We start from the raw sequence: 144,179 nt of genomic DNA, 5'->3' as shown, positions 1-144,179 counted from the left end.
TTCCACTGAAGATTTACCTATGCAAAGAGTATAGGATTGGGCCCTTAACAAACAACTTAATCTGAAAGCTATCGGCTTCTATTCTTTTGCAAACATGATTGTTAATCTGTTTATCTCCTTTGTTATAATAGCTAGAAAGTTATTTCAGATTTCCCTTGAGTGAATTTATTTCCTTTCATTGGGTGAGCAATACATTCAAGTGGTTTATTTTCTATATTTTTGGAACCAAATTTGTGCCAATTGTCAAGGGGCTGTCTGACCAGTCCCAGAGCAGTCTGATAGGCCCTACCAAATTCATGGTCCATTTTGATAAATTTCATGCTCATAGGATTTTTAAAATCTTAAATTTCACAGTTTCAGATATTTAAATCTGAAATTTCATAGCGTTGTAACCATGGGTGTCCTGACCCAAAAGGGGGTCATTGCGGGGGGTGGGCTGTTGCAAGGCTATTGAAAGGAGGTTGTCGTGTTGCCACCCTTACTTCTGCATCACCTTCAGAGCTGGGTGGCTGGAGAGTGGTGGCTGCTGGCCGGGAGCCCAGCTCTGAAGGCAGCGCCGCCGCCAGCAGCCGCACATAAGTGAGGGTGGCGTGGTGTGGTATTAGCATCTTTACTTCTGCGCTGCTGCTGGTGGCCGTGCTGCCATCACAGCTGGGTGCCTGGCCAGCAGCCATCACTCTCCAGCTGCCCAGCTCTGCAGGCAGTTACAGAAGTAAGGGTGGCAATACCACCACCCCACTATAATAGCCAGATTTCACGGGGGAGACCAGATTTCACAGTCTGTGATGTGTTTTTCAGGGCCGTGAATTTGGTAGGGCCCCACCGATGGGATGCAAGAGGATGGGGTCAGTCTATATCAGTGGTGAGCAACCCTGTGGCCTGTGGGCCGCATGCGGCCCATCAGGGTAATCCACTGGCGGGCCGCGAGACAGTGTTTACATTGACTGTCCACAAGCACGGCTGCCCGCAGCTCCCAGTGGCTGCGGTTCGCCGTTTCTTGGCCAATGGGAGCCGTGGGAAGCGGTGGCCAGCACTGATCTAAATTGAGTCCCTCACCTGCCAGTTTTGAGCACTGAACACTTATACACTAATTGGGCATAAATATGCAATATGTTTTCACATAACAATCTCATTTTTGGGAGCATTAAAGTGTTCACTCACAGAAATCCTCTTAAAACACGAAAATGAGAGCGAGAGGAAAAAAAGAAAACTAAAAATCTTTGTATTCTTGTTTGGCTTTTCTTATTGTTTCAGATAGAGGCCTCGTTCTGAAGAAAAGAGAAATTGATCAGAAGTAGTGGTGATTTCACAATACCATCACATGAAGAACTGACTTCAGACCACTAACTTTTCAGGGATGCCTGTGTTTAAGGGATTATTTGTGGAATTTAGATATGGGTGATATTTTCCACCCCTATCCTTTCTATACTGCTCTCCTTGGTAGTCTACTGGCATTCTTGTTGTCATGTTATTGTCTTACTTAGGGCTAGATCCTCTCTAGTCCTCTGGCAGTTAGCCAGTGGTCTGTGGGGGAGAGACAGAGTAAGGAACCTTGCCCACCATTGTATGTACCATATAAGGGGCTAACATAATGCGTGTCCTTTTGCCTGTGGGAGCCCAGTGACTGCTCTCTCTGTCTCCAGGAGGAGACAGAACTCCACACAACAGGAGTGTGCTGCACCCCATGAAGGAATATAGCAGTGTATGCACTTTTCCTGTGGACACAGGACCCCTGCAGCAATGCGGCTCCACACTTCCTCTTATTACAGGCTAAGTGTAATCTGTTCAATCTAATCCTTTGTGTCTGAGGCTCCTGCCACCTGTTGTATTAATTTAGATGGAATAAATGGTCCAAAAGTGTTAACATAATCCAGTCACTGCCCAACATTAAACAGTGTTAAACAAGGTCCGAGGCTTGGTATACAAAGAGCTCAGCTGCTTAGCACTGTGGCAAAAACATCATTAAAAATCCTTTTAACCTTTTGTTGAAGATAAAGAAAAGATGGGGAAAGAGTTAAAGTATTTGAAATGCAAAATATTAAATAAGGCTTTTATGTTAACAGTGTTCCTTGTTCCCTTTCCCTTTATCTGTAGATATGTTTTAGAAGGAAAATACCCTGTTGTTTGACCATCTCTTAGGTGGTATCAAAGGTGGTAGTAATTGTCCTTTTGGGGGAAAGAGAATTAGTTATTTAAGATGGGTTGGAAACGTCACTGTTGCTGCTGTCAACGTCCAGTCTTAGAAGGAAAACCCCCCTTGTTTGGCAGTCTCTTAGATGGGAGCAAAGATGGTAAGAACTGTCAATCCAGGTGGAGTTTGGGATTCAGCTGGAACTGGTAGGGGTGACAATGTCATCAGGTCCCTCTCTTTGGCCCATTCTGGTCAGGACACCTCTCAAGATTAAGATGATGAAGGCTAGGGGTCCTAGGAAACTGTGGTAGAGACACCTGTGATGGTGAAGCTCACTCCAGTAGCCTCTGTCTGTTCTTCCCAGCTGTTCTTTTTGTTCTTTCATACTTTATCCACTAAATCTATTTCTTTTAAGAACTCAAAAAGGGAGTGATGGGTGGAGCCCATCCCCTTATTACTGTATCCACCATTTAGGCCCAATATCTGACAGTTCCACTCACAATGCAGGTAAATTTGTAGGCCCAATTATCAGAACACATCCTTGCTCAAATTAAGTAGTATCTCATTTGTCAAATAGTCTGTGATCTTACCAACAGAACTGAAAAAAACCTTCCCTTCTATGCAATTTTCACTAAAAATATCAATAAAAAATTTGCTTAAAATCCCCATTTTATCTATATAAAAAATTAAACTATCAGCATAGCAAAGAGTGAAACACTGAGGAAAGAGTTTAATTTAGAGCTTGTTTTTAATTCCACTTCCTCAGTGTTTTAAACTATTTATCTGTTGTCAAACCCATGTGAGTGGATGTGTTTTAATCTTAATTTAGAATATTCTCTGTGTTAGTACCCCTGTCAGTAAATATGAATGTTTTTAATTATTTTTTCCGGTATATTTGATTTATTTACATATATTAACTATTCTTTAGAATCTTCAACAAAGAGTATGTCTGAATTCTAAGGCCCAGAACACTGCTCCTTGATTGATAAGTAAGCCTTTTCCGGAATTTATTCACTGTGCTGTATTTAATAATTCTTGGGTGCCTACATGTTTATAAAACTCCAGATATTCTCGGAAACCATCTCCTTAACATACATACATATATATAAAATGCTTACTTGGGAAACTAATAAGGGATGATTTTTACAGCAACTGTTTTCCATTGGGGAATCAAGAGGGAAGAATGATTGTGGGGTAAGAAGAACAGGCGCCGACTCCGTGGGTATTCCAGGGCTGGAGCATCCAGGAAAAAAAATTAGTGGGTGCTTAGCACACACTGGCAGCCAGCTTCCCCCCCCCAGTGCCTCCCGTCCGCCTGCGGCCCCGCCGATCAACTTCTACCCCTCCCTCCTAGTGCCTCCCGCCTGCGGCGATCAGCTGTTTCGTGGTATGCAGACAGCGTGGGGGAGGAGGGGGCGGAACTGGGCGGGGGGCTGAGCACTGCTGGGGCCCGGAGGAAGCCGGCACCTGTGGTAAGAAGGACCCACTGAGCGAGTTTATCTTAAAGAATTGTTAGTCCTCTTAGCTGTAAATAATCGTGCCTTCACACACAAATCAGGTAAACGGAGACTCTATAGAAATGACATCACAACATATGTTTCTGGGACAATATTCTTGGCAACGAAGTTTCCTTTGTCTGAAACCCTATATAATGATACTGGTATGGAAACTTAGTTGGGGCAATGAAGATTGCGCGTCCCTTCCAGATGCAGGGGAGAGACTCATCCTGATCTTAGTCTGACAATAAAGGGTGGTAATGTATCTATTTCATTCTGTATTCTATATACTGCTGTACTAATCTCTGATTGATAATCTTAGATTAAATAATTCCAGTTGAGCCTGTTATTTCAACAGAACTGAGGCATCAACTCAGACATGCAACATCAGTTACAAATACTTTACATGTATATTGCACCTTTCATTCTGTAAGAGCCTAAAGAGCTAAACTAGGTATTAGAATTTAAAGATCACATACTCAGCAACGAAATGCAGCCACCTCTGGGGAAGACTACATTAGTTCATAGATTTTAAGGGGCAGAATGGACTGTTATGATCATTTAGTCTGACCATCTACATAAACACAGGTCATTACATTTCACCCAGATTAGAGCAGCAATTTTAGTCTAGCAATACTAGGAGGGGAAGTGGAGAGTTTAGGTAGATTCAATGCAATTACCCAAGCTAGATTTTTGACCAAGACACTGTGGCTAACACTTCTCTTGTAGGACCAGCTGCTGATATCCTTACCTACACTGAGTAACACTTACTTCATGAGCAGTCCCACTGGAATCAGTGAGATTACTTTAAGACTAAGGTGCTAGTCAACATGTGTAAAGGTATCAAAATCAGGCCCATTATAATAGTGAGATGGGATCCTTAATGACCATGAGTGCCGGAGTCCAATTCTGTCTCAGTAAATTTCACACATGGTAGAGAGGGCCTGGCAAGGATCTCCACATCACTGAAGTAACTCAAGGGACTGCAGGAAGATTGGGGACATGCTGGGGTCTCTAAAAGAAAAGGAGTACTTGTGGCACCTTAGAGACTAACAAATTTATTTGAGCATAAGCTTTTGTGAGCTACAGCTCACTTCATCAGATCATTTCCTGTGCACTGTGGAAGGGAGCTGCCTGCCAGCCCCAAACAGACCAGCACTCAGTAAAGGTTTGGGAGGACCAAGAGAGGGTGGTCTGGGGAAGGGCTATGGGATCTCCAGCTTTGCATATTCAGTGGCCCTAACACCCCATACAGGAGGTGTAAAGTGGCGAGGGCCTCTATTCCTGCCTTTGGCTGGGGTCGTGTCTGCAGAGGAGCTGTATGGCAGCCACATGTGGGTTGGAAGTACTGAATCCCAGCCTCCTCGATTCCCACTTAGTATCCCGCACAAAGCCCATTGATTCGGGCTTTGTGTGGGTTTCTGCTGTTTGTTTGTGGCTTTGGGGCTGGTAGGTGGATAGGAAGCTATACAATTGTGTCCTCTGATCATTATACATGTACACACAGAACTGTATAGAGATAAACAGAATAAACGGGCAAACACGGGGCTTGATACGGCATTGTAATATACTGTTTATATAGAAATGTATATACAAGTTTTCATGCACACAATGTAGCTATTGTTTGCTGTAGATAGGTGTGTGGGTGGGGTGGGTTCAGTTAGTATGGGTATCCGTATGTAAATGAAGAGCTGACATCTTTTCTAGATACAATACAACATTGCCTTTGCTCAGAGCTTTGTTTTTGGTATATTGTGAATAGATTACAAGCTGAAATCTTGCAGGTTTTTAATCAATTTTGAGACTATCTGATTTAAGCTGTGATTTGTTCCATCTCTCATACTGCTTGTGTTTTCTTTACCCACATTCCATTTATATGGCTTCCTTTTGACTGGGTATGACTGGAGGATAGCTAATGTGACGCCAATTTTTAAGAAGGGCTCCAGAGGTGATCCCAGCAATTACAGGCCTGTAAGCCTGACTTCAGTACTGGGCATACTGGTTGAAACTATAATAAAGAACAATATTGTCAGACATAAAAATGAACATAATTTGTTGAGGAAGAGTCAACATGGTTTTTGTAAAGGGAAATCATGCCTTGCCAATCTACAAGAATTCTTTGAGGGGGTCAACAAGCATGTGGACCAAGGGGATCTAGTGGATATAGTGTACTTAGACCTTTAGAAAGTCTTTGACAAGGTCCCTCACCAAAGACTCTTACGTAAAGTAAGCTGCCACAGTATAAAGAGGGAAGGTGCTCTCATGGGTTGGTAACTGGTTAAAATATAGGAGACAAAGGGTAGGTATAAATGGTCAGTTTTCAGAATGGAGAGAGGTAAATAGTGGTGGCCCCCAGGGGTCTGTTCAGGGACCAGTCCTATTCAACATATTCATAAATGATCTGAAAAAAGGGGTAAACAGTGAGGTGGCAAAATTTGAATTTGCAGATGATACAAAACTACTCAAGATAGTGACATCCCACGCAGACTGCAAAGAGCTACAAAAGGATCTCTCAAAACTAGGTGACTGGGCAACAAAATGGCAGACAAAATTTAATGTTGATAAATGCAAAGTAATGCAAATTGGAAAGCATAATCTTAACTATACATATAAAATGATGGGGTCTAAATTAGCTGTTACTACTCAAGAAAGAGATTTTGGAGTCATTGTGGATAGTTCTCTGAAAACATCCACTCAATGTGCAGTGGCAGTCAAAAAAGCTAACAGAATGCTGAGAATAATTAAGAATGGGATAGATAATAGGACAGAAAATATCATGTAGCCTCTATATAAATCCATGGTATGCCCACATCTTGAATACTGTGTGCAGATGTGGTCGCCCCATCTCAAAAAAGATATATTGGAATTGGAAAAGGTTCAGAAAAGGGTAACAAAAATTATTAGGGAAGGCTTCTGTATGAGAAGAGATTAATAAGACTGGGACTTTTCAGCTTGGAAAAGAGACAGGTAATGGGAGATATGATTGAGGTCTATAAAATCATGACTGGTATAGAGAAAGAGTAGCAGCTGTGTTAGTCTGTATCCGCAAAAAGAAAAGGAGTACTTGTGGCCCCTTAGAGACTAACAAATTTATCTGAGCATAAGCTTTCGTGAGCTACAGCTCACTTCATCAGATGCTTATGCTCAAATAAATTTGTTAGTCTCTAAGGGGCCACAAGTACTCCTTTTCTTTTTGGTGTAGAGAAAATAGATAAGGAATTGTTGTTTACTACTTCTCATAACATAAGAACTAGGGGTCACCAAATGAAATTAATTAGGCATTAATTAATGAATTATTTTGCTCCAGATCTAAAGGCAGGGAGAGGTCACTGTTTTCATGTGTTTTTAAACCATGGAAATTAACAGACAAAAGGCTCTCTCAGTGCAGGTTGCTATCTGTGTATCTACGAAGGAACTGCATATTTAAAAAAAATCTATGCATTTTAAGTCCGGAAATGAACAGTTAAGGCAAGATAAACATTCCAATATATTCATAGTCCATACAATCTCTTAGACAAACATAGCCATGTAAAATATGCCATTGCATATGCCAAAACCAACTTTAATTCCACCCCTGTCGACTCATTTAGGAAGCTCTTGTAAAATAATACATGGCCCATTGTGGTATATTTTACACGGTTAGAGTCAGTGCTGGGAGAGGATTGTGTCAATTTTGTCACACCCATGAGATAAAATGGAAAGATTAGATACCTCAGATCAACCGAATGTGCACACACACACAACCTGGAGGTGGGCCCGACCCAAAAACCTGAATTCAAATACACAACAGAGTTGAGAAACTCTAGAACTGGATTCAGATCTGAGGTTCAGACCCTGTTTCACCAAAAATGAAGAGACTCAAAAGAATATATATGTATATTTTGCTTCTTGTGGAAGAATGTGTCTGGATCTTCTAATATGGCCTGATGTCTGCAATACTCCCTATAGTCAGCATTTGTATTCTCTGAGATGGGATCATGCTTAGTAAATACATTACTAAGAAGTGTTCATTACTATTGTTAGTATGAAGGGGAAGGATGAACCAATTTAGACAAAGTGAAACCCAACCAGAACTTGGCCTAGATTAGTTGCAGTAGAGCTGGTTGAAAATGTTCATGCTTAAAAGAGGAAATGTGGGCAATTTTTTAAAAAAGGAACTGTAATAGCAGTGTGATTTCTTGGGTTTGGGAATTTTTTCATAGTCAGTATTTGGTTGGTTGACTTAGTCACATGGTGGGACTTTCATAGTCAACATTTTGTTTTCAACATGTTTCTATTTTGAAACTCAAACTTTTTTTTGTTTTTGGAAAAAATCTGATTTTTCAGAAATGAAAATATTTCTGTCTGAAAAGATTCATGGCAATTTTTGAAAAATAAAAATTTCACTCCATTTCCAAAACCAGAAGAATGAAATAATCTTCAGGAAAAATGGTTTTGAATTTTTGACCATCTATATATAAGTGTTTAGAAAGGCAGATGAACACCAGTGGGGTAGTGAAACCCACAGGGAGAGGCTCACTGGGCCTAGTAGGCTATGGGAGGGGAAAGAAGACCATCACCCTTTCCTCTCAGGATGATAAGCTAAATAGCAGGAGCGTAGGCCTCTGAGTGGAGTGGAAGGAGGATGTTCCAGGAGGCTTCTTGGATATCCCCAATATTTAAACCTTCTCCCACACACTTTTATAAAGTACACTAAGTATAGAATCCAGAGAGGGTTCAACGTTTGGTACAAATCTAAGTCCTGTGGCCTAATGCTTTAACAACTAAGGAACTCTCTGCTTTCATCTATTGAGGAACAGAAAGAAGAATGGCTGCTGAGCTGCTTTGTCTGTATAAGCTTAGGGCTGCCAATTTTCTAATTGCATAAAACCAAACACCCCAGCCCTGTCCCTGCCCCAGGGCCCTGCTCACTACATTTCCCCCTTCCTCGGTGGCTCGCTCTCCCCCCCCTCGCTCATTTTCACTGGTTCTGGGTTAGGAGGTTAGGGTGTGGGAGGGGGTCAGGGCTTCGGCTGGGGGTGCAGGCTCTGGGGTGGGGCTGGGGATGAGAGTCTTGGGGTGCAGGACAGGACTCCAGGCTGGGGGGTGGGGCCAAGGGATTCGGAGTGTGGGAGGGGGCTGTGGGTTGAGGCAGGGGGTTGGGGTGCAGGAGGTGGTACTGGCTCTGGGGTGGGGGTACGGGCTCTGGAGTGGGGCAAGGGATGAGGGGTTCAGGGTGTGGGAAGGGGCTCTGGGCTGGGGTTGCGGTGCAGGGGGTGAGGGCTCCAGCTGAGGGTGCAGGCTCTGGGCTGGGGCTGGGAATGAGGGGTCTGGGATGCAGGAGGGGGCTCCAGGTTTGTGGGGGCTCAGGGCTGGGGGTTGGGCTCGGGTTTGGGGCATGGATTTACTTCGGGCAGCTCCCGGTAAACAGCGCAGCAGGGCTGAGGCAGGCTCCCTGCCAGTCTTGGCACCACGCTGTGCCCCAGAAGTGGCCAGCAGCAGGTCCGGCTCCTGGGTTCGGGGGGGAGGGGGCAGGAGGCTCTGTGCATAGCTCTTCCCCACAGGCACTGCCCCCCCCAGCTCCCATTGTCTGCGGTTCCCAGCTAATGGGAGTGCGGAGGCAGTGCTCTGGGTGGGAGCAGCACATGGATCCCCATGGCTCCCCTGCCTAGAAGCCGGACCTGGTGGCCACTTCCGGGGCACAGCGCAGTGCCAGGATAGGTAGGCCTTAGCCTTACAGCACTGCCGACTGGACTTTTAACGGCACGGTTGGCTGTGCTGACCGGAGCCACCAGGGACCCTTTTTGACCTGGTGTTCCGGTTGAAAACCAGATACCTGGCAATCCTACGTAAGCTATTTACCCAGAATTCCAGATGGACAGAAGAGGCAGAGGGAAAGAAGTTTCCTCTCTCTATCTAGTGGTGGACAGGAGAATGTATGGCTACAGAGAACTTCTTTTGCATAAAATTTCAATGTACAACTTCTCCAGTAACACTGTGGAGTCCCCCTAATTGTACACAGACTCAGAATTGGTTGGAATTGAACTGTGAGAGGAGAGAGGATAGAAAGAGCTCATACTTTAGGATGGGGAGTACATGCCCGGTAGCAAGGACTGTGTTCAAAGGTTCCCCTCTACTAAGGATCCTTTGTTGGAAGGAGTCTTTCATTGGGGAATGATGCAGGGAGCAGAGATGAGTAAGCTCTGGTAAGGCTGCTCCTACCCAGCCACTAAAGAAAGCTGTACTCCAAAATCTAAGTTAGGTGGTAGAGCATCAGGGCAGGACTAACCAACACTCAAGAGATTGGAGAGAGGCTCTAAGGACTCTGGGACTGCACTACACACTGACACCAAACCACGAGTAGGGTTTTGCAAAGGGAGAAGTGATATGATAAAGGACATTTGCATATTTACAAATTCCAAGGCCAGAAGGGTCCATTGTGGTCATCTGGTCTGGCCTCCTGTATAACACAGGCCACAGAACTTCCCTAAAATAATTCCTAGAACAGATCTTCTAGAAAGCAATCCAATAATAGTACTGCCCAATCTCACAGGACTGTTCGGAGGATAACTATGCTAAAGTTTATGAGGTGCTCAGATTTTATAGCAATGGACCACAGAACATAGCTGGATTAAGTGCTTCCTGCCCATCTCTCAGTAGGGCCCTTTGGATTATTTCTCTTCTTGCTGGCAGCCACAGCTCCTCCCAGTTCAGTGTCCTCTGGGAATTTCTCTTCGCTGTTGGACATTCACTCCAGCAGATGAGGAACTGAGTTAACAGACTACTGACAAAGTTACAGTGTTATTTATCATTCATATAGCTATATTGATGCTCTGTTCTCTTTTTACCCTTAATAAAGCTTTCTTTGTTTCATACACACACTTGGTGCTTGTGAATGGGGAAGTATTGCAAATAAGTGCATCCAGGGAAGATATTTAGTGATTCTAGAAATTCTACATGAGGGCAAGAGATGGTGGTGTTTGTTTGTAAGTTTTAAGAGGGATCCCTAGATTTGTGGAACTTGGCCTTTGTTACTGCTATTAATCACCTGGCAAATGGCTACATAATAAGCATTTCACACATTGTCCCCAGCACCTTCTAATTAAACACTCAAGCTTATAAATGGATCCCATTCTCCTAAATTCAGTCACTCAGCATATGTCAGACAGGGCTGGGCTCAGAACTTCCTTACAGCTGAGGGTTACTGCTAGAGCCCAGGAGGCGGTCAGTTGGCAGTAACAAGTGTCTGCTCCCCAGGTTGCGCCTGGTTTAAATGTGCTTTAAGGCTGGTGATGAAGAGGAAGTCACCCATAAGAAAGGCAGTGATAGCTCAATAGATCAGACCATGAAACCATGATTTGACTACTGAGAACTAGTCGGCAGGATGAACCTACTGCTGTAGCCAAACACTACTATTGGCACTGGTTTGAAATTTCTGGATGGACAGGTTCCGCCAGAAAATGCCAATTTGTAAGAAATTGAAATGTTCAACAGAAACCAGTTTGTTTTGATGGAAGTTCCATGGAAAACTAGACAGGTTTCAGTCAGAAACTTACCTGATGTCCTGCCAGTCTACCTACCTCCCTAAGTCCTTGGTAGCCCATATGGATGGCTGCTGGGGAGCCCAGGGTCCCTGACTCTACAGCAGCCTATTGGCTCCCAGGGCCGCCTGATGAACTGGCTAGAGAGCAAGTTGAAAAACTCTGTTTCAGTTGATCTGAAATGGAATTTCTTCTGTCTTTCCCTCCTGCAAAAAATATTTTTTGACCTTTTGTCCTGATTTTTCATGGTGGAAAAGACTGAATTTAGAATGGCTATAAAACAATACATGTGAGAGAAGTGACTGTTCAGACCCACAGACAGGCTACATTGCCTCTGATACCAGCAGTCTACTCCTGTGTTCCTTCCCCTGCCTTGTGGTGTCTCATTGGTACTCCTTTTGTGGTCAAAGATTGATCAATCAGCTTCTTCCCTCCCCACCCCATCCTCTCGTCTCTTTCTTCTCCTTGTCTTATTTTGGCTTTCTGTTTGTCTCTGCTAGGATAGTGCTACCTACAGGAGAGGAGGAAGTACTGCCACCAGATTCAGTCCAATACTTCCTCCAGCTAATACTGGTACTGCTAGACTATGTCAGTATCACCTGGCACTAGAAGGCTGGTTGCCAGAGGTGCATATCACAGGGAATTGAGAGAGGTTTTGGAGCTAAGAAAGGAGATTGTTTCTTCTTGGCATACACTTTGTCCTGGACTTCAGGAATGATTTCCCGGTGCTTCATGCTCTTAAAACCAGCTGCTCGGTTACTCCTTGTCACACTCATGGGACGAGCTGTCAGAGTTCAGAATTCCTCAGGTTGACCCCAGGCCTGTGTGCTAAGCAAACCTAATGATGGGGCTCTCAAGGGAAACTCTGCCACACAGAGATAGGTCCATTGCAGTAGCTTCACCTGTTTGTATCTAGGATAGGCCTTAAATAAACAGATCTGGTGTTAGGCATGTTCTGGGAGGCAGAATCCAACAGATCCTAAGTTAAACTTTTTGACTCACAACAAATCTCACTTATGTCACCTTTGAGAAACAGACGGTGGGTGGACTTGGAAGTATCATAGGGACCTATGTGTCACCTGCTCTCTCTTTCTCTTGAGAATGTATACCAAACTGCTCCTTAGTTTATAAATGCAATTTTTTGGAAGGGAAATGTGTACAAACTGCTATATATTTTATATGCTGGTAATTGACATTTTGAAAATAATCACATGCTAAATTTTAGCAAGCAGACCATACAGCCAATAAATATCTCCCAAGTGGAACTGTTTTAATTTAGTTGATTGGTTACTACTGTGGCAGGTACAAGTATAAATAGGAGAACTAAACTCCTGATCGTCCGTCAGCAAGTACCTCGAGCCCCAGATATGTATTTCCCTTCTAATTTTCCTGCAACACTTTTGACCAAATAACTGTTTTGATTATATTGTGAACTGTCATTTTTTTGCCTTTGATTCCCCAGATTGATTGTTATTCAGGGTAGCTGGAAAAAAATATGGCCTGATTTTTTTTCCATTTGCTTCAGTGAGAACAGTGGGTGATTAGTATCTTTGGAAAGCAGATAGTACATCAGAAGGGCCAAGATGGAATTTGAGAAGCAAATAGCCAAAGATAAAGACAAAAACCAAGAAAATCTCGAAGAATATCAGAAGCAAGAAGCCTTTCAGGGTTTATTAAACTACTAGGGAGGAAAAGGACACTGCAGAGACGTTACTAAAAAAATACACCTCAGCCTTTCTAAAAGGGGATGATGGGCAGATACCTACCCCTGAGATACTTTATAGAGGTGGTAATAAAGATGCGGCAGTGCTAGAGTGTGAGGTGTCAACGTAAGACATGTTGGAACAAATGGATAAAATAAAAGAGCAAGAAGTCATCTTGACTGGTTGGTGACTTGGCTGAGCTGCTAACAAAAATCTGTAATAGATAATGAAAATGAATTGCTCTGTTAGTCGACTGGAAGGTAGCCAATGTTGTTGCTATTTTCAAACAGGTGCTTAGGGTGAGCCTGGGAACTACAGATCAGGGAGCCTTACTTCAGGACCAGCTACATTAAGTGAAAAAATAGAGAATTATAAAACACTTACATGATAGCATAAAGAGAGGACCAGCGGTGCTCCTGTAAAGGAAAATTGTTTGTCTAACCTATTGGAATTATTTTCAGGACGTTAACAAATTAGTGGATAAAGGAGAACGAGTAGATATAATTTGTTTGGACTAGAGCTGGTCAGGAATTTTCCAAGGAAACAGGTTTTACTAGGAAAATGCCAATTTGTGGAAATAATGTTTGTGAAAACACATTAGTTTCAACAAACTCCTGAGGAAACATAGGCAGGGATCTGATGGAACTTTGCCTGGTTTCCTGCCAGCTCACATGGTGGACTTCTGGGGAATCTGGCAGACTAGTAAAATGATGGAATCTTAATGACAAAAAGTACTATTTGCATTCTCTGTATGCATCACCTGGATAATAGCATAGCTGGAAGTAGCTCTCACATTAAGCCATTGGGCAAATCTCTTATCTGTGGTGTAATCAAGTAAATTATAAAGTGCATTTTGGTCACAGTTCATCTGTCATGATTATTATTATCTATCAATGAGCAGAGTACTGGGAAAAAAGCATAAACAGAAAAATACACAAAATCTAGGACTCTCTCTTTAACAGGTACAGGTGAACGTGCTGTGGATGTAAAGGAAAGAAAGAACTGTTGTTATTCAGGCATTTGAGAAAAAGAATGCCAAACTAAGGGATGTTGTTTTGATTCAGAATACCCAGGTGTGCCCTGGTGTTTCCATCCTCCGATAAAAAAAGGTAACATATCTCTATGAAATGTGTATAATTATCCCATTGCTTGAATACACGAAACTAATGGTAGTGGAGGGTGATCCTGTGTTCTCCCCGGCCTGCATTATGCTTTGTGTGATGCTGGCAAATCCCTTTTTGACAGAACTTCATGAGTTTTTCCTTTATTTGATTTTCTGTCTCTCCTATACAGACACACTCACGCCCACACTATTACATGCTGCACAGCGTGGTTCATCCTTAATTGGCTACTACATACTAGTACTAGTCCAATCTCATTTTTAGTGGACTACATGTGCCTAATTCAAAATAGCCAATGCTGTGTTATGTGGAGAGGATACCCTTACATATGGCACGAGCCAGCTCCCATTACATCAATGGGGAAATGTAATTTAATTTTAATTTAGATTAAAAATCTAAATAATTTCCATGAACATTTTTATGGAATAAAATAAAATAAAATATTTTGACTATTTTTTTAAAACCAGCTTTTCATGCTGGTTGTAAACTTGAGGGTAGGGAGAGGAATAATAATAATAATAAATTGTATAAAAATGTTTGCAGTTTTTTGTTAGAATATCTTTTCAACTAGCTGTAGTGAAGTTATTTTTCTCCTGCTGATAATAGCCCACCTTAATTGATTAGTCTTGTTGCAGTTGGTATGGCAACACCCATTGTTTCATGTTCTCTGTGTATATGTATCTTCCTACTGTATTTTCCATTCCATGCACCTGATGAAGTGGGTTTTAGCCCACGAAAGCTTATGCCCAAATCAATTTGTTAGTCTCTAAGGTCCCACAAGTACTCCTCGTTCTTTTTGCTGATACAGACTAACGCGGCTACCTCTCTGAAACATATTACAAGTAGTAGTTCTGCAGTTTCCCATCTGAAGTCTTCAAAACTTTTGGGTGAATACCGTCTGGTCCTGGTGACTTATTACAGTTTTTGTGACAGTCTGAATGACTCTCTTCTGTACTGTGAGGGTAGTATTATCTGCAGGCAAAGGCTTAAAAACGTAAGTGTCATTTAAGCCAAAATTTTCAAACTATGGTGCCTAAGGTCAGACACCTAAATCCACATTCAGGGCACTTAATAAACAGCCTGGTCATAAAAGTACTGAATATCCACAAACCAGTGTGAGCTGTGGATGTTCAGCCCTCTTTAAAATAAAATAATAATAATAAAAATGATAAAAAAATTAAACCACTTATTTAGGTATTTCTTCACCCTCTACTTGTGATATCTGGGTAACTGCATCCGCAAATACAAATTCAACTCTATGCAGATGACTCAAATCTACCTCTCTGCTGCAGACCCAACTCCTTCTGTCCAAACTAAAATCTCAACCCGTCTCTCTGACATCTCCTCACAGCTGTATGTCAGCTCAAGCGCAAGATGGCTAAAACAGAACTCTTAATCTTCCCACACCCCGAAACACGCTCCACTACTTCTACCTCGATCAGTGTGGACAATACCATCATTTTGCCTGTCATTCAGGACTTTGACCTGGGCATCATCTTTTACTCAGACCTCTCTCTAGAACTCACCAGGGGCTTTGCAGACTCAGCTAAACCACACAAAGACACTTCTAATGTGGAATAAGAGTGTCACATGGGGAGTTCGTGTGGAATAGCTATTGCACTTTAAAGTCACACTTTAGTTTATTCTGCACTAACTTCTCTGTGTAGATAAGCCCTAAGTCTTGCCAGTTCTTTCCGTATCATGTCTCTGATTCTTCCCTTTTCTTAAACTAAAACTCTTATCCAGGCTCTCACCTTGTATCTTGATACTACAATATCCTTTTCTTTGGCCAGGACAAATGCAATCTTGCCCCACTCACAACCATTCAGAATACTGCTGCAGAGTTAATTTTCCTAGCCCATTGTTTTGACCGTGGCCTCTCTTCACATCCCTCCGCTGGCTCTCTCTTCATGGTCATATCAAACATAAGTTACTTATCTTCATTTTCTGGGCCTTTCATGACCTATCATCTCTCATTCAGTATTCAAAGGGCAACTCACACCTCTGATCAGCCCATGATACCAGCCTCCATCTAATGCCCCTTTTTGCGTTCTCCTGTGCAGCATCTCACACTTGGGAGGAGCTCCCGGTAAATGTCTGCAAAGCCAAATAATTTTTCTCCTTCAAATCCCTCCTTAAAATTCTCCTTTGATATATCTACAAAAAACTTGACAATGGTTAGGCTGTTGGTGTGCTGAGACCACTGCCTATCATACTGACCAATATTGTCTCATTGTTTCCTGTCAGTCTGCATCCATCTCTTGTCTCTTATACGTCAGTTGTAAGCTTTTTGGGGCAGGGACTATCTTTTGTTCTAGGTTTGTACAGTGCGTAGCACAGGGGCATAGCCACAGCTGGGCGGGGGCCCACCCACTTAGCATCCGGGTCCACACAAATCAGGACCAGAGCTCCCCAAATCCACAGGCTGGGATGGGGTGAGTCTTTCCAGGCGGAGGGTGTGCTTCATGGGGGTGGGTCTGGGCACGGCTGGCGCTAGGGCCGGAGCAGCAGCACACGGCACTGGCAGGAGAGGGACGCGGCCAGCCGGGCGGACAGACCCTAAGACAGGATGGATCTTGAGCCCCGGCAGGGCCCCCCCTCTACCCCATGGGGGTGCCCTGCAGCCTCATCTTCTGGTGCCTTCTGAGTGGTGAGGGCTGACTGGAAGGATGGGGGGAGACAGGCCCCCCATCATTGCCTGCCCACCCAGTTTTCCTGTCCTAGCTACACCACTGGCCTAACACAATGGGGCCTGGAACTCTTATGCACTTGTACAATACAAATAATAGGACTTGAACCCGGATCTTCCACATCCCAGGTGAATCCCCTAACCACTGGACTATTAGAGAAACATTTGAAGAGACTAGTTTTTGTTCTGATGCAGAATGAAAACAAATGTTAAAACCTCAAGATTTTTCAAGGAATGGAATTCTTATTTTCTGGCCCACCATCGCCCTAAATAAAGTCAAAGATCTTACTCCAAAACACTATAACCAGCCTCTCACTTTAGGACTCTTTTTTAGAGCTTCTCTGACCTCTCAAGGTTGTTTTTAATTTGCTTCCTGTGCCTCAGATGATTACCCATTTGGAAATGAGCTGCACCTGTGCCTTAAACAGATCACTGCTGTTCTGGCTTTTCTAGCCATTAGTAGCCAGGCAACCATCAGCATTAGTTCCTACAGAGGAATACATATTTGCCCAGTACTTCTTTTCCTAGTTTCCTTCCTGCTGGGTGGAAGAAAAGAAGTTGCAGCACATTCAGAAAATGTAAATGCAAAAGAACACTTTACTATGTTTTTTATCATTAATTTCACCTTACCACTTATTCACATGCCTCCAGCCCGAGCCCAGAAGTCTATACAACAATGAAACATGACTGCAGCCTGACCCTGTGACCTCGAGTCAGCTAATATGGGCCCGCTGTGGGTATTTCTTTGCTGTGTAGACATACCCTAAGCATCAGGGCTCATTCTGCTTTATTCCAAATACTTAATCTACCTGGCCACAGTTTTTCTCAAGCAAGTGATCTGTTTCTGATTTGTCTTCTTACATCTGATATATATAGCTAATATTAATTCTTTGCATTTACACACTGCTTTATCATCTGTAGATCTCAGAGCGCTTTACAAAAGGTGAGTAAGCACTTTAATCTTATTTTGCAATTAGCCTAAAAGCTGAGATTTGAAAAACTTTATGAGAGGCAATGTGGTCCAATGGATAAGGTATGAATCCATCAGGGGTTCTGTCCCCAGCTCTGCCCCAGATTTCCCACATAATCATAAGTGAGTCACTTAAATTCTGTTCCTCAGTTGCCCCAGACACTTCACCGTTACAGTGATGTTATTGATCATTATTAGGGCTCTGTGTCTGTCACAGAGGTCGCAAAAGTCAGGAATTCCATGACTTTCTGTGACTTCTGCAGCAGCCAGTGTGTCTGACCCCACGGCTGCCCAAGCAGCTGGCTCTGGAGCCAGCTGCTCATGTGGCCCCCAGGACAGCCCCACCAGCCACTGCTCCAGGCAGCGGTCCCCGGCCAGCCAGAGTAGCCGCAGTCCGTGGCCCCGGTAGCTGGTACTGCTGACCCCAGGTGACCTCCCAGCAGCGGCTCCCCCATCCCTCCCGGACAGCTCCCCTCAGCAGTGACACCCCCTCTTGTCTCCCCAGCACTCCCCTCCCCCAAGATTTAATCACGGGTATTTTTAGTACAAGTCATGGACAGGTCAGGGGCCATGAATTTTTGTGTATTGCCCGTGACCTGTCCATGACTTTTACTAAAAACACCCGTGACTAAATCCTAGCCTTAATCACTATTTAAAAAGGGTTACTTAGGTTGTATCTTAGCCATCGGTGCTGGGCCTTAGCTGAGCCTTTATCAGTCCTTCTGGATTATGTAGCATCTGCAGTTATCAATAGTGTGACATTTTAAAGACTAAGGCCTAGATTTATGCCATTTAGATAAACCTTGAGAGATAATTATCTGGAAATAAAAGAACGAACAAACTGTTCAGAAACTTCTTCTTCCAGATGTTTTATTGTAAGGTTTTATTTTTACTGTGTGGAGGAGGGAAGTGCAGCTCTGCTTCTCCTCCAGCTTTCTTTATATGGATAGCAGGAGCCCGAAGTGCTACAGACAGGTAGTCAGTTATACACGGGAACTACCATATGACTGAAGTCAGTCATGTGCTTAAGTACCTTACTAAACTGAGGCCTTAGTTCAGAAGTGAGAAAAATGTTAAAAATCCTACATAACTTTTGTCTGCTTTTCAGATTTTTTCCCCTTTTTTCCCCTGAATTATGCACTACCAGAAAGTGCTCATATACTACAGTGATGAGGTGATATAAGAAGCCATATAGAATAGAACTAGTGTCTCAGACATATGGGCACGGAGGCCCAGATATTTAAGTGTTGCAGCACCCAGCATTGTAACACCTAACTGATTTAGGCTCCTAGGTGCCAAAATCCCATTGACAATTGATGGGATTTAGGCTCTTAGGAGCCTAAATCACTCTTGCAAATGGTCTTTATGCTCCTAAATCTATTAAGTATTGCAACACTGAGCACAGCAACACTTATGTCCTTTTAAAAATCTGCTTCCTGGTGGCTTGCCAAAATATCACTTTTTTAATATTAAAAATAATTGATACTGAACGCACCCATGATAGAGTTTCAACTTCCTTCTGATAAGGTTTGGTTGACAGTACGGAATGTAAAATCTGATTGCCATATAAGCTTTAAATCTACACCAGCATTTTCCCACTTTCAAATATTTATTACTTCACTGGACATTGTATGGGCTGGAAAATGTTTTAATCAAAAAGAGATAAATGGAGAGAACTGCCAAAAATGCCTCCTTAGGTAAATGTTATTTGAAACTATTTGGTCAGACAAAACTGCTATAAAACAAAACCCTCTAAGGACATTTTCATCTGTAGACTCACATTCTTCTTAAAGACTGAACACTGAAGACTGCAATGGAAAATAAGGTGTTCTGGTTACTGACCATTTCCCTCATTGTGGGGCTCAGCAATGCCTTGCTGCGTAAGTGCATGTTTAAAATATCATGTTCAGGGCATAAGCTCAAACCACCTGAAATTAATCAACACTAATTCTGAGTATTGTTAAATAAGGTATTTCCCAAGGATCTTACTTTATAATTTCAGTAATGTTAAATATTAAGAAACTATTATGTTGATTGTTATGTTGAGATGTAAAATTTAATGTACTTTAGCTTCATAATGATTCCAAATGGGAAAGAATAAAAATTAGGACCCCTCTAATATTTTTTTCTTGGCATGAGTGGGAAGGATAGAGCAAAGATGTTTGAGATCTAATACATTTATGGTTTTTTTTGTCATGCAGAGATAACTAGATGTGGGTCTGTTCTTCTAACAATAGTGTTTTTTTTCCTGGAGAGATTTGTCCACATAGGGCCCAATTTTGATCTGGATGTTTGTGCAGAATTCTACTGATTTCATTGGAAGCTGTTCGTGTTCAGGGAAAAAAATTATCCCAGAGATGGGAAAAATAGACCTGGAGGAATTAGACATAATACAGTCTTGTGGCAAGGCACACTACCTAGTGTATTAGCAGCATATAGCAATTCTTTCAAGAGCTTAGCTCATGTTTTTGTATTTGCGAGAGTCCTTTTGCAGAAATGTTTGATAGCACTGCTTACACAACAGATCTATATGATAGAAAGATGACATCCTTGTTCCCAAAATATAGTCTTTGGGCCCTTTGCATGTACATGCTTGGGCAGCTGCTCGCAAAAGAGAATACACAATATGCGACACAGCAAAAGTCATTTTTGATAAGGTGAAGCATGTTTTACATACTCCTATGTAGGAACTTATTTTTCTATGGAGTTAATATTATTTAAAGAAAAAAAGTCAGTTACTTTAGAACCAGAATTAAGGTTTTGCAAATCTTATTGGGAATTACTTCAAAATTTTACAAATTTATAAACAGTTCTTGTTTGGGCTTTAAGCTTCGAGCAGTCCAAACGCTGGAATCCAAACATTGTTCTATTGTAGGGGAGCTATCTGCCTATCTTAGAATTTTATATTGCTGCCCATCCCCATATCATCCGAAAGCCTTCCATGAATATAGGCTAGCAACAGTGAGGCCCCTAGAGGACTTCATGCTAGACTGACTAGTCCATTTTCATGGTCCAAGTTAAATGCATTCTAAAGTACTGTATATAAACCAGCATATATAATGTACATACTTCAGATTTTAGTTATATTTATATTGTTAAAAATACAAGGAATTTTAATACACAAATTTATAAGACGCAGTACTGCAAAATCCTTATTATGCAACCCTCAAAAAGCTTTTCCTAAGGTCCCGATCATGCTCCCATTAAAGTAAATGGAAAATTTCATTGACTTCAATCTGCAAGATCAGGCCTTAGGAGCTGCAGAACCAGGTTGTGCCTATTTGTTCCCATGAACTCGGATGGGCTCCCCTCCGGAAATCCACCCAGCTTTCGAAAAGGGCCTGCTCCTCAAAACCAGGTTGTGAGTGTGTCTTAAGTACTTACATAGCACCATACATGTACACCGTGCTTTACAAAGCATGAACAAAGACAAGATTCCTGCTACATGGAATTTACTGTCTAGAAAGGGTAAGAGAATCGTGTCAAGTCAAATCTCCAGAGAGTCTAGGTATTCCAGACCTGAAGTTTGGAAAACACGCCACTCCCAATAAGTAAAGTAGCAAGAAAACAATTTCAAATAAACAAAAAATAAAAAGGACTAGTTTTCACATCTGTGGTATTAGATGATTTAAGCAAAGTACTCGATATAGTAAACCAGTTCCCACTTTTGCATTTCTACTTTGATTTTTGCCAGTCTGCTCTCACTTTTCATTGGGATTTTACACAAATGTAACTCCATTGATTTCAGTGCAGCTTCTTTCAATTTACAGTAACTACAAAATTAGGGACAAATTCTTCTCTGGGGTATTTGCCTGGGGTACTACTGACATAGCTGGAATTCGGCTCTTAGTATTTTACAATTACAAATTTGTACTACCAGTAGTTGTATAATTTTTGTAGTGAAGTAAAACTACTGTACAGTAATGCTTACTGTTACTGTGCTGGAGGGAGGCTTCTTTTGGAGAAAGAATGCCAATCATTACAAAGCTGTCTAGTGGTTTCATAGTGGTATAGGATGACCAGATAGCAAGTGTGAAAAATCAGGACAGAGGGTGGGGGGTACTTGGCAGCTATATAAGAAAAAGCCTCAAATATCAGGTCTGTCCCTATAAAATTGGGACATCTGGTCACCCTATAGTGGTAAGAGCAAATATTCAGCAGTCTCAGGACACTAGACTCATTTAAATTGTGAATTTGAACGTATTTCTTCTGCAATATAAGTCTAAGGAAATAACCCATTTCACTGCTTGGTCCCCTGCTGAGGGACTGTTTTGAGCTGGGTCTATTTATAGTTTAAGGTAATAAATTGTTTAGGTTTACAAAAGTGCTTGATGTGGCTGAAAGTGTCATTTACAGGCCGGTGCAATTTAACAGATTCATAATGATTTAAGGAAAAATATGTTAGGCTGTTTACCTTGTACTTCGTTTTAAATAGCTCCAGGTGAATGTGATGTGCAGCCAAAAGCAAGAGAAAACTGTGGGTATCCAGGCATCACTGAAATTGAATGTAGTGCAAGACAATGCTGCTTTAATTCAGATGCTCCAGATAGCCCCTGGTGTTTCAAACCAGTTCCAGTAGAAGGTAAGTGTGTGAAGGATGTCAGTTTTTTCAGTGCTGGCAGACAGACTTATTTGTATAAATCCCAGTTCTGCAAGGTGTTGAGCATCTTCCCCTTCCATTAAAGTCAATGCAGCAACTTTCAGGAGGAGTCCTGTGATCAGTTAAATGTCATGCTAAGGTAGGGATTGGTGCTGTCTTCTGCATGGTGACGTTACCATCTTGTGAATGCAACCATATAACTAAATGCATTCTTACACACTAGTGTGTACAGAAGCCACACGGTGAAGCAGAAATGACATTTTAGTAAATCAGTAGATTTCAAAGATAAATGGAAGATTACAAATGTGACTGCCTTAGAGAGATTGGTCATCTACAATTAATAGATACATTGAAAGAAGAGGAGGAAACAGAGGAAAAACTGAGAGGATTTGGGAGGTTGAGGAGAATCTTGTTTAAACTGGTTTTCAGTTTTTCCCTCTCATTTATTTTTTCATTTCCTTCCTATTCAACACCATCTGGCACCCCCTTATGTGAAAATATTTAGAGTTCAGTTACTAATTTGTTTCCTCTATTGCTGACGGGGAAAATTAAACATAGTCCTAACTTTCAGAATGATGTCAGTGTTTGTGAAATGGGTGTTGTTGAAATTGTTTGAGATAGGTAACGCACTGGGCAGTAGTCATTTTCATTTTTTTCCTTCTCCACCCAGAATGTCAACTATAAAATGGATCTTCTCTAGAAACGTGTCTCTCACGGTGGAGTTCTTCATTATGACAATGACAAAGTGCACTCATCTGTACAATGTATGCAAGCTGCAATGATGCTGATTTCCATGCAGGTCATTTCTGATCCCTCTGTTTTCTTTACAATGACATAGTTTACCACTGCAGTCTTTTTTCTATACTTTAGTATCATGTACCTGCCTGAAACAATAAAAGCAGCAAAACAAAAATTGCTAGATGCTTCTTTGGTATTTTTGTGCTCTAAATAGGTTGCCCTTTCCTGGAAAGTGGATATTTCTCTCTCTGACTTCCCAAGAGAAACCAATTACTGTCAGTTCTGGAGAAAAATACATCATCCTATTGTCAATACAAATACTACAGATTAAAACATTACCAAAAAGATGAAACTAGCGCAAGTTGGGTATGAATTAAAATTACCAGCTAAAGACTTTTCTGTGGCCTACATGATCATAGTCTATTTCCAAATGGACAAGTATCCACATGGCTAACCCATCACATATGGCATGGATTGATAAATTTGTTGGCTGTCTTAACAGAGACACAAGGACTCAATGGACCAAGGAGACTGAACTACCTCCTCACCCCGCAGGTACTTCCTCCAGATCATGGTTAAAGCACCTGGACAGGGCAATGTGGACAAGTATGCAATGCTACTACCCATGCTGCTGGAGATTTTAGTCTCCAGGGCTTTCATGCTAGAACTTTTCACGAGCACTAGATGTGCTCAAACAAACCTTGTTTAGATGACGAGAACTGATGAACTAATCAGATAATTCTGTGTCACTTGGATTTGATTTCATGATATGCACTTGCAAAGGATTCCTGTCATGGAAAAAATGCCATGAGCTCAATCCATTTCCCACTGAAGTCTTTTCATTGACTGAGAGTTGATCAGGGCCCATGTTTGTAATGAACTGGAGCTTGGAATCCATCTTTCCAGTCACACCCTCATTGCAGATTTCCTCTGCCTTTAAATTCAGCTTTCTAGCTGTGTCTTGGACAAAATGGTTAATCCCTATTGACACCAGACATATCTTTGTGCTTTTATCCTATACAAACCCCCCACTGATTGTTGATAAAGAAAATAAATAAATGGCAATTTAAGCTTTACATTTCTCAGATGCAATTGCACAGCCTGATCAGAAATAGCCTGCCAGTTTCCACATTTAAAACTGAAGTCACCCCGTAGATAGCTTTACCTTCAATAGACATCAATAATAATTATTTATTTATATATATGGTCATACTTCCTAGAGGTCTGGGCCTAATTCTCATAGATATTAAGGTCAGAAGGGACCATTATGATCATCTAGTCTGGCCTCCTGCACAATGCAGGCCACAGAATCTCATCCATCCACTCCTGCAATAAACCTCTCACCGATGTCTGAACTATTTGTCTTGCATCTTATTCCAGTGCTTAGTCACCCTGACAGTAAGGAAGTTTTTCCTAATGTCCAACCTAAACCTCTCGTTGCAATCTAAGCCCATTGCTTCTTGTCCTAGTCTCAGAGGTTAAGAAAAAGAAAATTCTCCCTCTTCCTTGTAACAGCCTTTTACATACTTCAAAACTGTTATCAAGTCTCCCCTTAGTCTTCTCTTTTCCAGACTAAACAAAAGAAATTTTTTAAATCTTCCCTCATAGTTCGTGCTTTCTAGACCTTTAATCATTTTTGTCGCTCTTCTCTGGACTTTCTCCAATTTGTTCACATCCTTCCTGAAATGTGGTGCCCAGAACTGGACACAATACACCAGCTGAGGCCTAATCATTGCGGAGTAGAGCGGAAGAATTACTTCTCGTGTTTTGCTTACAATACTCCTGCTAACACATCCCAGAATGATGTTCGCTTTTTTTGCAACAGTGTTACACTGTTGACTCATATTTAGCTTGTGGTCCACTGACCCCCAGCTCCCTTTCCTCAGTACTCCTTCCTAGGTAGTCATCTCCCCTTTTTGTACATGTGCTAATATAAACACACAGAAGCTCATACATAAACAACTCCCCCCTTCAAAACAAAGCCTTGACAAAACAAAAAATACCCTACAATTCACCCACCAAGGAAATGAGAGTGAACGAATCACACGTTAATATGGTTAGATAGGTTCTCATGCCATCCGCATCATAATACTATCTAGAGTAGGCAGAGCAAAAATTAGAGATCTGAACCACAAGGGGATAGTTTCACCAAACCGCCTTCAACAAAACCACGGACAAGAATTTAGGAGCAGTTCATCTGTGAATGAGAGAAGCTGGGGGTAGGGACTGAATTGAAGGGATGGGGACAAATTCCCTCCACCCCAAACCCGATATAGAAAACTTTGTAAGGCAAAAAGGAAAGTGAACTATTCTATATAACGTGACTATTGTCTGCACCTTACTGGGAATGGAAGTGAGAAGACAAAGAAGGAAATGATACCTTTGACAAATATTGCAGCTACATGTAATCTCTTCAGGGACTATATTGTGCTCCATGAGAGAGAGAGAGTTACTGCAGCTCCCCCAGGAATTAAAAACAGTGGTGTTTGTGTGGGCATTGATTATCCCTGCCCCAGCCTGGAGCCCCTTCCTGCACTCCAAACTCCTCATCCCCGGCCCCACCCCCATTTGGAGTCCTCACTCCTCCCCACACCTCAACCCTCTGGCCCAGCCCAGAGCCCCCTCCTGCACCCCAAACCCTTCAGCCATGGCCCACCCCAGAGCCCACACCCCCAGCCAGAGCCCACACCCCTTCCTGCACTCTGAACCCCTTGGACCGAGCCCCACCCCAGAGCCTGCAACCCCAGCCCAGAGCCCATACCCCTTCCCGCACCCCAACCTCCTGCCCTCGCCAGGTGAAAGTGAATGAGGGTGGGGAAGAGTGAGCAATGGAGGGATGGAGCGAGCAAGGGGTGGGGCTCGGAGAGGGGGCAGAGGAGAGGGCAGAACAGGGGTGTTTGGTTTTGTGTGATTAGAAAACTGGCAACCCTAATCTAAGTGCTCATAGCTCTCTGAGCCAGAGTAACCTATAGTGGTACAAGGCACATTTAGAGCAGTATAACTGCATCTATATTAGGGTTTATACTAGTAGACCTACTTTGGTTAAAAAACCCTGAAAGTTATACCAATACAACTTTTAAATATAGGTCAGCCTAAGGCCTGAATGTAGCATGAAAACTGACTTCCCCTGTCATCCCGACTCCAGGGCAAGGCTGAAATACCTGGGCCGGGATGGTTTATGTGGGAAGCTTGCACTGCTGCTACCTAATCTGGCTACTGCCATAGGCAGGATACAGAGATAGATGGACCTGACCTGGAGTGGCAAAACTGATATGGATAAACAGAGGTCTTTAACGTCCAGAGCGTTCAATCCAGTATTGTTCACCAACAGCAAATTCACTTAAAGGTTTAAAAAACAAAACTAAATAAATTTTTCATGGGAGCTCACAGCAGAAAACAAGCACAAGGAGATTTCCCTCAAATCCCTACCTCAGTCCCTATTGACTCTGCCTTTCTTCACCTCCCAAGTTTAAGGCAGTCTGCCTCTCTCCCCGAAAACCATCAGGGATATGGAAGTTTTCTTGACCTGGCTGGTTCTTTCTACCCCACACACCAATTAGAAGCAAGGAAAAGGTACAGATTTTGGAGCCGGAATCTTTCTTCTATAGCAGTAGCTTCTATAGGACCATCTAGCACTTCTGAGCCTGCTCAGTTAGCCCATGTACCCTGTAGGTTTGCTCTACCACAAAACCTTCCCAGCATCTATATCTGCCACCGATGGAATATCTGAGCTGCTGAGTACATGGATAATAACCAAAGGGCATGCCATGTAGATTTGCTCCTCCCCACCAGCATCTGCCACTGATCAGAAAAGAGACAAATAATTAAGGCTGTTGTGAAATTCACCAACTGAAATCCCTCCTTTAATGCTGGTGCCCTTGGTCAGCTTTTGATCAGGTAAGTGAATGAGAACTGGCTTGAATTCTAAACACAGAGGGGAAGTCTGGTACGTAGACAAGAAAAAGTGTTGTCCAAATCTTATAATAATTAGCAGGACCGTTAAAAGGAGTTTTTTTTCTTTTTAAATGTACTGTTGCAGAAGTACAGCACCAACTAGAGCAGTGGCTCTCATCCTTTTCAGACTACTGTACCCCTTTCAGGAGTCTGATTTGTCTTGCATACCCCCAAGTTTCACATCACTTAAAACCTACTTGCTTACAAAATGAGACATAAAAATACAGAAGTGTTACAGCAGACAAGTACTGAAAAATTGCTTATTCTCATATTTACCATAATTATAAATCAATTGGAATATAGTGTACTTACAATTCTTAGTATATAGAGCTGTATAAACAAGTCATTGTATGAAATTTAATGTGTACTGACTTTGCCTAGTTTTACAACAGGCTACATAAAAAGCACTAGCAAATATCTAGATGAGTTGAAGTACCCCCTGGAAGACCTCTGTGTACCCCCAGGGTTACGTATATCCCTGGTTGAAAACTACTGAACTAGTGTACCGTGGATATGTTGTTTCCTAAACGCAGGTACGACAACTACTTGTGATGAGAAGCCACTACCATCCGTGTTACATTTATTCTTAAAGGACAGTCACCTTGGGAAAAAAAAATTCTACTGACCAATTTTAACAAAAGATCAAGTTTCTGGCCCTATTTGAACAGTATATCCTGATTTTCCTTCCATTCTCCCATCCCCAGTGATAGAGTCTCTTCAGCAGGGAATCGTGGGCACTGGCCTAAGAGCAACACCACCCAGACATGCTTGGCCCCATCTTCCCTTTTGTGCCCATGCCTGCCTGCTGGCCCCCTCAGCAGCAGCATTGAGGTAAGTCCACTTTACACCTTGTTTGAACCAGGAGTGGAGACCTTGACCCTGAAGAACCATCCTTTCTGCTGCCTACCTCACTTCCCACTGATCCATGGCTCCACGTAGGGCCCTGTGGAGGGAAAGAGTTCTGGGATTGCTAACCCTCAGAGCTCACAATGAGTTAGAACCTAAAGATTCATGAGACTTTAAAAATAAATTTCCTTCCAGTTTTTCAGGCTTTAGGCTTCAAACCCAGTTATAGGTCCATAAGCCATTTCAAGGCCTCCTCTGTGACACTGTGGATATCACCCACGTCGTCATCCCTATTTGGGGCACTGTGTTAGATGTTTTTCATGTTCTCACTGCAGCCTCATGAAGGGGAGTCTTTGATTTTCCACATTACATCAAGTAGCTGCAGCTTCTATGGTTTATTTGGATGTGGTTCAGTATGGCCCAAAGTCTGCACAGCAGATTGAAACCTGGAGGGCAGCTAATTGGGTCAATGATAATGTGCTTGTTTGGAACAGTGAATGAGGTCCAGACACTTTGCCATTCCCTGGCTAGATCCAGAGACATGAGGTGGCTGCATGTGGTTTCTGCAATTTCAGGCATTGTTGGGGTATGGTGTCCATAATCTGCCTGATGGGAAGTTGGATGGAAGAGGATAACCTTCACGTGGTTCACCATGTTAAGTGGAAAACCACAACTCAAGTAATCAAACTGGCAACTGAATGTTGACTGTCAGTCAAAAGACCAACAAAATAATAAGTATAAGTAATAAATAAGTATCTGGTTAAAAGATAGGAGACAAAGGGTAGGAATAAATGGTCAGTTTTCACAAAGGAAAGAGATAAATAGCAGGGTAACCCAAGGATCTCCACTGGGACCAGTGCTGTTCAACATATTCATAAATGATCTAGAAAAAGGGGTAAATAGTGAAGTGGCAAAGTTTTCAGACAATGCAAAATTAGTCAAGATAGTTAAGACAAAAACTCACGGCAAAGATTTACAAAGGGATCTGTAACAGCATGTCACCCACCTCTTGCGAGCACCCTATTCTGCTATGGTGTGTCTGCAGTTTTTTCCAATTTCCTCTAATCATGGTGCCCCTGTCGGCTGCTGCACTTGTCAGGCAGGCCTTTGGTGCCTCCGCCCTCTCACAGTCCATGTGAGGAACTGAAGAAAACAACTTCCTTTCGGGGTATACTGTCTAACCGAGCCTATCTCAAAGTCCTCAGTAACGTCCTGCAGCTCCTCCTTGTCTCAGTCACTTCACAGTCCAACAGGGCCCATTGCAATTCCCTTCCTCTGGCAACATCTCTGTAGCCCAGCCCAGGCTCCAGTCCTCAGTCTGACCAACAGGGTCTATCTCAGTACCCTAGTTGGCCGGCTTACTTGCAAAGGTTCCTACTCTTGGATGGAGCAGCACCCCCAGGGCTTCCTCCATGGTGACTCTTCATCTGCCCTTCTGTCCTCTGACTCTGGATCTCCAGCTGGGTCAGTCTCAGTTCAACCCCCTTCTAAGCGGTTTACAGTTCCATATACAGTCCTTTCCCTGGGCTTATCTAAACTCCCTTCTGTCAGGTCACAGCCACTTCCCCAATGGCTGTTGGAGGGGACCCAGGCCCACTCATTACTTTGAGCCCCAACCCAGGAAGCCTCTAAGTAGCAACTATGTGCCACATCACTTTAACTAACTGTGTTTCCCTGGGCCACTTCCTCATGGCCCTTATCTTTGTCGAGTGCCAGCAGCCAGCCAGGAGCATCTTCTTTGCTCCCTATCCCTGCCAGCAACAACCTGCCGTGGCTATTTCAGCTACTGCAGTCAACCAGGAGCACTGCTTGCTCCCCCAGTTCCCGCCAGCAGGCTGAACTTACTCTGGGCTCACAGCTCCATTTATACAAGTCTGCTAGACCCTGATTGGCTGCTCCCTGCAGCCTCTCTGATTTTCTGCATCCTACGCCACCTCTCTAGGCAGCTTGGAGGATCTTTTCCACTGCCTTTTTCTGGGGCAAGGTGTGGCACGGCAAGGCCTACAGCTGGGGGCCTCAAGGCCTAGTCTACCCCATCATAGGATCTCACTAAATTGGGTGACTTGGCAACAAAATGGCAGATAAAATTCAATACTGATAAATGCAAAGTAATGCACATTGGAAAACATTGGAAAACCTTCCATCTGAGGAGAAATTAAGACAACTGGGACTGTTCAGTTTAGAGACAGCTAAGGGCCAGGGATATGGTAGAGGTCTATAAAATCATGAATAGTGTGAAGAAAGTGAATGTGGAAGTGTAATTTACCTCTGCACATGACACAAGTACCAGGGATCATCCAATGAAATTAATGGGCAGCAGGTTTAAAACAAACAAAAGGAAGTACATCTTCACACAACGCACAGTCAACCTGTGGAACTTGTTGCCAGGGGATGTTGTGAAGGCCAAAACTATAACTGTATTAAAAAAAGAATTAGCTAAGTTCATGGAAGATAGGTCCATCAGTAGCTATTAGCCAAGATGGTCAGGGACACAACCATGCTCAAGGTGTCCTTACATCTCTGACCGCTAGAAGCGGCGATTGGATGACAAGGGATGGATCACTCAATAATTGCCCCGTTCTGGCACCTGGCACCAGCTACTGTCAGAAGGCAGGATACTGGGCTAGATGGACCATTGGTCTGACCCAGTGTGGCCATTCTGATGTTCTTATTATGGGGATCCAGTGGAGTGGGGCTCCACCTATGTCTGGTTCCCACAGTGGTGTGAGCTTAGCTTGTGCCAAAGGCAGAAGTTGAAGCATGCCTTCTGCTGTTCTAACTTCTCCTGATGTGAGCAGTCAGGAATCAGGGAGTGGCAGCCAGCTTTCTGAGGCCACCACTCCCTATTATGCAACACAAACAAAGTGGAGAATCAGGGACATAATTTTGAAAGAAATAGGAAACATTAGGAACATTAAAAACAAACTGGTATGCAACACACCAGTTATAAATTTTATTTGGATTTATTGAAAATGATAAACAGTTGCCCAGTACTAAACCAGTGAAGAGGATTTTTTTTTTTTTAAAATAGTTGGTACCCAAACCCCACCCCATCCAGTAATTAACTGTGTCATTGTATAAGACAGGAATGACCTGGAAATCAAAATTATTACAGAGTAGAAATCAGAAGATTTAAACACATTCCTTCATCAATGGTTCTATTGACAGAGAAGTTGCTGGTGTAAATTCCTGGGGTAGATTTTCTTTAATAATCTGAGGGTAGAAAAAAAAGGGAAAACCAATATTTTAGGGTCAGATTTTCCCATCAAGTCCACAGGTCAATGAAAAGTATTTTTTCTGAATCCTGAAGCAGCAAAGCTGTGACAAATTGAGAGGTGTCTATCAGGCAATTGTTCAGCACAACGGTCCCCTTCTGCACATCCTCAGCTGACTGTACACAGGAGTTCAGCTGGTCTAATAGAAGGAGTGTGTCAAGATTTTATTTTTCTTTAGTTCGGTTATACCCAGGAGGTGGTGAGTAAGATCAGAGCAGAGGCCCTGATAGTAGAAATTGCACAAAGGCTGGGATGCCACAACTGGAATCTGCACCAGCTTTTTGTGCCCTTCATGTGAGATTTGTGCTGATGGCTACTGAATGACAGAGGATCCTAGCTGTAGAGAGCCAGCAGCAGAATAATAGTATATATCATATGCACATAAACCAATACAGGGAGATGAAACAAATGTATGTCATATGGGTATGTCTACACTACGAAATTAGGTCGAATTTATAGAAGTCGGTTTTTTTTAAATCGGTTTTATATATTCGAGTGTGTGTGTCCCCACAGAAAATGCTCTAAGTGCATTAAGTGCATTAACTCGGCGGAGCGCTTCCACAGTACCGAGGCAAGCGTCGACTTCCGGAGCGTTGCACTGTGGGTAGCTATCCCACAGTTCCCGCAGTCTCCGCTGCCCATTGGAATTCTGGGTTGATATCCCAATGCCTGATGGGGCTAAAACATTGTCGCGGGTGGTTCTGGGTACATATCGTCAGGACCCCGTTCCCACCCTCCCTCCCCCCGTGAAAGCAAGGGCAGACAATCATTTCGCGCCTTTTTTGTCTGCTGCCAGCCAAAGATGTAAAGGATAGATGGAGTGGGTCAGAACAAGAAATAGACCAGATTTGTTTTGTACTCATTTTCCTCCTCCCCTGTCTAGATCACACTGCAGTCAGTCACAGAGAAGGCGCAGCGAGGTTAATCTAGCCATGTATCAATCAGAGGCCAGGCTAACCTCCTTGTTCCAATAACAACGATAACTTTGGTGCACCATTTCTTATTGGAACCCTCCGTGCAGTCCTGCCTGAAATACTCCTTGATGTACAGGCACACCCTTTGTTGATTTTAGCTCCCTGAAGCCAACCCTGTAAGCCGTGTCGTCAGTCGCCCCTCCCTCCGTCAGAGCAACAGCAGACAATCGTTCCGCGCCTTTTTTCTGTGCGGACGCTATACCAAGGCAAGCATGGAGGCCGCTGAGCTCATTTTGGCAATTAGGAGCACATCAACCACCACACGCATTATCCAGCAGTATATGCAGCACCAGAACATGGCAACGCGATACCGGGCGAGGAGGCGACGTCAGCGTGGTCCCGTGAGCGATCAGGACATGGACACAGATTTCTCTGAAAGCATGGGCCCTGCCAATGCATGCATCATGGTGCTAATGGGGCAGGTTCATGCTGTGGAACGCCGATTCTGGGCTCGGGAAACAAGCACAGACTGGTGGGACCGCATAGTGTTGCAGGTCTGGGACGATTCCCAGTGGCTGCGAAACTTTCGCATGCGTAAGGGCACTTTCATGGAACTTTGTGACTTGCTTTCCCCTGCCCTGAAGCGCATGAATACCAGGATGAGAGCAGCCCTCACAGTTGAGAAGCGAGTGGCAATAGCCCTGTGGAAGCTTGCAACGCCAGACAGCTACCGGTCAGTTGGGAATCAATTTGGAGTGGGCAAATCTACTGTGGGGGCTGCTGTGATGCAAGTAGCTCACGCAATCAAAGATCTGCTGATATCAAGGGTAGTGACCCTGGGAAATGTGCAGGTCATAGTGGATGGCTTTGCTGCAATGGGATTCCCTAACTGTGGTGGGGCTATAGACGGAACCCATATCCCTATCTTGGCACTGGAGCACCAAGCCGGCGAGTACATAAACCGCAAGGGGTACTTTTCGATAGTGCTGCAAGCTCTGGTGGATCACAAGGGACGTTTCACCAACATCAACGTGGGATGGCCGGGAAAGGTGCATGACGCTCGCATCTTCAGGAACTCTGGTCTGTTTCAAAAGCTGCAGGAAGGGACTTTCTTCCCAGACCAGAAAATAACTGTTGGGGATGTTGAAATGCCTATATGTATCCTTGGGGACCCAGCCTACCCCTTAATGCCATGGCTCATGAAGCCATACACAGGCAGCCTGGACAGTGGTCAGGAGCTGTTCAACTACAGGCTGAGCAAGTGCAGAATGGTGGTAGAATGTGCATTTGGACGTTTAAAGGCACGCTGGCGCAGTTTACTGACTCGCTTAGACCTCAGCGAAACCAATATTCCCACTGTTATTACTGCTTGCTGTGTGCTCCACAATATCTGTGAGAGTAAGGGGGAGACGTTTACGGCGGGGTGGGAGGTTGAGGCAAATCGCCTAGCTGCTGGTTACGCGCAGCCAGACACCAGGGCGGTTAGAAGAGCTCAGGAGGGCGCGGTACGCATCAGAGAAGCTTTGAAAACCAGTTTCATGACTGGCCAGGCTACAGTGTGAAAGTTCTGTTTGTTTCTCCTTGATGAAACCCCCCGCCCCTTGGTTCACTCTACTTCCCTGTAAGCTAACCACCCTCCCCTCCTCCCTTTAATCACCGCTTGCAGAGGCAATAAAGTCATTGCTGCTTCACAGTCATGCATTCGTTATTCATTCATCACACAAATAGGGAGATGACTACCAAGGTATCCCAGGAGGGGTGGTGGAGGAGGGAAGGAAAATGCCACACAGCACTTTAAGCACAGCACTTTAAAAGTTTACAACTTTAAAATTTATTGAATGACAGCCTTCTGTTTTTTGGGCAATCCTCTGTTGTGGAGTGGCTGGTTGGCTGGAGGCCCCCCCACCGCGTTCTTGGGCGTCTGGGTGTGGAGGCTATGGAACTTGGGGAGGAGGGCGGTTGGTTACAGAGGGGCAGCAGTGGCAGTCTGTGCTCCAGCTGCCTTTGCTGCAGCTCAACCATACATTGGAGCATTCTGGTTTGGTCCTGCAGCAGCCTCAGCATTGAATCCTGCCTCCTCTCATCACGCTGCCGCCACATTTGAGCTTCAGCCCTGTCTTCAGCCCGCCACTTACTCTCTTCAGCCCGCCACTTACTCTCTTCAGCCCTCCACCTCTCCTCCCGGTCATTTTGTGCTTTCCTGCACTCTGACATTATTTGCCTCCACGCATTCGTCTGTGCTCTGTCAGTGTGGGAGGACAGCATGAGCTCGGAGAACATTTCATCGCGAGTGCATTTTTTTTTCTTTCTAAGCTTCACTAGCCTCTGGGAAGGAGAAGATCCTGTGATCATTGAAACACATGCAGCTGGTGGAGAAAAAAAAAGGGACAGCGGTATTTAAAAAGACACATTTTATAAAACAGTCGCTACACTCTTTCAGGGTAAACCTTGCTGTTAACATTACATACATAGCACATGTGCTTTTGTTACAAGGTCGCATTTTGCCTCCTCCCACCGCGTGACTACCCCCTCAACCTTCCCCCCTCCCTGTGGCTAACAGCGGGGAACATTTCTGTTCAGCCACAGGCAAACAGCCCAGCAGGAATGGGCTATACTGAGTGTCCCTGAAGAAAAGCACCCTATTTCAACCAGGTGACCATGAATTATATCTCACTCTCCTGAGGATAACACAGAGAGAGAAAGAACGGATTTTGGTTGAATGTCAGCAAACATACACTGCAATGCTTTGTTCTACAGTGATTCCCGAGTATGTGTTACTGGCCTGGAGTGATAAAGTGTCCTACCATGAAGGACGAAATAAGGCTGCCCTCCCCAGAAACCTTTTGCAAAGGCTTTAGGACTACATCTAGGAGAACCGCAAATGCCAGGGCAAAGTAATCCTTTCACATGCTTGCTTTTAAACCATGTATAGCATTTTAAAAGGTACACTCACCAGAGGTCCCTTCTCCGCCTGCTGGGTCCAGGAGGCAGCCTTGGGTGGGTTCGGGGGGTACTGGCTCCAGGTCTAGGGTGAGAAACAGTTCCTGGCTGTCGGGAAAACCGGTTTCTCCGCTTGCTTGCTGTGAGCTATCTACAACCTCCTCCTCATCATCATCTTCTTCGTCCCCAAAACCTGCTTCCGTATTGCCTCCATCTCCATTGAAGGAGTCAAACAACACGGCTGGGGTAGTGGTGGCTGAACCCCCTAAAATGGCATGCAGCTCATCATAGAAGCGGCATGTTTGGGCTCTGACCCAGAGCGGCTGTTCGCCTCTCTGGTTTTCTGGTAGGCTTGCCTCAGCTCCTTCAGTTTCACGCGGCACTGCTTCAGGTCCCTGTTATGGCCTCTGTCCTTCATGCCCTGGGAGATTTTCACAAAGGTTTTGGCATTTCGAAAACTGGAACGGAGTTCTGATAGCACGGATTCCTCTCCCCAAACAGCGATCAGATCCCGTACCTCCCGTTCGGTCCATGCTGGAGCTCTTTTGCGATTCTGGGACTCCATCATGGTCACCTGTGCTGATGAGCTCTGCATGGTCACCTGCAGCTTGCCACGCTGGCCAAACAGGAAATGAGATTCAAAAGTTCGCGGTTCTTTTCCTGTCTACCTGGCCAGTGCATCTGAGTTGAGAGTGCTGTCCAGAGCGGTCAGAATGGAGCACTCTGGGATAGCTCCCGGAGGCCAATACCATCGAATTGTGTCCACAGTACCCCAAATTCGAGCTGGGAACGTCGATTTAAGCGCTAATCCACTTGTCAGGGGTGGAGTAAGGAAATCGATTTTAAGAGCCCTTTAAGTCGAAATAAAGGGCTTCACTGTGTGGACGGGTGCAGGTTTAAATCGATTTAACGTTGCTAAATTCGACCTAAAGTCCTAGTGTAGACCAGGGCATATATCTGCATAGGGAAGAGATAACTGAGATGCCCCTACAATAAATATTCTCTATTTTTCAGGTTAATGAAGATGAAAAAATCACTAAAACTAGTTGAAAAGTTATTCTGATGCTAAACCATGAATTTTATTTACCCTTTTTTACTATTCCCCTCCCTACCTTCAAGTTTCCAACCAGCAGTAAAGCTGGTAAAAAAAAATTGTCAAAGTGTTTTCCAATGAAAATGTTCATGGAAAACATTTAGATTTTTAATCTAAATTAAATTAAATTAAATTTGTTAAATTAAAATAAGCTTGGTATTTTTGAAGACAAATACTGGGAGTCATCTTTCTCAATATTGAAATCCCATTGGCTAACATAAAACACAGGATTTCCACACACTCTTGGTTAAAGAAGGAAGCTAAGAGAGTTGGTTTATAAAGTTATGCTTGTTTGGGGATAGTCACTTCAAAGGAAGGGAGTGCTAAGAGTGAGATTTTCTGTACTATGTGTGCTGAATTACCCTGGCTGGACTACTGGATCTTTATTATTCTGGTCTCACTTGATATTAAGTTATCATTCATCAGTGGGATATAAAGTGTTTGCAACCTATCACAGCAGCTCAGTATGAGTGGGAGCCCAAGCTGGTGGGTCAGAGGGCTCAGTGGAAGTAAGGCAGTTTCTGACAAAGATTTGCCTCCACAGGAGTACAGATTCACAGACTGAATGGCAATGTGAATGCTCGTGAAAGTACAACTTATCACAGCAGCTCAGTGTGAGTGGGAGCCCAAGCTGGTGGGTCAGAGGGTTCAATGGCACCCCAGATCCAGGTGGCACCCCAGGGGGAACCTGACAGATTATCCTCTCGGATTATCCTCCAATCTAATCCATTTTCCACTAAACTGCGAGTACTGAGCTCGCCCCTTCCACTCCCGTAGCATTGCTGTGACTGGGCTCAGTAGTGGAACACACAGCCTGATTCAGTAGAAATGTGAAACGGCATCCCAAATCCAGCCTGCGTGAGAGCTCTGCCACTTCTTTTTCCTGCCTGGAACCCGTACAGCACTGTTTTCCCAGGAAAGTTCCTGTTCAGACCTCTTTGGCTCCAACAATTTCTCAAAAATGGATTAACGCTTAGTAATTCATTAACCCTTTATAAACCATTTATGAATGGAATGTTAATATAAAGGATGACCATTAGTCCCCTATCCTTAAAAATGATGTGGTTTCATTTTAAGCCACCACCTGAAATACACTGTGTTTGTGCATTAGGAAGTAAGGCCGTTTCTGACAAAGATTTGTCTCCACAGAAGTACAGATTCACAGACTGAATGGCAATGTGAATGCTGGTGAAGGTAAAAGCTTGGAGGGCTTTGCAACTTATCACAGCAGCTCAGTATGAGTGGGAGCCCAAGCTGGTGGGTCAGAGGGCTCAGTGGTACCCCAGTTCCAGGTGGCACCCCAGGGGGAACCTGACACAGTACCTACCCTCTCCACTTTACGCACTACTGGCTATTTTGAGTCAGGCACACATGGTCCACTAAAGATGAGATTGGACTAGGACTAGTACAGGGAGCCAATAAAGAATGAAACACACTGGGCAGCATGTGATACCGTGAGTGTATATAAGGGAGAAAGATAAGAAAATAAAGTAAGAGTGAATGAAGTTCTGTCAAAAAGGGATTTGCCAGCATCGCACAAAGCACAATGCAGGCCAGGGAGAAAACAAGCATCATTCTCCACTTCCATTAGTTTTGTATATTCAAGTAATGGGATAATTATACACATTTCATAGAAGTATGTTACCTTTTTTCAGGAGAGGATAGAAACACCAGGGCACACCTGGGTATTTTGCATCAAAACAACATCCTTTAGATGTACAATCTTTCACTGAAATGCCTGAATAACCACAGTTCTTTCTTTCTTTCACGTCCATAGCACATTCACCTGCACCTGTTAAGGCAAAGTACAAGATATCTGTACTTTCCTGGTTGTGGTTAGTTTTCAGAACTCTGCTCGTTCACATTTTTAGCTTAATAGCAGTGTCATTTATCTCCTATGCTTTCAGAAGTTAAAATTCGTAGCTCTCTCAAAATGGAATCCCCTCAATTTAAACACCCCTACCAGTAGAAAAAATGTGAAATTGTGAAATGAAATCTCAGTTCTTACAAGTAAAACCTGACAAACTATAACATTGTAGAGTGAGATTTTGAAAAGGGCTTTAGAGAGTTGGGTGCCCAGCTCTGATTGCTTTAGTGCATAGGAATGTCACCACAGTCAAGTAGAGGTGAGAGTTGTAATCATGCTCTCCTCCATTCCAGTCTAATCCACCTTCTACTAAACTATGAGTATTGAGCTCATCCCTTCCACTCCCATAGCATTGCTGTGACTGGGCTCGGCAGTGGAACACATGGCCTGATTCCGCAGAAATGTGAAACAGCATCCCAAATCCAGCCCGCATGAGAGCTCTGCCACTTCTTTTTCCTGCCTGGAACCCGTACAGCACTGTTTTCCCAGGAAAGTTCCTGTTCAGAGTAGTTTACCTGGCCCCATGGCACATACGACGGCTAAGTCTGGTATTCTTGAAGACAAATACTGGGAATCATCTTTCTCAATATTGAAATCCTGTTGGCTAACATAAGACACAGGATTTCCACACACTCTTGGTTAAAGAAGGAAGCTAAAGGTGTTGGTTTATAAAGTTATGCTCCTCTGGGGATAGTCACTGCAAGGGAAGGCAGTGCTAAGAGTGAGTTTTTCTGTACTATGTGTGTTGAATTGCCCTGACTGGACTCCTGGATATTTATTATTCTGGTCTTATTTGATATTCAGTTTTCATTTATGCCTGGCATATAAAGTGTTAATAGCTATTATGCACATGTGAGAAATGGGATTAGTTTTATGGATGGTTATAAACACATCAGTAGAAGTTGTTATAAGCCAAGGCTATGAATAAACTAATGACCTGTTGGGCTCCAACAATTTATAAAAATGGATTAACCCTTGGTAATTTATTAATTTTTTATAAACCCTTTTTGAATGCAATGTTAATATAAAGGATGACCATTAGTCCACTATCCTTAAATATTAGTTAATTACTCTCAGTATTCAAAATTCACACCTTATTTCCAGTATGAATTTTTCAAGCTTCACTTCCAGCCACTGGATCTTGCTATTCTTTTGTCTGCCAGATTAGTGAGATCTCTGGTACCACTTTCCAGGAGATGGATAGTGTAACGCTAGGAGGGTGACCTGCTGGGTTTCCTGGCCTGAAATGGGAAACCCTACATTTTGGAGAGAGGTTCACTGAGGAGAGACAGAGGCTGCCCATTTAATAACAATTTCCTGAGGATGCTTCTAATTATTGGGAATGCGACGGTTTCTACTTCAGAAAATGTTAAATTATTTCTTAGAACATTCATTAGTGAAGCTACAAATGCTATGGTTGCCTTTTTGGTAGTCAGTATCTCCAAGAGAGAGCAAAAAAGTCTGATGTAGTGAAGGAACATTGGAAACCAAGATTATTGCCCATTGATACATGGCCTGGCTTTGAGTAGGGAATGAAGCACCAGGGAACACCTTTGATGCTCGCATTAAAGCTGGTCACGAAAAATTCTCAAAATGTTTTCCAATAGAAATGTGCATAGAAAAGATTTAGATTTTTAATCTAAAGTGTATTAAAAGAAATTTCCTATTGATGTTAACGGGAGCTGGCTCATGCCGTAAGTAAGGGTTTCCTCTGCACGTTGCACATTATTGAATATTTTGACTCAAGCACATATGGTCCACTAAACATAAGAATGGACTAGGACTAGTACAGGGAGCAATTAAGGATGAAACACACTGAGCAGCGTGTGATACTGTGAGTGTGTATAAGAGAGAAAGATAAGAAAATAAAGGAAGAGCCCATGAAGTTCTGTCAAAAAGGTATTTGCCAGCATCACACAAAGCATAATGCAGGCCGGAGAGAAAACAAGCATCATTCTCCACTTCCATTAGTTTTGTACATTCATGTAATGGGATAGTTATACACATTTCATAGAGGTATGTTACCTTTTTTTAGGTGAGGATAGAAACACCAGGGCACACCGGGGTATTTTGCATCAAAACAACATCCTTTAGATGTACAATCTTTCACTGAAATGCCTGAATAACCACAGTTCTTTCTTTCCATTGAGTCCATAGCACATTCATCTGCACCTGTTAAAGACAAAGTCCAAGATTCTGTGTATTTTCCTGATCATGGTTAGTTTTCAGTACTCTGCTCATTCAAATTTTTAGCTTAACGGCAGTGTCATTTATCTCCTATGCTTTCAGAAGTTGAAATTTATAGCTCTTTCAATCTGGAATCCCCTCAATTTAAACACCCGACCAGTAGAAAAACTGGGAAATTGTGAAATGAAATCTCAGTTCTTACAAGTCAAAGCTGACAAACTATAATGTTGTAGAGTTGGATTTTGAAGAGGGCCTTGGAGAGTTGGGTGCCCAGTTCTGATTGCTTTAGTGCATAGGAATGTCACCGCAGTCAGTAGAGGTGAGAGTTGTAATCATGCTCTCCTCTATTCCCGTCTAATCCACCTTCCACTAACCTGCGAGTACTGAGCTCGCCACTTCCAGTCCCATAGCATTGCTGTGACTGGGCTCGGCAGCGGAGCACACACGGCCTAATTCAGCAGAAATATGAAACGGCATCCCAAATCCAGCCCGCGTGAGAGCTCTGCTGCTCCTTTTTCTTGCCTGGAACCCGTACAGCACTGTTTTCCCAGGAAAGTTCCTGTTCAGAGTAGTTTACCTGGTCCCACGGCTCACACTAAGGCTAAGTCTGGTATTCTTGAATACAAATACTGGGAATCATCTTTCTCAATATTGAAATCCCGTTGGCTAACGTAAGACACAGGATTTCCATACACTCTTGGTTAAAGAAGGAAGCTAAAAGTGTTGGTTTATAAAGTTATGCTCCTCTGGGGATAGTCACTGCAAGGGAAGGCAGTGCTAAGAGTAAGTATTTCTGTACTACGTGTGTTGAATTGCCCTGACTGGACTCCTGGACATTTATTATACTGGTCTTATTTTATATTCAGTTTTCGTTTATACATGGCATATAAAGTGTTAATAAATGAATACTCAATATTATGCGATATCATCTTAGAAATAGGATTAGTGTTATGGATGGTTATAAACACATCAATAGAAGTTGTTATTAGACAAGGCTATGAATAAACTAATGACATGTTTGTCTCCAACAATTTATAAAAATAGATTAACCCTTGGTAATTTATTAATTTTTTATAAACCCTTTTTGAATGGAATGTTAATAAAAAGGATGGCCATTAGTCCCCTATCCTTAAAAATTATGTAGTTTTGATTTAAGCCGCCACCTGAAATACGCTGTGGTTGTGTATTAGGAAGTAAGGCAGTTTCTGACAAAGATTTGTCTCCACAGAAGTACAGATTCACAGATTGAATGGCAATGTGAATGCTGGTGAAAGTACAAGCTTAGAGGACTTTGCAACTTATCACAGCAGCACAGTATGAGTGGGAGCCCAGGCTGGTGGGTCAGAGGGCTCGGTGGTACCCCAGTTCCAGGTGGCACCCCAGGGGGAACCTGACACAGTACCCTCCCCACTTTACGCACTACTGGCTATTTTGAGTCAGGCACACATAGTCCACTAAAGATGAGATTGGACTAGGACTAGTACAGACAGCCAATTAAGGATGAAACACACTGGGCTGCATGTGATACCGTGAGTGTATACAAGGGATAAAGATAAGGAAATAAAGGAAGAGCCCATGAAGTTCTGTCAAAAAGGTATTTGCCAGCATCACACAAAACATAATGCAGGCCGGGGAGAAAACAAGCATCATTCTCCACTTCCATTAGTTTCGTATATTCAAGTAATGGGATAATTATACACATTTCATAGAAGTATGTTACCTTTTTTCAGGAGAGGATAGAAACACCATGGCACACCTGGGTATTTTGCATCAAAACAACATCCCTTAGATTTGCAATCTTTTACTGAAATGCCTGAATAACCACAGTTCTTTCTTTCTTTTACGTCCATAGAACATTCATCTGTACCTGTTAAAGACAAAGTCCAAGATATCTGTATTTTCATGTTTGTGGTTAGTTTTCAGTACTCTGCTTGTTCACATTTTTTAGCTTAATGGCAGTGTCATTTATTTCCTATGCTTTCAGAATTTGAAATTTATAGCTCTTTTAATCTGGAATCCCCTCAATTTAAACACCTACCATTAGAAAAACTGGGAAATTGTGAAATGAAATCTCAGTTCTTACAAGGAAAACCTGATGAACTATAATATTGTAGAGTAGGATTTTGAAGAGGCACTTAGATAGTTGGGTGCCCAGCTCTGATTACTTTAGTGCATAGGAATGTCACCGCAGTCAGTAGAGGTGAGAGTTGTAATCATGCTCTCCTCCATTCCAGTTTAATCCACCTTCCACTAAACTGCGAGTACTGAGCTTGCCCCTTCTGCTCCTGTAGCATTGCTGTGACTGGGCTCTGCAGTGGAACACACAGAGCCTGATTCAGCAGAAATGTGAAACGGCATCCCAAATCCAGCCCGCATGAGAGCTCTGCCACTTCTTTTTCCTGCCTGGAACCCGTACAGCACTGTTTTCCCAGGAAAGTTCCTGTTCAGACCTCTTTGGCTCCAACAATTTCTCAAAAATGGATTAACGCTTAGTAATTCATTAACCCTTTATAAACCATTTATGAATGGAATGTTAATATAAAGGATGACCATTAGTCCCCTATCCTTAAAAATGATGTGGTTTCATTTTAAGCCACCACCTGAAATACACTGTGTTTGTGCATTAGGAAGTAAGGCAGTTTCTGACAAAGATTTGCCTCCAAAGGAGTACAGATTCACAGACTGAATGGCAATGTGAATGCTGGTGAAAGTACAACTTATCACAGCAGCTCAGTGTGAGTGGGAGCCCAAGCTGGTGGGTCAGAGGGTTCAATGGCACCCCAGATCCAGGTGGCACCCCAGCGGGAACCTGACAGATTATCCTCTCGGATATTTTGAGTCAGGCACACATAGTCCACTAAACATGAGAATGGATTAGGACTAGTACAGGGAGCCAATTAAGGATGATACACACTGGGGAGCGTGTGATACTGTGAGTGTGTATAAGAGAGAAAGATAAGAAAATAAAGGAAGAGCCCATAAAGTTCTGTCAAAAAAGGATTTGCCAGCATCGCACAAAGTATAGTGCAGGCCGGGGAGAAAACAAGCATCATTCTCCACTTCCATTAGTTTTGTACATTCATGTAATGGGATAGTTATACACATTTCATAGAGGTATGTTACCTTTTTTTAGGTGAGGATAGAAACACCAGGGCACACCGGGGTATTTTGCATCAAAACAACATCCTTTAGATTTGCAATCTTCTACTGAAATGCCTGAATAACCACAGTTCTTTCTTTCCATTGAGTCCATAGCACATTCCTCTGTACCTGTTAAAGACAAGTCCAAGATTTTGTGTATTTTCCTGTTTGTGGTTAGTTTTCAGTACTCTGCTCATTCAAATTTTTATCTTCATGGCAGTGTCATTTATCTCCTATGCTTTCAGAAGTTAAAATTTATCGCTCTTTCAATCTGGAATCCCCTCTATTTAAACACCCCTAACAGTAGAAAAACTGGGAAATTGTGAAATGAAATCTCAATTCTTACAAGTAAAAGCTGATGAACTATTACATTGTAGAGTGAGATTTTGAAGAGGCACTTAAAGAGTTGGGTGCCCAGCTCTGATTACTTTAGTGCATAGGAATGTCACCGCAGTCAGTAGAGGTGAGAGTTGTAATCATGCTCTCCTCCATTCCAGTCTAATCCGCCTTCTCCTAAACTGCCAGTACTGAGCTCGCCCCTTCCACTCCCATAGCATTGCTGTGACTGGGCTCGGCAGCGGAGCACACACGGCCTAATTCAGCAGAAATGTGAAACAGCATCCCAAATCCAGCCCGCATGAGAGCTCTGCTGCTTCTTTTTCCTGCCTGGAACCCGTACAGCACTGTTTTCCCAGGAAAGTTCCTGTTCAGAGTAGTTTACCTGGTCACACAGCTCACACTAAGGGTGTCAAGGTTCCTTCCCCACTCTGAACTCTGGGTACAGATGAGGAGAACTGCATGAAAGACCCCCTAAGCTTATTCTTACCAGCTTAGGTTAAAAACTTCCCCAAGGTACACACTTTCCCTTGTCCTTGAACCCTATGCTGCCTCCACCAAGCGTGTTAAACAAAGAACAGGGTAAGAGCCGACTTGGAGACGTCTTCCCACAAAATATCCCCCCAAGCCCTATACCACCTTTCCTGGGGAAGGCTTGATGAAAATCCTCACCAATTTGTACAGGTGAACACAGACCCAAACCTTTGGATCTTAAGAACAATGAAAAATCATTCAGGTTCTTAAAAGAAGAATTTTAATTAAAGAAAAGATAAAAATCACCTCTGTAAAATCAGGATGGTAAATACCTTACAGGGTAATCAGATTCAAAACATAGAGAATCCCTCTAGGCAAAACCTTAAGTTACAAAAAGACAAAAAAACAGGACTATACATTCCATTCAGCACCGAGTATTTTACCAACCATTAAACAAAAGGAAATCTAATGCATTTCTAGCTAGATGACTTACTAACTTAACAGAGTTTCTGAGACTGCATTCCTGATCTGTTCCCGGCAAAAGCACCACACAGACAGACAGACCCTTTGTTTCCCCACCTCCAGCTTTGAAAGTATCTTGTCTCCTCATTGGTCATTTTGGTCAGGTGCCAGGGAGGTTATCTTAGCTTCTTAACCCTTTACAGGTGAAAGGGTTTTGCCTCTGGCCAGGAGGGATTTTATAGCACTGAATACACAAAGGTGGTTACCCTTCCCTTTATTTTTATGACAAAGGGTAAGTCTGGTATTCTTGAAGAGAAATACTGGGAGTCATCTTTCTCAATATTGAAATCCCGTTGGCTAACATAAGACATAGGATTTCCACACACTGTTGGTTAAAGAAGGAAGCTAAGTGTTGTTTATAAAGTTATGCTCGTCTGGGGATAGTCACTGCAAGGGAAGGCGGTGCTAAGAGTGAGTTTTTCTGTACTATGTGTGTTGAATTGCCCTGTCTGGACTCCTGGATATTTATTATTCTGGTCTTATTTGATATTCAGTTTTCATTTATGCATGGCATATAAAGTGTTAATAAATTAATACTAACTATTATGTGCATGTTAGAAATGGGATTAGCGTTATGGATGGTTATAAACACATCAATAGAAGTTGTTATTAGACAAGGCTATGAATAAACTAATGACCTGTTTGTCTCCAACAATTTCTAAAAATGGATTAACTATGTATGAATGGAATGTTAATATAAAGGATGGCCATTAGTCCCCTATCCTTAAAAATTATGTAGTTTCAATTTAAATGGCCACCTGAAATACGCTGTGGTCATCAAAATCCAGAGAATAAATTTGAAGTCTGTTCTGCATTAGGAACTAAGACAAAGATTTGCCTTCACAGATGTACAGATTCACAGACTGAATGGCCGAAAGGTACCATTAAAATCCTCTGCGTAACATAGCCCTAGAATTTCACCTATTACTCCCTTCATCAAAGCCCAGTAACGAGCAGCACTTAGACAGCTATGCTTGATTTAAAAGACTGCAAGTGATACAAAATTTACTGCATCCCTTGGTAAATCTTACAGTGGTTAATTACCCTCACTCTTCAGAATTCACACCTTATTTCCAGTTTGAATTTTTCAAGCTTCATTTCCATCCACTAGATCTTTGTATGTCTTTGTCTGCCAGATTAGAGAGATCGCTGGTACCATTTTTGAGGAGATGCAGAGTGTAACTCTTGGAGGGTGACCTCCTGGGTTTCCTGGCCTGAAATGGGAAACTACATTTTGGGAGAGAGGTCTACTGAGAAGGGACAGAGGCTGCCCATTTAATAACCATTTCCTGACAATGCTTCTAATTACTGTGCATGAGACGGTTTCTACTTCAGGAAAGGTTTGATCATTTCTTAGAACTTCCATTGGTGAAGCTACAAATTCTATGGTTGCCTATCTGGCAGCCAGTATCTCTGAGAGAGAGCAAAAGTCTGATGTAGGGGGAGAACACTGGAAACCAAGACATATTTCCCATAGATACATTACCTTGCTTTGAGTAGGGAATGAGCCATGATCATATGAAGTCAATAGAAGTTTTGTATTGGCTCATACATCATCACCTTGGGATGAAATGTTAATTGTACTTACTTGGTATTTCACCTCCTTCAATCAGGATTCTGCATTCCAATAGCAGGACCACCGCCAGTAACCAAACCCCCTTCTCTTCCATTTCACTTTGTAATCTTCAGCCTTCAGATTCTTCTGAAAAATTTGAATGTAGTTTGAAAATCTTTCACATCTAAAGGGGCTCATTTCATATCCTCAGGTATATCTATGAATCAAAAAGCTCATTGAAGTCAATGGAACGACTCCTACTGACTTCAGTGATCTTTGGATCAGTTTGTATGGGCTCTATCCATTAAAGCCAACGGAAATCTTTCCATTGATTTGACTAGGACTTGTATCAGTTTCTAGATTTTGATTACATTTTCCAGACAATGATCCATCTACTGCATGTATATCTTTTTGCTCCATCTACACTGCAAAAATATCCATGTTTAAGCAAGGTTGTGTAATAAACATGGTTGTGACTAAGCTGTCTTATAATGTGTAGTTTCTTCTCTGTGTGGACATTTAAAACATATTTTTATAACTTTGCTAGAGAGAAAACCATGTTTTAATCCTAGTAGATACATATGATCTGATTTTTTTTCTCAAATCAATTATACACCAGTGTAACCTTGTTGGCTTCCGCAGCGTTACCCCTGAGATACATGGGGTTGTCTACACTTACACGGCTGCAGCAGGGAGCATGGAAGCCTTGAGGCCCCAGAATCTGGGACAGTCCACATGGCAGGGTTTCTCTGGAACCACAAACCCTGGAAACTCTACAGTCCCCAGTCTCAAGTCATTCCACATAGTGGGGTTGCCCCAGAGCTATGGAGGCAGGAAACCCTGCTGTAACTGCTTCCAAGGCAGTCCATGTGGCAGAGGTGCCCCACAGCCATGAATCCTGGGAGCCCAGATTCCCCAGCAGCCCAGCCTGTGTTTCGTCAGGAGTTTGTTCAAACTGATATGTTTTCACAAACGTTGTTTCAACAAATTGGCATTTTCCTAGTAAAATCTGTTTCCCTGGAAAATTCCTGACCAGCTCTAGTCCAAACAAATTACAGCTACTGGTTCTCCTTTATCCATTAATTTGTTAACACCCTAAAAAGAATTCTAATAGGTAAGCCAGACAATTTTCCTTTACAGAAACGCTGCTGGTCCTCTCTTTATGCTATCATTAGAGCCCTACCAAATTCATGTCCATGAAAAACGTGTCACGGACTGTGAAATCTGGTCATTTGTGTGCTTTTACCCTATACTATACAATTTCATGGGGAAGACCAGCGTTTCTGAAATTGGGGGTCCTGACCCAAAAGGGAGTTGCAGGGGGGTTGCAAAGATATTGTGTGTGTGTGTGGGGGGGGTCACAGTATTGCTATCCTTACTTCTGTGCTGCCTTCAGAGCTGGGCAGCCAGAGAGCGGCGGCTGTTGGCTGGGCTCTCAGCTCGGAAGGCAGTGCCCCAGCGGCAGCAGCATGGAAGGAAGGGTGGTGATACCATACCATGCCATCCTTACTTCTGCGCCGCTGCCTTCAGAGCTGGGTGGCGAGAGGGTGGCGGCTGCTGGCTGAGGGCTGAGAGTGGCTCTGCAGGCAGCAGTGTAGAAGTAAAGGTGGCGATACCATACCAGGCCATCCTTACTTCTGCAATGCTGCTGGAGGTGGCTCTGCCTTTAGAGCTGGGCTCCCGGCCAGCAGCCGCCGCTCTCCAGCTGCCCAGCTCTGAAGGCAGAGCCACCAGCAGCAGCGCAGAAGTAAGGGTAGCAGCACCGCATCCTCCCCTACAATAACCTTGCGACCCACACACAACTCCTTTTTGGGTCAGGATCCCTATAATTACACCACTGTGAAATTTCAGATTTAAATAGCTGAAATAATGAAATTTGCAATTTTCAAAATCCTATGACCGAGCAATTGACCAAAATGGACCGTGAATTTGGTAGGGCCCTAGCTATCATGTAAGTGTTTTATAATTCTCTATTTTTTCACTAAATGTACCTGGTCCTGAAGTAAGGCTCCCTGATCTGTAGTTCCCAGGCTCACCCTAAGCACCTGTTTGAAAATAGCAACAACATTGGCTACCTTCCAGTCGACTAACAGAGTAATTCATTTTCATTATCTATTACAGATTTTTGTTAGCAGCTCAGCCAAGTCACCAACCAGTCAAGATGACTTCTTGCTCTTTTATTTTATCCATTTGTTCCAGCATGTCTTACGTTGACACCTCACACTCTAGCACTGCCGCATCTTTATTACCACCTCTATAAAGTATCTCAGGGGTAGGTATCTGCCCATCATCCCCTTTTAGAAAGGCTGAGGTGTATTTTTTTAGTAACGTCTCTGCAGTGTCCTTTTCCTCCCTAGTAGTTTAATAAACCCTGGCTTCTTGCTTCTGATATTCTTCGAGAATTTCTTGGTTTTTGTCTTTATCTTTGGCTATTTGCTTCTCAAATTCCATCTTGGCCCTTCTGATGTACTATCTGCTTTCCAAAGATACTAATCACCCACTGTTCTCACTGAAGCAAATAAGAACTGTGGGTTCACAGCACCTTTGGAAAAAATCAGGCCACGTTTTTTTCCCTCGGCTCCGAATAACAATCAGTCTCTGGGATGAAATGCAACAATCACAGTTTACAATATAATCAATACAATTATTTAGTTAAAAGCACTGAAGAAAAATTAGAAAGGAAATACATATCTGTGGCTTGAGGTATTTGCTGAGTGAGCACCAAGCGTTTCGTTCTCCCTATTTATACTTCTACCTGCCATAGTAATAACCAATCAACTGCGCTAAAATAGTTCCACTTGGTAGATTTAGTCACTGTGTGGTCAGCTGGTTAAAATTTAGCATGTGATTGCTTTCCAAATAATCTTTGACAAGGATATGAACAGGATATAAAATAGTTAGCAGCTGGCTCCTTATTTTATACTGACACGCCCATCAACATGTGTTTCTAAAATGTCCCATGAGGTCTGTTGTGAGTCAAAAAGTTTAACTTAGAATCTATTGGATTCTACCTCCCAGAACATGCCTAACACGAGATCTGTTTATTTAGGGCCTATCCTAGATACATACAGGTGAATCTGCTGCAAGAGACAGAGCTAACACATGAAGGGGAGGTCACGTGGGGTCACATGCCCCTGCCCCCAATTTTTGTCCGGGTTTGCTGGCCCCGCTTGTCACATGGTGAGGTCGGGCCTCCTTCCCGCATGTTAGCTGCTGGATCCAGCAAGCTGGGATCTGTGGCCATACAGAGAGGCAGGGCCAAGCAGCTGGTAGCTGCAGGGTGACCCGCTGCTTTTGCTGCTGCCTCTCCCACGGAGCTAACACCTGGGACCTGCAGGGAGGGGCTGCTGAGAGTAAGAAGGGCAGGGGCATAGGTGGGGGGGGACATGACTCAAGCTGTTGGAGGGGATGAACCTTTAAAATGTGCCCCCGACCTACTCTCAGCAGCCACTAGTCATTTCTGGTAACGGATCTATCTCTGTGTGGCAGAGTTTCCTCTGAGATCCCAATCTTCAGGTGTACCTGGCTCACAGGCCTAGGGTCAACCTGAAGAGTCCTGAACTCTGACAGCTTATCCATGAGTGTGACAAGGAGGAACAAAGCAGCTGGTTTTAAGAGCATGAAGCACCTGGAAATCATTCCTGAAGTCCAGGACAAAGTGCATGCCTAGAAGAAACAATCTCTTTTCTTAGTTCCAAAACCTCTCTCCGTTTCTTGTGATATGCAGACCCTGGCACCCAGCCTTCTAGTGCCAGGTGAAACTGGCATAGTCTGGCAGTACCAGCATTACCTGTAGAGGCTGGAGGAAGTACTGGACTGAATCTGGTTGCAGTGCTTTCTCCTCTCCAGTAGGTAGCACTATCCCAGCAGAGACAAACAGAACGCTGAAGAAAGAGAGGTGTGTGGGGATTGATTATGGCTGTTGCTGGGACTGTAAACAGCTCCAGAGAAGTACCGCATCCCGGGGTGGTTTGCATACCCTGGTTCAGAGCAGTCCCAAAAGAGATGTGAGACACAAAGAAAGGGTGTAAAGGGCAAGTTTGAACTGACAGAAGGGCCTTCCTTTTGATGCCACAAACAGCTGTGACCCAAAGGACCTTTTCCGTAATGAAAGAGACAAGGTGGGTGAGGTAATATCTTTTATTGGACCAACTTCTGTTGGTGGGAGGTTCAAGCTTTTGAACTACACAGATCTCTGTGTTGCTCGAAAGCTTGTGCCTTCCACCAAGAGAGGTTGGAATGTAGCATCCAAAACAAAACAAAAGTTAAGGAACTGGTCCAAATTGGAGCATTGCATCTTTGGTGATATATAGGAAGTCCTCTAACGTGTAAACAGGTCTGGTATAAACAGTGGTAGGTTTGGGGGTTGTAAAGTGAACTGAACATGCCGTGAGAACTTGCTTCCCAGTAGGATTTGGTAATGTATTAACTCATTCTTTTCTCTACTGTATTGCTTTGTCTTGGACAAAGAATTGGCTAAGCTTGGTTATTTGATCTCTTCAACATTTTTAATATCAAACCACAACTGTAGTCAAGCAACTAGCGATACATTTTAGCAATACAGTGAAATACAAGGGGGCTGTAGATTAAACCCCTTGTCAGAAGGGAGCAGGACAAGGGTCCCTGCCCAGAAGGAGGTGACAGCTAGAGGTCCCTTCAGTAGACCACAGAGGAGGTTAAAGGTTCAGTTACCCTGAAACTGTGACACACTCTAACTCTGATTTCCATCTCCTGTGTTCTTCTGTACAGAGGCAATTTGGTTAAATTATATTCCTTATGTGCTGTGTAAATAGGGTTGAGTGAAGAAATCAAACTGACAACACACAGACCAAGCACTGTACATGACAGGTACCTCAAGTATAGGGAAAGCTGATGAAACAGGGGACTAGATGACTAGATGTATGGAAAACCTTCCATATGAGGAGAAATTAAGACAACTGGGACTGTTCCGTTTAGAGACAGTCAAGGGCCAGGGATGTGATAGAGGGCTATAAAATCATGAATGGTGTGAAGAAAGTGAATGTGGAAGTGTTATTTACCCCTGCACATAACACAAGTACCGGGGTCACCCAATCAAATTATTCAGTAGCAGGTTTAAAACAAACAAAAGGAAGTACATCTTCACATAACTCACAGTGAACCTATGGAACTCATTGCGAGGGGATATTGTGAAGGTCAAAAGCAAAACTGTTTTTAAAAAAGAATTAGATAAATTCATGGAGGATAGGTCCATCAATAGCTATTAGCCAAGATGGTCAGAGATGCAATCCCAGGTGTCCCTGAGTCTCTGACTGCTAGAAGCTGGGACTGGATGACAGGGGATGGATCACTGGATAATTGCCCTGTTCTGTTCATTCCCTCTGAAGCACCTGGCACGAGCTGCTATAGGAAGACAGGATACTGGGCTAGATGGACCACTGGCATCAAAGGCAGAAGTTAGAGAAGGCCTTCTGCTGTTCTAACTTCCCCTGGTGTGAGCAGTCAGGGATCAGGGAGTGGCAGCCAGCTTTCTGAGGCCACCACTCCCCATTATGCAGCACAGACAAACTGGAGACTCAGGGTCATAATTTTGAAAGGAAGAGGAAATGTTAGAAATATTAAAAACAAACTGGTATGCGACACACCATTTATATATTTTATTTGGATTAATTGAAAATGATAAACAGTTGCCCAGTACTAACCTGTGAAGAGGAATTTGTTTAAAAATGAGTGGGTGCCCAACCCCCACCCCGTCCAGTGATTAGCTGTGTCATTGTAAAGTAGTAGAACCAAGACAGGAATGACCAGGAAATCAGAATTATTACAGAGTACAAACCACAAGATTTAAACACATTCCTTAGGCAATGGCTCTCCTGGCAGAGAAGTTACTGGTGTATGTTCCTAGGGTAGATTTTCTTTAACAATCTGAGGGTAGACAAAAAAGGGAAAACCAGTATTTCAGGGTCAGATTTTCCCATCAAGTCTGCAAGTCAGTGAAAAGTCTTTTTTCTGAATCATAAAGTAGCAAAGCTCTGATAAATTTTCCACATCCTCAGATGACTGGAAATAGGAGTTCAGTGGGTCTATGATAGAAAGCGTGTCAAGATTTTCTTTTTCTTTAGTTCGGTCATACCCAGGAGGTGGTGAGTAAGATCAGAGCAGAGGCCCTGATAGTGGAAGTTGCATAAAGGCTGGGATCCCACAACTGGAATCTGCACCAGCTTTTTGTGCCCTTCATGTGGGATTTGTGCTGATGGCTACTGGATGACAGAGGATCCTAGCTGTAGAAGGTCAATAGCAGAACAATAGTACTGTATACTAATATAATAGTACTGTATAATAGTACTAAGTATCAGAGGGGTGGCCGTGTTAGTCTGGATCTGTAAAAGCGGTAAACAGTCCTGTGGCACCTTATAGACACCTTATAGCAGCTATAAATATGCAAACAAAAATCAGGCTAGGGATAACGAGGTTAGTTCAATCAGGGAGGATGAGGCCCTCTTCTAGCAGTTGAGGTGTGAAAGCCAAGGGAGGAGAAACTGCTTTTGTAGTTGGCTAGCCATTCACAGTCTTTGTTTAATCCTGAGCTGATGGAGTCAAATTTGCAAATGCTCAGGATTAAACAAAGACTGTGAATGGCTAAAAACTGTATTCAAAAATAAAACAGTGTAAAACTGTAGAGCCTACAGGTCCACTCAGGCCTACTTCTTGGTCAGCCAATCACTCAGACAAACAGGGTTGGTTACAATTTTCAGGAGATAATGCTTCCTGCTTCTTGTTTACAATGTCACCCAAATGTCAGGATATGCATTTGCATGGCACTGTTATAGCTGGCGTTGCAAGATATTTATGTGCCAGATGTGCTAAAGATTCATATGTCCCTTCATGCTTCGGCCACCATTCCAGAGGGCACGCGTCCATGCTGATGATGGGTTCTGCTTGATAACAATCCAAAGCAGTGTGGACCAACGCATGTTCATTTTCACCATCTGAGTCAGATGCCACCAGCAGAAGGTTGATTTTCTTTTTTGGTGTTTTGGGTTCTATAGTTTCTGCATCAGCATGTTGCTCTTTTAAGACTTCTGAAAGCATGCTCCACACCTCGTCCCTCTCAGATTTTGGACAGCATTTCAGATTCTTAAACCTTGGGTCAAGTGCTGTAGCTATCTTTAGAAATCTCACATCGGTACCTTCTTTGAGTTTTGTCAAATCTGCTGTGAAAGTGTTCTTAAAATGAACATGTGCTGGGTCATCATCTGAGACTGCTATAACATGAAATATATGCAGAATGTGAGTAAAACAGAGCAGGAGACATACAATTCTCCCCCAAGGACTACAGTCACAAATTTAATTGACAAATTATTTTTTTAACGAGCATCATCAGCATGGAAGCATGTCCTCTGGAATGTGAATGCTTGTTCTCACTTTCAGGTGACATTGTAAATAAGAAGCAGGAAGAAGTAGCCCCTGTCAATGTAAACAAACTTGTTTGTCTTTAGCAATTGGCAAGAATAAGAAGTAGAACTGAGTGGACTTATAGGCTCTAAAGTTTTACACTGTTTTGTTTATGAGTGTAGCTATGTAACCAAAAAAAATTACACTTTTAAGAGATTGCACTTCAGTACTTGTATTAGGTGAACTGAATTATACTATTTCTTTTATCATTTTTACAGTACATATATTTGTAAACAAAAATAATAATATAAAGTGAGCACTGTGCACTTTGTATTCTGTGTTGTAATTGAAATCAATATTGAAAATGTAGAAAATCATCAACAAATATTTAATAAATTTCAATTGGTATTCTATTGCTATAAGTGTGATTAATTTTTTGAGTTAATCGCGTGAGTTAACGCCGATTAATTGACAGCCCTACTTTTAACCATCTTAATTTAAATGAAACAAGCACAGAAACAGTTTCCTTACCCAGTGACGGATTAGCCACTGGGCCAACGGGGCCTGTGCCCAGGGGCCCCGGCCAATTGGGGGTCCCTGGAAAAATAGGTGCCCCCGCGCCCTGACCCGCTCCACCCACTCGCACGGTGCTACTGCCAGTTTGTACTGAGGTTTTCAAAATCATCGTTGGGAATGCTTTCACGAGGCTCTGCACCTGGGCCCTTTGTTAGGGACAAAGTTGTTCCGTTACCTGTATAGCCTCTGGGGACAGGGTGTAAGGCACTTGGGGCCCCAGTTCTGGTTCGGGGGGGTACAGGGCGATGAATAGGCTTTCTTGTTCTTTCCACGCCTTCAGCAGGTAGATCTGATAGATTTGCGTGGGTTTCTGTTAATCGGGCTGTCTAACCTCATCATGACTGGCCTGACTGTGCTATTTTTTAGGGCCACTTGGTCAATAGTTTAGACTCCATATTTGGGAGTAGAAGGAGGACGCGATCACCTGGCCTGAAAGTGCATACCTGTGCCCCGTTATTATAGGATGTTCCTGTGTCTGTTGGGTAGTGAGGAGGTTTTCTTTAGCCAAAGCTCCCACAATCTCAAGTCTCCCCCAAGTCTCAACACATACTGTAGGACATTCTGAGGTCTAAGAGTTTGTCCTTCCCACATCTACCAGAGCAGGTTGAGGATTCCCCAGGGCCGTCTCCCACACAAGAGCTGGAGACAACTCAGTAGAGGATTGTGGGACTTCCCAAACGGCAAACAGGAGGGGGACGGGGATCAGCTGGTCCCAATGACACAAGTCTTCTGGCATAAACCTTTTCAGCATCTGCTTCAGGGTTTGGTTCAACCAGGCCATCCGTCTGCAGGTGATAAACTGAGGTGCAGAGGTTCTTTATTTTCAGACCATCACAAACTTATTTCATCTAGCAGGATGTGAAGTTCATGCCTTGGTTGGTGAGAATCTCTTTGGGAACCCCTACTTGAGCAAAGACGTTCAACAGTTCTGTGGCAATAGTCTTTGCATTGGTGTTACGTGGTGGGATTGCCTCAGGATAGCGAATTGACTATCACCAGTAGTGTTCGTATCCATCTGCACTTTTTTCCAGAGGGCCGACAAGGTCAATACCAATTTGTTCTAAGGGGACAGCAATGACCGGGAGAGGGGAGTGGGGTTTTCACCCCTTCTTTTGACCCATCTAGCTGACATTCAGGGCAGAAGTTGCAGAAATGTTTAACTTCTTGATGTACGCCAGGCCAGAAGAAGTAGTCTAAGATCTGGGCCAGAGTTTTCTCCTGTCCAAGATGGCCTGCGGAGGGGATAGCATGGGCCAGTCACATGACTTCTCATCAAAGTGGCTGAGGAACAATGAGTTGTGATCCAGTTTCCCACATCCGATGGTCTTTTTTCAGCCAATATAGTCATTCCTCCTGGAGTTCAAAGTGGAGGTACTGTGCAGCCCAGTGGGGATCTACGACCTCACTGCTAACCACTGGCAGTTGTTCATATGCACTACTCAAGGTCTCATCCTCCCTCTGGTCCTTCATGAAGTCCGCCTCTCGGGTCAGTAAGTCCCCTTCTTGGCGTGGGGTTTGTAATGACTCCTCATTAGGAGGATCTTCCAGCAGCACTTCCTCTTAGCTAGAACCCCCCATTTCTGGGGTCCTGCTCCTTGCCTACTCCAACCAGTGTCATGGGCTGGGGATCCCTGACTGCCCTGGTTCCCTCGAGCACTTCCTCCAGGAGCAGGTCTACATCCCCTCAATATGTCAGAGAAGTGCTCCCAAACCCAACCCAAGATAACGGGGTAGGCTAGGGTTGGGGCTAGCCCTACTATGAGGATCTTTATGTTCTCCCCTATGGTGACCTCTACCAGGGAACATTCCAGAGAAACTGAGATGAAGCCCAGGGGGTTCTAAAGTGATTCAATAACATTCATTAGAAATTACTCTAAAAATCTGTACCATTTAACAGAGGAAGCTATATCTGCTATAGGGTTTGTTAGAGAACAATATCCCTGCCCTAGAATTCTATAGTTTGGTTACCATTTTCTACCAAATTCAAGACTTTTCCATAAGGGATGGCTTGAAGTTCAAGTGAATATGAACATGAAACTAACAAATTTGGATTTGACTCCCGAAGAGGAGAAAATTTAAGTTGCACACTTTGAGATAAATGGCTGTTTGATCTAGAGTTCAAATCATGGATGGTTTGGTGGGTGATTGTGGGATAGCTAGTGGCTGGTATGTCTCCTAGGGTTTTCTATTTTTTAAAAAAAGTGTGGCTTCTTTCAGAAATCCAAATGAAATCAGATAACAGCAACTAAATGCATGAAACACTCATGTTACTAAGTCTTTATTAAGTATTTCATTGTAAAGGACAAACTAACAACATCTAAAGTTCTGCTTAATGTGCCCTTCTCCATCACAATTTTTTTTTCAATTGATGGCAGCAAGCAGCTTTCAAGCAAAGAGGAGGTGCTGGCTCCAAAATTAGGAAGAAATTCCACTGTGGTGTCCCACAGTGTGAGAGGATTGTGGGAAATGTGTCTGCTCCCCATTCTGCTAATATGGAAAAGCTAATGAACAGCAAGCCTTTATTCAATTGCAAGTGAATTATCAAATAAAATAAATGTACAGTGTACATTTTCATAATGTACGTTTCCTTGAATAGTAAAAGATTGTATATGTGAAGGACACATACACTGATTTTAATGGCAATGCAGATGAAATTGCAAAGAATTCTGTAGCAATGATAAATTGCTGCAAAGATTCATTCAAAACTGGCAGAGATCTTTTCACTAGGCAATGCAACAGCATATACTGCTGACAATGCCTCAAAGAGCTATTGAAAGCATCATTCCATCTTCACCGTTGTGATACTACTCAGTTTAACCTTTGCAAACTAATTGCAGTAGACATGTATTGAACATGTCTTGCTTCTGATGATGAAGTCGGTCTGATAAAAAAAAAATCCTAATTTAAATTTTTGTAAACGAATATTTTCATTGACATTTTGAATGTCAGACGCAAAAGGTTTCCCCTGCTTTTTAGTTAGTTCTACATTGAACGTTTAATAATCAAATGTTTTGACAAGTTCACTACTCCGCAAAGGATTTTCAGAAACTGAACACAGAAATACAGTAGCCTACTGCATCACATGCTGAGGAGCAGATCCTTGTGAATCAATAGCAATTAATGGCAGCTGAATGTACCTCGTAGTATACGTAATTTTTATTTCTTTGGACCAGAGCCTGCCTATTTATTTATTTAATTAGAGATATATTTTTATCGATAATGTCAATTTAATGTGAATTTGATTAAGAAATTTAAATTTAGTACATTAATACCTTGACCAGTCCATCCCAGCTTCTTCTTGAGAGTTGGCTACCCTAATATAGGCATAAAAGTGATCTGATTTTCCAAGTGAAGAGTACTAACTGCTGACTTAAGTGGGAGCTGAAAACTCAGTCCACTTAGTTATGTACCAAAGTTTGAAAAATTTAACCTAGGGGACTGTGTTGAAACATATATTACCACTTGAATTGATTCAGCTTGTACTTAGAAGTTGAGGGAGTAGCAATATAGGTCAAATGTTGACTTACACAGCCATCTACTGTGGGTTTAAGATTTAGTCGTCTGTGTTTCTATTTTATTTTGTTTGTGTTAGTAACCACTGTTGCTGCGGGTAAGGTTCTCTAGATAAATTATTCATGGCAGTCGCATTGGTTAACAAAAAGTGAATTGGCTTCACCTGGGAATAACTGCTTCACTTCTTAACCTTCTTTTGAAAAAGATTGAAAGTTTCAGTATCCTAACAATCTGAGGCCTGTTACGTGCAAAAGGAATAGATATTTCAAAACCAGCTTTGTGAAAAGTGCTAAACACAGCTAAATTAGGTCATAAAGCTTATTAGAAAGTTCTGAGAACCACAGTAGCAGTGCAATGTAATATATGGCAGTGGTAAATTTACAGCTCCTTGCTCTATCCTTCACACAAAGATAAATACTCTCTCTGGATGTGACATTGAAAGCTGAGTTGCCCTAGTGTTGCTTCTGCCAGTACTGCCTGTTTATCGCTATGTAATTCCTATCAACTTGCCAAGAGAATTTAGGGATAAAATCCCACCCAGATCTTTGAAAATTTAGCAGTAAGACTGCCTTCCTCTTCCCTCCCTCCCTCACGCAGTGGCAGATTAATGCATGGGGCCATGCCCAGAGACCCTGGCCAATTTGGGGGCCCCCCATAAAAATCTCATGGTGCTAAGCCAGAATGATTTAGCTGCTGCGGCCTCTGCTCTGCTGGCCGTGCTTGGGGCAAGACTTCTTGGAGGAGCTGCTGAGGGGATCTGCTGTGAGTGTGGCTGGAGGGAGAAGCAGCAGCTGCCACCTCTTCCTCTCCTGCTTGTTGTTTTCTTCTCTGCTGCCCATGGCTTCTTGCTGCCACTGCTGATGGGGGTCTCCCTGCATCCTTCCTCATGTGGCCGGGCAGCCAGGGTTAGACAGCGATGGAAGATGGGGAACATCATCTCCTGCTGCGTCTCACCCAGCCACAAGCTGGGCAGAAATGCCCACTCCCAGCTGGAGTCCTGCTGCCCTGAGCCTGAGCTGAGCCACGAGGACCTGGGCTGCAATCTGCAGCACATCAGCAACTGGGAGAACACAGACGGTAGGGCAGCGGGGGTGGGGGGGGAGATTGGGGAGCTGGGAAAATCCTCACTACCTCAACCCACAGGGGCAGTCCCCAGGGAAAAGCAACCCCACGAGGAGCCAAGGAGGGGGGAACTCTCCGCTGTCTTGCTCAAGTGGGGGAAACATGGAAACCCCCAATGCCCGCCCCCATGCACACACACCCTGGGAGACCCCCTCGCCTCGTCCTTGCCTCTCAATGTTCAATCAGTGCTCTCCCGCAGGGGTGACCGATTCTCTCCCCTCCTCTTCCAGTTTTCTTTTTCTGTGCCATTTGGTGATTGCAAAATATATGGTGAGACACAGGCTCTGTTTGTTTTTATGCCTCCATTTGGATGCCCCATCCCTGCATCTCACAATGGAGTATTATTTACCCCATCCTATTATGTCATGATTTAGCCCTATTTACAGCCCACCTGCACCACTGAGACCTTTGTGGATCCCACCTCACAGCCTTGGGATCTTAGTGTGGATTCTTGCCATGCACATTGTGATGTGGCATTACTTACCTGCCATTACTTACCTGCCTGCTCAGCTGATATGAGGCCTTCCATAGTATAATTCTCCCGCTTTAGCATTGCTTGGAAGACTATAGTGCTATTTATCCTAGACCGTACTTTTAAGATCTTTGTGTGTATTTCCCCCCTCATCCAGCATGGACTGATGTGATACTGTTTACACTGGTCCAGACTCCACTCACTTAACTATGAATTTCACAAATGAATTGTGGCCCATCCAGATTTACTTTACAAAGATCGTCAGTGGTATCAGCTGTTGTCACGAGCTAGCTGTTGCTATATGAAGGCCAAAGCCACGCCTGGCTGGAGATAAAACATAAAGGACAAACCCAGGTAGTTATAGAAGTAGGAGAAATTTATCTTGTGAGGACCTTCAGTTCCAGTGACTTTTTTTCCCCTCCATTACACTGATGATGAGGCATTGGTAGAATGGAGTGATGAATATTCTCTCTCTTCAGTATTGTTGAAAAAACTATATTCTCATTGGCTTAGTAATGACCGAACATCCTGTTGTTTGCTCTGGTTTACCAGAACCTGGCCTATTCTTAAAAGTGTCATTTAATGTCTACGTATAAGTTAGTTTCTGATTAGCTGAAATAGAGAGTCCTAGAACTTAACTGGTATAATGCCAACTTTCTCCTAGACTGACACGAATTGCCTGTGGCAGAAAGCCAAAAGAGTCACTTTGGCACACATCTTATTCTTTCAAAAAATTTTTCATAGCTTTGTTTTAAATCAGTTCTCACCATTAGCTGAAACTTAAAGTTCTTAATAATGGAATAGTTTTACCTCAGGTTAAGATTATTTCTTTTAGTTAAATTACTTTCTGGAACTGTGACTGTTGTCTTTCAGACATCTTTGGCTCAACAGCAGAAAAATTGGACTGTAACAGGATCAATAGGTGAAAAAAAAGCATAATGGTCAGGTTTAAGAAAATTGGGGGAGATGAAAGAACCACGTGTTGACCTGTGAACGACTGATTCTTGTAACACCAGTGTTGTCCAGATTAGCAGTGAACACCTTTGCGTAATGGTATGGATAATATCTAGCCATCTTCATTTTCTATGTGGGAAAAATTGAGCAGGTAATTTAGGCATAATGAAATGGGATATGATGAGCTTGATTATTATTGCAGTGCATAAGCATTGAATGAAGTCTTTGTATAAATGCATTTTGATATATTCGTGTTTTTAATGGGGTGCAGGGGGCCCAAATGTTCTCTGTGCCCAGGGCCCTAATAAATCTTAATTTGCTTCTTCTGTACATACGCAGTCAGGACTTTGGGGGTCCATAACTTTAGTAGTCCCTCACTTTCCACCAGTAGTCCCACCAACACCAGAGTGTGCAGCTCAGACAACCTCGGGACCCCAGTGAGGTCAGTAGTTTGAGTCTCTGTGAGCTATTTTGTGAGGTTGGAAGAATGACTGCAGGCTCACCCCTCCAACATCTTTCACTGTAGTCCTAAAGTTACCTACGTTCCACACAGATCTGGTATCTAAAAACTGAGGTTATAGAAAGAGCTGTTTGCGTCAAGGAAGCAAAACAGTGTTTTAAGTTTCCTGAATGAATAATATTTTGAGTGTCACTCATTTGGGGAGTCTGTAACATATTGCAGCACCATTTGGCTGTGGCAGGAAGGCCAGATATGAATGTTGGTTGGGAGTAGGGTGACCACCCATCCTGAATTGGGTGGGACAGTCCCAAAATGCAGAGTTCAAGTCCCGGTCCTGGGCCGAATGATTCCAGAACAGTATTTGTCTCGGATTCCCTACAGCGCCACTCTGAGCATGCCTGAGGCTCAGGGCTGGTACCAGCCTATTCCTGGTGGCAGGGGCTAGGTGGGCCTTAGCCCTCGCTCGCCATGGGGCCCTGCTCCTCCTCTCCCACCCAAGGCTCCACCCCCTGGCCAGGCCAGAAGCCGGAGCTGGGCTGTGGTGAAAGCCCCCAGGGAGCCTGGGCCACTGTTGGAAGCCCCAGACTTTCCACCTGCCCTGGGCACTTCACCCCAAGGGGGGGGGCATGGGCCAGGGCCTGCGCTGAGGCCCTCTGCCCCCCTGCCCTGGACAGGTGGAAGGCCTGGGGCTTCCCACAGCAGTCTGGGCTCCTCGGGCAGCTCAGGGAAGAGGAGGAGCGGGGGCTGGGGTCATAGAGCGGGACAGGGCTCCTGCATGCATCCTGCTTTTGTCTTTTGAAAAGGTGGTCACCCTACATGGGGGAAGTGGGCGAAAGCTGAGAAGGGGGCTTAATCCTAACAGCCCCATGGCATCTGGATCACAGTGACATCAGAGCATATGTGCCATAACAGGTCAAGGGACTTTATGCCCCCTTGCACCTGAACCCTGCAAGGACTGACTGCTATCTCTGAGAGGGGGAGAGGAACCTTAGGGCTCCCAAGGCCTCCAGCACCTCATCGGAAAGACAGCCCAGGTGGAGAGGCTTAGCCCCTCCGCACACACATATTTCATCTGAGGGAGTTTTGGGGATAAGCTGTTGTTTAAAGACATCATAAGTAAAGGGTAGTTGGAAGATGGTTTGCATAGAAAGGGAGAAAAAACATGAATAACTACAAAGAAAATAGGCTGCAATCCCAGAGTCAACTGGCTGAGAAACAAGGGAATAAAGGGATCTTGGGAGGGAGGGAGGGGGCTTGACAAATTTGGGGCAGGGGGGAATTATGTTGTTATGGGGGAATTTTTACAAATTTAAATGATCAAACCCTTCAAGTCATTTGTACTGTGAGCCCGTGTAACTGCAAGACATTGTTACTGTTGCCCTCCTATTTCCATGTTCATGTGTTGCATCTCATCTTTACACCGTAAGTTCTCCATGGATGATATATTTGCACAGCACCTAGCACAATGGGGCCCGAGTCTCCACTGTGGCCTTTGGGTGCTACCATTATACACACACAAGCAAATTCTAAGTTCAATGTAAAGTGCCACCACCGCCTCAGAGCAGCTAGAGACTGATCATTCTCCACTCACAGTGAGCTGTACCGTACTCTGCAAGGGATCCAGTCAGGGAGTGTGATACGCAACATAAATACATGTAGTAGAATCAGACCCCAGATATTACAAAACTGCACCTAGTTAAGACTTGTTTACTCCTTTACTATAATTAACTTGCTTCGATGGCCTTGTTTCAAAACCTCCTAATTTTCTTTTAAAGTTATTTTTGCTGTGTGAATGTATTAAACACTGAAGGCATACGTAATATGTGTCTTGTAAAAGCAGATAGTAAGTGGCCTTGAATTAACTGCTCATTTTGCTGATGATTCATAAAAACTTTGTGTGTCCAAGACTTTGATACATTTCCAAAGCACTTCTGAAAATAAAGACTAGGGGTCAAATCCAGCTCCCTGTTAAATCAGTAGGAGCTTTTCCACTGACTTCAATGAGATTTGGATCCGGCCCTAGGGCAGATCACCATTTTTCTGAGCAATCTGTGAGGTTGTATTTTACCTCCCCTATATGAGGTTTGGCAGCATAACGATTAAAGTCACTTGCCAGCTGGTTTCCAAATTGACAAAGGTGAATTTTCATTCCATCACCGAGACTAGTGTCCAACAGACATGAAAACTGCAAAAAAGACAAAGCAAACATAAAAAAATCACAGCAACAACTCAGCCTAGATTACATGAAAATGGAGATTAAAGTTAAATATTGGATGCGACTCTTGAGATCAAAGTCAAGGTACACTCGAGGTAAGCATGCCTTATGGCTACCTTGTACCTACCCGAAAGTTAAACAGACAAATTTGGCTTGCATCTTCCTGTACTGTGTGAAATCTCAGATTTCAGTTACATGTAAATGAGATACTGCTTCCCTTGCTACGTGCCGGCTCTTTGTTGAAAAGAAGAAAGCCAATATACATATTGTGAAATGCTTCCAAAGATGTACCCGCAGAAGGTAGGCTTTTAATAGAGGAATCAGACACAGCATATCCCTTGATGGTTAGACTACACCCAAATGCTGCTCTGAGGCATTGGTCAGCAACACAACAGTTAAATCCTATAGGTTTGTGGTGAGGCGCATGGGGTATAGGAGTTCAAACTACTCCCCTGTTGCACTCACTTGTTATTCAGGTCAGTTTCAGCTCCCTAGAGCCCTTTAAAAGGGTTGGTTGAGGCTTCTCTGCCCTTTTTAAAAAATTCACTATGCAGTTCTTGCGTCTATGTTCTTAGACTGATACAGAACTAGAGAAGTGAGAAGTAATTCAGAACAAAGAGAAACAACAGCTGTCATTCATTCACCTAAAAAAGAATCAAACATGTATCTCATTTTCCTTTGAATATCTTAAGTGAAAAAAATGAATTCTTGATTGGCCAAAGGCAAGTACAATTTTCCATTTTATAATTACCAGATCATGGTAGCACATTTTTTAACCTTGCCTCCTTTGGTTTAATGAAGTCTGTGGTCCTCTCCTGCCATCCACTGATGATGGTGAAGGATTTTTCGAAACATGCTGCACATTTAACTCTAAAACCACTAATCAGTTTGCTGAGACTGTAGCCTTTTTTTTTAAGGTGTTGCTGTCTGTGTATCCTTGCACATAGTATGTCACACCAAGTGTGTCATATATCTAAGGGATAATTTGACCATAATGACAGGTTTCAGAGTAGCAGCTGTGTTAGTCTCTATCTGCAAAAAGAAAAGGAGGACTCCTTTTCCTTTTGACTATAATGTAATCCTGTGTCAATCCCAGTTCTTTCAATTGTGAGTTAGCAATTTTCAAGCTGTTTAATCAGCTTGTTTAATAATGTAACAAATATACACGTCTATCGTACAAAGATTTTCAAACACTGAGGCACTTACCAGGGAATTATAGAGAAAACCTTATTAAACTGATGAAGGCGGGGAAGGGTTGTGCATATTTTTAAAATAGCCATTGGATGAAAAGAATAGAAGTCAAGGCCAGAGGCAAGAACTGAAAACATGCCAGTATGGTATTTAGATGTTTTACACATATACAATATGGTCCTAAAATCATCCTGCAAATTAGACTTTAACCACAACTGCAAAACTGCACATGTAGAGACTAGAAATTCAATTACCTTGTGGAGAATTTCTTTTATCTTTACATATCACTTTTTCTTGCAAGGATTGTCACCTGAACTTTGCATTAATATATATATGTTTTCATTTAAAGGAAAACTGCAGTGATTATTTATTATATAATCTTACTTAGGAAATAAGAATAGTTTAAAAGGAATTTCAAAGCAGTTTCTAGAAATACATCACTGTCTCAGTTCGGTGAATGGTACTGGTATGTCTCTTGGTGTTTGCCATTTTAATAATACATGAGACTGATTAGATCTATTAGAATAACCAAATGAGAAATTAATAAACAATTAAACCATAAAGTAACTTTGAAACTCTGATTCACAATGAGGTCTGAATTCTTTCTGTCCTAATTTGCCACTAAGTATCAAAATGGCAGCTTACTGTTGTTGTTATTCTGACACTTAATATATTTTAATTGAATAATTTATTATTCTTTGTAACTAAATGCAGTCTTTAGTTTTCTTTTATGAACATTTAGTCCTGGTGAAAGTTACTAGAATAGCCATCTTTGAAACCAAAGTATTCGGTGTATCCACAGCACAATATGGGCACTGACAGTTCAAACTCTCTCACATTGGTTTGCCATTGTCTCTCAACTTTGACCCGATCTCCACAGGTGACAGCATAATTCCGATTTCATCCTTTTGCTCTCTGCTGAGATGGCCAGGAAGGGTTTTTGTGATGTGGATAACTATCTGCTGGCAACTTGCCTGAGTCCAGACCTCATTACAAATATATCGTCCTGCAGTCAGCCATCCAATGGTGGTATTAGGTTGGACCAGCTTTGAATCAGTGACTAAAACTTCTGTATACCATTATCAACTACTTGAGCTATCCAGCCCCCCACAAGTGCTTTCTAAAATAAGAAATACTTAGTTTGCTATAATTTTACAAAGAACGGGTATAAAATACTGGGTATTTTGTAACATAACCACAAGAGGCAGCTGTTTAACAGCTCGTAAGTCAGGAAACCACAGCAGCACTTTATATGCCTTTCCCCCTCATAAGCTGGTTATCTTCGTGAGACTGATTCAAGCAGAATGCTATTTTTGGGTAAGGTGCACAAACAATACAAAACCTACTGCTCTCTCTGGAGAGAGATTTTGTGGGCTTCTTGTGTAATTTTGAAACACTGGATATATTTATAGATAGTCATAGATGGTTTGGGTTTACTTGGTCCTGCCTCAGTGCAGGGAGCTGAACCAGATAATCTCTCAAGGTCTCTTCCGGCCAGATATTTCTGTGATTCTACACCATGCTGTGCTATCGTGCTCTATGGCATGTTTTAGTTGTAGCAACATGTGTGTTTAATTTAATAATCCATCAAAAAGCAACAAAGGAGACTCTGCTAAACTATCTTCAAGGCGGTCTCTGAATTTATGTGCAAAATTCCATTTTGCCGATTTCAGAGCCAATCATTTACAACACCGTGAAATATCTGAGTCAAACTAAGGTATGTTTTCAGCAAAATACAAGTGGATCTGGGCTAGATCTCTCTTAATAATGGAGAATGGAGTATACTTGAAAAATCACCAAATATTTCTTTCTGTCAATTTAGTTAACAAAGAAATCTGACGATAGCTGTGTATTGGAGAATGTAGCTTGAATGTGCACAGATCTAGGAGAAGAATAAACTTCTTGTACTCTGATCCCTGGAAAGGAAGTATAAAAATAGCCACTGATTTGAATTTCCTGCTCTGCAGTTTTTAGCTAGTACCACCCAAGTCAATTTTTAATTCCTGTAGCACTCTGTATTATCTGTCTTGCTGTTTTTTCTTTACATGAGACATGTAGGTGCCAAAAAGCATACATGCACATCATCCCAAATCCTACTTGCCTTTCACATCTGAAAGGGGCTGAATGCAACCGGAAGAGACCATTGTTCTTTTTTGTTAAATACAGTAATTTCTGAGTACCAATGAAGAGATGATAGAAAGTAATTGCTGTTAATATAAAATACTATATAAGAGTCCATGGGATGGGGTACATGATTCTGTGGAGCAGGAATTTGAAATCAAGTTTCAAAAGTTTAGTGAATCAGTGCTATCTTCAGGTTCGCAGTTCTTCTCTCTGAAAATAAAAAACATGTTTGCATCTTTTAAAATATTCCTCTTACTGCTTCATGAAATGATTCTAAAGTCACATGATTTCTTTAATCCATATAGCACAGTAAATGACTGCTGAAATTACCTCTAATTCTAGATTGTAGCAAGAACTCTTCAGAAAAATATGCCCTGCACTGAAAGAAGGTACAGAGTAGCTCCCATTCTATTTACTGAGAATCAGAAGAAACACCTTTCTGCTCACCAAATCTCATTGATACTTTTGAATGCTTTAATCCAGAAGTTCTCAGCCTTGCTGGGGACTGAAGGTGGGGGACAGAACAACTGAGGATAAGTGTGGGAGCACTGGTGCTGTATGAGGAGGCTGAAAGGCACATTAGTCGGGCTGATGGAAGTACTGTGTATGGGTGCAGGTGGTTGGTACTAGGTACTAGGCAGGGTTTTGGTTTTATTGCTGGGGTGGGGACACATCTCACTAATTCAAGTTTAATTGGCAATGTGTAATATTCCTCAGGGTGTAACTCATTCAGGTTAATAATAGATCAGTTACATTCTGACAAGGCCTGACGTGGTTTCATTTCCTCCCCATTGGGATATGTCATTAATAGGGGTGAGGGTGTGGGGTGGAAAACCTCATCTAAATGTTGAGAAAATACCTTATTAAACATCACCAACTGACTTTCCTCAGGTATTATAGGGTTATAAAAAGTAATTTCATTATGACTACAGCAGACAGAGGTTTAGCAAAGCCTTTGTGTGCTTCTAGAAGTCTGAGACCAAGTTTGACTGTGTCTAAATGAAGTTTTGCATTATAAAACGGAATGTACATGCAAATGCCACATCCCTAGACAGTGCACGGCTTCCAGCCTTGCCCTGTTTAGCTCTTTAAGGGTATCATCTGTGTGACAACTTGGGGAATCTATGTGCAACTTATTAATTCTGGTTGATTTTATGAAATTGCTGTATCATTGGATCCCGTGGTGTATGTAGAATCCACCATCTGCCATCAGGGCTGTAGCACTTCTCTCCCAGGCCAGGGACAAGGTAGGTGGCTAAAGCTTGATGATCCCGCATTCAAACGGGAGCCCTTAGGAGAATGGATTGGATGAAGCGATGAAAGGGGGGTGGTCACTGAGAGCACAGGAGAGACAAGCTATCCACTCTCAAGCGTTGAGGTTTGTGGTGCCCAGTACAGCCCACTGTACAGCTATAGCATGGTCAGTGCAGATGGACTGAGGGAATTTAGCTGCTAAAATCTGAGGTCTCTATTCAGCACGTGTGCACTGTGATTTTTCTAAAGCTAAACTATGATTTGGCCAAATTTGGGCAGAATTTCATAAGGATAGTAAAAGACATATCCCTGACACAGAGGCCACTCCCCTGCAAATTTCAAGTTCCTTCTCTAAAGCATGGGGGTGATCTGGCAGTTCAAAGAAAAGGTCACCAGAATTTTTTAACTTGAGCAAAACAATCATTTTCCCCCCTAGCTTTGTTCTTGGAAGTGGTTGAACTATTTTGGCTCAAACGTTCCAAAAAATTCGGCCTGAGGCAGACACCCAGCATGGATAATTTCAACTCAGGCAATCAGAGATTGGCAAAGTTATAAATGACTGAAAAACAAGATCTTATCATGGAGAGTGTTGGGCAACCTTAACCGTAGGCAGTGCTACCATCCCCACCAATAATATATCAACCAATCCCTGGGCACAATGATCTCAGATTTAAACAAAGTCCAGAAACTGGTAATCCACATTGTAAGAAATTATAAAAGTGAAATATATACTTTATTGCTAAAGTTTTTTTTTTTTTGAGAAATAAAACATCACATCATCGGCTACCACTAGCAATTGCCTGGTAGTCATCCTAAGTGGTCACCCCCTCCTTTCTCTTTGTGTCTCCCAGACACAACTAAAATGTTGACTGCCCCAGTAAGGTAACTGCCCTGCTTGTATAGGCATTGTTGGAGTCCTCTCATTCTAACCAATGGACCTGCTTGAAGTAAGAGCAAAATCTGATTATCAGACAAAAGATGGGAGGGGAAAAACAAACCTCCATTTGTTCATGTATCCAGTCAAGAAATGAGGTGGTACGGCTGTAGACTCCTGGTTTATTTACTTCTGCACAGCCCATCCCAAAGCTGGTAGTTCCTACCAGCTTCCAGGTGTTCATATCTTTACAGGCTAAGGGTCCCCCGCTATCTCCCTGAAGGACCAAAGAAATAAAACAAATAGCATCTCCAAAAAAGAAACAATTAGAGGAGCTATTTATTTTGGAGTATAGCAAATAAGGCTCGTTAAAAGAGTTTCTTAATTCCTCTCCCTTCTGAATCTTATGAAAAACATACACTACAGGGACTTTGATTTTCACAGACAAGTGGCTTTTCTATAGGGTAGACAAGTACACGTGAAATTACATCCCTCTTTGCTGTGAAAAAGTGTTATCTGTCATTTCTCATTCATATGTGCAAAGATGTAGTAGGTGTTAGAGCTGGTAGGGAATCTTCCATGGGAATGATTTTCTCACAGAAAATACAGTTTCCATGAAATCAAAATTTTCCTGTGGAAATTTTGTATTTTGTTGAAAGTTTTCATTAGGAAAAGCAAAATGACATATTTTGTTTTTGGTTGGTTCAAGAGTTGTTGAACAAACCCAATGTTGAACAATCTTCATTTAGAGTCAGTTCAACATTAAACTGCATTTCCCTACTGTGATGCGTTGCCTCATGGGAATTGTCATTCAGGCCCCCATTCTGTCCTATGGGCTGACCTCCCTGACTGGACCACATCTCCTATGATGCAACAGTGTTCTCACTGAGTGGCATGGTGCATAATGGGAGTCGCATGAGAAATGTAGTCAGGCCAGGGAGCTTTGCCCATGGAGAAGAATGGAGGCATCTGGCAACTTGAACTACAACTCCCATAAGAAAATGCACCATAATAGGGAAATGTAGTTTAATGTTGAAATGACTTGAAACAAAGTATTTTGGGTCAGTTCAACAAACCAAACTAAAACATTTCTATCTGGGAACGCTGAAATGTTGAAATGTTTTGTTTTGATGTGGGTCACTATCGGCCCATGATTTTCTCACTGTTTAATGGTTTGAGAAGTAGAAGCCCTGAATTTAAATCCCCAAATTGGGGTCTTTATCAGGTTGGAACAAAAATTACTTGAAGATTCTTTGGGATAGATGGATAAAGAGTCTACTTAGAGTTACACAGGGATTGGGTATCTGCTTTTCCTAACTGTTCATGGGAAATCCACAAATATCAATTTACATGTGGGTATGCTGAGGTGCAAGAGAACCCATCACGAATGATTCACTACTGGAAATGCCATCCATGAAGTTGCATTGCTACACCTGCCAACCAGGGCTGCCTGACCCCGTGACTCTGAAGTACTGCTTCTCAGGGTAGCATTTCCTTTGTTTATTATGGTCACGTCTAGGAACTAACCAAGATTGAAGCCCCATTCTGCCATTAACTGTATGAACACAGAATAATAGATGTGACTAGTCAAATTCCTGATCGACAGTGCTACTAGTATGTCCATGGTTATGACAATACTTGAAGGCATTCTAACTATCCCATATCTATTAAGCCCATCTCTCTTTCTATTTAACTCAACACTGTCAGCAGTTCCAGAGGGTACTCTTTACGTCAGGGGATGCCACTTCCAAACATGAATATTCAATGCAAACAGCAGGGCTAGTAAACTGGTACATTTTATCCCTCTCCCTTGCCCTTCATTTGTGAGCTTCTTAGGGCAGAGCAGTATTACTAGTATTTCTCTATATTTAGACAGCACACACTAGTATATTGTGGGAGCTCATCATCATCACTAGGACAAATCCCAAAGGGATGTAGCCTCCTTGCAGATGAAGGGCCATCCAGGTCAAACTCTAGCTAGGTCCTTAAGATGGCCTGGCTGGATATTCAGTTTATGTCCACCACTGGTGATCTTACTGTGCCAACAAAGCTTTTGGTAACCCTATGATCACTGGCCACATAGTGGCACTCTTTGGTAAAGACTCTTTGTAATTCATTGGTTTTGTGGGTGCTACCATAAAACAAATAATTAATGACTTTTGATCACTAATCTGGGCTGGATTTGAGACAGTGATCATAGAATCATAGAATCGTAGAATATCAGGGTTGGAAGGGACCTCAGGAGGTCATCTAGTCCAACCCCCTGCTCAAAGCAGGACCGATCCCCGACTAAATCATCCCAGATAGGGCTTTGTCAAGCCTGACCTTAAAAACTTCTAGGAAAGGAGATTCTACCACCTCCCTAGGTAACGCATTCCAGTGTTTCACCACCCTTGTAGTGAAAAAGTTTTTCCTAATATCCAACCTAAATCTCCCCCACTGTAACTTGAGACCATTACTCCTTGTTCTGTCATCTGCTACCACTGAGAACAGTCTAGAGCCATCCTCTTTGGAACCCCCTTTCAGGTAGTTGAAAGCGGCTATCAAATCCCCCCTCATTCTTCTCTTCTGAAGACTAAACATCCCCAGTTCCCTCAGCCTCTCCTCATAAGTCATGTGTTCCAGTCCCCTAATAATTTTTGTTGCCCTCTGCTGGACTCTTTCCAATTTTTCCACATCCTTCTTGAAGTGTGGGGCCCAAAACTGGACACCAGATGAGACCTCACCAATGTCGAATAGAGGGGAACGATCACGTCCCTCGATCTGCTGGCAATGCCCCTACTTATACATCCCAAAATACCATTGGCCTTCTTGGCAAAAAGGACACACTGTTGACTCATATTCAACTTCTCGTCCACTGTAACCCTTAGGTCCTTTTCTGCAGAACTGCTGCCGAGCCATTCAGTCCCTAGTCTGTAGCGGTGCATTGGATGCACCTCGTCCTTGTTGAACCTCATCAGATTTCTTTTGGCCCAATCCTCCAATTTGTCTAGGTCCCTCTGTATCCTATCCCTACCCTCCAGTGTATCTACCACTCCTCCCAGTTTAGTGTCATCTGCAAACTTGCTGAGAGTGCAAACCACACCATCCTCCAGATCATTTATGAAGATATTGAACAAAACCGGCCGCGGACCAACCCTTGGGGCACTCCACTTGATACCGGCTGCCAACTAGACATGGAGCCATTGATCACTACCCGTTGAGCCCGACAATCTAACCAGCTTTCTATCCACCTTATAGTCCATTCATCCAGCCCATACTTCTTTAACTTGCTGGCAAGAATACTGAGGGATACCGTGTCAAAAGCTTTGCTGAAGTCAAGTAACAACACGTCCACTGCTTTCCCTTCATCCACAGAGCCAGTTATCTCGTCATAGAAGGCAATTAGATTAGTCAGGCATGACTTGCCCTTCGTGAATCCATGCTGACTGTTCCTGATCAATTTCCTCTCCTCTAAGTGCTTCAGAATTGATTCCTTGAGGACCTGCTCCATGATTTTTCCAGGGACTGAGGTGAGGCTGACTGGCCTGTAGTTACCGGGATCCTCCTTCTTCCCTTTTTTAAAGATGGGCACTACATTAGCCTTTTTCCAGTCATCTGGGATCTCCCCCGATTACCATGAGTTTTCAAAGATAATGGCCAATGGCTCTGCAATCACAGCCGCCAACTCCTTTAGTACTCGCAGATGCAACGCATCCGGCCCCATGGACTTGTGCTTGTCCAGCTTTTCTAAATACTCCCGAACCACTTCTTTCTCCACAGAGGGCTGGTCACCTTCTCCCCATGCTATGCTGCCCAGTGCAGCAGTCTGGGAGCTTACCTTGTTCGTGAAGACAGAGGCAAAGAAAGCATTGAGTACATTAGCTTTTTCCACATCCTCTGTCATTAGGTTGCCTCCCTCATTCAGTAAGGGGCCCACACTTTCCTTGACTTTTTTCTTGTTGCTAACATACCTGAAGAAACCCTTCTTGTTACTCTTAACGTCTCTTGCTAGCTGCAACTCCAGGTGTGATTTGGCCTTCCTGATTTCACTCCTTGAAGCCCGAGCAATATTTTTATACTCATCCCTGGTCATTTGTCCAATCTTCCACTTCTTGTAAGCTTCTTTTTTGTATTTAAGATTTGTATTTGTATTTGTGATTTATAGATATTGTGAAACACTCCATAGTTCATTACCAATCCTCTGAGTTATCTAGTTTTAGTTTTTCCAAATCTAGTTCTCTTCCAGATTTACACATTTCCATTTCTCACTTGAGTCAGTCAGCAAAGTGAAAGGCTCTTGTTGCTGTATGTTAACCATGGAGTTTCTGCACCTTGCAGCTCTTATGAGCTGTTTTAAGTGAGAACTCTTCACCTTGCCAGTGGTTGTGAGCAGGGCACAGAGTGGATGGCACCGTGCTTAAGCACATCAGAGAAGTTTGAAAATATCTTAAGTACATTTTTCTTTAGAACTGTAAATTTACCTTCTGCTCTAGCTGGTAAAGTACACAGATTAAAAGAAGGAAGGGAGCCATACTTTCTGAATGCAAACAGTCACAGTATCTCGTATACACACATAATAAAAATCTGCAAATATTTCCTGAGAAAAAGGCAGGGAGTTGTCTCCTGATAATGTATTACTCTTATTTTTACAACCAGTGTTAACCAATACAATTGTAGTTAAGAAACTTCCATACCTGGCAGGTGTCCACACCTCCCTTTAAAAAACCTGCACAAAGCATTGAAGAGGTTATGATTCCCCCATAGACGTCCCTGTGGTTGCAAACCTTATTAGAAATCAAAGGAACACCAGCAAAATTCATGGTCTCTGAAGTATCACCTGTTTAAAAACATAAATAATGCTCTTCTTTTTAAAGTCCTACAGTTTTTACAGTGCTATTATTTCCTTGAAACCAATGTCCTATAGTAAAGAACAAAAGTTTAAGGATATGAAGAATTAGCAAGGCAAGGATAAAAGAATATGGTTTAAGCTTAACATGATGATATGCAAACAGGAAATCTAGACATCCTGCCACTTGCCTACATTACCCACTAATGAGCCACAGCATATAGCTGTGAAAGTTGTGCATTATGTAGTTCTACAAACTTGACAGCTGATGGTGATATAAAGAACTTTAGAGCTAGTCAAACTATTCATTACAAACAATACTTGTTAATTCAGCCCTCTGTTTAGTTGGCAGATTATTTGAAAATAAGCCTAATTTTCTTTGAGTATATTCATAATTTGTAACTATTGACCAAATTGTTTGGATAAATGGTTTCCACAATAGGTGTTGTTCACAAACTATGCTTTGACTGTTTGCTGTTCACGTTGTATGGTTGGTTGCCTCTCTCTCTTCCTTTGATTTTCTGAAGGCACCTCTCGCCTTGGCTTTACCTAGGTCCCATAGTGTTTCTGCTCTCTGACTGAATTATTGAAACGTTTTAAAGAGGTGACTAACGAACAGTAAGTGCCCTTCCAGTGTGAGTATTCAAAAACGTTCACTTTCATGGAGTGATTCATCCAGTGGTTGATGAATGTGATGACCCCTATGATTCAGAGTAAAGTGAACTCTTGTTACACATGTTTTCTTTGTTATCCAGCCAGCTCTAAAGTACATCAATGTAGACAATGTACATTGGATCCTTGGAATCATGCTATACTTCCTCTACTTGAGGTTAGAAACAAAGAAACCAATCAAATTAGGTAAATTAATAATACTCTGGGTGGTATTTGGTAGAGACGAAATTTAGCCCTGTGCACAGCCCTACTTTGAGGCTTTAAGTGGTGCATCTGCTTTTTTTGGACCCGCTGCACAGGGGTGAATTTGACCCTAAATTATTCCTATATTTAGGAATAGCTTTGCTTTCCAGATTTTTCTGACGATTTAATGCTGTAACTGCAACTGCCAAACACTGTACTTATTCCACATGACTTTTTTTAGTGCATATCATTTACAGTGGACATTAAAAATACCCACCTCCTTCTTCTGTGGCTCCCCATCCTGATATCCAGCACATTTTCCCTTCTGGAAAATGTTCACCAAAATTAGGCAGACAAATTGGTTCTATCAGGCCTATTTAAAAAAAAAAAACAATTGCTCTTAAAACATGCAGAGGAAGACCTACATGGGGGTGGGGTGGTACTTGTATTCATATGTGTATTATTCCATATATCTGATTCTGATCTCCTTGGTAAAATGCTTTGAGATTTACTGATGAAAAGTGCTATTTAAGTACTATTATTATTACATATAAAATAATTGAGTCAGAGCCTCAGCTAGCGTAAATCAATTTACGCTCACTGGGGATATGTCTTGAAATGTTTAAAACAAGAAAGTGTAACTTCAGAAAAGCTGTAGCTGCACTAAATGTGTATTTGATAGGAACCGCTCTAAAGCTGCTATAATGCCAGATCTGGAAGGTTGTTTTTTTTTAAACTATCACTCAGTCTTTACCTCAATGAGAGTTTTATGCCTGAGTAAGGGCTTCAAGGTTTGCCTCGAGGTAAACATGTAATGAAAATCAATCCATCTAAAAAATAGAATAGTCTCCTCCCACACGCAAAATCCAAAACTGCATCTAAAAACAGTATATACCATTTTACTTGCTAAAGTACATACTTAGTAACCTATGTATAAGTCATGGGAGCACACCACTGCCCTCTACTGACTAGACTGTCGGGGCTCTGCAAGTGCTTTTATCTTTCTTCAGTCAGCTGAATATATAGGCTTAGGATTTGGGGCATTGAATGTTGTGCGATTTATTTGATGCACTTTACCAATGAGTGTGGTATCACCGTATGTCTGCAGCTGCAGATCGCGACGTGTTTAAAGAAACTGGCAGTAAGAAAGGAAAGTTTTCATCGTACAAATACTAGTAGCACTCAGGGGCTCACAAACAGTTCAGTTCTCCAGCTTGAATTTGTCTCTGTGCAAAGCATCCGGCCACAAGTGTGTAGCCTTCCAAGTTCCCTTTAGATACATTCCAGCTGTTCTGATCATATTGTGAATACATTTCGGAGATGGTCATGTACTGCAGAATGCTTATAATCTTGATACTATCCTAAACTTTTTTTTTAAATACAGTAGTTGAGATTTTGAAAAAAACCTGAAGCTTAATTTTTATTTAACAGCAGAGTAGATATGGTTTCTAAAGAAGAGCCAATTGGGGAACTAGAAAATATGGAGCTGAGAAGCGACAACATTTGTAGAACTACCCCCATGAAGAAAGGCATCATCTTTGGGGAGATATTTATAGAGTATTTGAAAACAGCACGATGCTCTTTTTACCAATGGTTCTGTATTTTGGTTCACCAGCCATGTCAGTTGAAGTTGGCAGCCTGATCTGAAAGTTAGAGTGATGTTTGTTTTGTTTTTAATTTAAATGCATCACTTTATTTTCATTGTCTCGACTTTTATTTGAAATGTTAATACTCTTGAAAGGTGCCAGATTCAAAGGCTCGGGCACTGCCCACCTCCATATATTCACAGACATTAGCGGGGGCACAGGCAGGCCGGGCACAGGGAAATTAGCAGGGGCACAGGCAGCATAAACTTCACACTTTAGTCTCACCTCTGAGCTGGAAGGGTGAGAGGCTAGCTCATTTCTACCAGGGATGGAAAAACTAGTTTGGAAGAATAAGAATAAATGGTTCAGATAAGTAGCTTCCTCTCTCTGTGTGATTTCCAGCAGCCCACATAGCTTTGATATTCATGTGTTAAAATGGTGACCACTGTAAGTAGTATATAAATGGACTGGCAATATTTTAAAGACTAGTTTGTGTCTTTTAATGATATTCATTTCCATGTGAATTCGATAGATTAAGTACAGGATATCTCCTAGTGTTAGATATTTTGGGACTAGTCCATCTGTACTGTGAGCCTGACCCAAAACCCACTGAAATCAGTGGGACTTTCTCCCTTAATTTCAATGGGCATTGAGTCATAGCATATGAGATGATAAAGTATGAGCAGACAGCTCTGCTTTGCAACTGCTTTGAAGTAGACAGGAGTCTGCCCTTCAAAGTTCAGATCCAGTTTGGATCCAAATCAGAATTTCTCCAGAAGTCTGGCTCGGGGTTCCTGTTATAAGGCCCATTATAGACATACGCCTGAGCTGCAATGTTTGAATGTGGATTGGATCTGAACTGCCCCAAAACTCATTGCGGGTTCCCCATTGAAGGTGACAGGAGTTTTGCACTGACTTCCAGAGGAGCCAGGGTTTCTCCCCAGTGTTCTGATTCAAGCCCATCTGTGCTTCAGAAGCTTTTCTGGTCTGTATCACTAGAAATTACCCCGCACTTTTAATTTAAAAAAAGAGAAAAAAACAAAGGGGAAAAAATTACCATTGAGAGCAAGTGGTGCTGCCAGCTTCATCAGCGCAATATCATTCCCCATCGCTTTGGGTTTATAATTTCTATGGTATATAATTTTTTCCACTGAATATGGATTAACTGAAGTGCCTGGTTGAGTCACAAAGCCCGCCTGCACGCTCCATGAGCTAGGCAAGTACAAACTGAAACAAAGAGGCAGGAGGGAGAAAACTTTTATAAATGTCAAGTTTTAAAATTGGCGACTGCGCCTGCATGCCAAATTAATAGCTATAGGACTCGGAATATTTATACTCTACACTACTTTTCTAGCTATCTGTTAATATCTGCCATGTTTTAAACGTCACTTCATAAATAAACATACATACAGTCATAGGCATTGACTCCATGCTCCAGCTCTGGAGCACCCACTGGCACCCCCCCATTCAAATCTTCCCCCCTCCCCTCAGCACCTCCCGCCTGCTGTGATCAGCTGTTCAGCGGCGTGCAGGAGGCCCTGTAGGGAGGGTAAGGAGCAAGGGGGGCACACTCAGGGGAGGGGACAGAATGAGGCTGGTGGAGCGGGGGTGGGAAGAGGCAGGTGGGGCAGGGGTAGGAAAGGACAGGGGTTTGGGGGAAGGGGTGGAGTAGGGGCAGGGCCTGGGGTGTGGCCGAACATCCCCGGCAACTTAGAAAGACGGCACGTCTGCGTCCAGTGACTAGCTGAGTACACATACATGTATATGTGCATATATAGATATATATCTCAAATTACGCTAATGCTCTAAAGGCTGTGCTGCCTCCCTATCAGTTTGATGCAGTTTAAGATCTTGATTTTCTCTATAAACACTTATGTGGTTTTGCATCCTGCCTACTTGAAAAACCACCTCTCTCCCTGTGTGACACCAGAGTGGTTGAGATAGTCACTAGATTTATTTAATAGGGCTAGTAGCATGGCATTTTCAGTGGACAGACCTGCATTCTGGAACTCACTTCTGTCACTAGTTCACCACTATTCATTTCTGCTGATCTTCAGGGCATGCGGTAATTTCAATCTCTTCTAGGATTTAGCCTGTGATGCTAATCATGTGTTAGCTAGATTGCTGGATGGGGGCTCAGGAGATGTGTGTTCAGTTCCTGGCTCTACTACGGATTCTCTGTGAAATATTGAACAAGTCACAAATCCTTAACCTGTGAGTTCCTAGAAGTAAGGATGGGAGCCTTCCGATGCTGGCATGCAAACAAGATCTCTCATTGGGAGACTATTCTCATTACACATAAGGAAGGGGAACAGGTTTAATATTACTCTAAGAAGAAAAATCTAAGCAAGTCTTTACCCATTTACAGTTTTCACACTAGACTGTAAGCAGTCCTACAATTAACTGATTTTGGACAAGCTAAAATGGTCTCATAAAATAATTTGGAGATTGTGAATATAAGAATCGTCAGGTACAAATTCCTCCTAAATTATTAAGTCTTATGCAATATGGTCAAAATGTTCAAACTTGAGTGCCTAAAGTCAGGCACCTAAATGAATACTTAGGCTTGGTTTTTCAAACTTACTAAAGATGACCTCACTGTTCAGAAGAACATGATTTCATGCATGTTCAGAATCTCAGAAAATCAGGCCACTTATTTTAGGATTGATTTGATACCTAATTTCAGGTGTCCCAGGTTAGCAATTTTGGCCTACGGCCTGATTTGTTCAGAGGTACTGTGCACCCACAGTTCTCATTTACATCCAAAGGAGATTGAGTGTTCAGATCCTCTGAAAATAAGGCCCAATTTCCCAGATGTGACCTCAGATTTTGATGTCACAACAGTTAGACCATTATTAGTGTATGCATTTTTTCAACAGTTGCCCTCTTTATACAGTAACACGTGAGATACTTTCATTAGAGGAAGTAAAATAAGGATAACACTTTGCTCCTGTGCAGAACTGTTCTTCAAAGTCATTTGTCGTTCTGTTTCCTTTATCCTTCCCCTGCATGAAAGCAACTATCCACAAGGTAAGTAGATAAGATACTTACTCATAAACACAGTGGGCTGCTGTGACAATCCACCATGGGGTGATGATGGATCCTCCACACAGATGGAATCCTTGAAATTGAAGGCTGACCTGCCATGGCCATTGCCAGGGCAATGATGCATTTCCACCGACTATACGGGAGGAGTACCTGGACCTAGTACCACACTCTGCATGGATGGGAGAGTATTATAAACATGGTAAGCACAATCCTATCTGTGTGAAACACAACTTTATTCCTTACTTTTTGAATTCCAGCTGTTCTCAGTCCCTTCCATGTCAGACAGTCTTCACAGTAGATGTTCCCCATCCTCCAACTGAAGGCGGACCATGTCTTGGCTCTGAGCCTGGGATTAGGACCACACCTCAGGAAGAACTCCCCAGAATTCTGTGCCTCCAAGCAGTACACACAGCAGGCTCCAGGGCTCCCTTTGGAGCAGAGCTTTCACAGGATTTTTAAAAAGATTTTAACTAAATGTCTCTCAGTAGTTTCTTTTCTCCATCATTGGCTTCAAGGTTGTTCTCCTCAAAACTGCTAAACTCAAAAAAACCCAGAACAGACAAACAACACCCCCCCACACACACACTTTCCCCATTCCTTTGGCTTTCTCTCCCCTCAGAATGGTAGACATCCAGCAGGCCACAGGAGCTCAGCTCCCAGTTGGTCTGTGGGTGAGGTCCAGGTTAAGACAGTGGAACAGACCACCGTGAAACCAGTTTCAAGCTCTCCTAAGGGCAAGGTCCCCACCAAGACAGTAGAGCAGGCCACATCAAAGCTCCTTTCACTGAGACCAGACCAAAGACTGTGTTGTAGAGCACTGTGGGTAAAGTTCAAAGTCCCCACTGCCTCTGCCTCAGGTATTGGACCCCTGTTCCCACAACTTGCAGATGAAGCAGGAAAGTTTCACTGGAACCTCCTGAATTTCAAGGGAATGCAAGGCTCCCGCATCACAACCAGGAAGAAAGAAACGCCTGCTCACAGACAGGTCTATGCCCAGGTGATCGAGAAGGCCACAAAGTATCCTCCCTTCCCACAAGTTGCCTGCAACCTTTCTGATACCAATGAGTAATTTCTCTCCAATGGCTCTGGCTCACCCCTCCATTCTTCTTGGTCAGTCAGCCCCCACTCAGCCCAGACCCAGCATCAAGGTATGGAATGATGTGATTCAGATTAGAGCTGGTTGGGAATTTTTTGATGGAAACACTTTTAGTCAAAAAGCACCAACTTATTGAAACCAAAACTGTTTGCAAGAAAGACTTGGTTTTGACAATTTTTTCAAATAAAAAAGAATGTTGAAATTTTTTTTTTAAATTGTCAGTGTTCCATTTGGGCATTTTCTAAATGAAAAAAAAATCTAGTTTTCTGGTTAGAGATGACTTTTTTGTAATTTAAACTAACTATAGTAAAATACATTAAAATGGTTTCATTCTGGTTTTGATATTTTGAAGTTATAGAAACAAAATGTTTCACTTGACCTGCCCCGGAATTCTTTTTGGGAATTAGATATTTCAGCCTAATTTGCAACTGGAACATCTTTTGATATCTCAAATTTTTTCACAGAACAGGAAAACAGTTCCCCATCCAGCTCTAATTCAAATCTCCTTACATGTGAGATGGACCTACCTCCTCTCCTTTTCCAGCCTCCAGGGGTTCCATAAGCAACAATAAAGTGGATATGATTTTCCTAAGGGAGACATGTGGGATACATGCCTGCAGACTGTCCTTTCAATCTCCCTGGTAACGCACTCTCCCCTCACAGGCTCCCTCCCCCTTGGTCTCAGGGGTTTGGCTGAGGGACTGGTGAAGGATATTGCTCACAATCAGGAGAGAGTCTCCCCTCTAGATCCTCTAAAGAGAAGGAGAAATCTCTACAGATGGGACTTTGAGCAACATATCTCAGATTCTTAGCTAAGCATGCAGAATTAATCACAAAGGGGTGTTTATCTTCATAGGTGCTTCTATTTTTAGAAAATGAAACCAAAGGGGGAAAAAAGCCTTGAAAAGTTGAAGAGCTTATAATTCTTCCTCACCTAGCTTATGAGGGTGTGATTAAGGTGAAGTGGGAATTCCCTAACAAGACATACCTATACCTAAGGACTAAAAGATCTTCATAACTCTGCTTGTTAGGCCTGCTTCAGTTTCTTAGTAAAGGGCATTGTCATATCATCTGAGAGATTAGTCCTGCCAAACCCACAGAAAGGAGAATAAGATCATCACTCAGTCTAAACTTGGATACAAAAGCCTCATATTGGCTACAGTTTCTTATTATGAAGATCATGTTCAACTGGGAGGCCATCTTGAGCCTGCACAAAACAAAACAGGAAGAAAAACATGAGAAAATTGCAGGCTAACACTGATAGTCTTCCAAATATTTTGTTGGTAAGCACTTTGGGGAGCATGAAGACAAAGCAGCCACTGAGGCATTAGACAAGGGAATAAGTTCCACCCTACTTCCAGTGAGAATTTCTGAACTACCTTGTCTAGGCAGGTGTTCCCTTTGAACCTGCTGCTCCTCCAGGTTCCAGTGTAGTGATTACCCATTAGGAGGATGCCATTGCTGCCTTTCCTGAGACCAATGCTGGGAGTCTATGGAAAAGTATCAAACCCCAAAAGCTTCTTTTGGGGCTCTCAAGTCTGAGCAGATTTATCCCTCTCTCACCCCATGAGGGGTGCTTCAGGGTGGGCCCTCATCTGGGAGTGAACCACTTCACAAAGCAAGTGCTGGAGTCAGGAAAGGATATCCAACAGAACATACTCTTATTCCCCAAACTCAGGTTTATTCTTTTCCGCAAAGTAAATTAAAATATATCAACATTATCAACGAGACCATCTGTAATATCAGAAGATGAAGGTGCAATAGTTTATCTCCTATGCATTGGAACAATAGTGTTAGCCAATACGTATATGTTATGTTGACCAAATTATATTACGTTTTTCCCACAATACTGTTCACTTCTGCTCACTCACGTCAAGATATATGTCCCACAGCTTTGGGAAAGCCAGCTTTAGGCTCTGAAAAATATGAAATCTATCAAAGACAAAATATATTCATTCTGTGTCCTGGTAGAAGTTGGTAGTTACTTTCACAGATAACTGGATTAAATTAATTAAAAACTGGCTAACTGACGGATCTCAACATTTAATTGTAAACAGGAAATCATCATCAATTGGATGTGTTTCCAGTGGGGTCCCACAGGAATCGGTTCTTCACCCTGTGCTCTTTAACATCTTTATCAATGACCTGGACGAAAACATAAAATCATCACTGGTAGAGTTTACAGATGACACAAAAATTGGGGGAGTGGTTAATAATGATTGATTCAGAGCAATCTGGATTGCTTGATAAACTGGGCACAAGCAAACTGTGTATTTTAATACAGCTAACCGTAAATGTATATATCGGGGGACAAAAAAGCCCAGGATGAAGCCCAGGATGCTTATAGGATGAAGGACTCACTGGTAAGCAGTGATTCTGAAAAAAGATTTGAGGGTCCTGATGAATAATCAGCTGAACATGAGCTCCCCATGTGATGCTGTGGCCAAAGAGCTAATGTGATCATGGGATGCATAAACAGGGGAATATGGAGTATGAATAGAGAAGTTATTTTACCTCTATTTGGCATTGGTGTGACTGCTGCTGGAATACTGTGTCCAGTTCTGGTGCCTTCAGTTCGAGAAATATGTTGATAAGTTGGAGAGAGTTCAAAGAAGAGCCACAAGAATGATTAAAGGATTAGAAACCATACCATATAGTGATAGACTCAAAGAGCTCAATCTATTGAATTTAACAAATAGAAGGTTAAGGGGTTTGATTACTTGATTACCATCTATAAGTATCTACATAGGGAACAAATATTTAATGGGATCTTCAATCTAGCGGAGAAAAGTATAGCACGGTCCAATGTCTGGAAGTAGAAGCTAGGCAAATTTATACTGGAAAGAATGTGTAAATTTTTAACAGTGAGAGTAACTAACCATTGAAACAGTTTACAAAGTATTGGGGTGGCTTCTACATCACTGATGATTTCTAAATCAAAATTGGATGTTTATCTAAAAGATCTGCTCTAGGAACTATTTTGGAAAATTCTTTAGCCTGCATTATACAGAAGGTCAGACTAGGTGATCTCAGTGGTTCCTTCTGGCCTTGCAATGTAGTATCCAAAACAGAGATAAGGAAAGGTACGTGGTACCAGAAAAATAAGAAAACAAACTAATTCGTAAATTTTAGTCTTGGGTGATATACAGAGTGCTTTTAGCTCATAACAGCTATGATATAAATAATAGGTAGGTTTGGGGGACATATTTTGGAGCACACCTTCTGTGTAAGGGGTACTGAATGCTGGGAGAACTGCTACCCAAAAGGGCTGATAACATATTAACTCTTTCCTTTCTGTATTGTACTGCTTTGTCTTTATAAACCCCAGATGGTGCTCCATCCTCCTAATTGGCCATTAGGCTACTGCGACAGTGGCTGGAGCCCTGGACCCTTTAAATTGCTGCCGGAGCCCCAGGCAGTGCGGAAGGGCTGGCTGGAAAGGCTGACCACCAGCTCATCCCTTTTACCCGAGCCTCTGCCCCTTCTGCCTGAGGCCCTGCCACTTCCAGGGGCCCAGAGCCAGGCCCCCATAGAGGTAACATAAAAATTTATGTTATTTTCACCCCTGGCCTAGAGGGAGTCAGGTCTGATGAATCAGAACCAGCAAAGGAAAGGAGAGCTTCTTGGGAGAGAGTCTGCATGGATCAGAAAGTTCTGCAGATCCTGGGAAGTGGGAGGAGTTGGTTAGAAGGCCAGTGGAGGGGCTACTTTGCTGACTGTCCCATGCTAGGGAGCCAGTGGTGGGAGGCTGAAAAGGGCTGAAAGCTAGAAGCCAGTGTAGGGGCTAGCCTCTGACCTGCCTGAGCCAGAAAGCCAAGGCCAGAGAACCATGAAGTGGCTTGAAGGCTGAGAGCATTTGGTGGGGGGGGGAAGGAAGGGGGCGGTACCTGCTGGCTCTCAGAGCCAGAGAGCTGAAGATGGAGGGAGAGAGGTCTTAAGAGTGAGGAAGAGGTGTGGTGATGGATGCCAGAGCTGTACTGAGCGCTGGAGTGTAGTGAATGATTCTAGGATGTAGTGAAAGATGCTGAGGTTGTTTGTGATGTACTGTTGAGACTATGATTATCGGACACGGGTAATGGTTTCTATGCACAGGGCTTTTGTTTGTAATTAACCCACCCCACAAGGGCTATCTTTATACTCAGATAGACTGGTTGTGAATTAGTGGGGACTCTGATGGAGGGGAAACTGAGGCAGGTGTATGGCATGGCATGGCATGCTGGCAGAAGGTGCTCCAATCAGGACCACCCTAGCACACTGCCCCACTTCATGAAACTTAGAGAGAATCATAGATAGTTGCATTTGCTGAATAGTGGAGCCTATTTTAAGAACAGAGCTGTTTGGCTTTAGAAGAAGAAAAGGGAGGACAGATGGTATGTTCATTGTTAGACAGCTGGTGGAAAAGAAGCTGGAGGGAAATGTCAAGCATAGTTGGACAATCCTTGATTTGGAGAAAGCATTTGAAAAAGTACCATACCTAGGAGACTGCTGGTGCCCCTGCTACAATTTGGGGTACTGGAAGATCTTAGGGTACCAGAGGATTTTGTCCAGATGGCAGTGGATTTGTAGGATGGTTCCATGACAAAAGTGCAGACACCTTTCAGTGTAATAGAGGGTTTCAAAGTGAAGGCTGGACTACACCAGAGATCACTGCTTTCTTCATTACTATTCATAATTATGATGTACTTCATAAGTAAGCAAATTCAAGAGGAAGGTGGTATAAAGTTGATCTATGCAAACAATATTGTGCTAATGGCCAGTAGTGAAGACAATTTGGTCGAAGTGACTGATGCTTGGAACAGGGAACAGAGAAAATGTGACCTCAAAATGAGTAGAGAAACAACTGAAGTCATGTGGACAACTTGCGGAGAACCAAGACAGATGAATATAACATGAAGAGCCAAGGCCTAAATCAGATTTCTGCATTTAAGTATCTTGGGGGCTCTTTAACAGCAAATGGAGAGATCAACAGAGAACTGCAAGCAAGGATGCTGAATGTGGGGGAAGTCTGATGCAGGATAAGTGAAGTGATTTATAATAAACAGATGCTCAGACTACTTAAGGGACAACAATACAAAACCTGGGGAAGAGCAGATCGTCTGTACAGATCAGAGACATGGGTGACCAAAAAGAGGCACTTGAGAAGACCTGACACCATTGAAATGAGATATTTGAGGGCAGTGAGAGGAGGACATTGCTGGACCATGAATAAAATGATGTAATTAGGAGCGCAACCAAGGTCTGCGATATCAGAGAAGTTGCCATAGAGGAATGGAATGAGATGGTATCAGCATGTACAAAGAATGGATGAAGGGAATCCCATTAGGGAGGCATTTGAGAGTAGAATTCATAGGTGGAAAACAAGAGAAGAGCCAAGAAAATGGTTGAAACACTGTGTACAGGAAGATGCAGTGAATATGGAATGAATGTTTGACCAGCAAGCTTGGAAAAGACTGGTATGGCAACCTGACCCTAGCTAGCTGGGAAAAGGGGAGAAAATATCTAGACTCCTCTATGACTTGGGTAGGATGTGGCTGAAGGAGAAGACATTTCTTGTTCTATGGACCATCACACACCCTCCTTCATTTGCAGCAGATAGTTCTTCGGGAACATGAGGTGTATATATAACTGTTGAAAGGGGAGAGAACTTTCAGCATTATTGAGAGAAGTAGCCTTATTCTTGTCTTGGGGAGAAGTTGTGTCTCTCTTTCTCAGAATTCTATGCCAAGAAGGAAAGTCAGGGTTGGCTGGCTCAACAAGACACACTTAAAACCAATGGAATTCAATCTAGACCATCTGGCATATCACAGGCCAGGTGTGAAGCCTAATGATGAACCTATTTGCATCCAAGACCAGCTCGAAAACCAAAAGAGGTACTACATGAGGAAGAGACATTCAAAAACAGAGGCTATGGTCCCCTTATCTCAGAAGTAGACTAAAAGGCCTCCTTTATGTCTTTCCACCCCCTGCCACTAAGAGTAAAGATGGTAAAGGAGATGATGAAGGTATAAGCCACTATGAAAATAATCACCACCTCATTAACCCTCAGGTCCTGGTTCTCAGACCTGATTTAAATGTAACTGAAACCTCTTCTCAAACTGCCAACACATGCACAAACAAAACACAGTGCAAACAGGACCTAACTTAAACTAAAATCCAGTCCTGCCTAACTCATCAGCAGAAAGGAAGGAGCTACAGTCATTCTAAGAAGGTAATGAACATCCTTCTACCGTCTTGGTGGAAATTCTGTCTGATGTCTATGCATCACTTGGGATTTAGATGTTGGTGTTACAAGGGACACACATCAGGGCAAAGCCAGCTGAAGCAAAGGACTTTCTAGTCTTTTTACAATATGACCTGACCATGAGGCTCAAGAACAATGCTTTTTGGAAAGACAAGTTAGTGACTGCAGGCATATTGCCCTGTAAGAAACCCATGAGAATCTCGTATTACTGTCACATAACTGATTCTTGAAGACTAACTATTCTTATCAGTTCTCTGGCAATATGCAGATTCGTGTCATGATCTTAATCTATGTACTATACATCCTAATTGAAACCATATTTCAGCTTCACAGTTGGTATGTCTCTTCCTTTTGTCACTGAAAATATCTTTTGGCTATTTGCCATCTCTTTGACAGGAGATTTTGGAGCTTGGTGTGCTCTCAATGAAACACTCTGTCAAATATGGTAATTAAGGAGGCCTCGATCCACAAGATTATCAACCCAAGGTCAATGCAATCTTCTTCATGTAATAGGAAGTGGTATTGTTGCCCTTCTGGTTGAATCCAAACATCTTAAGGAAGCAGAGAAGTTAGATATGAGCAGAGCCTAGTGCGGAATAAGGACTATATAGCAGAGGCATTCAAAGCCTCAGTTACAACTCTTCTCATTATTATACACTCAGTGAAAAGAATAGTGATTTTGTGGAGTGGAGAGCTCACACTCGTCTTATGCAGAGGTTTGAAAGAGTCCTACAGAATCTTCCATCCACATTTTCTCCAACACTATCAGGGCAAAATCCTTATCCCAGGTGATGCAGTGTTTGATAGAATGTTATGGAAAGGGGTGCCCCAATAACTTTTAAATTCCTTTTCAGTTCCTCATGGGTAAGTTGAATCCTGCCTCCCTTCCAAGAGATGATTTATTGCTTTCTGCATCCCACTGTGAAGACTGACATGGAGGGGGCTGGAAAAGGGAAAATTCTGTCTTACTTGTGAATTTTCATTTGAGGGTGCACCATGTCAGACAGCCTGACCCTCCCTCAGAGGATTGCATTATGTCCAATTTTTTTTCTGGCTATTGCTCACTTTTCAAGTAGTTTGGAAAGGGAAGGAGGGTGCTTCTCTAGGAAAACCCTAAATTTCATTTCAAGGCTCTGTTGCAGATGGTTTGAATTAAATAGCACTTTTAAACTTATATAGTATTTTTCAGCTTTGGATGCTGTTAGAGTGAACACTTCCTGAGGCGCGGTTACACACCCATGCTTAGAGCGAAGTCTGGTCTGCTTCTATTTGCCATGGAAATGGAGAAGGTCCCACTCTAAAGACTTTCTGACATGGAAGGTCCTAGAATGAAAACTCACAGGTAAGACAAAAATTTCCTCTCCCCAGTGACAGTTAGGTGGAGTTATAATATCCATCCACTGACTGAACACATTCAGTATCCTTAAAGATTTGCTTCCTCGCTTGCACGTAAATCCTCCCCATATATGCTCCCGTGCCCCATCGCTTGCCTCCTCACCCCACATCTTCTTCTCTGCCCTTTTATAATTCCTTCCTTGAAACTTTATTTACAGAAAGCAGTTCTTCCTGGACATCACAAAAACACTACTCAATGTTTACAACGTGGCAATATACTCCTGGATTTTCTTAGATTCATTCCCCACGCATTAGCCAACTGAATATAACTGAAGATAGTTTTTGATCTGTTACTTTTAATTTTCACAAACACTTACCCAAACATTTTAGGATGATTACTTTGCCTGCAGTACACTCTTCTCTAAGATGAAAAGACATTAGTATTAGCTCCTAAGCATGCTCTTTGGTTTCTCAAATTTCAGGGTTCAAGGCCGGCTTTTGGGCCGATTCCCCCGAATCGGGCCCCGCGCCTAAGAGGCCCCCGCGCTGGAGCCTTTTTAAGTTTTACTCACCCGGCGGTGCTCCAGGTCTTCGATGGCGGGTCCTTCAGTGCCGCCGAAGGCCCAGAGCAAGTGAAGGACCCCCCACCGAAGTGCTGCCGGGTGAGTACAAGCAGGTGTTCCAATCGGGCCCTGCACTCCCTAAAGCCGGCCCTGTCTGGGATATATATCTGGTTTCATATTTCGGGTCTAATTAAAAGAATAGACACTGAATGTTGTGTGAGTGTGCATATATATTTGCATGCAGAAATAAACTGGATGTGTAAGTATGTGCATTTGAATGAGTACATACATCTCAGAATATATTTACAGATGTACAAAGGGCCTGATCCAAAGTCCACTGAAGTCCACTGGAGTCTTTAGTTTGATTTTAATGGGCTTTGGATCAAGCCTCTAATATACATGAACTCTCATTCTTTGGGGAACAAGTAATGAAGCTGCCACTGAACCTGGGTCTCTGCTGTATAACAGAATGAAACACTTATGAAGGCCTACATGTCTGAGAAAAGGTGTAACTTACTGAGAAAATAAGCTAACAAACTTAATCTATTAACAATTCTTATTCCATTACTTAGACCATTTCTATCACCATATATACTCTGATTTGCTCAGTAACTTTTCTCAATTTAACTAAACAATCTGAAACATACCTTAAGTATGATGCATTGTGTAAGGCTATCACTTGATCAGCTGATGACCAATGACTGACAGAAACAAAATGTCTTTGAAACTCCTCTTCGATTGCAGCCACAGGCAGGTAACCAGAACTTATATAACTGGAAAAAACAAACAAACAAACAAAAAAAACCCTATAAACTCAGCTTGCTGATACAGAATTTCCAATAATACTTTTAAATGATTCAGTGGGGTATTACTAAAAGATTCAAAGTAGTAAATATATCAGTCTGATACTAACAGCATATAAAGCAATACAGTCATCTCTCACAAAGGAGGCTATTTGCCTTATCATGCCTGCATGGAACTGCCATTAATATATATGGAAGTTACACACACTGAGAACAGAACAGACTCCCTAATTTGGCAGAGAAAATAGGTTTTACTTCTAATTTTGTACTGAGCTTTTTATCTTTAATTGGTCAGTACATTTTCTGTAACACTAACATAAATTTCTTCTTCTCCCTCTAAAAAAAGACTTAGTTTTTATAGTAGAGGAGATAAAAAAATTGTAACAAGTTTTTTTTATTCAACAAATTTTGCTTTCCTTTCGGTTTACAAATTTTTCTAGAGAAGAGTATGAATTTTTTTTAAAAATTTCTTCAAATAATTCTTTCTCTGTAGATCATTTGTGACTAGCTCATTCTGAATAGTTGTTACTGAAATTCAAGCTGTTTTGGTTATACTTAATTGGACACTAAATCACTTGATGTTTATGTACCTATCAGATATGTGTTTATTTTCGAATCAGTTTGCTGGTGCAAATACTCACTTATTTTCAAATTTTACCTTTAATAAATATTCTACAATAGTCACTTAATTTTTTCAGTTTCCATCAAGTGAAACATGTGCTAGGATATTCATGGGAAGCAAACACAGAAGGGGTGGGAACACAAGCAAAGTGAGTTACTTTAAAAGGTGAATCAAGATTCCAAGGAAACCTTTTGCTGTATTTTCCCTAGCTCTAGGCTGAAGTTTGTTGCATGTGATCTGACTGAATAGAGGTGGACAGTATCTGCTGCATTACAGCTTATAGGAAATATCAGTTCAGTGAAAAAACATTTTGTGGTGAAATTTGAATCTGGAAGTGAACATTCCAGCAGCATGGCACAGCAGGCTCTTATTTCCTGAATGAAGCTGGTCTGTTCAGTAGATAGAGCTTTCTCAGGGGGTGAGTCCAAGCCTGGCAATAATTCCTGCAGGAACTAAGTAGCCCTTCCCACCAGAGAAGTTTATTTAAAATGTCATTTAGAGACTCCCACATTTTTATTCAGTACCTTGAGAAACCTAAGCGTTTACATGTAGCATTTCCATTCCCATCGTTCCAGTCATCTGAGCAGACAGTCCTCCAGGAACCAAAAGTAAACACCTGAAGCACTGCCTTCTTTCCACTCAGCCTGACTGAGGGATTCAGAAAAACATGAAAAGCATCAATAAGAAGTTAATAAAAACCACTGAGAAATCTATCACGTACAAAACAGTGTAAGAAAATCACCATAGCTTCTATATCTCTTGGTTCATTCTGTCTGTGTTACTTGTCTCTTCTGAACACTTGTTTCTTTGAGATAACTCACCTGTATCTTTTTCCAAATAGAAAATTGATTTTCCTTTACCTTCATTACTACTTGACAATACACCAAGGGACACCCAGCAAATGCAGCTTCACCAGTGCAGCCTGACATACCTGGCAAGTCCCCACATAAATGGACATGGATTCAGAACGTTTTTGCCAGAATTCTAGCAGTAATAGAGCGATTAATAGCCTGACTTTCAGAGTTTCTTGGTGAGTGATTGCCATTTTAAATCAATGGGAGATGCATGTGCTCAGAACCTCCGAAAATCAAGCCCTAGCTGAGTAGCTTTGAAGAAAGTAATTAAAAGTAATTGTTGCTATATTAGCAGCATGACATAGTTGTAGGAACATAGTTGTTGGACATGCCTGATCATCACATCAAGCCTGATCTCCCAAGGATCCCTTTGTGGAGATCTCTTTGCATTATCACCTCTGATGGAAGGGATCTTGGGGACTGTGGAGGGAAAATGAAGATACAACGTTGGGAGCTGCAGTGCTTCCTCTACAGGTCACCAGCCATGAGCCAGCACAACTCCCGCTGAGGCAGTGCTTCTAAAGCCTGGGTTCTATGGGCTGGTTAGTAGAAGATTCAGAGTGGGCCCAGAGGGAGATAATACAGCTTGGAGTTGATTTACTTCCTGACCAGATTTTCATGGAGAAGTCCCAGATACTGTGTACAATTCTGCTCTCCCATGTTTAAGAAGGATGAATTCAAACTGGAAGAGGTGTAGAGAAGGGCTACTAGGATGATCTGAGGAATGGAAAACCCACCTTATGAGAGGAGAGTCAAAGAGCTTGGCTTGTTTAGCCTAAGTAAAAGAAAGCTGAGGGGAGATATGACTGCTCTCTATAAATACATCAGAGGGATAAAGACCAGAGAGGGAGAGGAGTTATTTAAGTTAAGACCCAATGTTGACAGAAGAACAAATGGATATAAACTGACTATCAACAAGTTTAGCTTGAAATAAGGCAAAGGTTTCTAACCATCAGAAGAGTGAAGTTCTGGAGAAGCCTTCCAAGGGGATCAGTGCGGGGGAAAATACCTAACTGGCTTCAAGACCGAGCTTGATAAGTTTATGAAGGGGATGATATGAGAGGACTGCCTACAAGGGCATGTTACCAATCTGCAACTGCTAGTAGCAGATACCTCCAATGGCTGGTGATGGGACACTAGATGGGGAGGACTCTGAGTTACTACAGAGAATTCTTTCCCAGGTGTCTGGCTAGTGGGTCTTACCCACATGCTCAGAGTCTAACTAATCACCATATTTGGGGTCAGGAAGGAATTTTTCCTCAGTTCAGATTGGCAGAGACCCAGGGGTTTTTTTGCTTCCTCTGCAGCATGGGGCACAAGTCCGTTGTAGGTTTAAATTAGTGTAAATGGTGCATTCTCTGTAACTTGAAATCTTTAAATCATGATTTGACAAGTCTAGTAACTGAGCCAGAGGTTGGAGTCTATTACAGGAGTGGATGGATGAGGTTCTGTGACCTGCAATGTGCAGGAGGTCAGACTAGATGATCACGATAATCCTTTCTAGGCTTGAAGTCTATGAGTCTAATAGATCCAGGGATGATGCTGTAGAACACAACACATCCCCTGCTTCATCCATTCCTTTCCCCAGTTCTGCCCCATGGTCTGCAGAGCTCCAGCTGAGGAGAATTCACATGGGAAATGGCAGAGCAGAGGCAACATACCCCCCACACTTTCAAGTGGAAAGGAGAGATCAAGGCCTGGATCAGTGTATTATTAGCTGGTTCCAAAATGTTAAGATTAATGTTTCATTCTCTTACTGGCAGGCTGAAAAATGAGAAGGGCAAAACTTTTCTAAAATTGTGTACATGGTTTAGGATTCCAAATCATTAACAAAACAAACAGCATGTAAATGATTCCAAATTACAAATCCACTTATTTGAAAATCAGTCCATCTTTCCTTCACTACCTACTACTGAAATTAGGGTTCTAATTTTCTCCTCAGCTGTTGAAAACATCACAATCAGCTACTATAAAACAGCACAGGAAGGCCCTATTTAAAATAGTTGTGTGGCACCAGAAGTTGTTACAGGGAAATGTTGGAATCTTGAATACATGTGTCACATGTGTGGCAGCAAGGTCAGTCACTGCTCTGAGTTCTCATGCCATCTTGTTGTGCATCACTCAATTATTCATTTCTCTCTTTCCATCTCTCCCTTGAAGTCTTTATAGCACACATTTTGCTATAACATGCCAAATGCTCTGCTGCCAAGAAGAGTTAGAAGTGACCCATAATAGAATAAAAATTACCACAGCTGTATTCATCTTCTCCTCCTTTACAGTTAAAGACACCATCACACCTCGCTGATTGCTGGATACACTTGAAGGACGATCTGCATCGAAACTTCCCAATGCAGTTGTACTGGACTGCCAGAAATTAAAGAGAACACACTAACATGAACACAACAGGATAGTAATTTGTGTGCTGGAAGTATTTTTTTTTCTTACTTTGATTATATAGCCCCAATTTTGTGTTGTTTGTGAAAAGACAACCCTCGAATTCTAGGAATGCTGAACTACAATCTGGAGGTTGCTACACAATGCTGTTAAATTTATCCATTGGTAATGGCAACTATAGTGAAACAGCATTGTTGTCAATTATGGCTCCTTTCCAACTTCTCTAATCCCCAGTTTATGTTTCATTCTAGGGAGAGTTTCTGGGTCTGGTATATATGACTGACTCTGGATCAGCAAAGAAGGAAAGGAGAACCTCCTCAGAACTGCAGTGCTGAGTTGTTTCCTCCAATGTGTATCTCAGCCTTGTAAGTCTATGAATTTTCTGTGTGTGAAGGTTTTGCTCTACCACTAACAAATTCTGTGTCTGCACTTGTGCAGGTGTTACCTTTCAGTTGCAACTAAGCTCATTCTTTTTCCTGTTCCCATCTTTTTGGGTTGGGGGAAAGGACATTAGAGCACTCAAACACAATGATGTCAGTCTTTTGTTAGTATATATGAGAAACATACAGGACAAATATGGCATTGTCTGAAGCCATATCTAGTCTTTATTCCTCAAGCACACAGGCTGCTTAAATGTTTGGCATTTTTTGAATGGGGATCATTTTGTTGAATCACTGACGTCTGTGTTTTCAGTCAGTTATGTCTTCAATTACAGTATTTGCCTTGAAAGTTTCTTACTGTTTCAGGTTTCCCAGTGTGTGAGTGAGGGTTATGCCCATGGTCTCTCTTGTGTGCCAGATCAATTTTGTTCATATCAGGTAAATAAAATTTCAAGTCATCACACCAAAAGGATGTTTTACTTCAGTAAACTATTTTGGTGGCAGTTTAATTCCATTCTCAGTAAGAGACTCATGAAAAATTAAGTGCTTGAATGGTTAATTGAGAACCTAATAAATAACTAATTGTACTCACCACCCAGGCCAATGGCAACTGCTAGGATTACTACAAGTAATAAAACAAGGATAAATGGAAGAAATCTTAGGGAGACTAAAACATGGCACTTCGAAGATGGCTGGGTAGCTCCTAGAAACCAAAAAGAAAAGTGAGAAACAGCCGCTTCTATGAAATAGTCAGACTTGGATTTTCAGTGAAAACATTTTTTAAATTTAAAATAGACTCAAGTAGTAACAGCTCCGTTCAATTTTATGGTATGGCCTGATCCTTTGAAGCACCGACTAACTTTTGTAAGGAGTTGAGAGCACTTGGAACCTTGCAAAGGGTGGTCTGCACATTAGGACTGGATCCATAGCCCATTGAAAGCAAAGGAAAGACTCCCTTTGCCTTTGATGGGCTAGAACAGGGCTGGGCAAACTTTTTGGCCTGAGGGCCACATCTGGGAATGGAAATTGTAAGGCGGGCAATGAATGCTCACGATATTGGGGGTTGGAGTGCGGGCTCTGGCTGGGAATGCGGGCTCTAGGGTGGGGCCAGAAATGAGGAGTTCAGGGTGTGGGACGGGGCTCCAAGCTGGTGCAGGGAGTTGTGGTGCAGGGTGGGTGAGGGCTCCAGATGGGGGTGCGGGCTCTGGGGTGGGGCTGGGGATGAAGGGTTGGGGATGCAGGAGGGTGCTTCGGGCTGGGACTGAGGTTTCGGAGGGTGGGAGGGAGATCAGGGCTGGGGGAGGGGGTTGGGGCACGGGAGGGGGACAGGGATGCAGGCTCTGGGTGGCGCTTACCTCAAGCAGCTCCCAGAAGCAGCAGCGTGTCCCCCCTCCAGCTCCGATGTGGAGGATCAGCCAGGTGGCTCTGCATGCTGCCCTGTCTGCAGGTGCTTGGGACAGGGGCAGAGTGCGAAGCCCCGGGCTGCCCCTACACGTGGGAGCTGGAGGGGAGGACATGCTGCTGCTGCTTCCGGGAGCCGTGCAGAGTGGGGCAAGCCCCAGACCCTGCTCCCCAGTGGGAGCTTGAGGGCTGGATTAAAATGTCAGGAGAGCAGGATGTGGCCCCCAGGCCATAGTTTGCCCACCCCGGGTTAGAATCAGGCCGTTAGTGAGTGGTTAGGCTAAGCCCCACTGAACTCAAAACTTGACTTCTAAACCTTCTGGTTTTCATGATCAGGAAGATAAAAAGTATACATCTCTCTCTCTAAAGAGTTAGATGACTCTGAGAAAAGAAAATTCAGAATTGTTTATATAATCAAACCTGAATAAAGTGTAGGATCTACTGAGAATTTTAGAATAGATTATAAAACTCTCAAATGGAGAAATACAATTCTCTTCAAAGAATTAATGGCTCTGAATGTCACTTTTATGAAAACTTCTGCATCTCTCCTGTATCAGCTTAGTACTTCTGACACTCTCTGCTACCATCATCTCTGGCTGGATGCTACATTGTCTGCTGTATTCGGGACAACTGAAATCCAGTGAAGAGGAAGGAGGTGGTATGGGTCCACTTGTGACAGTGAGGAAGTAAGTCTAGCTGCAGCACACTGCATTTCCTAAAGTCTGAAAAATAAAGATTCAGAGCAAAGACTGGAAGTGAATAAGAGATGCTAAAAATTGAAACAGAGGCAGGACAGAATCAAGAGAAGGACAAAATTGGCCAGTGTTTTGGAAGAGATGATAGATAGGCCCACATATAAAGGAGATGGCAGAAGAAAGCAAAAGTACAGGGCAAGAATAAAGCTCTAGATCTTTGGCTTTTGAAGCAAGGCTAATTGGAGCAATAGAGTTAGAAATATAGGTGTAGAAAACTGAACCCAAAATTAGAAGTGATTTTTGCAAATTTGAGCCTCATTGCCTTGGTCAAAGTCACACAGTCAATCAATGGTAGAGGCAGGAATAGAGACCTAGCCTATTCCTGTGAAATGGATTAAAGAGCAGGAATCCATAGCAGTGGATCAACAAGAGAGGCAACAGTTTCCACTGAACATATGGATGGCTTTGGGGGGGCGGGGGGGAATTATTCCTATTTCATACACAAAGGCCAAAGCAAGTGTAAATAATGGAAATGTGCCATTTACATATACAGGAGGTCTTCAGTTTTGATTCATGCAGCTGTGCCCACCCTACCCCTAAACCTACCTTTGAATTTTGGATTTGCAAAAACTTGAAGCTCAGACAAAACTGCTGAGTTTCATCCAGTTTCACTCAAACCTGTTCAGTAGAAATTGAGCAAATCTCTTAGACAAGCAAAATGTGAAATCAGGAAATGTTATCTGGTTTCAGGTGTCATAATGAATATTTTGCAGCTGTCTTAGTTAAATAGTCTGTGTGAATTAATATTGCTTTACCTATGACCTTAGGTCTGATTCTGCTCCCACTGAAGTCAATGTGTGTTTTGTCACTGGTTTCAATGGGAACAAGATCAGGCCCGGAGAATGTAACCAAAATGCATACTCTGCTATCCGTGACCTACTCTACTGCATTGCCTTTTTCTAATGATATGGATTTCCAGACTTGGAAGGTTTCATATCAAACATTCAAAATTGTGTCATATCTGAAGTAAAAAACAAATAATCTACTACCCGGATGAAACTATACGAATAATGCAGCCTTGCAAAAGTGTCATGGAAACATATCCGCCCAGGCAAAAAATGTCCTCACCCACTCTCACCCGATGAAGGTAGTGAAAAAAATAAGTGCTACTTTCTCACTAATAAAAAAAAATGTACCCTGTTTGTGTAAGTATAGTTTTGCAAGGCTAAATTACTACATAAAGCAGGGGTAGTCAATAGGCAGACCACAGGCCAAATCTGTTTTCATTTACTTATTATTATCATTGTTATTATTTTTTTCCTCTGGAGTCTGGACCTTGACCAATACATTTGGATGATGACAAAAAACCATTGACTCCCCCTGACTGTACACATTACAAAGGGATGTAGAGTCCCTACCAAGTCCATTTGCACTGGGATCTACTTTTGCTTGTTGTATGCTGAAAAATCTTTTGTAGAAAAAATGAACTTCAGCTCCTGGCAATTTGTCTTCAGTAACAGAGGTGATTTCAGGATGTCCAGTATTGGGATTATTCTCCAGTACCTGGACCAACAAAGAACAGAAGTCACTTTTAAAACCGACTATTCATTCTCCTCATACCACCCCAATGCCTTTCTAGTGGTGATGATTTTTTTTTGTTGGGGGGCCCTGCTTTGAGCACACTTTTGGAATGAACAGCTGATACAAAGCAAATCCAGGGACAGCTTCTAGGCCTGCTCTCTCTTTGCCTCAAAATAGCCTCATCCTGCAAGATGCTGAGCACCTCCTGTGTGTTACTGAGGAGCTCATGCAATTCCCATTGACTTCAGTGAGAACTGGGGCACTCAGCAACTTGCACAGATGGACAGCTAATTAGCAAGCATTAACCAGCAATTTACTGAAACTAAAATGTTGCTCGAGCCTGCCTATAACCACAGTTATTTAGAGTAATTCATTCACCACATCAAGAAATTCTGACAAGCTTCTTCTTTAAATGTCAAGGCATTTTCCACAGGGTGCTTTTTAATTGCTACTGTAAATACTGTAAAGGAAAGTATAAGTTATGAACTGTGCAAAGCCTGCTCTGATCTGTCGGACTTCCCATTTAGTTTATGCTGAAGAACCTTTGAATGTTGTATGCAGATCACAAACTGAAATTAAAATGTAATTCTGGGTAAATAAACCTTACATTTTAAAATTAACAGGAAGGTATAGGATACAGAAAACTTCAGTATCTGATTCTGTAAGCTCTGTACAATCAATGACATAGTGGGTCTGATTCTGCACTCACACTGGTGTAAATCAGGAGTAAATGCTTTAAAGTCAGAGGAGCTAGTGTGCTGTAAATCCAGAATATCAGGCCCAGGAAATGTTTGCCTTGGACAAAGTATAGTTCAGCTTTGCCACCAACTTTTAGGGAACGTAGAATATCTTTTCACCATCTAGCAGAGCATTATCTATCAAAATACAACTTTTCTCTCATTCTCTCAGATATAATAGACATTCCTGGTAACTAAAAATTTCAAGAGGTATTGAATAAACTGCTGTTTTTAGGGCAGAAATAAGGAAAGAGCATACTACTGCAAATGGTTTCTGAACATAAAGAATACCTTCATTGCTACATGTGTTGCTGCTCTGGAAATAAAACAGCATTAAGACACATGACATACAGTTACAAAATGTTGGAGAATCATTATTTACTCTGGTGTAGGGTGTTACTCACCTCTTCTTGAGACGTCATCGTTAAAAACAAAAATATGTTCTTTTTTTCATTATAGCAATAAGCCAGAGGGAAATCTAGTTGTTGTTAAACCAGACCACTCAGGAAATATTTTCATCAAACCACCCAGAATTGCCGGCTCAACCACTGTAACAAATGACATTATTACTGTAGTCTGTGTAATTCAGCCTGGTCATAGATATCAGGTAGCCTAGGATGACATAGCTATGGATACCAGGAAGGCAAAAACTCAGCAACTCTTTTAATCAGTGTAATCAGGTAAGGTAATATTGTGGTATTTGTAAACCTTTTCGTGAACCTGTCTGAGAGGAAACGCTCCAAAGATTAAGTCACAGGTGTGCTTGCTTGTTCCATTTATCCTAAATAAAGTGGCTGGAGAAAAGCATATGCCAGAATTCTGGGCTCTGGTGAATGAGCCCCTCAAAGCTAGTCAGTTTGGCACAGTAGGCCCTTTACCTGGTTGCATTGCTCTTTGTGAATTTGGTGTGCTCTTTGCTAAATGCACCCAGCAGGCATGAGGCAAAGAGCAAACCAAAAGATAGTTCCCAGGATAGATCTGCATTTTAACTATGAAAAGAATTCCACCTCCATAATTTTGAAAATTGTGCACTTGAGCCAATGGGAAAATTCCACATGCTCTAAACTCAGAAGCTCATGGAGCAGCTGAAATGAAAAATCCTGGTCAGAATAACAGTATAGTCATGATCTTGTTTTGATCATCTTTTTTTTCTTTTCTTTTTTTGACGGGAGGGGAACGGGAGGTTGTGAAGCAAGCTGAAAAGCCATGCTGGTATGTAGAAGTGAAGACAGGGCTACTGAGAGACTGTGGCTTCCCTAATGAGAGTGCTAATATTTTAGACTAGGTTAGTCGCATTTACTAATGATGGGAGAATCTCAAAAGTTTCAGAGGAATCTTATTCAGACTTGGCTCTGCAAGATGGGAGTTGAACTCTTACAAGAAAAGGAGGTTGTACAATATTTCTGATACTTCCTCCTCGTAGTCAGGACACCTTTGTGACAAGAACAGCTTTTATTACCTTATTTTGGCAGGTTTCAGAGTAGCAGCCATGTTAGTCTGTATTTGCAAAAAGAAAAGGAGTACTTGTGGCACCTTAGAGACTAACCAATTTATTTGAGCATAAGCTTTCGTGAACTACAGCTCACTTCATTGGAGGCATTCAGTGGAAAATACAGTGAGGAGATTTATATACACACAGAAATGAAAAAATGGGTGTTTATCATGCACACTGTAAGGAGAGTGATCACTTAAGATGAGCTATTACCAGCACGAGAGTGGGGGGAGGGGGGAAACCCTTTGTAGTGATAATCAAGGTGGGCCATTTCCAGCAGTTAACAAGAAAGTCTGAGAAACGGGGGGGGGGGGAATAGTTTTACTTTGTGTAATGACCCATCCACTCCCAGTCTCTATTCAAGCCTAAGTTAATTGTATCCAGTCTGAAAATTAATTCCAATTCAGCAGTCTCTCGTTGGAGTCAGTTTTTGAAGTTTTTTTGTTGAAGTATTGCCACTTTTAGGTCTGTAATCGAGTGACCAGAGAGATTGAAGTGTTCTCCAACTGGTTTATGAATGTTATAATTCTTGACATCTGATTTGTGTCCATTTATTCTTTTACGTAGAGACTGTCCAGTTTGACCAATGTACATGGCAGAGGGGCACTGCTGGCACATGATGGCATATATCACATTGGTAGATGTGCAGGTGAATGAGCCTCTGATAGTGTGGCTAATGTGATTAGGTCCTATGATGGTGTCTCCTGAATAGATATGTGGACACAGTTGGCAACGGGCTTTGTTGCAAGGATAGGTTCCTGGGTTAGTGGTTCTGTTGTGTGGTTGCTGGTGAGTATTTGCTTCAAGTTGGGGGGCTGTCTGTAGGCAAGGACTGGCCTGTCTCCCAAGATTTGTGAGAGCAAAGGTCGTCCTTCAGGATAGGTTGTAGATCCTTGATGATGCATTGGAGAGGTTTTAGTTGGGGCTGAAGATGACGGCTAGTGGCATTCTGTTATTTTCTTTGTTGGGCCTGTCCTGTAGTAGGTGACTTCTGGGTACTCTTCTGGCTCTGTCAATCTGTTTCTTCACTTCAGCAGGTGGGTATAGTAGTTGTAAGAATGCTTGATAGAGATCTTGTAGGCGTTTGTCTCTGTCTGAGAGGTTGGAGCAAATGCGGTTCTATCCTGGAGCTTGGCTGTAGACAATGGATCGTGTGGTGTGGTCTGGGTGAAAGCTGGAGGCATGTAGGTAGGAATAGCGGTCGATTTCTGACCTAAAAGTGGCTATTCTTCAACAAAAAGACTTCAGAAACAAACTCCAAGGAGAGACTGCTGAATTGGAATTAATTTGCAAATTGGATACAATTAACTTAGGCTTGAATAGAGACTGGGAGTGGTTGAGTCATTACACAAAGTAAAACTATTTCCCCTTGTTTATTTCCCCCTTCCCCCCCCCCCCCCCCCGCATTCCTCAGACTTTCTTGTTAACTGCTGGAAATGGCCCACCTTGATTATCACTACAAAGGCTTTTCTCCCCCCATCCCCTCCTCCACTCTCCTGCTGGTAATAGCTCATCTTAAGTGATCACTCTCCTTACAGTGTGCATGATAAACACCCATTTTTTCATGTTCTGTGTGTATATAAATCTCCTCACTATATTTTCCACTGAATGCATCCGATGAAGTGAGCTGTAGCTCACGAAAGCTTATGCTCAAATAAATTGGTTAGTCTCTAAGGTGCCACAAGTACTCCTTTTCTTTTTGCTTATTTTGGCAGTTCTGCTTCTCGTCATTGCAGGAATTAGGAAGCAGAGGCATTTAAAAAAAAGGAGAAAAAAGAAAAAAACTGTTCAAAAAGGTTCAGTTTTGGTTCAGTTAGAGGCAGGAGTGAAAGCAGAATTGGCTTGTCTACGCATGGAAATGACTAATATTTCTCTTTTTTCCTAGAGTACTGAGCAAGATCATGGGTTTGATCCTCGGCTGCCCTGAGCTCAGCCTCGGAAGACCTGGGTTTGATTCCCCAGTATGCCTGAGGGGAGGCTGTTAGGGAACTAGTCACAACTCCCTGATCCTCAGCCACTAGGACCTGGCGTAAGTTAACGTTTCCTGCTTGAGGTGTGGAGGCATCTTCAACTTGCATCACTGACATGAGGGCCCTCAGGAACCTTACAGCAGTGGAGAATCAGGCATAGCAAAGGATTGCTTTACCATGCCCTCTCCTGTTCCTTGATGATCCTTTCCCTCTCCCAGCCCCTGATATACACCCTGCCCCCCCAGTCCCCCCACCCTTGTGCCAGGAGGGACATGGCAGCACAGGAGGCAGTGGAGATTCCCCTCATGTGGGGATTTTTTCTGGGCAATCTCTGGCCATTTTAAACTCGCTCTATAGTGTGTAAACTGGAGAGTCTGATATCCTGTCTCTCCCTGCTGCTGAGTCATCAAGGGAATGCTTTAGTTTACCCAGTACATCATTGGTCTTCGTGCTTGATTGCCAAGAGCAGCTCAGGCTGTGGAAGTACAATTTCTCCCATGCTGCCTAACCTACGTGCTTTGAAGCTGACCTGGAGGGGCCACCTTTAAAGGAGAAATTCTATTTCAGCCTCCATACTCATTCAGTTCTTAGCCTGTCTGATGGGGGTGCCAACAAGAGGCCCAGCTGTGGTGCTGGTTCTGTGAGGCGGAAATCTGTCCGCTAAGAACCAGATTCAGACCACCAACTTATTTCACGTGTGCCGCTGGACAACCAATGCATGGCAACAGCTCATGCTCACTGACTCATTACTGCCTTGGGGTGCATTTAAAATGGTGATCTGAAAGTGAGAGATTCAGTTCCCTGCTGTAAGCAAATTTGCACTTACTATGCATTGTGCTATACTGTGGACATATACTAGGTTAGTCTTGTGCTACAGTCTGCGGCAGGCATACAAAGACTGCATATATTTCTTGCCTTTCAACCACCCTAAAGTAAAAGTGCAAAGACTAACATGCTATGAAAACAGGATATCAGCTTTTGTCAAAAAGATCACAAGGGTTTTGAGGTTTTTTTATCTTAGCTGCCTCTCCCTCCCTCTCTCTCTGTCTCTCTCTCTCTCTACTAATTTCTGCCTGTACTGAACATACATTCACAGGAGGAGTGGAAGAGATGGCAGTGGCTGAAACACAACTATATTCGAAGGTCTTGAACAAAGTCAGAAACAGAAGCACTTGTGCTTTACTGGAATCCCTCTTATCTATGGGATTCCCTGCACATACAGCGTGAGTAGTATTTTTAAGTTACCTCAATATATTAAAAGAATTTTCTCATAAAAATTTGAACACAGACAGCTTGCATTTTTAATAGAGAAAACAGGCAACAGCTTGACAGGGATGTTTCTGTATGTGGATAAGATCTTCTGCTTTGGGCTTAATTTATAGCATTTTGTGGCGTATTAATCTTATCCTAAAAAGAACCTACAGTGCATCCATTTATTATATCTAAATCTAAAAACTATCCACTTTTGGGTTGAGAGATTGTAAAATGTATTAAACACTTGATGCACTCAGTTATCTCCCACAGGATTACCAAAAACGAGTCACATTTTTCATTCATCACTTTTGCTGTAACGCAGTTAAGTTTAAAGACACCTTTTAGCCTATGCTGGGTTCTACGACAAAGCAAAGGCATCTTACCATATGTACGACATTAGAGACTGGGTTTATTTTTCACAAGACATTGTCTTCCTGTTTTTAAATATATAAAACTATTCAATATAACTGTCATTTTTACTCTTTTTATTCCATAAAGAATTTTTCTCAGTTTAGGATCATGTTAAAAAATTACATGCCAAAGGGAAGAGGGGAAAATAGTAGCTCCATGAAAAATACAAATGCTGTCCTCAGTTATACTGGCAACCCCTGTGAGGGAGCAGTGTAACTGTGGGCAGAATTTGACTCTGCATTAAAGAAAAATGCAGTATTAAGGTCACTTTTCCCCCAAACATCTTCAGATGGGATAAGCACATTTTATGTGAGATTTTCAAAGGGATATGGGGGAATCTAGGTCCTCAACTCAGTGACAGTTGGGCAGTTTAATTTTCCTGTGTGAAAATCTCATTCTTCAAAAATTTACTCCCTTTCCTGCAAATTCCTTAATGTGTGTGTGTGTGTGTGCATGTGTGAGAGACAGAGAGTGAAATAAGGATCCATCAATGTGAATTTAAAACTGACTATAGTACATCTTCATAATCTGTTTTTATATATATATATATATATATATATATATATATATATATATATATATATATATATATATATATATATATATATATATATATATATATGTTGGCTTCTTACTGAAAATAAAACCAACCAGTGAAGCAACTATGTCAGTATCAAAAGTATAGAATTAATTTTCTAAAGAGCCCTCTATTTTCAGGTGCCAGCTTTAGACACCTTGGGCCTGACTTCAGACGTACTGAGTTCCCATTACTCCCATTATATGTCAATTGAAATTTTGGGGACACAGGTCTTCTGAAAATCTGGCTCATGGTCTTTCCCATCGGGCATCCCAAAACTGAGATACCCAAAACGAGTGTCCAGTTTTGAAAATTTTTGGCTCTGTAGTCTAAATTCTTCAAATCTTTAAAGCACAGTGGTGCTACCTATGGACTGTATTTGTGTTTTCTAGTGTAAAGGAAACAGTTAGATAAATAGTCAAAGTGTTGAGCAAGTTTGGATAAAATTTAAAAAGTAGCCTGGATTTTTGCCTAAAATTTGAATCGAACAACTTTCTGAGCTTAGAAACTTTGGTTATTATTTTTAAACCTTTTGCATGTGTTTTCAGTTCCTGATTTCAGCCATTCAGCATTCCTGGCCTGGCCCAAACCAGTACTCATTGTTGTTAGCATTTCCAGACAGGGATCTGATAGTTTATTCTTCTTCTAAAACAGTACTTTAAAATATATATATTTAAGATATCCTGATCTTACATGATTCAGAGCTGCAGTGCCATAATCTCTTTTACACTAAGGCCCCTTTACATGGAGCAGTTTAAAGGAGCATTCGTGTAAATGGGAATCAGGCAGAATCTCAGCAGCACGTTAACCCCAGGCTTAGAGTACTCATTGTTATTAGCATTTCCAGACAGGGATCTGGTAGTTTATTCTTTTTCTAAAACAGTACTTTAAAATATATATATTTAAGAACTCTTCTCCTTTCTGTTTGAATGATCTTTGTAGACCTAGGATCCATTTTTGCATTAAATTGCCTTATTGTCTACTATTTGCTTTGTGGAAGTGCACAGGAGCCCTAGTCACAGGCCAGGATGCCACCGGGCAAGGTGCTATACAAACACAGAAGAACCCTAGTTGCTGCTTCAATAAGCTTAAAGTCCTAATATGAGCTGAGACAACAGATAGATACAGACCGGCACAAGGAAACAATGAGACAATGCTGATTGGTATGGTAGGCAGAGGTCTCAGCACCCCAGCTGCCTAGCCATCTGTCAAGTTTTCTATAAGCCTAATGGCAAAGGATAGTTTTAAGGAGGAAAATGAAGGAAAACAATGATTTGGCTTTGTAGATGTTGACCGGGAGCATTCCCAAGAGTTGGGGGTTGCATGGGAGAAAGAACAAAAGCTCATTTGAAAATTGACGGAGGATGGCATTGGCAAAGAGAAGGCAGGAGCTGACCTCTTGATAGTGTATGGGAGATGATAGGTAGGGTAGGGATCGCTGCTGAAGGGCCTTGGAAGTGAAAACAAGTTGCTTATGCGTGATGCTATGGAGAAAGGGGAGCCAGTGGAGGGAGGCAAAAAGAGGGGTGACATGATTAAAGCAACCAGTGATCTTCACAGCAGCATTCTGAATGGATATGAGTGGGTAAGATTGCATTTGTCAAGGCCAGAGAGAAGGATGTTGCAGTAATCAAGACACGAGATGATGAGAGCCTGGATGAGAGTGTTGGCGGTGAGGACGGATGAGAAAGGTCATACCTTAGAGATGTTGTGCAGAAAGAATCAGCAAGATTTGCACATAGTTAGGACATAAGGTCCTAAAGAGAGGTCTGAGTCATTCAAAGCTGACACCCAGTTTACTGGCCTGAGTGACAGGAAGGATTGTGGTGGTGTCCACAGTGCTCAAGAAAGAAAGTAGCGGGAGGGCTTGGGGGAAAGATTAAGAGTTGTATTTTGGCCATGTTGAGCCTTCAGTAATAAAAGGACACAGCATGTCATACATAAGTAACACGTTTAATTCTTTATTTACAAATCCACATACAATTTTCTCCCTGGGGCGAAGAAGACAGAAAAAAGCACATGAGATCAGCCGCACTGTTTAATGTGCTGCTGGAAGGTGCACAGATACTACAGGGCTGGATGCAGTATAAGAACTTGAACAGAAGGGAATTAAATGTTACAAATTTGGCTTCAAGACCCCAACAGGCAGAAAATCTTGTTTCAAGTGTAGCAAATATTGTCTCTTGGGTGTAGCAAAAGAAACACACGAGTCATAGTGAGTTTTAGAATTGTGGCCAGGCTGAAATCTCCAGTTCCTCTGCTGGACTTCTCCCCACCTCCCCCACCCCAAGAAACTCGACTCGGTCTCAAAGACGTGTATGTGCAGGAACATACTGCCCTGATAGAAAAAGAAACTGAATTTGGGTATAATTTGGTTCCATAGAACAGTAATTACATATTAGAGATAGACCTGAACCAAAACACCAAACCTGAACCAAAATCCCTGAACTTGTGGCTCAAATCTGTCTCTCTAATGGGCAGAAACCAAACACTGACTCCTTTGGGAAAATTTGGATCCAGATTTCCAGATCCCAAGTATAAGAGTGTTTGGATCTAAGGTTTTGGTTCTGCCCAAATACAGTGTTTGGAGCTGAGATTTTGTTTGACTCATCTCTGATAATAATGTGGGCCCATATACAGTACAAATCATGCTTATACAGTGTATTAAGGAAAAGTCTCCAGAACTCAAAGGAGAATTTGCTGTCTTACTGCATCTATTCTTTTCTCATGGTGAATCCACTTTATTTTCCTTAGGCAAAAAGCTTTGGCTGCTACGGGACACAAGACAGCAGAAGAGGCTTCAAAGTGGTAAGAATGAAACAATTTACAGTTTCCCCAGGAGTACTTTCACATGAAACTGAATGAAATGTAGCTGCTTATGGGCTGTTTCCCCACGGGATTTGGCTTTAGCAGACTTCATGATAAAAATGAAATTAAATCTGAACTCATCTTTATTTTGCTTTATGGGAATAGTTTTATTCGATCTTGTTTCTTGTAGGCATAAAATTATTTGCACAAAGTAAGAGCAGAGTTACTGCTTCCTAGATGATGGTTCTATTTTATGGAACATGAGAGAACCTGTGGGTGTGGGGGATGGATGCTGTCATGATCACCTAATTTTGACATAGTCAAAGAAGGGAGGATTGTGAGGAATCATTATGTAATAAATGTGTCCAATTTCTCACACCTCCATTCGTGCACAAAAAACTCTCGCTCTCACGGAACTGGATGGTGACTATAGATCGGAGAGGAAAGCTTAGATACTCAGCCCATGAGGCAAAAGTAGAAAAGGAGGTGTTCAAGATCAGAGAGATTACAATTGTAAATGAATTTGGAACATGTTAGGTTAAAAGGCATTGACTGGAGAGAACACAACCCCAGGTGGGAAAAGGCTATAAAATCAAGCTGAATGGCTAAGAGTTTACGGTTTTAAAAATAAGAATCCAGGATAGGCATGACCATGAGTAATGTCAATTGCTATTCTTGGGTCATCCGAATTTTTTTCTCCAGCTTGAGACACAGGTGATGGAGTATGGAGATGTTGCTGATGCTGATTTATTTTGCAATTTAAATCCCAAATCTAAGGGCATGTCTACACTATACCCCCACAGCAGCACAGCTGGAAGGCTGCGGCTGTGCCACTAGAGAGTCGTAGTGTAGATGCTTCCTACGTTAATGGAAAGGGGTTTCTCGGTTGATGTAGCTATTCCACCTTTCTGAGAGGCAGCAGTGACATGGGCAGACAAATCCTTCTGTCAACCACACAAGGGATTAGTTTGACCCAGCTACACCATTCAGGCCACAACATTTTTCACAATCTTGAGTGACGTAGCTAGGTCAATCTAATTTTTAAATGTAGACCAGACCTGAGTCAAATCTCAAACCCACGCTCTGTGCTGATATTTGTGAGACACAGAAGAGAGATAAAAGAGCACGCAGCACCAGCAATGCCTCCTACAAAGCAACTGATGTTGCTCCAAGTGGGGCAATGTGAGGCAAATACAGTTAATCATCCAGATACAAAGGCTTAGAATGAGAACATTGCACAGTTGAAATATGCATTATTGTATATTCCTCTTTGTTGTGTTTCCAGCAAGGCTGAGAGGACACAAGTTATGACTTTTACTTAGAGTTTATACTACAAAGAAGGTGGTTCTGGATTTTTTGGATCTGGGTCCATGTGTTGCAAACCATGCTGATATGTGGCATATACTTCTGACACCAGAGTGGTGATCAAGTGGTGGATTGCATGTTCATCCCAGCACATGTCCAGTTCAACATAGGCTACAAAACAAGCTCCATCAGAAATTACTTCATGCTGTGAATTGAAAAAAATCAGAAGCGGATCGTGCTGCAGTTCCCAAAGCAAAATGACTGTTATTACAGATTGGATTACGATTTATTAATTTCAGTTGATGCATTTTCTTTTGGGTTTTTTTTTGGTGGGGGTGTTTTGTTTTGTTGTTGTTGTTTTAACTAGAGGTGGATAAAAACGCCAATTGTTTTTTGAAGGATTTTTTTTAAACCTATTTTTTCAAAACGACCTCCCAATTTTTTTTTTTTTCATTTTTTGGTGGTTTGCTCCCCCCACCCCTTTTCCTCCCTTTTCCAATGGCAAAATAGAAAATGGGAGAGAAAATCAAATAAACAATACCACAAGTTTTCTGTTTTCAAATACTAAAAATTATGTTTTCATTTTCAAATGTAAAAAAAAATGAAAATTTTCATTTAAAAACCAAAAGACCTCATCCCATCAATAAATATCATAAGGGGGAATTTTTTGACTAACTCTAGTTTTAATCTGTTCTTATTTCATTATGAATTTCTGCTCATGTAACGACTGGTCACTTTTCTTTCTCTGCTTTTATTGTGGATGTCTTCACCAGAGCAACGGAGGAATGTGTACACAATCGTGCCTTAACTTACCCTGTGCGATGCACTCTCAATTTCAGGTTGCACTCTCATTGTAATGATCCTTCTTTGGATGATCCAATCCCTCAGGAGTACGCGCTCTATTTGTGCCCAACTGGACCCTTGCTTGACAAACTGCAGGAATTTTGGAAAGAGAGCAAGAACCAATGTGCAAGAAACAAAGCCCATGAGATTTTCCCACACATAACTCTTTGTGATTTCTTTACGGTAAGAAAGCCTTTAACAATTCCATTGAGCACAAAAAACATGCTAATGTAAAATTAAGATTGAAATCTGGGCTCTCCTGAGCATGTATTTTCACTTGCTCTTACAATTATTTTGCACTAATAATTCCTTGCATAATTGGAGAAACTCAGGTGTGATTGTTTTCTATCTGCAAGTAGGAGCACAAATGGTAGTGTGTAAAAATTATATGGATGAGGAATTCAATATGCAAAGGTCAGTGTGTTCAAATAAATGTCATGTTTTGAAAACCCAGCAACAGTATCCCATCACAAAGTATGCTGGGACACAGGCTAAGGTAATTGCATTTATTCCCCTCTACATTTACAAATATCAATAAAAATATTCAGATGGTGGATATTGAGGAATAATCAGGCCAACAAATGTTATGAACTGGAAGTAGGGATTAGAGGGAGATTTTCAAATCTCATGAGAGCAGAGTGGCTGGATTTAGGCTTTTTTGAGGTCTGATCGTTTAAACTCTATGTATGAATATGTCAGTGCAACTGCACACCTAATTTGTACATGCAGCTAACATGGCTGTATTTGCAAATCATGTATTTGCACGTGCAAGTGGTCAATAGTATCTCTTTTTGCCTTCTGAGCATACAAATTAGGCAAACAGTTGCATACGCAGTGTGCACAGAAAAGCAAACCCTCAGCCATATTATCTACTTAACATCCTCTGTGCATTCGTTTGTCAGTGTTTTTGGATGCTGACTGGAAGAACAGTAGTTGCTCTCAGCTCACTGTTGAGAAAGTTTCACATACTAAAAATAGGTATAGAAAAAAAGCTGGTTCTCTTTGCTTTTTCTTCCTGCTTTGGCTGGGGCTCCATTTGCTCTCCTGCCCATCGCAGCTCACATTCTATACCTTAGTATTGCCATGGAGTAAAATCTTAAAAAGTGTGTAAGTGACTTAGGAGCCTAAATCCTATTTTCAAAAGTACTTTAGAGACAGATTTACAGACTTAGGGGCCTAAAGATGCTGATAGGTACCTAGGGGGATTTTCAAAAGCTCCTAAGCAGGAAATTCACCTAGATGCTTTTGGCACCAAAATATCTTTGTAAAGCCTAAACTACCCAGGAGGGTAATTTTGCACTGAGTTTTTATGCACTAACTGCTGCATATTAGATAGTCACAGCAATTACATACACCAGGCAACTGTTTTCTGCTTCAATATAATTCAGTGTGTCTAAACTAGTTGTCCACAATGTCTACATTATCTATGATTTATCTTGTCCTTTGGCAGTTAGTAGCCTAAGTCTAAGGCTATGTCTACACTACATAGCTTTCAGTGACACAGCCAAGCCGCTAACAGGTGCACAGTGTAGCTGCTGTTTGTCGGCAGGAGAGAGCTCTCCTGCCCACAAAAAAATTCCGCTCCCGACAAGCAGCAGCAGCTTAGTCGGCAGAAGAGCACTCCTGCCGACTAAGTGCTGTTCACTTTGGCACTTCTTGTCAGTAAAACTTTTGTCGTTCATGCCTTTTAACCTAACATGTTGTCTTTTTAACACCCCTGAATGACAAAAGTTTTGCAGACAAAGTTCCAGTGTAGACAAAGCCCAACTGAAAATCAATGAGACTTAAGATCCTAAGTACCTAAGTCAGTTTTGAAAATGGAACTTAGCCTCCTAAATAACTTAGGCACTTTTGAAAATTTGACCTGTGATCAGAGTGTTTTCTGAATCTAAAGATAATATCTAAATAATACGCCCTATGAATATCGAGATATTCTCTACAGAATGAAAAGGAGTACTTGTGGCACCTTAGAGACTAACCAATTTATTTGAGCATAAGCTTTCGTGAGCTACAGCTCACTTCATCGGATGCATTCAGTGGAAAATACAGGGGGGAGATTTTATATACACAGAGAATATGAAACAATGGGTGTTACCATACACACTGTAACGAGAGTGATCAGGCAAGGTGAGCTATTACCAGCAGGAGAGAAAAAAAACCTTTTGTAGTGATAATCAAGGTGGGCCATTTCCAGCAGTTAACAAGAACGTGTGAGGAACAGTAGTGGGGGGGAAGGGGGAAATAAACATGGGGAAATAGTTTTATTTTGTGTAATGACACATCCACTCCCAGTCTTTATTCAAGCCTAATTTAATGGTTACTCTCATTACAGTGTGTATGGTAACACCCATTGTTTCATGTTCTCTGTGTATATAAAATCTCCCCCCTGTATTTTCCACTGCATGCATCTGATGAAGTGAGCCGTAGCTCACGAAAGCTTATGCTCAAATAAATGTGTTAGTTTCTAAGGTGCCACAAGTTCTCCTTTTCTTTTTGCGGATACAGACTAACACGGCTGCTCCTCTGAAACCTCTCTACAGAAAGAGTCTTAAACAGCATCCCCCCAAAGGATCAATGTGTACACTTCAGTGGAAGAATGGCATGGGTATCACTAAAACTATATTGATCTGTAAAAGTTTTAGAGACCTTTCGTTGCTGGCAAAGTTGCACATTAGCATCCTTGCAGCACTTCGCCATTAGCTTAGACAACGATCTATTGAAGCAATATGGAAAGTGCCGCGATGGAGCAGTTGGACAAAGAAATTATATTCATTATACTTTCATACTGTATAATGCTGCTGAGACTACAAAATAAAGAGAACAAGTGTCATAGCAAAATGTCAAACACCGTGGAACTAGTTGGCCATTAACGACATTTATAGGAAATAAACATTTATTAATTTGTAATGCATGTAGAGTGTTCTTGCAAGGTGTCAGATGTCAAAGTCTGAATTAACCACAGAAAGCATGTATGGGCAGCAGCACTGTCAAGCTTCCGTACAATGTATCTCAACCCCGTCCTAGGTGGAATATTTCAGGGGATAAGAAAGTAATGTAAACTCTGTGAATCTTCAGTACTTGTTCTTTCTGCTGTGACTGCCAGCCGGAGTGCCAACTAATACCGAACGATGGTAGTGGTTTTATGGTTTGGATACGGACCAGTAGGAATTGTTTAGGAGGCAGTGGGTGCCGCTGATGGTTTGTAATGCATGCTCCCCATATGTTTTCTTTTAGTGTGAAGACCGGAAAGTGGAATTCTTGCATGAAGCCCTAAAGAAAGTTGGTGACAGGTTTATAAATTTTTTCCCACCTGTCATTTCTGTATCACTACATTCGTCTGTCAGCTACCTTGGTTTCTTCATTAATGATGCCCATGCAAATGTCATCAAAGAGTTTGCTGTGGCTTTTGCTACTGAGGCTTCAATCTTGGCAGGTACCATCAATGTCAATTGGAAATTGTAGTAATTTAAGTATCTCCTGAATTTCTGATGGGGCTCAGATCAGATTCTGGTATTCGCTTCATGCAACCATCCTGCCCCAAAGTTTTGAAAAAATCATGCTTGGGGAAAGTGAGGGGCAGGGGATGAGAAGAGTTGGGGGCCCTGCTTTCTCTCTTATTTTACCCAGCAGACATAATGTATCAGCCTAAGATATCTCTTTTTCCCAAAAGCCAGACACATAAAATGGCAGTTAATAGAAACACTTCATGGTGTTCTTATTATCTTTGAGAAATCTAAGCAAAACCTTCACTTTGTAACATTCTGTAGGCAATTACTGGGTAGATTTATCTGTAAAATATATATACTGTGTATCTCTCTCTATTTAGGCACTTAACTGTGGTCATCACCATGGTTTCTGAGGCAGGCTTGATGTCTGTTCAGTGTTGCATTGCTAAACAGCAGTTTCAGGTCAAGGGGTTACCTTAGTAGGTGTCATGGGTTTTTTATAAAAATAAATTAATGCATAAATTGGAAGCATAATGTGAAGTATTAATGTTCTGAGCCTCCAAAATGGAAAGGGACAGAGAGTATAAAACTTCACCACCCTTAAACTTGAAGCCTGGCACATAATTTAGGATAATGGTGAGTTTTATGATCATGGATGAGGAAATGCAAGAGAAAACAAATGAGTCCAGAAGGAATACATCAGCCAAAGCCTTATCATGTCAGATCCTCTAGCTCTATTCTTTAGTTATGGCAGTGTGGGAAGGTGATGGGCCCCTTTGGCTTTTGGTGACATTCAGGTTACTAAGGTCATGCTGTGACGAAAGGGAGGCAGGAAGAAAGATAGGCATCCAAACAGATCTGTAAATGTCTGGAATTCCTGCAATGCCCCCACAGACTAGTCAGCTCTCATGGTTTGTTACTGAGTTACAGATTTCCCTTCAGGGACCTGTGCTTCGCAGTGATCCTTGAAAACTGCATAAGTGAGACATGAAATACTGAAATAGAAGTTTACTACATTGATGTCACAGGTCAAATCAATAAATATTGCTAAGAATGCCAAAGACTAATGTTAAGCATCTGTAAGTGTAATTCAAAAGACAAAAGGCCAAATGCTGGGTCCATCTTACACTGCAATAAGAAGAGGAGGGAAAGGTAGGGATATATTCAAAGCAATGTTTCTTATGCTGGGGAAGGGAGAAGAACTGAAGACTCTATGAAGTCCAATAAGGACTGTGCAGTACAGCTCTGGTATGTTCTTGGATGTTACAGTGATGAGTATTATAAATAGCCTTATAATATATAGACAGTAATGGGTGCAATAAGGCTTGATACAAAAGAGGTCAAGGGGGGGATTGATCTGTATATTTGTCTTTCTTTGAGTTTTCCTTAGCACTCATCACATCAGCGTACAAGTGTTCTGCAGGTAGGAGCCATGGATTTCCCACCAAGCAATCTCCATAGATCCTGACCTCCTTTCTCCTGCTCCAGGGATAACAGAGGTTACTGCAGGCCTAGGGCTCCAGTCACCCAGTACTGCTCCTGTATGAGGAAGGGAAAGAGATAGCTGGAACCCTTAACCCCAAGGCTATCTCCTCGTGGGAGAGAGAAAGGTGGGCTAAGGGGAGGGGGCTGTTTCAAAGCCATTATCTAAGCAACCTCTTCTTGACCATGTGTCCCATTCATTCTCTCCAAGCTGTAATGCCACCTCCTCCTCACAGTCAGCTCGCTACCCTAATTGGGAGGCACGGCCTCCCCATGTGCAGGGGGGCTGGAACAATTTGTATAATTGGGGTGCTAAGAGCCATTGAACTATACTGTAAACCCTGGATATGATGGAAACCACTTCAAGCCAAGGGGTGCAGCAGCACCCCCAGCATCCCTAGGTCCAGCCCCTTTGCCCATATGTCATCTTCCAGCACTCTGATTTCTATGTTTGGCAGTCAGGACAGTTGCAGGGAAAGGAGAGGAGTCAAGTGTGCAAAGGAGTTTGGGGTGGGGTCATGAGATCATGGAGGATAGGCACTATGCAGCTGCATCAGACAGAGAGAGAGAGTACCTCTCTCAGGGTCCATGGAGTTATATGCAACTGCAGAACCCAAGTGGACTGTGCACCAGCTGATGGCTTAGCAGGATTTGGTTGATGGTATTTTCATTTCTGAGAAGTAATATTTTGTCGAAGAAAATAAGGGAGTATTCATTGGTGAACCAGAAAGAATGAAATATTTTTTTAGAGCAAGGGTGAACTGTGCACATCACCAGATTAAGAATGTTCACTTGGAAATAGTGTAATAGTCTGAAAGATTGCCTTTGATTACTACATTGTTTCATATACTGTGCAGAAGCCTATGGAATAAAATTCTGCTTCATGGTGCTAAATAAACAGCCTAGGTACACTTCACCTCATTTTGTGACCTTATAGGTTTATTATTTTATTCCTAGATTGCCGCGTGAAACCCTGCACAAAGCAGCTGCACCTTACCCTGGCTCATAAGTTTTATCCTCACCATCAAAAGACTTTGGAACAATTAGCCAAATCTATCAACCCAGGACAAAGCTGTCTCTGGACAGCTGCTCTGTATTCTAGAGATATGCGCTTTGTAAATTACCAGGTACAGCGTTCAACATTACTTAGTCTTCTGTAGTCATGTATTTAAAAGCCTTCCTAAAGCAGATTTGTTTTTTATTTATGAACAAAAAAGTGTGCATAACTCATAGTTTCAGTATACATTACAATGCAAGGTGCTTCTTTTGGCTGAAAAATTGTATTCTCAAATCAGTGGAAGATAACCATGCGACATTGTGTGGCTGTTGATATGCAGACCAGTCAGATCTAATTCCAAACTCGAACAGGAAAACTTAATTTTAGACTATTATGGAGTGTGAAAATAAGAAGACAGAAAATAAGCATGAAGTATTTGAAAGTACCAGCATTTTTCCAGGCAAGATCACTGCATAACTGTAAAATCATAAGTTAGTTGACTGTACCTACCTTGGAAAAACCGGTAAGGGCTGAATACCCTAATGTAGGGCATGACTATATCCCTGAGGATTTTCTGCTCAAAGGATTCTTGATTAAAATTGGTCAACATTTTTCAACTTTTCAATGAAGTTTTTTCATTAAAAAGTCTAAATTTTTTCATGACATTTTCACCATTTTCCAACCAGATAAGTACAGCATATCATTTGAATTATGGTAGCACCTCAGAACCCTAGATAAGGATCAGGACCCTATTGTGCTAGGCACCGTACAAACAAAACACAAAGACAGTCCCTGCCCCACAGATCTTACAATCTAAGTACAAGACAAGAGATAGCCTAGTGTGCAACACTATGAAACTTACAGTATTTTTTTTCATATGCCAGATAATTATAAATTATGGAAAACATACCTACAAATATTTCTGTCTTTTTTAAACTATTCTACACTTGTTACAGAAAATGAGATTTTTCTGAACAAACGTCTATTTTTATATATAGTGTAAGAGTCCACTACACTCTTTTTCTCTATGATAACGAAAAATGTCATTAAAGAATAAGCTACAGTATTAAAAAAATAGAGAAACAATTTACGGTACATAGTTAAGCAGCTGTTCTCTGAAATGCTCCATCACTGATAACATTAATGTTCTGGAAATGAGACCTGGCATGCATTTGAAGACATTTCCTTTTTTAAATTACCCACCAGATCTTGCAAGCACTCTTCCAATACAAGCCTCAGAACATTGATGAACTAATGCTGAATACTGGAGATTTGATATATGTTGACCGATCACAACAATCCGATGTTAGTGATGGCTGGGTGATTGGTACCTCACACCGGACTGGCTGCAGAGGATTTCTTCCTGAAAATTACACAGAAAAAGCCAATGAGTCAGATACTTGGGTCAAACACAGGTTAGTAAAGCTCCTCTCTGTAATTTCCATGCATGGCTATAGGTACTGTTCTATATTAGCTCCCAAATGCAGTGATTGAGGTCTTTTGACCCACACTGTTGGAAGGTATTGGAACCCTGCAAAGATGCTGATTGATTCTTGCTGACCCATTACAGGAAGTGGGTGCCTTAACACTACCTGGGAAATAAGGAGGTGAGAGTGGTTCTCTGGGCAGAGCTGGCATAGGGTCTGATACACAACATAGCATGCAGTGTACACATTTATAGTGAAGTGGCATCCACAATTACACAGCGTAAGCCAGTAAGCATCAACAGTCCTTAAGGAGGAAACTTGGGGGGGGAGCGGGGGATTTGAGCTTGGAATTTATGTCATGCTGTCATTAGTTTATTTGTAATTAAGCCAAGTTGCAGGAAATTTAATTTTGACCCTATACAGTGTGTGGCTGAGTTGTGGAGCTCTCTTTTCCTTCCTTTCTTTTTTCTACTCTTGTTTTCTCTTAGTTCTCTCTCTCTCTCATGCTATTCACTGTATCCCAGTTCTGCCTCCATAACTTAACAAAACAAAGACAAACAAACCAACAGAATTAGAGACCAGGCCTATATTCACATTCTGTGTGGGATGCCTCCTTTCCCCCATATTTCACCTTCGTTTTTGATCTTTAATTTTCTTCAGAGCAAGAACTATGTTGGCTTATGTGTTTGGAAAACATCTTTTGGAGCTATTAAAATATAGACAAGGATCATCTTTCAAGAATTTCTGCTAGCAAATCTTAGGTTAGAGGGGGAACACACCCTGAAGAATGCTCTCTAGAGCTGTGCCCTCCAGCCGCCCTGGTATGACCCCTCAAATTGCAGGGTCTCTAGCATGCAGAGATTTTGCGTGAGGGCTTCCATGGACTTCAGGGCAGGGGACAAATATGCACTGGAACTGTAATGTCTCCCACATCCATGCTCCCTGTTGCATTTACTCACCAGTTTGTTCCCCTGTGCCTGTGTCACAGAAGAGGAGTGTCTGTCCTATCAACTCTTTCATGAGCGCAGAGACCAATTTGTGTCTTATACATAAGTGATTGTTACTCACTCTACACTGAAATTTGGCATTCAAAGACTCAACCCAAGAACACTTTTCATACCAAATTTGGCGTGAGTTGTTTTTAGAGGGCTTAGGAACATTAAAATAAAAGGATTGTGGCTGCAGATGCTTTTTGGTCCCTGTGTAACTTAAAAATCTTAATGAATTTTAGAAGAAAATATTCTGCAATACAGATCGGCCCCTTAGCCTATGTTCTGCTTATTGCATCTTCTTTCTTCTTGTTTTGCATTGTTAGAGGTTACAGTGATAATTAGAAATGAGGAAATGTGGAGGCTGCTTCCCCACATAGGTGCCACCTTGATCTTGATGATTTTACCGCATTTCAAAGGCATCTGTCTCTGTGCTGCATTTTGCTCTGTAGTTGCAAGCTCTGCAGATGGTATTTATAGATAAGAGCTTAGCTTCTACACAAAAAGCTGAAAAACAGTCCTTGCTGTATCCTTGAAGGGATGGAGCTAACTGTGTATCATTTCCTGTCTGACACATTTAAGAGGGTTTACACACTCTCCTTGCCATGAATTAATATCTGTTTAACATTATACGGGACAGTTCGTAGGTCAGAAACAGCATGCTTTGGTAAGTGTATAAAATAATTTGGCACAGGAAGCATACCCATGGACTAAGGACTCACTTATGTCCCTCCTGGGGCTACACAGTCCTTAGATCTGACTATATAGGAAAAGCAGGTCTACTCACCTACTTGTCCCACCAACTGGTGGGTGGGTGGGGATGGGATGAAGCCTTAGCTCCACCACCCTTCACTCAATGGCCAAGGAGCTGAGCCAGCATGGGGGGGACATGAGCTGTAGTAATTTGGCACTGGTGTAGACCAGCAGTAAATTACTATCCACCAGGAGGAAGTAGGAGGAAATTTTTGTATTAGATGGGTGTCTCTTCAGGAAGCACAATCCTCCTGCAGTTATTCCTGAGGTGTGCAGCTTAGGGCTTGTCTACATGGCAAGTTACTGTGCTGCAAGCCCAGGTGCGACTCTGTAGTGCACTAGCTTGCTATCCAGTATTGTCCTGTGTGGACACTGCTATAGTGCACCGAAGGCCCCAGAGTGTGGTTCAGCTTAACCCATTGCTCATGTGGTTGCCTGAATCACAAACTAGCTAACTGGAAGGTTTGGTACAGATCTGGCTTTACTCTAATTTGTGAATCAGATTTTTTCAATATTCATTCCTTGTACTGAGACTGCAGCTAAAAATATATACATACATCCCAGATCATCACATCATTGCATAGTCTATTGGCCTATTTATTCAAGGGAGCAGATTTTTTTAAATATACATGTTTTGGGGATTTCAAGTATTAGAAAAGCGTAAAAGTGCATCTTCTGAAGTCTCCTTGATTGGCACATTATTATTGCATCCCTTTCATGGGGCAAAATTGCAATGTTGGCTAAATATTGGGGTGAGCCTTAGAACTATATAGAGCCTGATCCAGTACTGAAGCCAGTGAAATGTTCTCATTGACTTCAGGAGGTGCAGAATGTGCTGCCTTCCCACCCGCCACATGCCTGTGCCAGTTCACAAGATTACAGAGGTGGACATATGGCAGCTACTACCTTAACCTTCATTGAATGCGTATGGTATGATAGTCTTATTATTGTTATGCTGAGAGGTACTGGTGACTGCATCATTCAGCAACCTCTTTGAGACTGGGTGTGAATGTCCCCTTCTTTGAATGTAACTGTCAGGCTGAGTTAATGAGAAGCCTCCCAACACAGGCCATGTCTACATTACAGCAGCCACAGTGACACAGATACAACACTGCAGCTGTGTCGCTGTAGCACCATAATGTAGCTGCTTCCTCCATTGACAGGAGGGGTTTTTCCATTGATGTAGTTAATCCACCTCTCTGAGAAGTGATAGCTAGGTCAGTGGAATAATTCTCCCATTGACTTAGCAATGTCTACACCAGGGGTGAGGGGCTAGTTCAAACTTACTGTGGTCCTCCAGGCACAAAATGTTTCAGTCATGAGTGACCTAGCTAAGTTGATCTAATTTTTAAGTGTAGACCAGGTCTAAGATAAATGGGGGTTGTGAACCTTCCCAAGAGCTTGGAGTGAGAGGGCAGAGGGGGTTTGCTGAGTATTGTTTGTATTGTGCATATGAGGGGAGGAAGAACAAACAGAACAGAAAGAGAGGCAGAGGCAAAAAGGCAAGAAAGCCAAGCAGTAGCTAGTGAGTACAGTGTGACGCACACAAAGAGAGCTTTGGGGTCTGTTGGCTAAAAGAGGCTTGGGGATATAAACTAAGAAACAGCTCCTTTTGTTCTTGGTTTCTCCTGTGTTCAGAGAAGCAGGACTTTGTACATTCCTTGTACATAAACAAGACTGTATCAAAGAAAATACTAGACTCCATCAATTCTACTTTGAGCTGGAATATGGCTGGGGCTCTGAATTTTGACTAGCCACATGGGTCAAAAAATGCACAGTAGTAGTAGGATCCAGTTTCCAAGGATACAGATTATGGTATTCCTGTTGAACCAAGATGGAACAAATAATGGAGATGCCTACAGAAATCGGAAATGGCCACTAGAAATTAAAACAAGGCCTAAAACAAGAGATTTCCAAGAAAGGGTTTAGAGAAAATTTGGAGGATGAGATAAGATCCTTGTTGGAGGAGCAACTACAAAGTGCCTCAAGAGACTGGGAAACACGCTTGGGTTGGAATGGTAAAATGGCTTGATGAGGTGACCAACAGTCTGACTGCCATACACCAGAAGTTTTTCCACAAAATAGTGGAGATCAAACAGGCTTTGGCCAATTTGGAACTTGCTAACTGAAATGAATTGCAGCAAGGACTTAACGAGTTGAAAAATTCGGCTCCAGAAGGAAATCTAAATATCACAGAACACAGTGGCAGGCAGCCATCTGGATGAGAAATTGAGCCAGCCAGAGGACTTGGGTAAGACCAGATGTTTGCAACAGATTTCACGCCGCTTGTAATCTACAAAGGCCCAGAGGGGAGCGTTCAGCCTGTCCCAGGTCAGATAATGCAAAAGGGAGGGGAAAACCCCCTAGGACACTTATTTGGCTCAGTTCAACATTATAGCTCAAATCAATGGCAGATGGACAGAAAAGGGGGTTACTAGCAGCCAACGTGGGTGACCCAGCTCTGAAAGTGCTGCAGAACTTACCTGCAGAAAAGAGACAGAGTTATCCAGACCTGGTACAAGCCCTGGTCATGCACTTTGAAGCTAGCCATCAATCTGAGCTGTCCAGAATGCAGCTAACAACTAGAAAGAGAGAAGAAACCCCATCTGGCAGAGGACCTGCAGAGGCTTGTGCTCGTAGCATACCCAGATAGGAATGAGGCCTTCCAGGATACATTGGCGATGGACCAATTTCTAGATGATCAGCTGGAGTTGGACTTGCAGATCAAGATCAGTGAAAGGAGACCAAAGACACTCTGAGAGCCTGTGGAATTTCCCACAGAACTCGAACATTTCTTTACAGCAATGCACCAGTAGAGGAAACAGCTGATAGTGAGGAAGATAGAAGTTGAATGCCAGGAGCCCTGTAAGTACCATTCTGTGTCTAATATATATGATGAAAGAGGGGATTCTATTCTGGTTCATGACTGTATTGAACGATTAGAAAAACTGATTAATTTGGTTTGTAAAGAAGGGAAATTGGCAATAATACAAAATTTAAAGGAAACAGTCGGTTAAATGCTAATACTGACAAATGCTGACAAAATTGGCCACCAACAAGAAGGACTTTTAAAACTGTATTTCAGGTCAAGACAGACTGTCACCAGTGTGTAGTGAAAGCCTCTGTCTCAGTTCAGGAAATGGTAGAACACCACGCTGAAGGGTCAACGGGTGGTGGAGGGTACAAACATCAGCCCCTCAGTTTTCGTTTCAATGTGCGCAGTTGAACAAACATGGGGGTTTGGCTATTGAGTGTGTAATAGGATCTGCAAAATGCACAGTGGTGATTGGCACTGGCTCAAATATAATAGTTATTAAACCAGACCTGTTAAAAAAGCTAGGGGACAGGGGATCCATAACTGAACCCCCTCCTTGGTCTCAAATGGAGACAGTGACTGAGGCAATGAAACCCATCCAAAAACTGGGAAAATTGGGTTTGAAGATTGGACCTCTGGAATTCAAGCCAGAGGTCTGGGTGGCTGAAATAGTGGCTGAGCTAATCGGATTTGAGCTTGGCTTGGATTTGATTATGGCTAATAACTGCGTAATCAGTGCCAGGAAAGGTGTTTTACAAATTCAGTCTGTGGATGTTCCCTTTAAAGATATAGCGCAGATGAGAAAAATGGTTTGGAGGCTGTTTGTTTGCAATGAACAAATTGGCCTGCCCCAGAAACCATTGTACCAGCTACACACTGTGGTAGCTTTGCAGCACAGGAAAAATAGGGAGCAGAAGAAATCTAGTTTGAGACCCAGCATCTTAAGAGGAATCTTAGCAGCTAAAGCACCTGTGGATCTGAAAGAAGAACTGATCCCCGTTTGCTTGCTGAGTGCTTCCGACAAGCAGCAAATAGCAAAACAAGGAAACCATTTCAGTGGACAGCAGGGTGAGCTTTAGCATTGTCACAGCTGAAAAAGGCTGTTGGGACAGCCCCTTTCATATTGGACACAGATCCTAGTGCTTACTGTTCCGGGGTGGGGGAGGCAGGACGGAGGGAGAATTTCAGCTTGGCTGCCCTCCCTCTTGAATCATTTGAAAATGTAGCTGTGGAAGTTGAGGTTGGGGCCTGGTCTACATTTAATAGTTAGGTCGACATAGCTGTGGTGCTCAGGGATGGGAAAATTGACAACCCTGAGCACCATAGCCATGACAATCTAACCGATGACATAGATGCAAAGTAGGTAGACAGAAGAATGCATCCATTGGCCTAGCTACCATTGTTCAGGGAGGTGGAGTTCCTACAACAATGGAAAAACCCCGTTTCTCACTGTAGGAAGGATCTGCACTATGGTGCTACAGCAGTACAGCTGTGCTCAGGACTGGCCCTAGACCAAATGGTGCCCCAGGCGAGGAGTGTCTTTGGCGCTCCCCCCACCCCATTTGTTAAACTTTTCAATATCTTATTTTTTACTGTATTTGTAGCCCATTTCACAACTTTGATGCACGATTTGCATACACTCTTTAACCCTGTCATACAAGATGATAAATGTGCATGGTAGAATCTGTAAATCTGTTATTTATTCATGCCATATATAACCAAATAAAAAATTGTTTCCTCTAAGCTTATAGAAACTTTTTAATTCTAAGAATAACTGAAACATACTAAAATCAATAAATTGAACTGTGCACCAACATTGGGTGAACCAGTATTAATTAGTGTTACAGTAGGTGACAGTCTTAGAATTTAAACCTAATCCCTTAGTTCAAAAGGTGACTTTTCTCACCTTTGTCCCCACAAACTGAAGCACAGCTTCAGAGAGATTCAAAGATTGGGCAGTGGCATTTTCAAGCAATAAAATAGCAAGTGATGTCAGTCTGTCATTGGCCAGTGTCGCACAAAGATATGTTTTAATTAGCCTGATCTTCGAAGAGTTGCACTCACCACTCATGACTGTAAATGGCAGCGTGAGCAGAATCCTCAAAGCTATTCACGCATTAGGAAAAGTGTCCTTCAGCTCTGCATCATGAATGAACTGGAGAACTTTGAATGGAGAGTGTTTCCTGGGTGGCAAAATGTGATGAATGTTGTCTAATTTGACAAACAAGTGTTTAATCATTGATGTCCAAACATTCTCCATGTGTCAGCGTCCAGTGAAGGTCTGTACAATTGTTCAAGAATGTTTTCCTATCTGCCAGCAGCTACAAAAACTCCCAGCTCTATTTGTGGTGCTTCATTTGTCTGAACCTTTCTTCAATGGACACTTGAGCAGTGTCAACTAGTGAGCAAAAAAACCCTCCCTATTGAATTATTCTTCCAAGCTTCCCTTCACTTCATCTCTGCCCTTGTTAAGAAACTGTCTCTTCTTCTGATGAATGCCTGTTTCCTTGAAGACAGGCTCAACTCCTAAGTTTTCTGCCATTTCTTTGGCAGCAGTGATGGCATTTTCAAATCTGGTGTCTCTGGAGGCCACAATGAAATCAAGGCAGCTTCTCATCCAAGTAGTAGTGGTTGCGATGTCCACTGACTAAGTTTGTAATGCGTTGCTTACAACATTTACTTGGAACAGGATATCGTGCCAAACCACACTTGAGACCAAAAATTAGAAGTCAGTGATCTGGTTTGCCAGGCTTTGCGCCTCGTGTCGGATTCAGGCCTCGGCTTTACTCTACTGCGCCGATTCCATTGGGGCTTCGTAAACCTCAGTTACTTGGTACCTCAGTGACCTTATGTTGTCAATGTGCCTCTCCCAGCAACTGTCACTTAGGCTTCATGGTCAGATTTGTAACATTGCCCACGAGGATCTTCCATCTGAGAGCTGACGCTGAAAACAGGACGTATTTCCTTTGCAGTACTCTGAAGAGAGAGATGCTGCATCTGACACAACCAGGCTGAGGGAATGGCGGCCACAAGGCACAAAGAAAGCTCTTGGATTCAGCACAAGGATCCTTGCCTGGATTCTACTGTTTCTTCCCTTCACGTTCACACTGTTGTCATAGTCTTGCCAGTGGCAGTCCTGAAGCTTTATTTTATTCTAATTCTAAACGTTCATAAACAGTTCTGTTAGGCCTTTCCCAGTAGAGTTGTCTACAGACCAGAAACAGATAAAGTGTTCCTTTATTTGGATACAGCCATCCTCATCGTCAACAAATCTTACTGTAAATGATATCTTTTCACTGTGGCTAATGTTAGGAGTGCAGTTCGTTATTACAGGGTAGTACTTTGCTTTGCCAAGCTGCATCAATATGTTATCAAGCACCTTCCTTGCCATAAAGTCACTCAATTTGTTTTGAATTGTTTTGCTGCAGTAATGGTCCATTGCGTCTCTATGAACTACTAGATATTGGTGTTAATGCATGACATCGTCGTATTTCCCAGGAGCTCTACCAGACTGAGGAAATTACAGTTATGTTCACTGAACAACTTATCTGACAAGCCCCAGAAAATCAAATTATTCTTTGCAAGGAAGAGGGTAATTCAGATCAGACACTCAAGCACATTCCTCCCCTGCTGGGTTTCTACATTAATAATGCACTGGTTTTCTGCATCTATGTATTTTATTCAGTTTGAGCCTGTATTTGACCTCCATCCATTTAGAGTAGGCTGTAATATGGCCTGGTGATTTTTCATGTTGTTTCAGAGCATCAGCTAAATTATGCCAGTAATTGTACCCAGAAAGCAAAAGCAACAATTTGGCATTCTTGTCAAATATTTTGCAACAAAAACAGAACACTTTGTCAGTTAATTTCGAGTAAACTAGCCAATGCTGATTCAGTTTCTCACCATGCTTGCAAAAAGAAAAGGAGGACTTGTGGCACCTTAGAGACTAACCAATTTATTTGAGCATAAGCTTTCGTGAGCTACAGCTCACTTCATCGGATTCTCTAAGATGCCACAAGTACTCCTTTTCTTTTTGCGAATACAGACTAACACAGCTGCTACTCTGAAACCTGTCACCATACTTCAGCACTCTTTCACAGTGTGACTTTGAGAAGTGTCGCTTCTGCTCATTTAATGGAAATCTCATATCCTTGATTTTGTCTGACCTTTTCAAAATTGTGCAATCAGTATGGGCAGCGTTTAGGATCACTGGCCATAAAGAAGGATCTGATGTATTGATTTGTGATGTGCAATTTTTCTCACTGCTGTTTCTGTCATCATGCGAGGCTGATTCTTCTTTATCGTTTCTCTCCTTTTCATGTAAACCAGATTTTTCTTTGTCATTATTCTCCTTTTCATGTGAGCCACATTCTTCTTTATCATCACTCTCCTTTATGCCACCAGGAAAACTGGATGATTCTCCATCACTTTCCTCACATTTCCATTCCTTATCTTCAGGTAAATCTGCTAATTCCTTAGTAATAAGACTTCCATCATTTACGCTTCACTCCTCAATTTCTTCTGCATTGGGACGATCACAACTGCTTAAAGTCTGGTCTATGTTCTTCTGTTTCAGATATCTTCCCATTAAATTTACCCCTGACTGCAAACTAGATTGCAATTGAGATTTTCGCTTCCTATACTGAGCTCCTGAAGTCTTCTTCATGGGCATCTTTTTTGTACAGGGGAAAATAGACAGTATTAGGGAGAGCAAAAGTCTGTGTTCCGCAGTCTTAGAAAGTCCTCAAACATTATGTGTAAAGCATGGCAAAAGAAGAAACAGTATTTTTTTTATATTGTTGCATAGATATAGGTTCACTAGATATCATAGAATCATAGAATATCAGGGTTGGAAGGGACCCCAGAAGGTCATCTAGTCCAACCCCCTGCTCAAAGCAGGACCAATTCCCAGTTAAATCATCCCAGCCAGGGCTTTGTCAAGCCTGACCTTAAAAACCTCTAAGGAAGGAGATTCTACCACCTCCCTAGGTAACTCATTCCAGTGTTTCACCACCCTCTTAGTGAAAAAGTTTTTCCTAATATCCAATCTAAACCTCCCCCATCTCTGGCATCTCATTAAATCTGTCCTTTATTAATCGCTACTTACACTCTTAAGTCTTAAAATACAGTACACTTTCATAATTACACAATAAAACAAGGTTCACAATATTGCAGCTAGGCTCTCACTTCAGATCAGTTTGTTCTTATATCTCACTCACTGACTGACTGGCAACGCCATGCCCCGATATACTAGTGAGGGCATGGCTGACAACATTCTAGGAGGTTCGAGGAAAATGTAGTTCTCAAAGTCTGGAAGGTTCCATGAGATGCTACAAGGTCCAGAACATTCTAGGAGGTTAGTGAAAAATGAATCCACATATGGAATACCTGAAACATTTTACTTCATACCTTCTATTTTCCTTTTTTTCAGTAACAACCAAAAATTGTACCCCGAGTTCGGCGCCACCCAATCCCGGCACCCCAGGCAGTCGCCTGGGTTACTTGCCCCTAAATCCGGCCCTGACTGTGCTTATGTAGTGTTGTTGTGTAGACATGGCCTAGAAAAGTTGTTATAGAGATCAAGCCCACAACCCCCATTCAAACAGAATGAGCAGGGTCTGCTTCAGCCAACAAATTCCACAGAAACAATAGGGATTGCGCTGGTGATTGAAGGAAAGTCCGTCAGGAAGTAAAAAATGCCAAAGGGTTTTGGGTGGGAATTAAATCAATTTGGATTGATGAGGTGAAAACATCTGGACAGAAAGACAGCGGTCATATGTAGATAGAAAATTTTCTTTTTGCGAATACCGATTAACACGGCTGATACTCTGAAACCTGTCATATGTAGATAGCCTTGTATCATTTGGCGTGGGTCATACAGGGTATCATCATTTTGGGTACCATCAGAATTATGGACAGTGCTAAAACAGGAGGAGCGTTATGCTGAGAGGTACTGGTGACTGCATCGATCACAAACCTCTTTGAGATTGGGAGTGAACGCCTCCTTCAATTAACATAACTGTCTGGATAAGTTAATCAGAAGCTCCCCCTAAGGCAAACAGGGATTGTGAACCTGCCCAGGAGTTTGGACTGAGTGGGCAGAGGAGGTTTGGGGTGTGTGCGTTTGCGTGTGAGTGCATGTGTGTGTGTGTGTGAGGGAGAGAGAGAGAAAGTGAAGCAATAGCCAGTAAGCGTAGTATGATTCTGGAAAAAGCCAGAGAGTGATCTTGTGGGTTTGTTGGCTAAAGAGACTTGGTGCCATAAACTAAGAAACTGCTCCTTTGTTGTTGGTTTCTCTGGCATTCAGAGAAGCAGGACTTCGTACATTCGTTGTACATAAATAAAACTACATCAATAAGACTCCTTCAATTTCTGCTTCCAACTGGAACATCTCCAGGACCTCGAACTTTGACTAGCCATTCAGATCAAAAGAGGCAACGTTATTTATTAACCACAATCTGGCAATAGCCTGGCACTTATATTAGTACTGTGGGATCAGACTTTCTCATATACAATTTTGCAAAGCATGTCAAAACTTTTTATGGTTCTGCTCCCACTGAAGTGAATGGGAATCTTGCCTTTGACTTCACCTGGATACAAGATCAGGCCTTAAAAATCCCACCTCTCTATGTGCATCTGTCTGTTGCTTCTACTTTTCCCACAGAGAATACACTTTAACTCCAGCTTCAGGACTGCTCCCCAAGAATGAAAATGAGCCAAGACCTAAACTGAATGGTGAAGTCCATAACCCAATAATGACAAAGAGTGTAACCCAAACGCTTGCTTTCCAGGTAATAATTCTTCATTTCTTACTCTTTGACAGATGCATAAATATCAGTGCAGGTAACATGCTTATACAAATACATGTTTTTAAATGAACATTTAATATCAAATTTCAATATTTTCTATAGAGAAATTGCTTTTACATTCTTAATGACTCTTTACCTCTGCCTGTAAAAAATAGCAAAGCAAATGAAAAAAAAACATAGTTTCCAGCTGTCAGCTTTCTTTATGTGCAAGGAGTAAACAGATCCTCCAAGTATAAGCAAGGCTTGTGTCCAACTGTGGAGATACGGCTTGGGGAGCAATGTGCAGATATTGCTAACAGTAGGCATTGGGCCTAATTCGTCTCTCATACCAGTCTGAGGCCTGCATAACACCACTGATTTCAATGGATTTACACCAGTGTAACTGAGAGCAGAATTAGGCCCTTTGTTTGTACTTCCTTGGCCAAACTGATTTTATTTTAGATATTTATATGCCTTATAGTAGGATCTTAGCACCTAGTCTGTAATGTCTTTATGTGTTTTTTATATATATATCTATAATAAATAGGTGTGTAAGACAATAGCAGAGTAAATTAGTTTAAAGGCTCACCATCAACACTGGCAGATTTAAATTTTTAACCTCTGCCCTCAAAATTGATGTGGTTTGTTTTTTTGGGGGGGTTGTTTTGGTTTTGATTTTTTACAATGTATACCCAGTATTTATTAACAGATCGCCCAGCAAAGGGCAAGAATTTGACTAAATCTCAGCTTCTCAGATGGGCTCCTCACTTGGGTGCATGGGGTCTGATGTTCATGTGACCTGGGTGCATTTGTCTGTGTAGCACCATTAGTATATTCTGTCTGCAGATCCTTTCTTCTGACCTGGTAGGAGCCTGAAATTTGCAAGAACCCTGCACATTAGAAACAAAGGCTCTTAGAAATACTAATCCCCAGAAAAATGTAGCTAGCAGCCAGAATGTAGAGGATGTCCTGCTCAAAACCAGACCTCATCGTGTTTCCTTCAGCACCCTGAAAATATGATGACTTCCATGGGCATAACACCTCCTTGACACCGTAGCTTGTGTGCTCCTCCTCCCTTCTCTCACAGAGCCCAGCTCCATGTTGGAGTTCTAATTTGAACTGCAGTATGTTTCTTGCAGAAGTTCACATGTTCATTTTGAGAGGCCCTATGATGGAAGTTGCTCCTGCACTCATGTTCCCTCAAAACAGAAAAGCAAGACTGCAAAACCCTGAATCATAATCTTCCCACTGCAGTTTATTAATATCTCTTTCTAAGGTTACTGCATGTGTGCAAAGCAAATGGAGATGTGACTGTAGCATGGGTAGACACACCCATGCTAGTTTTAATCTCGCTAGCATGAGTAACAATCATAGTGGCATGGATTTCAGCTCAGACTAGCTGCCTCAGTACAAGCCCACCGGGGACCCTGAGTACATACTTGGGTTGTTAGCCCACACTGGGGACCGTACGGCCACATCTTCACTGCTATCGTTACCTTGTGCTAGCTAGATTAAAGCTAACATGGGTGTGTCTCTCTGTGCTACAACCACTCCTCCATTTGTGTCATAAATACACCCTCAGACGCAAAACAAAATCTGTCGCTACTGAGATATAATAAGATGCAGTGTACAGTGGAAAATTTGAATGCAGGTCTGTCTGTATTGTAAGGATTCAAATTCTCCTTACCCAGCTTGCTCTGTCTATGTTAGTATTTTAACATGTGTTAGTTAAAACAGCTTTTTCCTAGTGTAAACATGGTCTTATAACCTAATCTATAGCCACTGAAGTCATAGTTCTCTTTCCATTGATTTCAGTGGACTGTACAGGAGGCCTTATATTTCTATGTGTCTAAGCATCTCATCTGTAAAATGGGAATAATACGACTTCCTTTCTCCCACCCTTTGTCTGTCTAGTTTATTCAAATTATTGTAAGCCTTTCAGGAAAGGGACTGTCATTTAGTATGTGTGTACAGCACATTGCAAGTCTGATCTCAGTTGCAGGTTCTAGGTGCCACTGCAATAATATTAACTAATAACACTAAAATGTAAATGTGTCACGTCATCCAGCTTTCTCAGACTGTTGCTCTCAGAAGAGGCCTGTTGGTGATGCGCCATGGGGAGAGAGTGGATCATGTTTTTGGGAAGTCCTGGATTCAGCAATGCTTAACTGCAGATGGTAAATAAAAGAACAGGAGGACTGGACCTTGGCAAACCAGACTGAAAAGAAAATATTGTACCATGATGGCAGTGATGCGTAAAGTCTAAATTACTACTTGTAAATGTCTGCAAACCAGACTAACTTTAGTGCTGAAGAAAGCAGTTATTCAGAAATACCCTTCCTACACAGAAAGCCTAGTTGTATCATACAGTCAAAGTGATATGGTAGAACCTTAGAGTTACGAACACCAGAGTTACGAACACCAGAGTTACGAACTGACTGGTCAACCACATACCTCATTTGGAACCAAAAGTATGCAATTGGGCAGCTGCAGAGACCAAAAGAAAAAAAGAAAAAAAAGATAAATACAGTACAGTACTGTGTTAAACATAAATTACTAAAAAAATAAAGGGAACGCTTAAACAAAAGGTTTGACAAGATAAGGAAACTGTTTCTGTGCTTGCTTCATTTAAATTAAGATGGTTAAAAAGCCGCATTTTTCTTCTGCATAGTAAAGTTCAATACACATATTAAAGTGTATTAAGCCAATGTTTGGCTGTAAACTTTTGAAAGAACAGCTATAATGTTTTGTTCAGAGTTACAAACATTTAATAAATAAATTGGTTAGTCTCTAAGGTGCCACAAGTATTCCTTTTCTTTTTGCAAACATTTCAGAGTTACAAAACAGCCCCATTCTCCAGGTGTTCAGAACTCTGAGGTTCTACTGTATTTGAGATATGCACAATCGATATACGATCTATAGTCACTGTACTTCCCATGTAGTCATCCTACATACGCAATACTGCACAAATAGAGCTGTGTGAAACTTTACATTTTTGTCTCGAGTTGATGTGCAAAACATGAATTTTTTACCAGCATTTTCAGAAATTTAAAAAATTGATCAATGACCAAATTTCCCTATTTTGTGTGGATAGCCATAGCTTTTCAACATTACAGTGTTGATCAAAATCATGACGCTGTGCTAGTCAAACCCAGTCAAGAATAACTGGAGTAGACAATGAGATTTTGTGGGGAAATGACCAAATGTTAACACTGTCTTAGGTGGAAAGTCAACGTTGAAGGTTTTTTTGGCCTTCAAAGCATGATTCTGAGGTGAAAAAAAATTTTATATGTATACATTTGGGCATGAGGGTGGGAGAGGAATTGTGTTTTGCTCATGGTCTCCTGGGTTATGTTGGAAATCAGACAAGATGACCATAATGATCCCTTCTGCCCTTAAAATCTGTGAATTATTTTCTTTTCTATTTTGCTATGAAAACATTGTTTTTTGATAACTTTGGCAATGGAAAAAAAGGGTTTCCACCACTCTGATGTGAATATATGTCTCCGGTGAATTTTACAGAGCGTCTGTTTTCTCTGGTGTTCTGCCACTCTGGAACTCAGAGGACATGTGTCATTCTGTCAGAGGGTTCTCTCCCTGGCTGTCTTTCCCAGAACCTAATGAAACTGGGCCATAGTGAATAAACAATTTCCCTGGTTTGCTTTGGTGAATGTAAAATGCAGTATCCCTGAGGTAATATTAAGGAATCACTCACTCCTTTTGTTCACCAAGGGGACAGTTAGGTTCGGGTTTTCAGAAATAGTTGCCTAAAATGCAGAAGAAAATTATTGTGCATGCATAACAGAAATGCGTTATGTATGTATTACTACGGCCTTTATATAGAGGGATGAAATGTTCTGTTTTGTTTTAGGAAAATACCACAGAGCAGATCTGAACTTCCCTGCCAGTCTGCCAAAACGAAGAGACAGCATCAAACATTTTGAATATGATCCTCCTTTATCATGCTGTGGTGTTTTCCAGTCTAGACTTGTAGGTAAGTTAGATATTATTCTAATAGGAATGAAAAGGGGTGGAAGAAAGACTTCTGTAATCTGCGAAAGTGCACACAGGCTTTACCATAGGAATGCTTCCTGGCAGCGTAACTGGTAGAGTTCCTTTATGGGCAGCAGGAAAGGGACTTTGCTCTTTCACGTGGGAACTCTACAGCAGAGTGGAGAGCAGGGCCAATTTCTCATGTAGTGCAAGAGCCAGCCTGCTACCTTATGTCAGGGAAGGGTCAGAGCAATGTGACACAACACTGTACATTCTGCTTCTAGTCTGAACCGGAGCAGTGAACTGTAGCATCCCTGTTGGCTAGCTAGAGTGGGGCAGGACATGCAGTTTCTTGGTCTGTAGACTGTGTGAGAGCAGTTCATTGGGAGTATTTGATATTTGAGCTGTATTGGATAATCAGATTGAATACATCTATCCATGATGTGTTTCTGTTCCCTGCTTTGATGAGTATAACTCTCAGAAAAAGGGTTGTGATGAAAATACCTGTCTTTCTCTAAGTGCCATTTACAAATTTAAAATTTACTTTCTGTGACTGTTTTTCTACTTTCAGAGTAGCAGCCATGTTAGTCTGTATCCGCAAAAAGAACAGGAGTACTTGTGGCACCTTAGAGACTAACACATTTATTAGAGCATAAGCATTTCCTTTTCCCAACAAATATCCCTTCTGGTAAGCTTGTTCACCAGAATATTTGTGGAAAGTGAATTAAGTATTTTTGGAAAGTGAATTAAAAAGAGGCATGAGCGCATTCAAAGTCAGTTTATTGTAAAGTTCAAACTAATATCTGTGGGAAACATTTTGCAGTAGTACTAATGATTGTAAAGAGCAACTCTCGTGTGTATTTCAGGAGAAGCTCTGCTGGAGAAACAAGAGGCAGTTAGCCATGTATACTGTTCCCCTGCACTCCGCTGCATACAGACAGCTCAACACATGCTAGAAGGTAGGTTAGCAAAATGGTTATGTTCTTATGCCACACTGGACATTTCTGAGTCAATCTTCTTCTGAGCCAATGACAGTGGAGCAGCTAAAATGTTGCATGGCTTTTTGAAAATTTACTTTTGCCTTTAATCGGGGCTGACAGATATTTCTGTCTAGAGCAAGGGCTAGGTGATAAGTGAGGAAGTAATAAAGTTTCCCTGCTATAATAGTACAATCATATTCAATTGAATTATGTCCAATAAAGTTAAAACAGAATCTAATGTTGTATAAGACAAAGACATATCAGAGTAAGTAGAATTTAACTTATTGGCTAGACTCAAATTGTTATACTTAACTCTTCCATGAATGATTTTGGTCATAAAATCAAGTGTTTCCATTCCATTGAGGGGAAAGAAACCTGAGACTTTCTCCTGGAAGTTTGCCTTTGCCAACAAGAGGTTTGAGACCGCCACATTATTAAAAACTAGTCTTTTTAAATGAAGAATCCCGCATGATAGGTGACTCATAAAATTTCTTTTAAAATCACAAAGCCATGGATGATAAGACTCTGTGATTCCAGAACTGGGAAGGAACACTGCGTTTCTGCTGGGAATTCACATCACTGTGGCTTTCTGAGAATACAGAGTAAAACTCAGGTTACCTCTTTAACAGGGAGATTTTTCTTTAACACTATGTTTATAGGTTTGGATTTACTGCTCCACATAGGCCCAGTGAACTACAGGGTATATAAAAATAGCATGAAACAATTTTCTTCTTGATATTTACTTACCCTGTAACACCTTTGAGGAGCGAGTTGTTGTCTCCATCTTGTTCTGTACCCCACAGAACACAGTGGCATCACTCTGCAAATAACAAAGGTTTGAGAATAATGGTTTGAGAATTTACACTTACAGTCACTCTGGCAAGAATATAATATACTTTCTTCTCCTCCCCGTGGGTTGCTAGCTTCAGAACTTTACCAAGTATTGTTTATGCATGTGGAGAAGGGTATTTAGAAGGACTGAGACTCCATGTAGTCAACATTATGTGTTCTTAATGGTCTTTGTTTTACATTATATTTTTACTTTGTTAATATAATTATTACCAGGAATAAGGTGCCATGTGAAGTCAAAGCTTAAAGCTCTGAATGCACTTTTCCTTTTTAAAAATCTCTTATTTATTGCAGGGCTTAAATTAGAACAAAAAATTAAAATCAGGGTAGAACCTGGACTCTTTGAATGGACCAAATGGGAGGCCAACAAAATAATTCCCTCCTTTATGGCACTGACAGAACTGACAGAGGCTGCTTACAATATAGATCCCAGTTACAGGTAAATGCTGCACGTACAGTATGTTAATGTGTATTTCTGATACCTCTCTTGTTTTTGGCAGTTCTTAAGTCCCACAAGACAGTGTTGCAATGAGTGATTCAGGATTTAGGCCATTGACTTCAACAGAGAGATTAGGGGCTGAGTAAAGCCTATTTGGTCCCAAGATATGATGTGCAGATATATAGTTAGTTCTTTCACAACATAATTCACTGCTTTTGGGCAAGGTGACATACTAACGGGCAAATCATTCTTACATGTATACAGATGGGTGAGTGTGTGCGTAGGGTCTGAATCCTGTTCCTATCAAAGTGAATGGCATTGACTTCAAGTTTGCAAGATCAGGCCTATGGCTGATTATCTAAATATTTTAGACTCTCATGATGGACATCCATATTTTTGTTTTACTTTTAGCTAAAAACTATGAGCCATGTTTTGCTAAATGTGAAAAAATTCCCGTCATGTCACATTTCAGCCAAGAAAGAATTGTATTGCATTTTGATGGGGGGTGAGCTGGGGAGGTCAAGTCCTTTCCTTGGTGCACAGCTCAAAATTGAGTGACGATTTCAGAATTTGTCCCAATGGGGGCTGATCTCACATGATCCCGTAGCTGCCAAGATTCGCCCAGGTCCACATGTGAACTTCTCAACAGTAAGAAAAAGTCACCAATTTTCAACTAAGCCCCTCTAAACAGCAAGTGTAAGGGAGACAGACCCCATGTCCCACACACGCTGGAGCAGGGAGTTGTAGGAACCAGGGGCAGCCCAAAGGTGTTGGGGGAAGAGAGATGAACAAAGCAAGGCATATGTCATTCTAATTTTATAGGTTGTCGGGATGTTAATGTTCCATTAAAATAGATTTCTGCATTGCATTCTGTGCTGTTTTTTGTTTTGCTCAAAAATAATCACTGGACTCGGCAAAGTCTCCTTTCTGGTCCCTGCCTTCCACAATGCAATTCTGTGGTTTGGTGCAGGTTCTGAATGTTTGTAAACCACAGCAGAACAGGAAACGACAACAGGCCTTGAATCTATTCTAGCCTCTTTTCTTGTTCACAGTGCCATGCTGCATTACCCCTGCAGTGCATGGCAAAACCCAGAAAAATCACTCGGTCAATAAAGGTCCGTAACTCTGGGGTTTCCCATGTGTGGACAAGTGAAAAAGTGTTGTGCCTTTATAGTATTTCTCAACACAGAGCAAAATCCTTAGTTTCAGAGTGAGTGAATAGACAACCCCTTTCATTTTCCTAGGTTCAAAATTATTCACAGCAAAGTTACTATTTTCCCTAGTTTCTCACTTTCCATACAAACTCACTAATCTAAAAAAAAAAAAAAAATCAGTTGCTATAAGACTCCACAAAGTCAGGCCATGATTGAAGATGGGTAAAGTGCTTAATGGGTGGAGGGGAAAACTGTAAAGTGTTGCAACATTGCAGCCAGCCAGCAACTGAAATATCTAAATAAACTATAAATATGCATTTTGTACATCAGTGAAAACAGTGCAGCGTCCTTCCCCAGATGTTGCATGTACGGCGTGCTGGATAATAACATGAGAAGTCTCCATGTTTCTAAAACAAAACTGGCTCTTTAATAAGACAACTGTTTGTAGAGTTGCTGCAACTGCAGCTAGCATTCTAGTCATATGCACACAGACTGGCTTCCTGGTGCCTTTTCCAAACCCTTCCCTGCTGAAACCTGTGCTCCTTCCTCCGAGTGTCATTCAGGAGTAAAGCTCACATTTCTATTCGCTCTATCCCCACCCCACGTGAGTGATTATAAGAGACTATTATGTCCTAGCCCCAGTCATCTGCCATAAATCAGAGTTAAAAAAGGTTAATTCCTGTCACATGGCCAGGGTCAAAATCCACTGTCTCCAGTAGCTACTGTTACCATATTCTCCGGATACATGTAACTTTGCAACACCATTCCTTCCAACTCCTTTGGCTCCTCCTGTCTTCAGAATCCTCACTATTATTTCTTTTGGGAAGAGCCATTGCACGTGTTTCTTTTCCATGTTTATGGCCAGGCCAATTGAGGTCTAAGCTTTGCTTTTTAACTCCATCGCTGACTCTTGCTCAGTAATGCTGACCCTTGCTATCGATATACAAATATTATAGTCCTCAAATACTCCATCACCATGGGGGCTCTCCAAATTAGTAGACGCCATCAAGGTTTCACATCACTTTGAGTACTTTTTGCAGAAGATAGCATCTCTAGGTCACAGAAGAGTCAGTGAAATCTGTAACCTTCCTGAAAGGACTGTGCTCAGTGGTGAGATTTTTGCAAAGTCAAGTAAGATATCTCTACCCACTGATTCACATTTAGATTATTTAAGTAAAAGTCATGATCATCTTCTGGTCACGTCCCTGATCACTCCCCATCAGTAGAGGTACTCAGTCTAAACTAAACTGATCTTTAATGGCATTAAAGAAGCAGCATTGTAATGGATAGGGTGCTGGACTGGGCGTCAGGATACGTGGGTTCTGCTCCTGAATCAGCCACTGATGTGTTAGGCAAATCACTTAACCTCTCTACTTCCGTTTCCTCTTTCACATTTTGTCTTTCTTGTCAATTTAGATTGCAAGCTACTTGGGGCAGGGACTGCTTCCACACATATCCAATATGTAGAGTACCTACAGTATGGAGCTTTGATCTCACTTGAGGTCTCTTGGCATTACTGTAATACACAGAATGACCTAGTATCAATGATCACACACTGAAAGATATCTGCATTCCTCACAGGTTTTTAGTTACTACTTATTCCCTGCTATCTGAATTGGTGCTTGGATACTCTGTTGAATGGGTCCCTGTAAAAGTAGAGGAGGAACACTTAATCGCCTATCTAGTCATTGTATCTCTTATTCAGTGTTGGTCCCATGGTTTAAAAGCTCTGAGGACAGTCTGAAATTCACTTTTGTACTGTCTGACAGGTATAGTACAATAGCCCTACCGTACATCAATCTACTTTCTACATTTTCACTGCTCATGCTGCACGCTGGTTTTAAATGGGTGAGATAAGATGATCAGATTCTGATCTTCTGTGTGGTTGAAAGAAGTTAGCTGGTATAGTTTCCCAGAACACAGTCATTGTATGTGGCAGAGCAACATGTAGCTGTGCAGGTCTCCAGCTAACAGAAGAGGTGACTTTATAGGAAGAAATAATGAAGGAAATAAAAACTTTCCTTTGTCCGTTTACTCGAGACTTGATGGCAGAACCCTAAATCTTTCAGGCCAGATCCTCAGCTGTTCAGTGGAGATACGCTGATTTATAGCGGCTGAAGATCTGGCCCTTAATTTTTAAACAATATTTTTTACATGCAGGGGACACCTATATGTAAAAGAAACTATCAGGTCAGATCTTGAAGGCAAAACTGCCCAAAATCCTAAGACTGGCCCAATATTAATAAATATTCTTACTGGTCTTTATAAAGATTTATTTTTAAGTAAAAAGCAAACAAGGATTGTTTAATTTGCTTTGTCAAACCAGGTACAGGTAGGGATTTTTAAAGGGACACTAAAGCCAAGGGGCCAAATCCTGGAATCAGCCATATCATTGGTGTCAGTGGGAATCATAGAATCATAGAATATCAGGGTTGGAAGGGACCCCAGAAGGTCATCTAGTCCAACCCCCTGCTCAAAGCAGGACCAATTCCCAGTTAAATCATCACAGCCAGGGCTTTGTCAAGCCTGACCTTAAAAACCTCTAAGGAAGGAGATTCTACCACCTCCCTAGGTAACGCATTCCAGTGTTTCACCACCCTCTTAGTGAAAAAGTTTTTCCTAATATCCAATCTAAACCTCCCCCACTGCAACTTGAGACCATTACTCCTCGTTCTGTCATCTGCTACCATTGAGAACAGTCTAGAGCCATCCTCTTTGGAACCCCCTTTCAGGTAGTTGAAAGCAGCTATCAAATCCCCCCTCATTCTTCTCTTCTGCAGGCTAAACAATCCCAGCTCCCTCAGCCTCTCCTCATAACTCATGTGTTCCAGTCCCCTAATCATTTTTGTTGCCCTTTGCTGGACTCTCTCCAATTTATCCACATCCTTCTTGAAGTGTGGGGCCCAAAACTGGACACAGTACTCCAGATGAGGCCTCACCAATGTGGGAGTTCTGTATAAGTAAGAACTGAGTACAGACTTCAGGATTTGGCTCAGTTTTTAAGCCTAAAATCCATCCTACCTGGACAATGATTTTTTTTTAATATTCTTGCCTGGAGGAGCCTATATTTGTTTTTTGTTTTTTCAAACACAAGCATTTCTCGGGTATAATTCTTATAAACTGCATGATCCATTGTGAGGATTACTAAGGAATGGTTTCTGCTACCCTTATTCACATTGGATAGTATCTTATTCTGTGAGTTCCTCTATTGGATTCAATTGGACTACTTGCAGAGAAAGCTACTGTTTGGTGTGAGTTGAAGTACCATGCTTCAGATCAGTGCAGTCTCTCCGGTAGAGATGGTGTAGAGGTACCGGTTTGTTTACTGAGCTTTGATAATGTTGATAATGTCCCAACAGACAAACAAATGTTACCTAGATGAGTGACTCCTCTGTGGTTTTTATTATCAGATGTACTTTCCCACTTTCCTCCCTGGTGCCATCGGAAAGTTATGAAGAGTATATAAGCAGATGCTCTACAGTTATAAAACAGATTGTCAGTGACTGTACAAGAAACGGTAAATATTTCACATTCTCGCGTTCAGAGCCTCATGTTTTCAACGACAGGATCAGAAACAGCTTTGCCATATGAAATACATTTAATGTGGATGCTTGGTATTGCCCTGTCTTTGAGGTAGATTATTGAACATCATACTAAATTAATATATCTATTACTTAAAATAGAAATAGACAAGACTAAACATAAGGCAGTAAAATACTCCATTGCTAAATCATATTATATGCAGAGTCTTAATTTGTCAGGATGTGACTTGATGCTGTAAGGCAGCTTCTTTTCTCTTTTTTTTTTTTTTTTTTAAGCTTCATTCCCCCCTCACCCCCCGAAGCAAATGCTTGCTCTCATTAGTTGAATTGCATGAAACATACCAAACAGGATATTTACACCTGCCCAGTCTATATGTCACACAGCTCTGCAAAGATAAACAACACAAAAACAGCCAATAAGCATAACCAACACGCAGTGAATGGTAAAGTTACAGTTTTCTTTTTTCCTTCTTTTAATTATTTTGGTGTCGCAGGTATTATCCTGATAGTGGGCCATGGCTCATCCCTGGATTCCTTCACTCGACCTGTCCTAGGGCTCCCTGCCAGAGACAGCAAGGATTTTGCCCCATTGGTTAGAAAGGTAAGAAGTTTTTCCAACAGGAAGCTCTTGCCCACCATTTTCTCCTTGGTATATTTTCAGTAAGGAACATAGTCAAGCAATGGGCTGTTTGTTTTTTCAATTGCTCAGGAACGAGAGTTACTCCGTAGTTCTAGCACACAACTGGCTGTCAAAAGATGTGAGTTCTACCAGTCAACTGCCATGTGACCTTGGGCACGTCATGCCCTCTCTGGTGAAGATTTTCAAAGGCACCATGGCACCAAATTCCCATTGAAAGTCACTGAGAGGTACACACCGAACTGCCAGGTGCGCCTTTGAAAATCTACCCCTTGGGGTCTTGGTTTGTCTGTCACTAAGATGGATAACTGCGTCCCCTCTGCATCTCCCAAGGTGTTGTGCGGCCTACGTCAAGAAACCACAGCTCCCATTTGGAAAAGTCGGCCTGTAAAGCGGTACAGCGAGGTGCCACGTTCACTGTGTCTCAGTGAGCCCAAATCGTATTCGCTCACTTTAGGAATAAAAAGGTGATCTGTGTTGCCAGCATTACAAGCTCATCCCGGGATCCGATGACCAGTCAATGCTTTCTGGTTTGTGCCACAATCACCGGTAACACAGATTCTGTAGGCCAAATATTCCCTTCCATTTTACCTGTTGCTCTGGTGTTAGGGAGGGGAGAATTTGGTCAGCAGTGTGTTTATTACTGGTGATGATGAACGACATAGAAAGAACATAGCTTGATCATCAGATCTCTGGAAGGGCTTGTGGAGCTGATACAAGCCCCACGACTGTCCAACAGATAAGACTCCCTCATGCTACCAACTCATTTTAAGTCAAGTGGGAGAATATCTTGATATGTATTCCTAAAACACTCTCAAGGTACACACCCCTGTTCCACGATGAAAACTGTTTAATTACACTGTGCTTTCAATCTATATGGTATGTCTTCCCCATTTCCAGTGTATTCAGGAAAGTTCTAATACAAAGTCCTGTTGAAATCTCTCTGTTTTTCCAGATACCTTCACTGGGCATGTGTTTCTGTGAAGAGCTTAAAGAGGAGAATAGATGGCAGATGATTAACCCACCAGTTAAAACGTTAACCCATGGATCAAATGCCGCATTTAACTGGAAAAATGGCATACTGGACAGTTAGAATCTATACTCATTCATTATAGATTTCAAAAAAGAAGCGAAGACAAATATTCTTCCTCCTGGCTCAACACAGGCCAGTGGTCTGTCCAAAATATTTAGATCTTGAGGGTATTTTCCTCTACTACTTGTATGAATTGTCAACGCACGGAAAGCACTTTTGAAGTTTTTGTGCCTGAGTTCTGTTCTTGTTACAGCAACACAGAAGAAAAAACCTATTAACTGACATAAAAATGAACGATCATTCATCCAGTGCTGAAGAATGAACTTTTAAAACTCTTTATTTAGACTAACATCTGCAATGATATATATAGATATATATATAACTGACTATAAGTCTCATTGCTTGATGCACTCAGGAAAACATATGGTTATGTCTTCAAGAACAAAGTACAATCAATAAAGATTTAGATATTTTGTTTCAGACATGTAGACATTTTGTTTTCTTATTGATTGCTTCTAGTTTATCCAGAGTATGAGTGGACATGATGTATCATACAGACTATTTATTTTCTTCTGATGCATAATAGGGTTCCATCACAGGAGCTTTTCCATCAAGCAACTCACAATGCAAATATCGCATCATTGTTAATAAATGACTTGCAGAAAAAAAGTTTAAGAAAACTGAATTTATGGCCTCATTGTTGCTAAAAAAGATTGTACAATACATTGTCCTAATGGTCACAAGACCATGTTGTGGGTAATTCTACCCGCTGAAGGTTTTCTGAGATGACTGTCACGTAACAGAACTGCACAGCTTGTTTCTTATTGTTTTACCCCCAGACCTGAGATGACAAACTTTTTGGTTACTCACAAACCATGTACACCATTTCTATCCATTCCTTGTTTGTTTAAAGGGATACCGACCCAAATGCTCACAAACGCTTCTTCAAAAGATTCATATTGCCTCTTTAAACTATCCTCCTCATAATGCCCTGACTATCCCATGTGAAAATGGGAGATTTTGTTTCAATGAGAAATAAATGAGGTCCCTAATTCCTCTCTTATGTTGTCTGACATCGTTTTATTTTTCACTCTTAGACATGACTCATTCCCCGTTTCTTCCTAGAGCTGAGCAAAATTTTTCAGACCTAACTTTTTTTCCTCCAAAACCCCCCATATTTGGATCAACTGAAGCATATTAATGTGTTGAATTCAGCAAATTGTGTTGGTTGGAAAAAAATGAACAATAATTTAAAAAAACATTTGTTTTGCAAGTTGAAACGACTTCTTAAAAAAATTACTTCCATTTTATTTTTAAATAATTAAAAGGGTCAAAAAAGTTGGAAACCGAACAATGGGTGGGTTGATCCAAAACATTTTTTAGCGGTTCAACCACCAAACCAAAAAATCCATTATTTGTCCAGCTCTAATTCTTCCTTACATCTCACAAACCCTTAACGTTGTCTCCATTGACTTTCTGGGTATACTGCAAAGCCTATCTTTTTATTCAGGCTTCTGGGGAGACAGAGGTATGGGGAAAATTCAATGAGATCTTTGCAAAAATAGGTGCCAAACAGCCTGCTAAAATTAGATGGTAACAGTCAGAGTAGTCATTAGAGGGACAGAAAAACATTTTCTATATTTAGGACTAGATTTTCACTCTGATAAGTGCCGTGGGTGGGTTAGTGTCAACCTCTGGATGGTTTGCTTTGATTTTCTGGTTTTGAGGAAGCTATTTTTTTATTTATTTTATTTATTTATTTTTGTGGCAAATGACCAATGTTACTGTGGTGGGTCCCATGCTTCTCCTTCATGTAGGGGAGTCAGGGTGCCACTCCTTGCCCCTAATCTTGGTCATTATGGACTCTACTTAGGCCCCAGTGGGAGAAAGAGGGGAGGGGATCCAGGTCTGCTTTACTACTCTGGGTCCCAGCCCCTTCAATTTTGTGAGCTGCTTACCCTCTTTCCTCTTGGATAGGGTTTCCCTCAGTCTTCTGTGCCAGGGGAACCCCTCTGCTTGGACAGGGTTTCCCTTCCCCTAGTATGGTTTTCAAGCTAGCAGCAACACTCCTCCAAACACTAGTCTGCTCCTGATCCTTCCCAAAGCAGGGGAGTTTTATTAGGTCTTGGGCGGGGCCTTAATTGGCTCCAGGTGCTCCAATTACCCTGTACTGTAATAACCTTTCCCTAGTCCCCAGGGACTAAGGCCTTCATCAAAGGAGGGCTTAAATACTTCCCATCTACCACTCTCCTGCTGCCTTCTGGCCCTGCTGTGTCACAATTTTAAAATGTCATTGCACTTTTAAAATTACACCCAATGCACCCAGCACCTGGATGGGTGCTTTTTAGTCTTGTTCTGGACCCAAGGTCTCTCCATTCAATTTTATATGTTGTAATCAGTCAACAATAGTACCCCACCAAGTAACCTTCTAGCGCTCCTCTATCCAGGCCTGACATAGACAGCAAACTGAGTTTGCAGCCTGATCTTGGATCCTAGGAAGCCTGCTTCAATTTGCTCTCCTTGCTCTGTAGCCACATGCTCTGCTCTCCTTTCCCACCTCATATCCCACTTCACTTTTCCCTGCTATTATGAAAAAATGGCCAGGTCAGTCACCTCAGCACACTTGTCCCCTCTACAAACCCAGTGAACGGCCTTGGCTCGCTGTCCTAGGGGAGAGGGAATCTGCAAGCCTCCCAAGCTTGCTTCAAGAAGGATGAACCAGGTATGGAGACTTACCAAGATGTAACAAGAGTGAGTCAGAGCTGGAATGATAGCTGTGCTCTAAGTCCAGGTTGCAAGAGGGGTGGGATTTGTTCCTTAAATGACACCTTGTAAGAGAGGGGAGTTGTGGAATGCTCCCTGTTTGGAGATACAGCCAAAAGAGTGAAGAGAGAAAGTTTATAAGATCCACCTCAGGTTTCTACCTGTCACAAACATACCTGTCTGCAGGACATATGACTGGAACTATCAGCTGTGGAAAAGGCAAAACTTGCTCAGTTTCTGAATTTTTTTAAATTGTAAATGATATTTTTTAAAAAATATATAATTATCGGTCAGTATGGTCTGTCTTGTAAAACACAGTGGAAATTTTCCTTTACCTGTGTTGAAATAATTATGGTTTGCCCTTCTATAGCATCTCTCATGCAAGGATCTCAGGGCACACTACAGACATTGTCAGATAGTTTGGGCTCATAAATAAGTTTTGCTTTAAAAAAAAATAGAAATGTTTAAAAGTCTTCCAACTCTGGAAAAAAATAGCATCTTTTTTCTCAACAGAACTGCTCTTTTGGTGACACCTAGTGACTATAAGGATTAAATAAATCCATTACATTTTATTCCTATTACCTCTGTACAGCTAATGGAGCTAAGAGACACCAACTTGGAATCTATTCCTGCTTATGCATCATTAACATAATTGTCCACTAAATTTCCATCAGTTACACCTGTACAAACTCCTTGACAGGCGTGGGGTGAGGGTTCCACAGGTGTCACTGACAGCACAATTTAAAGATAGTGGACTAGCACAGGTGTATCTGAAGGATATATCTAACAGACCTTTTATTACAGGTCATGATGTGCAAGAACATCCTTTGAGTCTCAGTTTCCAGCTTGTGGTTGTAGGGCTGGCAATTTTATAAATACTTGTGTTATCTGTCGGATGCATATACTTGATATGGAAATCAATGAGACATTAAACATGGACTCCCACAGTGTGCTAGTTTCATATGCATTTCTCAGAGCAGACCTACACTTTAACTTATTTAAATTAAATGAAAATAGAAGGTTTTTCTGGATTTAAACACTTCTTTTTGCTGTTTTTAATACAAACATTGCAGCATTGTGCTAATGCATGAGAACCACAGACTGAAACTGTGCAGTCTACTTTTGTCCATGTCAAGGGTGGTGAAAGAGTAATTAAACATCTTCCAGTTTTAACAATTTAAGGACATAGATAAGCTGCTCCCTTCATGAGAACCCCCACACCGGGGTCCACTTCCATAAAACCGTTTGTCAGTGCCTCAAATGATAAGAAGACTTGTTTTAAAAAAATTGGCCAATATTTTCAAACTTAAAAATAAGAGTGACCTAACTTTAATAGATGCTGAGCACCTGCAGCAGCACGTCTGAAAATCAACTCCCTCTTCAATGTGATACATTCATAAATGTGAAATCAATTGCGGAATACTTGCAAAACCCTGGACTTTTCTTTGAAAGTTTTCAGCTTGATTAATGTGAGTAGATAAAAGGTAAGAAGTCTTTTCCAACTTCTTCATTCTTATGAAACTTTCAAAATAGACTTTAACCTATTGCATTTGAATTTGGTTTACCTAGATCTCTCTCTGTTTAGCTACTTAAAGGAAACCTGAAAAGGAATTTTTTAAATAGGGTTATATACTTTTGGAGGTGGGGGGTGTTTAATAGTGTATAAAAAGAACCTGAATGTTTTTATATTAAAAAATTCTGCTTGCTTTTTTTGGTTTAGAAATATTAGGAATATCAACACTGTTCTTCTCTGTGGGATGTCGGAAAGAATGCATATTGTTAGCGCTTTAATTTTTATTAAAGGGGTGAGGGTGTTGAATCTTCAATAACGCTTCCTTTTTCCAAAATGTTAATTAGTCATTGAAGTTAAATATGTGTTCAAAAAAACCAGCTGTTCATTTTTAACAGTCTATCTAAAAATCCCTTTCCCTTTTAATTACTCATGGTTCACTCTGTTGGCTCTTGTGATATCATTATTTCACTAAAGTCTTTCACAGGCCAGACAAGACTTGAATATATAACGTTAAAAAAGAAAAATTACCAATTTTTTAAAAAGGCAATCCATTCTTTTTTCCCTTTGCGGTTACTTTTGAGAAATTCTATATAAGAATTCAGTACTATCATTAATTTACAAGGACACTGGGGGAATATACTGGAAATGTAAAAAATTCATGTCTCTAAATGTGATCTCCTGAATTAAGTGACATACTGC

General features: G+C 42.0%; 3 protein-coding genes and 1 long non-coding RNA gene across 7 annotated transcripts; 2 read left to right on the top strand and 2 right to left on the bottom strand.

Annotated features, from left to right (window-relative positions):
* The first annotated feature begins 3,591 nt into the window (after window positions 1–3,591).
* Window positions 3,592–22,111, top strand: LOC144930901 (uncharacterized). Its single transcript, XR_013636375.1, has 3 exons — window positions 3,592–3,689; window positions 13,813–13,959; window positions 22,066–22,111. It is a non-coding gene; the product is annotated as an uncharacterized LOC144930901 (long non-coding RNA).
* Window positions 22,112–30,715: 8,604 nt separating this feature from the next.
* Window positions 30,716–44,557, bottom strand: LOC140905305 (uncharacterized). Of its 3 annotated transcripts, none has more exons than XM_078854466.1 (6): window positions 44,493–44,557; window positions 43,168–43,314; window positions 41,765–41,911; window positions 39,883–40,029; window positions 37,636–37,782; window positions 30,716–30,981 (listed from the first exon to the last, which is right to left on the bottom strand). In XM_078854466.1, the coding sequence occupies exons 2-6, from the start codon at window positions 43,295–43,297 to the stop codon at window positions 30,974–30,976; spliced, it is 579 nt and encodes a 192-aa protein (XP_078710592.1). In that variant the 5' UTR covers window positions 43,298–43,314; window positions 44,493–44,557; the 3' UTR covers window positions 30,716–30,973. The 3 variants fall into 3 exon arrangements, with proteins under 3 accessions (XP_078710592.1, XP_078710591.1, XP_078710594.1); XM_078854465.1 differs by having other exon boundaries at window positions 44,489–44,544; XM_078854468.1 differs by lacking the exon at window positions 44,493–44,557 and adding an exon at window positions 43,532–43,614.
* A 19,344-nt stretch (window positions 44,558–63,901) lies between these two features.
* TMPRSS3 (transmembrane serine protease 3) lies at window positions 63,902–137,463 on the bottom strand. The gene is made up of 18 exons (XM_073359813.2): window positions 137,367–137,463; window positions 132,298–132,370; window positions 129,032–129,064; window positions 115,009–115,168; window positions 107,851–107,970; window positions 97,625–97,768; window positions 96,321–96,465; window positions 93,399–93,509; window positions 92,280–92,396; window positions 89,703–89,826; window positions 88,401–88,526; window positions 87,568–87,611; window positions 78,522–78,687; window positions 76,528–76,697; window positions 74,162–74,257; window positions 72,878–73,020; window positions 68,326–68,478; window positions 63,902–66,283 (listed from the first exon to the last, which is right to left on the bottom strand). The coding sequence occupies exons 6-18, from the start codon at window positions 97,640–97,642 to the stop codon at window positions 66,263–66,265; spliced, it is 1,434 nt and encodes a 477-aa protein (XP_073215914.2). The 5' UTR covers window positions 97,643–97,768; window positions 107,851–107,970; window positions 115,009–115,168; window positions 129,032–129,064; window positions 132,298–132,370; window positions 137,367–137,463; the 3' UTR covers window positions 63,902–66,262.
* Window positions 100,684–140,274, top strand: UBASH3A (ubiquitin associated and SH3 domain containing A). Of its 2 annotated transcripts, XM_073359790.2 has the most exons (15): window positions 100,684–100,741; window positions 101,779–101,905; window positions 105,679–105,732; window positions 107,877–108,063; window positions 111,115–111,313; window positions 113,766–113,935; window positions 115,012–115,220; window positions 126,454–126,580; window positions 128,646–128,754; window positions 130,449–130,571; window positions 131,437–131,529; window positions 132,694–132,838; window positions 137,403–137,509; window positions 138,029–138,135; window positions 139,127–140,274. In XM_073359790.2, exons 2-15 carry the CDS (start codon window positions 101,793–101,795, stop codon window positions 139,262–139,264), a joined length of 1,881 nt encoding a protein of 626 aa, XP_073215891.1. In that variant the 5' UTR covers window positions 100,684–100,741; window positions 101,779–101,792; the 3' UTR covers window positions 139,265–140,274. The 2 variants fall into 2 exon arrangements, with proteins under 2 accessions (XP_073215891.1, XP_073215882.1); XM_073359781.2 differs by lacking the exon at window positions 100,684–100,741 and having other exon boundaries at window positions 101,740–101,905.
* Window positions 140,275–144,179: the final 3,905 nt, after the last annotated feature.

This window comes from Lepidochelys kempii, chromosome 1 (genome assembly GCF_965140285.1).
Source record: "Lepidochelys kempii isolate rLepKem1 chromosome 1, rLepKem1.hap1, whole genome shotgun sequence".
Classification (NCBI taxonomy): domain Eukaryota; kingdom Metazoa; phylum Chordata; order Testudines; family Cheloniidae; genus Lepidochelys; species Lepidochelys kempii.
The sequence above is the reverse complement of the archived record's forward strand: the minus strand, read 5'-3'. Positions and strand labels throughout refer to the sequence as shown.

Excerpts from the sequence above, each read along its gene's own strand:
- TMPRSS3 (XM_073359813.2), bottom strand. Across the intron at positions 89,827-92,279 it reads AGAAGATGAATACAGCTGTG|TCAGGCTGAGTGGAAAGAAG; the intron begins GTAATTTTTATT and ends TGAATCCCTCAG. Across the intron at positions 66,284-68,325 it reads GGATACATGAACAAATGGAG|AGAGAAGAACTGCGAACCTG; the intron begins GTTTGTTTTTCC and ends TTTTATTTTCAG.
- UBASH3A (XM_073359790.2), top strand. The coding sequence starts at position 101,793 with ATGGCAGTGGCTGAAACACAACTATATTCGAAGGTCTTGAACAAAGTC. Across the intron at positions 101,906-105,678 it reads GGATTCCCTGCACATACAGC|GCAAAAAGCTTTGGCTGCTA; the intron begins GTGAGTAGTATT and ends TATTTTCCTTAG. Across the intron at positions 105,733-107,876 it reads GCAGAAGAGGCTTCAAAGTG|GTTGCACTCTCATTGTAATG; the intron begins GTAAGAATGAAA and ends TCTCAATTTCAG.
- LOC140905305 (XM_078854466.1), bottom strand. The coding sequence starts at position 43,297 with ATGGACTCAATGGAAAGAAAGAACTGTGGTTATTCAGGCATTTCAGTA. Across the intron at positions 41,912-43,167 it reads CTATCCTCACCTAAAAAAAG|GTACAGATGAATGTTCTATG; the intron begins GTAACATACCTC and ends TGTCTTTAACAG. Across the intron at positions 40,030-41,764 it reads CTATCCTCTCCTGAAAAAAG|GTGCAGATGAATGTGCTATG; the intron begins GTAACATACTTC and ends TGTCTTTAACAG.